This window comes from Aedes albopictus, chromosome 1 (assembly GCF_035046485.1).
Source record: "Aedes albopictus strain Foshan chromosome 1, AalbF5, whole genome shotgun sequence".
NCBI classification, from domain to species: domain Eukaryota; kingdom Metazoa; phylum Arthropoda; class Insecta; order Diptera; family Culicidae; genus Aedes; species Aedes albopictus.
Genome location: NC_085136.1, coordinates 61,416,802 through 61,560,980, shown reverse-complemented (window position 1 = coordinate 61,560,980; position 144,179 = coordinate 61,416,802). Strand labels below are relative to the sequence as shown.

At 41.1% G+C, this 144,179-nt stretch overlaps 1 protein-coding gene and 1 long non-coding RNA gene across 2 annotated transcripts; one reads left to right on the top strand and one right to left on the bottom strand.

The window, feature by feature from the left end:
- Positions 1–449: 449 nt before the first annotated feature.
- LOC134284968 (uncharacterized) lies at positions 450–9,077 on the bottom strand. The gene is made up of 4 exons (XR_009996033.1): positions 8,890–9,077; positions 8,757–8,827; positions 8,634–8,705; positions 450–8,555 (listed from the first exon to the last, which is right to left on the bottom strand). It is a non-coding gene; the product is annotated as an uncharacterized LOC134284968 (long non-coding RNA).
- A 14,094-nt stretch (positions 9,078–23,171) lies between these two features.
- LOC134284967 (transcription factor SOX-8-like) lies at positions 23,172–135,298 on the top strand. Its single transcript, XM_062844645.1, has 3 exons — positions 23,172–23,903; positions 87,493–87,639; positions 131,594–135,298. Exons 1-3 carry the CDS (start codon positions 23,497–23,499, stop codon positions 133,059–133,061), a joined length of 2,022 nt encoding a protein of 673 aa, XP_062700629.1. The 5' UTR covers positions 23,172–23,496; the 3' UTR covers positions 133,062–135,298.
- Positions 135,299–144,179: the final 8,881 nt, after the last annotated feature.

Genomic DNA, 144,179 nt, shown 5'->3' with positions numbered 1-144,179 from the left:
GTAGTTTATTGGTGTGATGTTCATTTATTTCATGTTAATTCATGTTCATCTTTTCACTCTAGCCATGAAATCTGTTTCTTTCTGTTCTTAGAATTACGACCCAACTGGAATACGACCTGGTGTTCAGCTTTTGTATAGAGTGTGTTTTATGAAGACTTCCACAACTATCAAATAAGAGCTGTCCTTTACAGTGTTACTGAAGTTGTCAAAACACATTGTGGTGGGGTAATCATAGAAATACGCACCTAGTGTTGCACAAAATGCATGAAAAAAAAATCAAATGTGCAGCAAAACTCTTGAACGGGACTGTTATCCAATCTTATCCCCGTCAGTATGGTGATGGATTATAACTGTGAATTAACAAACTAATCTATGAAAGACCCCAGTAAAGCAGATGAATAAGACCTTCGGAAATATACGAAAAGACACGACGAGGATGTCGAAGAAAATGTTTTAAAATGTTATTTTTAGCCATTTTTCATTTATTGATTTAAATGCGTGAACATAATGTTTGCTTCACAATCAATCTTCTTACAAAACTAAGTTTAGATCCTCTGTCGCAACGATTTCAGGGTGCAGACTACTTATATTATGCATATATAGCAGTTTCTATACGAAACTATCATTGTTTCAAAGATTCTGTAATTATATTGATGTACTTGACTCAGAAATCTAGTGCGAACTTTTGCCCCACTGTCGAGGTTTTAACAATGTCCCTTTCTGTAAGAAGCACTAGTAGTTTATTGTTTATTCGAGTGCACCTCGCCAACTACTATGGAACAACGATTCTCCGACATAAAGAGGTTATGAGATTCTTCTTCTTCCTGTAACTAAAAATTCGTATTCCAAAAGGTCCAAAAATTCTATCAAAACCTCTAGAAACACATTTTTTCACATAACTCTGCCAAACCATAACGAAATCGTTCCAAATTTTATTGACGAGTAGCTGGCCTGATTATGTGTCGAACCCATACAGATTTGTTTGGGTTCTTAACTCGTGCTCAGAAAAAGACCCACTGCGAACTTTTGCCCCGTGCGAACTTTTGCCCCGCATTACTCTACGGGTTTTCAATAGTTCAGTCGAAGTTCGTCCGAGCTATGCCCAGTCGAACCACTGTTCGCTACCGGCCTGATAATAGCCCTTTCTCTCCCAGATTCGATGTGAGTGCTGTCTCATTCATCAGATTCTTGGAATATGGCGTATTCCTATGTGCGTGTTCTAGGTGGAAAACCAAATATTTTTAATACAGTATTAGTAGATCTATGTACAGGACCGTCATTAAGTCTCTCTATCGACTTATCCGTGCGTGGTAATGGCGGTAGTGGGTGTGATATCGAGATACGACATAGGAGGCCTTGAGATAGGTGGCGTAGTGAGAGTAAATTGCGAGGACACAACGGAGTGACAGTTGGTGAATATAAAGAATAATAATGGAAAATCCATCCTCTACCGTTTTAATTAAACTCCGAATTGACCAGATATCACATTGGCGACGAGAATTAAAACAGAGAAAATTGAAGAGCATAAAAGTACTGTGTTTTTTTGAAGTTCAAATGTGAAGGGAAGAAAATTGCGGGAAGTGATCTGCACTGCAAACAACAGTTGTGTAGGAAGAAAGGTGGGAAAGTGTGCAATGTATGCTGGAAGATCGCCGCAAAAAATCAACCAGCAATTTATGACAATTGCTGGTAATGTTTGTATTAAAACATCAGTTTCACAGAGGTATGTATAAGAAGCATTGTTTTCAAAGATTGGTGATGCGCGTTAGACCTGCTATGACCAGCGTACGGAGAGATTTTTATTTCTTTTCGATACTAGCACCAAACGGTTTACCGAAGTGCAAGTGACATAGTTGGATGGCCGTCAGAACTGTGGCAATGTTGATTATAATCATTTGAGTAGTTACAATACCTCGGCATTTGTAAATCCATACGGTTTGGTCTATCGACAAAAAGTTCAAAATTGCATATTACTTTGTTAGACAAATGATGCGTTTTACACAATAAGAAACATTTTCAATTGTAAATGAGGCAAGAGCCTCCATTACCCTTATTGCAACATTTTTTTTATTTGAAGATAAAGTTGCTGGTTTAATTGATTGTGTATCACTAGGCAGAATAACAAACTCTGTTTCCAGAATAATTGTAATTTTATTTAAAAAGAAGAAGATACATATGATCTAGAATACCTAAGACATAATTTAAATTAACAGAGAAAAGGAAAAGTCTTCAATCAGACTAATGAATATGCCTTTGAATCGTTAACTCGGACATGGCAGGTTCGATTCACGACTTATTTTGCCAACAGGCGGTTTCTTCTATACTTTAAGAGGGCGGTTATCGCTAAAGCCCAGTTTCGTGTATAGGAGGATTTGCTCAAGAAATTTCTTAATCGATTTCTGGCAGAAACTTCCTACAGTGACTGTCATTTCTTCGCAAGTGCATACTGCGATCGAAGAAAATGGATTTCTTGAGCTATTCAGGCAAGGAATTCCCCATGCATCAAGATAGGCCGAGAAATTTCATCTGATCTGCAAACAGTGCTTAACACTGAGAAAACCCCGGAGAAAGAGATTTCGTTAATACTGTGAGAAGCTGGTTTTCGTTTAATAAAATCGTAAGGTGGTTTTCGTACACTAGAAAGCGGGTTCCGCTAACAATATGAGAAGGTAGTTGCGTCAAAATTTTCAAAAGGGGTTTTCGTGAAATCAATGAGAATGCGGAATTCCTAAAAAAAACTGTGAGAAGGCGGTTTTCGTCAAATCAATGAGATGGCGGTTTCGTCAATATTTGTAGAAGGCGGTTTTCGTCAAATCAATAAGAAGGCGGTTTTCGTCAAAACTGTGAGAAGGCGGTTTTCGTCAAATTAATGAGATGGCGGTTTCGTCAATATTTTGAGAAGGCGGTTTTCGTTAAATCAATTAGAAAACGGTTTTCGTCAAAACTATGAGAAGGCGGTTTTCGTCAAATCGATGAGATGGCGGTTTCGTCAATATTTCTAGAAGACGGTTTTTTTGTCAAATCAATAAGAAGGCGGTTTTCGTCAAAACTGTGAGAAGGCGGTTTTCGTCAAATCAATGAGATGGCGGTTTCGTCAATATTTTCAGAAGGCGGTTTTCGTCTAATCAATTAGAAAACGGTTTTCGTCAATACTGTGAGAAGGCGGTTTTCGTCAAATCAATGAGATGACAGTTTCGTCAATATTTTCAGTAGGCGGTTTTCGTCAAGAAGACGGTTTCGTCAACACTATGAGAAGGGGCCCATATAGCCGAGGCGGTAAATGCACGGGTATTCAGCATGACCATGCTGAGGGTGACGGGTTCGATTCCCGGTCGGTCCAGGATCTTTTCGTAAAGGAAATTTCCTTGACTTCCTTGGGCATAGAGTATCTTCGTGCCTGCCACACGATATACACATGCAAAATGGTCATTGGCAGAGAAAGCTCTCAGTTAATAACTGTGGAAGTGCTCATAGAACACTAAGCTGAGAAGCAGGCTTTGTCCCAGGAGGACGTTACGCCAAGAAGAGGAGAGAGAGGAGGAGGAGAAGGCGGTCTCGTCAATATTTTCAGAAGGCGGTTTTTTGTCAAATCAATTAGAAGGCGGTCTGCGTAACAACTGTGAGAAGGCGGTTTTCGTCAAACCTATAAGTAAGCGGATTTCGTCAAAACTGAGAAGGCGGTTTTCGTCATATCAATAAGAAGGCGGTTTTCGTCAAAACCGTGAAAAGACGGTTTTCGTCAAATCAATGAGATGGCGGTTTCGTCAATATTTTCAGAAGGCGATTTCGCCAAGGCGACTTTCGTCAAACCAATTAGAAGGCGGTTTTCGTAAAACTGTAAGAAGACGGTTTTTGTCAAATCAATGAGATGGCGGTTTCGTCAATATTTTCAGAAGGCGGTTTCGCCAAGGCCATTTTCGTCAAATAAATGAGAAAGCGGTTTTCGTCAAGGCTGTGAGAAGGCGGGTTCGTCCTTGGTTTCGTCAAATCAATAAGAAGGCGGGTTTCGTCAAAAACTTTGAGAAAGCGGCTTTCGTTAAATCAGTTAGAAGGCGGGTTTTGTCAAAACTGAGAAGTCGGTTCGTCAAATCATAAAATGGTGGTTCCTTCAACACTATGAGAAGGCAACTTTCATCAGAACTTACAAACAGCAGTTTTTCATTAACATTGTAAGAAGGCGATTATCTCATTACTTTTCAGAAGGCGAATTTCGTCAAATCAATGAAATGGTGGTTTGTCAACACTGTGAAAAGGTATTAGTACGTAATAATACAATTTATAAATTTAGAGTCGATATTGTCCAGGTTGGAATGCTAAGTTTATTATTGCTTTAAGGAGGGAAATCAGGTGATGTTTTGAGGAAATGGTGTTAGTCAACACTTTATGTCGGATTTCATCAAATTATTGCGAAACTGTTTTTTTTTAAAACAACATTTTAAGAAGTGAGTTTTCGTCAAAAAAAAAACGATCCCATTAAAACTTAAAAACGGGTTCGTTAGTTGGTTACGTTGTTTATTGGAAAAACTAATCGTTTAAAAAAAAAGTGGATTTCATTATGCTCCCAAAAGAATTATGCTTTAATTACTAGAAAAGCTAATATTGAGGTAAGATGTTCTGCCAGGATTATTGAAGACGTTATTTTAATAAGAAAACAAACACGAATCCCTTAAAAAAAACGATGAAATCTAAGCGTACATATATATATTTAATAATTCTATTCAAATAGTTGGTGTTATCATGAATGTATGAAAACAAAATTTTCAAGACGCCTATTATCGTCATAATAGTTTGAGTTTGTTACAACTGTTATTAATGTAGGCTGATTTATTGATCGATATCTTGAATCTGCGATAACAGCTTAGTTAAAAAGTTATTTGGAAATTTTCATTTCTTATTTCACACATAAATGCTAGGCAAGTTCCGTTGTTTACATAAAAAGGTGCAATGTTGAAAAAAAGGTGGCAATTCTAATTATTGCATAATGCATATACGGTAACAGATAAAACACTTTTCATCAAAGTGTGCAGAGATAGATGTTAAGTAAAAATTCATGAATAAAAAGAGTTTAAAAAAAACTTTATCGAAAGTAAGGAACATCGATATGTGTTGATTTATTTTGAGAATGAGTGTATCAAAAAAATAAAGCTTTATACATAAAGGAAATTAATGTATTGTTGTTATAAAATTTAAATTTTACACAGAAGAGATTTACTAAAAAAAAAAATATTACAATTGCAAAAATCTCTCAAGTCATAATCCGTTATTTAAGTTAAGAGCTTTTCATAACATCAAAGGTAAAATCGATTTTCGACTTAAGCTGTTTTGGAATAGGCTGATACTTACTATTCAAATTTTCATAAGGGAGCACCAATCAACACTGTAGGTTTTTGAAAGTGACGTGGTAGTATGCACAAAAGATAAGGTTAATCAGATTTGTCGATGGAAAGGTTATATTATCTTTCTTTGATCAATAAAAAAAATATATATTGCCTGTGTTTATTCAGAAAAAAAAAACATCTTTGACAACAATATTCTAGGAGGGTTAAATGAGAATGTTCAGATAAGATTGCGGTACAATTACATTTGAAACTTTATGACATATTATTGTTGCCATATTGCTATTTGTTTCTGAAACGGTATCAGTAAAAAAAAACCTATTTACTGCGTAGGAATATCGTATTTATTCATCCGTGAACCGATCGATTTATGAATGTATTTGTTTTATTTGCTAGAGAGTTATTTTTGTTTTTTCATTGTAGATACAGCACAATACTATTAAAAAGTTAATCAAATCAGATTTCATTCATATATAAATAAAAGATTTTTTACTGGGAATTGCATATGTTCTGCTTTATTCTCCAAAGTAATGCTGGGTGAATATCGACCAGTATGTCAAGTTCATTTCATTAAAAAAATCTAATGTTTTTATAGAAATCGTGCATGAGGTCATTATAAACCTAGACAGGGACAGTTTGACGATGGTTAGATAATTTAAGAATGTTAATGAACTTCTACCATTGAAATTGATCTACATGATTCTTTCAGTGTTTCATTCATGCAGGGCTCCGACGGGTTCGTACGAAAAAAAATGGGAAAATCGACCGCAAACGCACCGATAACAAAAAGTTTGAAAATCCATTATGCGAGGTATTTTTCTAAATATATGTAAGTGCATCTGAAAAACACAGTAGGTGGGCAGAACGACGTTTGCCAGAACAGCTAGTTCAGAATGAAACATTATAGGCCATTATTTTGTTATAGAAGGTTGTCTCCCATTTACATCTACTGAAAAAGCTTAGGATACATTTTCCAGAAAATTTAGATAATTTACCCAGAATACTTCAGAAGTACCCCAAAATTACAATCTTTCTCGATATCTGAGTATTTAAGTCGAATTACAGCCACTGAACGCACAACATTCTCAAACATCCAAACAAAAACACGTTGGTACGATTTTTTGGTAGTTACTCGGAGTGTTATGACTATGGGAGTATAAAGTCTATGTGTAATATCTAAGAATTGTTTTATTAGAAATGTTGCCTTACTTAATTTGGGAGGGAGCAGTGTTTAAAAAAAAACCTTACAACTAGATCTTAGCTTTCCACAAAGATGCCAACAAACGTGCAGCCTAACATGGTGCAAGAAATGGTGTCAGCCTTGGATAAAGGAAAATGAAGTATCACAATATATCCAGTTCTGGCGTGATGGTGCATATGTTATATTAGGAAGAGGAGTCGTCGAGCAAGAAATTATAAAAAATCGTGAATGTGCGAGTCTGAAGAATTTGGTTTTGTTTTGTTACATTAGTCACATGCGCACATAAGTATAAAATACATAAGAAAGGTTTAGGTATTCATTATGACCATTACATGTTAAATTAAAATATTAAGTAAGGGGGGAATGTGATATCGAGATACGACATAGGAGGCCTTGAGATAGGTGGCGTAGTGAGAGTAAATTGCGAGGACACAACGGAGTGACAGTTGGTGAATATAAAGAATAATAATGGAAAATCCATCCTCTACCGTTTTAATTAAACTCCGAATTGACCAGATATCACAGTGGGTACAAGGTAGTTGCGTGTCTTGGGGGATAATAGAAGCGGTTTCGTTCCCCTCCTCACTCATTCGTCTACGTTTAGATGGCGCCAATCGTTTGCGGTCCTCAAGAAACTCTAAATTCAAACCGCTCAGATATGTCCACCATTACCGCTCGCGGATAAGTGGTTAGCCATTCTATTTGCCATCCAACGAATTTGTCACCAACAACCACCTCAGCATCTTATCGATTCATGAGGATCCACCCTCATCTCCGACCCAGGCACCTCTTCCATCATCTTTCTTTCTCGCCCAAACCCTGCCTGGATGAATACAATTTACTTTATGCAGTGTATTTTGTATCCACCTTTCCTATATTAGGAATAAACGCCCGAAGACCTAGGGGTCAAAAAGGCATTTCGAGTTCATCCCAAAAGCCGCGCGGAATCGACCTGCTGCTTGATGCATAGAGGCATAGGGCAAGCCATCAGGGACGATGTGATTTACTATCGGGCTCGCTCTTGGGCACAAAGTCTCCCATGGGAACCCCTCGGAGCAGTAGAAGATTCAGTTACGGTAATATTGACGAAAGCTGAAATTTAAATGTGCATTAAAAGAATGATGAAATTTCAAAGTTTTTTTCTTTGCGGTGTCTGTAGCAAAGTTTAAGATACCAACCCACGTACCAACCTATTGTGGATGACATTTTGAACGAACGAATGTAAAACATTATTGTTGTTGTCATTGAAAATTGATGAAACTGGAGTCACGGGCGAATTTCATGTTTCGTATTGATTGTTGGCTCCATCGTCGATGTCATCAAAAGCCGATAGCAACAGAAATTCGAGAGCGAAAGGACGAAAGTAAAGGTGGGTCGACCACACTCTACGCTGGGGCGGAAACTGAATCTGCAAGCAAGCGTTAGGCACCCTACACACTACTCAAACGGTTTGACCAACATTAAGGACAGACTTGTTAGAATCCCAAGATGGCCGCCACAATGGCCGACTTTGGCACCTACTCACGATTTCGAGGGCACAAATCTCTTCGTAAACAAAACCAGCGAATTTGATCTTCTTATTTTAAGCTTATTACAAGTGAGCAAGAGTAGAATAATAAAATGCACTGTTGTTTGAAGCTTGCTTCTTGAGATTTGTGCGTTTTAAGTTCTCATGCACTCTTGAAGCGGGATTTTAAGACGTTTGTCCTTAACTCCGCCCCCAGGTTGGTGGTTGAGTTGGGGCTGTGTTTGACCGTGTGTAATGCTGTTTGACGAACCGATTTGGCAGTTTGTCAAACCGTCAACCGTCAAATCGCAATGGTAGTCGTTGCGGGCGGGGCTTCACTTTCGGACCTCTTCCTTCAGATCTCTGCTCGACATTGACGTTGTAGGGTTGCACCTTAGGAGACTTCGGTGTGAGAGTGCGCTGAATGAGGAAGGATCCGATCCTCGATCTGGGAATACAACAAACGATCGCTTTTCGCAAAGCAATAAGAAAGAAAAAGGCCCACTAGGACCTGTCCACAGCCATTAGTATTGTACCCGGTGACATTTACAAAAGCTTCTTTGAGAGCAAACAATACACTATAACAAACCTTTTTCTTACAGTTAACAATCAAACAATAGCTTTTCTTTCGGTTGACACGTGGGGAATCTAACCTATCGAACTAACAACATAGTTAATATTTACTAATGCTTTGCAATTACATTCTACGCACTTTTGATCTGTAACTCTTTTCTCCTGCACTTCTGCCTGGATCGGTTTATATACTTTTCCCCTATCTTCAACCTAGAACAAATTAACACCAATTAGAAAACTACACCACTTCTAATAAGACGGTTCGGCCGTACTTTAACTAAACTTTATGGGACACGACGCGCACTAATCACCCAATGATGGTCGGTAGCAGAAAGAACTAGTCTAGCCGAAAGCTGAGTATTTTAAGTGTAAGAAGGAGCACTTCGGAAACGAAGTGTTAACGAAGTATGACAGTAGCTCACTCCTATCTGGCAATCCTTTTTTAGAGTACTACATCTGTTGGCAGATGATTGAACCAAAGGTGGGCGAAGTTAGCCCGCGCTCAAACCGCTGTGAACAAAGTTATTTGATTATCGGGTGGAAAATAAAACTGATTAATCTTCGACATTGTGACTACGCAATTCGTTGGTGGAGCCAACACATTATTATTTATTATGTCAGAATAAACTTTACTGAGTTTCCAGCGCAATTCATGATTCTGTATGCGCGTATGATTTCACTTGTGCTTGCGCAACATTGGTTGCATACTCTTAGGAAAACTTTGCTCAAAAGAAACGTTACAATGCGTTTCAGTACGCCTTCACAGTGGTGCGAAAACCAGTGCAGAACAGTACACGGTAAAAATTCTGCACGCTGATACGAAGGGATTGGCACTTGAATTCGCACTACTTGCCTATCAATTCGTTATCATTTGAATATCACTTGGAAAGGAACATCCAATGCCTCTTCAGTTTTAATGGAACATCACTTCAATTCGCTGTTGACAATGTTTTGATTTAAAAACAAAAAAAATAGTTTATGCCACACCCAGATTTGATACCAGGACCTTCACCGTTTCAATCTTCAGTCTTACCACTACTCCAATTCTCAACTGTTAGAAAGCTGTTAATCGAAGCGAAACACTTTCTACCATGTGTCATCTATATTTACCACAGAGAACAGACATCAAAGTCCAGTTCCGAAACTGTGTAAGGAATTTAACGGCCATTTGAAATCGGCAACACAAGTGGCAATAGCGTGGCGCTGCAATCGGTTAATTTCCCATACTAATTTAATTCACCACTTGAAATGTTTCAATTCACCACTGACTGTGACAATATGGTGTTTGGTGGCGTTAGTGTTGTCATCGTGTATTGGTTTGCAACCTTACTCAAGTAAAGATTCAAATCCTTACACAACTTTCCGAATGAAATTTGATGTCTGTTCTCTGTGTATTTACTTTTATGTCTAAAGCAGTAATTCTCAAATCAAGAACTTTTCACTTCAGATCTTATAGCTTTTTACAGTAGTGTAAATCGAAGTGATTTTCAGTTGATTTATCCGGTATGTTTGTTTTGATTCTCAAATCAACACTGACAGCATTGCGAATCTAATGGAAAAACATTTGTGATCATATTGCTTGGGATGTTGAATAGTTAAGGGATTTTTGAAAAAATTTTCAATTTTTCCCTTGATTCGAACGTGCAGAATTTTTACCGTGTACACATTGAAAATGCATGATCGACTGTGTGTAGCGTCTTGAACCTTGGGCAGGTGTACCTATTTTGGGCACTTGCTGCTATAACTAAGTCAATATTAAACCGATTGGTTTGAAATTTTGTATAGAGTTAGGCGCGTACAGTATCTAACTCTGTACAAAAATTCAAATCAATCGGTATAAAATTGACTTAGTTATAGCAGCAAGTGCCCAAAATAGGTACACCTGCCCAAATGGTACAAGACCCTATGTTAGATTTCTAGGAGATAATAGTGGGGTTAGTTTTGAACGGGTCTGTATCGGTGAGTTCGTTCCTATTTAATCTTGTAAGACTTTAATGGCTTGACGTGGTCAAAGTATCTTAATGTATGTAAAGGTCTTCGAAATCCAGACTAATCATCCATGGCCTACTCTAGCTGTTGCAAGGACGTGGCCTCACTCGCCTCACTAGCTCTCGACTGTTTAAAAAATGTATCCATTCTAAATTGCATGCTGAAGAATTCATTGCTAGCTCTTATAATAGAAAACTGTCTAAACAAAATTACGCACGTTCCATTTCCATATTCCGCCTTCAAGTATGTAACCTTCAAAACATAAATGAAGATCTATCTTTACACACAGTAGTTGTATGTAATGCGCATGTATTGAATGATCCCACGCCTGGCAGGGCAGCATCCATCCCCAACAAAAGAGAGCGTATTCTCTCTTCACACGGGTGAGGAGACTCACCACGCTCCGCCTACTGTTTCATCCGATTGGTTGTCTAAATCGCCATCGTTCTCTTCGTTTCTCTCATTCGTCTCCTTCGCAAGCAAGTGTTTTCTTACATTATTCTCTCTTTCTCCTTCCATCCGTCGTAAAGCGATTCGACGAAGGTATGTGGGTGGACTTTGTAAACGACGATGACCTGCTGAACAAACATCAACAGAGAAGCACCAAAACCAAATTAGGAACGCCGCACGTAATTCGGCAGTTTTTACACAAGTGTCTTTTCGGGTTTGTCCTGCTTGGCTGTTCCGCCGCCAACGCGTCGTTTTCGCCGGCACATGTTTACTGAAGGCAAGAGAAGACCGCGTGCGTTTGCCTTCATTCCACTTGACGCCGACCCGCGCTCGGTCATATTTACGTCAACAGCAGATACACGCTCGTTGGAGCAGAGCAGAGCAGAGCCGAGCGAGTTCTGGTGAAATCTGTCAATCAATTTGGTTGTTATAGTGGCGCGACCGTTTGTAACGGGGTCTCTGGTATTCAAGGAGAGCTGGGTAGAGTGCGTTATCCCTGGAAAGATTCGATTTTAAACCAAGCACAGTTTGTAGTTCTATCGTCCTAGGTTCTAACCAGAACAATCTAAATTGCACAAAAAACCTTTGAAATAGCTAAAGCTCCATTCTCAATGTGCACATATTAAAAGCTCCCAGCAATATAAAAGTTAACAACGAAGCCGGCCACGTCCTTACGGTCACTAGGAAAGACAAGGAGTGATAGTAACAAAAACGTTGCGATGGTAACCAAGAATCTTTACATCTCCATGATTATCTGAGGAAGTAGAATGAGCTTCTGCACGAATTTATGTTGCTTGCTTACTCACAGAAAATTTGACAATTGAGCGGTGCCGACACCGCTCAAACGTCAAATTTCGCGTGAGAGTAAGCAGGCCAGTATAAATTTGCTTAATTCGTGGTGTTGAGATAATTCCATATTCAGAATCTGCATGCAAAACTGAGCCGAAATCCAAATTTTCATGAATTTTGGTGCCCGGGAACCTATTTAAAAATCAGTTTGAAGTTTGTATGGGAGAGATTTGTCGAATCACCCCTCGTCGCATTTTGTACTGGGCGGAGCTGTCAAAAGGTGATTCCGAAAAATCTCTTTGAAAGCGATTTTAGGTACCAAAATAAAGTTCTAAAAATCTGAAAAAAATCATGGTGGCACAGAAAAAGATACTCTTTCGTATAAAATCAAAAAATCAATACATTTTTCTTAATTTATAAACTCAATTCGTGCAGTAATTCATATGACCTATGACTGTTGATGCGAATTACCGATTACGATGATGTTTTGGGTTTTTCACTTTCCATCTTATTGTCGCATTTTACACCGTTTTCCTCTTAGTCAGGTCAGCTCAACCAAACGAGCGTAGAACAGTTCTGGCGTACCGATGTCTGCGATGTCTGACTTCAACCCGCGCGCTGCTGCTGATCCCTTTTGACCACTTGAAGAAGATACACTAAACGGGCGATGGCTGGGATCGGAACGGATCGGATCGAATTGCACTTTCACTTGATTACTCACTTACTTTCGTGTTACCTACCCTCATATTTTGACGAACGTAAATGGGTTAGAAGGATGAAACACTTGAAGGATTCGGAGCAGGCTTCGGTTTTCGAGGACAAGTGGGTATCAGTTTTCCGGAGAAGGCAATTTTCTGTGTGCGCCGCCGCTGCACACTTGGTATGTGCGATAAGTTTTGAGAAAATGAAAGTGTGAAATGATGACTGAAGATGTTTCGAGCAACATTTTGACGGGGAATTAGTTGACTAATTAGGGACATAAATTTCATGATTTTATGCTTTGCTTCAAATTACTCGAACAAACAGTTTCTCTCTTGTTTGAGTTGAATATTCAGATTTTTGTACGTCGACTAATTTTATTGTTCGTTCCAAATATTTTTCAAGCTCACCAAGCCTTTGACTTTTTAAAACTTTAAGGAGACTCACTAAATAGTTTAAATTGCTGCGTAAGCCATGATTTTCTGTTATTTGAAATGTTTCATTCAAATTGCGAATGAAATAATCAAAGATTGCCTTGGTGATCGCGACGTTTAATCAGAATAAACTTTAATAAGCGGATTACGCAGTTAAGTGAATACCCCTCACTATTATTAATTATTATTTTTGGCCGTGCCAATACGAAATGTCGTGCTAATGTTTCCATGGATTTTCCAAAAAACTTCACTTAAAACTTTATGAAAATTTGTACAGTAGTCAGCCAAGATTCGACCAGGAAATTTCTTCAAAAAGTTTTGAGTTTTTACCTTAAATTTGATTCATTTTGAAAAGGAAACATCCTAGGTAGTTTTCTTCATGGATCAGGTGAGATCTGTTTCCAAGAGTTCCCGTAGGGTTTTGTTTATAATAATTGTTACTTTCATGGTCTGCCGTAATTCTGCAAAGTGACGTAAGCGACAATCATAGTTTTGGCCCTTTTTTTGGTTATTATGCATAAAACTCTTGCTCATCCTCTAAGTTTCTTTACATAGATGATAGATTACGACTAGATCTTGCATTCTAATACTGCAGGCATACCACAGTGTTATTTTTGCAGCAGATATTATGTATAATATACCAAAAATTATCGACTTTTTGAATGGCGCTTACGTCACTTTGCAGAATTACGGCAGTAGGTGCTCTTCCTCACATTTATCATGCTTTCTGACTTTATCATGTACTATACTACTGCCTCTTTCCCAAGAGATCCTTCAATACCTGCTCCTCACATCTCCTACTTTTTATTAAAAAATCTTGAATTACCTAATGTATAACTTTTATTTTTGAACCCATTAATGCCCGAACTTTGATAAACGTCTGTTTTTGTTGGAGTATCGCAACACCATAAAAAAATGCTGCAGTCATTTAAACGGTAATCTACAGTTACAAGTTTGTTTAAATACACTGAGCACATGCAACGCAGCCGAGAGCACCATCGGGTACGTGGAGAGGAGTCGACGAAACGAATGGATCGACGAGGAGTGCAGAGCGATTTTGGACGAGAAGAGCGCAGCACGGGCGGTAATGCTGCAGCAAGGAACCCGACAGAACGCGTATAACGTTACAAACAGAAGCGGAAACAGCAAACCCGCCTCTTTCGGGAGAAAAAGCGCCGCCTGGAAGGCTTCTTCGAGGAAATGGAACTACTGTGCCGTTCCTATGAAACACGGAAGTTCTACCAGAAGCTCAACGCATCCTGCAACGGCTTCGTGCCACGAGCCTAAATATGCAGGGATAAGGACGGAGGCCTCTTGACGGACGGACGTAAGGGGATCGAAAGGTGGAAGCAGCACTTCGATGAGCACCTGAATGGAGAGGAGGACGAAGGCACGGAAGACCACGACAACGGAGAGAACGGCTACGCCAATGTAGCAGAGGACGGAAATGAGTCAACTCCCACGCTGAGGGAAGTTAAGGATGCCATTCACCAGGTCAAAACCAACAAAGCAGCTGGTAAGGATGGTATTCCAGTTGAACTCATCAAGATGAGTCCAGAAAAGTTGGCCACCTATCTGCACCGGCTCATAGTCAGTATCTGGGAAACCGAACAGCTACCGGAGGAGTGGAAGGAAGGAGTAACCCCATTCTCAAGAAAGGTGACCATTTGGAATGTGAGAGCTTCTGAGCGATCACCATTTTGAATACACCATACAAAATGCTATCCCATGCAGATCATCTTCCGTCGTCTGTCACCTAAAACGAATGAGTTCGTGGAAAGTTATGAAGCCGGTTTTATCGACGGCCGGTCGACAACGGAGCAGATCTTCACCGTACGCCAAATCCATCAGAAATGCTGTTCATCGACTTCAAAGCGGCATACGACAGTATTGACCGCGCAGAGCTATGGAGAATTATGGACGACAATAGCTTTCCTGGGAAGCTGACGACTGATTACAGTAACGATGGATGGTGTGTATGGGATACTCGCTCAAAATTTTACGAATGGAGCATTAATAAACTGTTAGTGGTTGGTCAACATTTAAGCGTTTTTGATTGACGTATAAACAAGTTATGAACATTTGTATGAAAATAATTTGACGAAAAATTGCTGTACGGACAATTGTTTGATACACTGCACAGTCAAAATGAAGATTCTAAAAAAATGTACAGTAGTTCCGACCGTAGAGCAAATTTATGGTGTACTTTACTACTGGACACGTTAAATAGTACCTTTTTCATCAATATCTATCCATGCTATTCTGTCTATAAATTTGAATCTCAACTACGATCATGACTTTGCTCCGGGCCTTGCACCGCGCCTTTCAGTCCATAAATGTATTAGTGTGGTTTCATGAACAAGGTCTACGTTAAGGACAGACTTGTTAGAATCCCAAAATGGCCGCCACAATGACCGACTTTGGAACCTACTCACGATTTCGACGGCACAAATCTCTTCATAAACAAAACCAGCGCACCCGATCTTCTCATTTTAAGCTTATTACAAGTGAACAAGAATAGAATAATGAAATTTACTTTTGTGTGAAGCTTGCTTCTTAAGATTTGTGCGTCTGAAGTTCTGATGCACTGTTGAAGCGGGATTTCAAGACGTTTGTCCTTAAATGATGATGATATTCTGAATTCTCAAAAGTTAGTACACGATGAGCGTGATTCATGAAAAAACCATCGAAAAAAAAAGATAATCAACACCGATGGAGACCTGGGATAGGACGAGAAAGTTCTTGGGAGGCAAACGTTTCTGTAAACATGACTTCTGTACGTTAGAATTGACCATTATTAGCAGAGTATTATTTTTTTTTCAGTAACAGCGAGAGACACTAAGCGTTACTAATGTTGAATTCGTTTTTTAACCTGGGTTGGATCGGATCGGCGGAAAATGGGTAAACAAACAAACGTCAAACAAATTTCAGCACAAGCGAACCTGAATCGGGTTGATGTTGCAACTGTGATCTGATCCAGTTCTAACCCAGGTTGGAACTGAATCAAAAACGAAAACGACATAAGCTACAAAGTTCTTCGGAAACCTGGCAGGTTCATTTCAGCCAATATGAGCAAAAAATCAATCGCATAGGTTCGTTAATTCAATAACAAAGAATGCCTCCGTCAGATGCCTTCCAAAGCCAATTTACCTCCAACCGTTGTTTACTTTGATGTCATGACAACATGCATTTTTCAAACGCGGCACTCGAAAGATAGAGAGAAGTGCTGTGGGCGAGCATCGACTGCTCTACTCGCAAAGGGAATTATGGTGTACTATGCAGAGTCTCAATGTTCCTCTTTGGGGTGCGTGTGTTTTTCTCTTTTCACACTAAAGAGCGTCAAGGCACACTTCTCTAGGCTGCTTCGAAATCTGCACTTTTCTAGTCGAAGTGTGAGAAATAACCCGAGCAGAAGAAAATAACAAATGAATAACATATCAAGGTATTTATCTTAAATACTACCATACCTCGATATGCCCTTCATTAGGTGGTAATAAGAGGCAAAATAACAAAAATGAATACCAAAATTTTGTATAAATAACACCTAGAAAATAACAAGTCTTGTTATTTCAATAATGAATGCATACCCAAAATTTCAATTGCTGTATTTGTTATTCCAAAGTTATTGAATAACAAACTAATAACATTTCTTGTTATTAAATGTTTCATACATATGTTCGATGACTTCATGATGTAATAGCAAATCTTGTTCTTCGGTTATTTTCACTGCAAAACTAACAAATACTACATCAATACCAAACTCTGCTCAAATACCTCCAACTGATATTGTGATGTTCTCATAACATTTCGTACAATAACGCAGCAATAACAATTTTAGGTATTAGAGCACATGTTGCTTTTCGCATGGTATTTGTAAGGTATGCCCTTCTGCTCGGGAACCAACTCTGACGACACTCACAAGCTATGGTTTTGTTCGCTTTCGTAAGTCCGTCCAGAGCAAGGTCCGCAGCTGCGCGCAGGTTGATTAGGGATGTAAATACCTACTCAAGTTTCACGTTGTTCTGTTCAAGGCACTCGTGATCAAAATGGCAACGAATGCTCACGTGCTTCGTCCTGGGGCTGTAGGATCCATTCCTTGAGATGCTAATTGCGGACTGATTTTTGGAGTAGATGACCATCATCGCCTCAACTTTCATGAACTCCGATAGCAGGTTCTTCCACCAAATCGCCTCTTGAATTACCCGCGAGAGCGACATGTATTTTGCCTCAGACGACGGAGGAGCTACTGTCGGCTGCCTCTTGACGCTCCAGGATATTGCTGCCTCTTGCATGGTGAACAGGTACCCAGACGTGGATCCTCGATCAGCAGAGTCTCCTCCCCAATCGGCATCGCTGTATCCTTGAAATAGGGGTAGTCGGGGTAATTTGGCCAATGGGGCAATTTGAGCACCACTGGAAAATCACCTAAAATCTAAATTTTTTTGAAAATCCATCTTGGAGCTCCAATACTGGCCTGATATTGAAGCGATTGAAACATTAGAACGAAGTAATTTAGTCTCATAGTAAATTAGAAAAATAAAATTGAAAATTGTTGGCCAAATTACCCCGACAAGGACTGAACAAAAACACCTCATAAGACTTCTCTTGTTTAAATACCTTAGATAACTTTCAAAGTTGTTTGTTTTCTGTACAGTTCAAGTTAATACTATATGATTCAACATCAAGCGAAGTTTGTATTGCATTAGGCGATATAAATTCTTCAATGAAAATAGGGTGCTCATATTACCCCGACGGTTCAAAATCGACCCAAAAACAACACCTTTTTCAAAAAACATTTTTTGGCATTTAAACACGATTAGACTATGATATTTTTATGCAGCTAGTATAGTATTATCAGAAACATTCTGACCATACAATGTACGAAAGATTAAACGTTGTTTTCTGCATCTTCAATCGACATTTGCTTAAGGTGGCCAAATTACCCCGATTTACCCTACTCTGGATTCTTCCTTCGCGTGAAGCAGCTTTTACTTCCACGTCCCCTTTACATATCGGATGTCACGCTTGACTGCATCCCAGTGCTGTCTTCCAGGATAGACTTACGGCGTTCGCTACATACGCAATATCTGGACGTGTAGTTTGCGCCACGTAAGATAAATAGCCGACAGCTTTCTTGAAAAGAACTTTCCGCATCTTCATAGCCTCTGCAACGTTTTTGGGAGCCATTGATTCCTCGAGCTTGACGCTTGAAACGGTCGGGGCTGCTTCCGGTCTATCGTCCGACATCCCAAAGCGTTGAACAATCTTCTCAATACATATAGCGATATTGATGGGACTCAAATGCATCAAATTGATGTGCTGGTGATTCATCGTTTGTTTTCGGTGAAAAAATGATAACAATTTTGTTTTGCCACATTGTCCATCAATATAGGCTTCTTGATCCAATGCAAGTCGTTTTTCTGTCCAATCTCTGGCGATCCGGATTCCCAGTCATCAGTGCGTGGCTTGTTCAAGATCCTTCATATCGAATTTCTTAATCAAATATTGCTTCAGCTTCATTTTCAAAGTGCGATTGTTCGTGAAAATTAGTAAGTCGTGCACATAAGTCGTTACAAACAGAATCTTGTCTCAGTCGATGAGCCAATACAAGCAGGTGTCTACCAACGATCGTTGCAGTCTAAATCATCGTAACACGGCGTCCAGTTTCTCATTCCATACGCGGTTTGTCGCCTGATCGAATCACTGGACGTATCTAATGTGTTGCTGTTGACTTCCTCTTCATCGTCGGATTTGGTTGCGATGTCGTAAGGGCAGTTTCTAGGCATTACAATTTCTTGTGTGAACAGCTCCATGAATCCGACTTGAGTAGTTTCTTGAACGCACGTGGCAGTGCTATTGCCAGCACCTTCGTTGAACACAATAACGTCTCTGCTTATCAGGAAACAGGTCCGATCCAGATCATGCATACGATAGCCCATGGTATCTTCACAGTATCCAACAAATATACCTTTTACGGCCTTCGAATCGAACTCCCTACGCTTGACCTTCGTGATAAGGATCATAACATTTGATCCGAAAATGCATGATGCCTCAAATGCTCCAAGTTTGGTTTCTTTCCTGTCTACATTTCTTCTGAGGTTTTTCCTCCAATAGACCTGGTTGGACCAGTTATGCTATCGTCGACGCCGCTTCTGCCCAAAACTCTTTCTTAAAATACGCTTCATTCAATAGACACCGAGCTTTCTCTACCAAGGTACCATTTTCCTTTGGTATATTCGGACATGTCTTCTGATGACGAATACTATCCTTCTCCAAAGCCTTGCGGAATTCTTCGTTGACGAGTTCTAGCCCATATTGTCGGTTTGAAGAATCTTGATTTTCTTACACTTGGCCTTCGCTTGAAAAGATTTGACACTTCTGGTTGCGAAAAGAGCGCTCTTTCTGCATCGTTGTCCTCGTCTGATAGTCTTCTTGCACATCTGGACTGCTTCGGCATGCTGAATATTGGCCGCTATCGGAATAGATTCAAAGGATTCCGGCTTGGGCTCCGGTTGCTCATCCGGATCAATTGCTTTTCCGTTTCTGTACAGCCCCTTCTTTGGGACAACGTCAGCCCAAGAAATAGAAGTAGCTGAACAACAGCTTCTTCAGCTGAAGTTTGCTTAAGAGCAGTTTGTTCAACGCTTTATACAGCCAAAATGATTGTTGGGAGACCAACTCGCTGCTCGTCAAACACATCGTCTCTCGCAGTAGAAATTTTCCATTTACGAAAATAAAACATGTCTTTTTTCTTTAGGAAGAATAATTCCTTTATTTTCAAGGTGTTACGTCTTTTTGCCTGTGTCTATAGTGTCTATAGATTTTAGTGGGTGAAATCAAAAGAAAGTACGCAAAAAACATCGGATTAGTTAGTGACACATTATTGGATGAGCATCAAAGATTTCAGGTGTCAGTCATCAATCATCGCGGTTTCCAAGGTAAAGCCCAGTTTCGAGTTCAACAGGAATTGTTCAAGAAACTTCTTGACCGATTCCTGGCAGAAACTTTCTACGGTGACTGCCATTTGAACTGTCATTTCTTCGCAACTGCGTAATGCGATCGAAGAAAAAACGGTTTCTTGAGCAATTCAGGCAAGGAATTTCCCATGCATCAAGATAGGCTGAGAAATTTCTTCTGATCTGCAAACAGCCCTCAACTACAGGAGGGAGGAGGTAGTTCAAACGTGTCAGATTCAATCTAATTACCTTTCTCCGGTGCGTCAGCGGTACGATGGTGTACGTATCGTACGATTCGATCTGGTGGTATCGAAGAATCTCTCGTATCGCCGTGACCTGCCACCACCTCCGAGGCCGTCCAGCGTCGCACGGGTTACTACATGAACCCGCAAATTTAAATTCTCAAGTAGTGCTAATTGTGCGCCATCTGTTCGAACATTCGGCACAGCTCGTTCAACAGCCGGATCAGTTCCTGTTCACTTCAGTGAAACGCCAACACCGTGGGCTCACAATGTCCGCAAACAGTATACTGACGTTATCGTGTCGATCTTATGGAACTTGTCTCCATCGTTCTACATCTTCATGGCTACGTACTGCGGCATAACTGAGAGTAGCAGCCGCTCCAGCTGTTCGTTTTCGTCCTCCATCTCCAGTCGAGCTGCAATACAGTTACAGGTGTCGAGGAACGCTCGTTGCTTAGATGACCACGGCCAAGTTGACACCTACGAAGAACACGATGTTGACCGCAAGCTATTTATAGGGAATATGGCGCATGTTATTCTAAGTTTTAGGCCTGATCGACATGTAAATAATGTCCTGAAATACATCTAAAATTCCTTTGCAGACATGTGGAACATGATGTGGAAAATATAGTAACATGTCCTGGAAGCCTTGTGGACATTAGTATGGGACAAACATCAAATTCTCGCTCCAGTCGACTTTTTTGATTCCATTTAGGTCCCATATGATCTGTACAAAATTTCAGCGCAATCGGTGAAACTATAATTTAGCGCAAGCGGTTCAAAGTTTGCATAGGATTTACTATGGGAAAAGTTACACTTTCAGATAAAAAATCCCAGAGGTCGCCCCTTGTCTCCTTATTTCAAATCGATCAACGTTTCTTGTAGAAAAATCATTTATGAAACTTTCCTTCGAATACCGCAAAACGATTGGAAGCTTGTGGAAAAAGTTATTGATTTATTACCGATTAGTGATCAAGCGAACGGCTTTTTGTTTTGTTTTATTAGCAGCACTGTAGCTGCTGCCTTGGCTGCTGCTGTGTCTGGGGGTGGTGATGCCTCCCGCCACCCCTTGCAACAACGGCAGCAGCAGTGCTGCTGATAAAACAAAACAAAATGCCGTTCGTTAGATCACTAATCGGTAATAAATCAATAACTTTTTCCACAAGCTTCCAATCGTTTTGCGGTCTTTGAAGGAAAGTTTCATAAATGATTTTTCTGCAAGAAACGTTGATCGATTTGAATTAAGGAGACAAGTGGTGACCTCTGGGATTTTTTGTTTGAAAGTGTAACTTTTCCCATAGTAAATCCTATGCAAACATTGAACCGCTTGCGCTAAATTATAGTTTCACCGATTGCGCTGAAATTTTGTACAGATCATATGGGACCTAAATGGCATCTATAAAGTCGACTGGAGCGAGGATTTATTTTTTCCATACAAGCGTGTCCCATACTAGTGGACATGCAGACATGCATATTCCGAAAAAAAATACCGAATTTTTCCGGAGTGTAGGATCGTAGCAATCTGTAATACTGAGTATGACGTTGTACCTAAATAAATTATCATTGTTATTCTAATCAATAAACAGTCAAGTCGCATCTCTACACAGAGAATTCTGCCAAATATCTTCCGAAGATTTCTTAAGTGTTTTCTTTCGATCCGCCTCACGGAGAAAAAAAATAGTATGCTCACTCGCAGTGATTGCGATGATACTTTTTCATCTGCGTTACTGCAGAATAATTATCAGTTTTTAATCACTTCAAAAACGCGAGGCAAACAATCATTGTAAAGCAAAACACAGTGGATAACTGACACTGAGGAAGATCACAAGTGGTAGTCGAAATACGCGTATCTGTCACAGGATAAGCAACATAGGGCGGAATTAAAAGGTACGAAACTGATTACACTCATTCGGAATATTGGTTTGATTTAACCGCCGGATTAGTAAAATCAAACGTATATTTTGGTTTGTTTAAGGCAGTTAAATCAACCTAAGATGTAGCAAAAATAAACGACTGCATTTCGGTAAAAATGACAAAACATTGGTTTGAAGTAACTGACTTCGGCTATTATTATGAAAAATTGCTGGTAGTAGAAATACAAATTTGCCGGTTTGTATCAAACCGAGCTCGTGGTTTTGAAATAACAAATTTGCGATTTAAAACTACTATTTATTTATATTGAGATTCAACAAACGCGTATGTTGTTTCAAACTGTACTGTTTTGTCTCCGTGCTAGAAGTCGTAAGGAAAACCTCTCCTGAAAACTAAGTGCACTAGTGAAAGGCATGTGGAAAGTTTCTGAAATACACGTGGAATAGGTTTCGCTGTATTCAAATTCTGAGGAATTTCTCCCGTACAATTAAAAGAATCTGTCTCATGAATTCCCAATATTCTCTTTCGGAGATTTTGAATAGTTTTTTCCAAAGAATATCTCTCGGCTATCTTGTATTGTTAGTAACCTGTATCATTTTTCACTGGAAGTCATATTTTTCCGTCCTTGATCTTCATGAATCCTTCAAAGTTTTTCCAGTTATTCCCTAGGAAAAACAGTGTGAACATTTTCAAAACATTTTTTTTTCAACATATCCCAACATTACCTCTAAGATTCATCTATTCAAGCATGGAAACGCATAGCATAGGATAAACATTGACCAGATTGTAGGGCCAGTAAGTCTATGCTGAGCTGATATCAACTGTCCACAATTCCCTACTCCACATCAAACGTGCTCGCGATCTAAGCAAAGTGACTCAGGACGGACGAATGCGCCTCATAAGCAGTTCAAAATTTACATACTTACCCACCACTCTCACTAGCACATGCTTAGCCTGGCCCGGGTCTTGCCGCGCCGTCCGTCTTGGATCCCTCTTACCCATGGCAGGCATACTATGATCCAATCTAACGTCGATGTCGTCGCCGCCGCCGTCGTCGTCTTTTCTGTTGCTTTGCTGCGCCTCCGCGCACTTTCAACGAATGACTTCCATTCAGTTTCGTTCGAGACGCTGCCCGGATCAAGCCGCGATGCGCGCGCGTATTTTCTAGAGAACCGCCGTCTGCTGAATCGAACCGTTTGTACTCTTCTGCTAGCTGTCTTCAGTCGCTGATCAGCTGCCGAGGGGCTAGACGATTGTTCTCCAAACAGGGGGGCGTCGCGCGTGTGTTCTGTGCGTGTGACGTAGTAGGCCGCGACCACCGACCAACCGATCGACCGGTGTTATTTCAGTGTGTCAAGTGCCTGGTTGTGCGAGTTTTAATGTGGTTCTGGTAAATTACAATCGAAACCAGTGTGTGCGAGTGCGCGTTGTTCGGAGGAAGCAGGAACATGAATAGTGGTGCCACCTCAGCTGCCATCCACCAGGATTCGCTGACCTTGGATGACATGAAGGGATTGGCGGTGGCAGCGGCGGCAGCGCGACAGGGGAATCTCGTCGCCAAGATGTCCAACGGTAGTAGCAACGGTGTTAATGGCAACAGTGCCAATAATAACAATAGTCCGAGTACTAACAACAATAACAAAGTGACTACTAACAACAACAACAACAGCAACGGAGCAGGCGGCGGCGGCAGCAGCAGTCAAAATGTGCTGTTTGCTATGGCGACGGCTGCCGTGGTGTCCGCCGCCGAGATCGAAGACAACAAGCTCGGCGCCAACGATAAGGAGAAGCTGACCAAAGCGGTGATGAAGGTGTTCGAAGAGTACAAGTGGACTCCGCCTACTAATGTGGTCAAGTAAGTCAAAGTGAGGGGGAAACCAGGGCGGGGGATGTCGCACGATCGATTTACTATTGGATTGGTGTCTGATGATCGGCTGTGCAGTTGCTGGTGGGGTGATCTCAAGGGTGATCTTCATTGTTTTTGTTTTCAGCGATGGTTTAATCAATTAACGATTATCATGGCGATCACCGTTTTGTGTTTATTTGTAAGATGCTGCTTGCCACTCTGCAATCTGTTGGCTAGCAAATGTCACAAGTTTATAAAACAACTCAAGTATATACACTTGGATTCATTTAAACGATGTACTTAACATTTTTTCTTATTTTCAAGTAAATTCTTCACTTTGAACTACCGTGGCAAGCTTTGTCCTGACTACTGAGTTCTTCAACATTCCTGGCAAGTGTAGGGATCATAAGGGATAATCCCAAGATAATTCTTCTGGAGGATCGACTGAGGATTTTAATCTACGATTTTAACGGCTATGCAGTCTTTTAATATGGGAATACGAGGTTTATTATTTGCCCGACGTTTCGACACTGGGGTTTTGTGTCATTAATTACCCCTGAAGATGACACAAAACGCCAGTGTCGAAACGTCGGGCAAAAATATACCTCGTTTTCCCATATTAAAAGACTGCGTAGCCGTTTGAATCGTAGATAAGGGATATTAAATATAGAATAAGAGTACAATCCTGTTCAAGGAACTACGGCATAAGAAAATGCATCGAGGAGTAGAGATGAGAATTGTTAAGACCGTCGTTATAGAGAAAAGTTGAATCATAGTAGGCGTATAATGAAGCTTCAAATGTGAACTCAATTTGTTGGTTAGCTTTCACGATAATAAACGTGTTTAACAGAAAATGTAAAGTGCTTTGAATTGAAAATTAAAAAAACGAACCAAGAATATTCCGATCACTACAGCAAGGTTCATTTAGAAGGGATAAAAAAACATTTTTTTTTTAATTCTCTGTCTTTTATGTGTATTTTGCGTTACAAACCTTCCTCGAGTGAAAACTTACAGGGCAAAACCTAAAGTACTCAAATTGGACGTTCTGTTCGTGAGCTATGCGTGGCCGGGCAGACGTTTGGTGTACTTAGAATCCAACACATTAGTTGTTCACATGCAGTGTAATTTTCCAAAAAAATCTTTCTCATATACGTCCAGATTATTCTACTTTTTCGAACTGGTAGCCTTTGCGCTGCTGTCACTTTTCTACCCTGTCCATGGGTAGAATGATGAGCACGAGAATGTTTATGAGTGGCTTTTGTTACATTTCCAGTCCGATTGGGGGTCCATTACGAGTTGCCGTTAGCCGATATCCAAGTTTCCGGGTCCGTTAGAGCAAATGCTCAAAAGAGGGTCAAGTGTCAGCCGCTCTCGGGGGGAAGAACAACTGACGAAAAATTGCAAGTGCCGGGGCTGGGATCAAACCCATGACCATCCACTTATGAAGTGAACGTGTAGCCACTACGCTACGGGCCCCAGCCATATTTGTTTTTCCCACGCCGATGTGAGATAGAAAAAGATTTTTTGTTTCGCCAGCACTTTACGAACCACCTGTTCAGACCTGATAGTAATAATAGAAGTATTTTTCCTGTTTGTACATATTTTTGACGTATTTTTCTTGAGATCTTTCATGAGCTTTGGCAATTTTATTGTGATTTCTGTTCTAACTGCAATACTTTGAAGATCCTCACTTATTTTTTTTAAGTACTAAGGGTTTTTTTGTAAACCTTAATGGATTACCAACAAAATTTTTAGTGATATTCTCATGAGGTAAAAAAACACGTTCTCCTACATATTTTTGGCATATCATATGGAACTTTTTAAAGCAATTAAGGTATGCCATTCTTGGAGGATTTCTGTCGATATTCTTGGTGACTGCTTAACAATTCCCTCGGATGATTTTCAACCACGGACACTATCCATTCCTAAAGCGTTTTTGTTTTTCAGAAAATCAAGAGTTCAGAATTCTTTTGCAAATTTCTTCAGGAATTTCTTCAAAAAATCTTCAAAATATTGTTTTAGAAATATTTTTGGGGATATCTTAAGTGCCTCCTTAAAATTTCCAAAGAATTTCTAAAGCGAACCTATAATTTCTTGAGTAATCCCTAGCGCCTACAGGAATTTGTGGAGGAACATTCAGCAGCAGAAATTTAAAACAAATGTGGAAGAATTCTAGAAGGAATTACCAAAACAAAATTCTGAAGAAATTACATTTTTAAAGGAGTCTCAGAAGGAATGCTTGGAAAGCTGGAGAATGCTCTGCTGTAATTCCAAGAAGCATTTTTTGAGATATTTCTGGAGATACGCCAAGAAATAAATCCTCAAGTGATTTCTGCAAGAATTCCTAGAATAATATTTGACGGGAATCCCGAAGAGTCACCGGAATAATTTCTGAAAAAAAAAACACTGAAGAAAGGCTTTCATCAATCAAAAGAGAAGTTTATAATGCAACCCCAGGAGGAATATTTGAGGATCTTCTGAAAAACCCCCGAGAGGAATTTCTAGAAGAATCTCCTGAGGTATCCCCAGGCAAATTTCTGAAGAATCGCCTTAAAGAATCCTGAAGTAATCGTAAGAAGAACTCCCCTATAATCTGTTTAGGAATTTTTGGACGAATATCTGATGAAACGGCTCAAACATCTAAAAAATCCTGTCATAATTTAAAAAAAAATCGGAAAAATATTTCTCCCATGATTTTTATCCGCTTTACTTTTTGTTTAATATTCTTTGAAAAATATTGGACATATTTCAGAAGCAATTTCTAAGTAACTACCTTGTCCTAAGTCTATAAATTTGCTGGTCCTTGGGTCGATATTTTCCTTTATCTGGAATGAAAATTACAAAATTATATTATTCTGAGGAGCGGCAAAAGTGTTGCATTTGTAATTTTTTAATTATGCTTATGCTATTATTATGCTTCGGCACACACGTCTACTCGGGAGTTTTTTTTTCTTTATTTACTTATTGTACTTACAGCTCTTTTGTCCTCTAGGGCACACTACGTGAGCGGGGGTCATTATAACTACTGTAGGGAACAGAGTTTGAGAAATCTTTTTCCTATTTTACAACTGGCACTGATAGCTACGCTGCTGCTTCTCTTCTACTTCATCGACGGTAGAACGAAGAGCACGTGATGTTGTTGCTGTTGTTTCATATCAGTCCATTGGAGTCCATTTGGTATCGGCTTAGGTCGGTCATCCATATTCCGGGTATCGTTAGAGCATTTGCTCAGAAGAGGGTCAGTTGTTAATCGACGTGTCGGCTTGACGAAAAGTGGGCTGGGAATTGAACCCATGACCATCCGCATACAAAGCGAACGTGTGATCCCCACGAGCACGGAGCCGCACCACTCAGGAGTTGCTCAGGAGTTGCTTCAGAAATTTATCCAGAACGGTTTTTAGGAAATTTTCCATGGATTTCTTCAGAGAAAAGTCTGAGGATTCCAAGAAATCTATATCTAGGCTCAGTGTACCAGTTATGGCTACAGTACCTCAAATTCGCCATAGTTGATTTTCAACCTTTAAAGATGCAAATCAACAAGAAAAAATTCGTGAACAACAGATCACGTTCACAAAGATTCCCCCAAAAACTTCTCGAAGGATGTTCTATTAAATCTTTTGTTTTAAATGCTGCTCTAAGGATAGTTTTGGGAAATTAACCGGGGATTGTTACGAAGAATCCTCCATGAATTCATTTAAAAATCAGCTCCAGAAATTCCTATATTTTCCATGTGTTCTTAAGGAAATGCTCCAGATTTTTTGCAAGGGTTCTTTAAGAAACCAAGAAAAAGCAGAGTTTCCATGAAATGCTTTCACAAATTCCTTCAGTGTTTCATAAACAATTAATTCAAAGTTTCCTCCAGGAGCTCAGGGTTGTTACAACTGCGCGGATTTCGCGAATTCCGCGGATTTCGCGATTTTCGCGGATTTGACGCGGATTTACCCATGGAATTTGGCCCTCGCGCGGATTTGGCGCAGAAATGGTTTTTGTAGTGTGTACAGCGAAATATTTGAATGATTATCGACACTTGAATTAAAAATTATGAAAAGTAAATATTTGTTTAGCCCTCCTAAGATGTTAGAATTTTCGCACTACGATAGCGTAGTGTACGTTCAGCGTGCCTGACTGGGTCATATTGACAACAACATCCTACTAGTGAAGAATTTGGAGCAAGTTTTCGTTTTGGTTTACGGTAATCGTTTACGAATTTCATCAGCTCTTCAAAATATTTCTCTGAAGAAATTGTGCAACGATTCCTCCAATATTTCCATTGCGGGTATGATGTGCATCTTTATTCAACTTTCAAGTTCTCTCAAGTTTAAGTTTCTCAAACAAAAAAAAAACAAATTTGTTTCTAAGAATTCCTTCGAATTTCGACTGTTGGTTATGTTGGGAGGTATGGCCAAATGGCGTTCAGGCTTTGGAGGAATAACTCAAAAACGGATTCTTAAGCTTTCATTCGACGTTTCGGTCGCTATATTGTGCCTTCTTCTGGGAATTAACTATGCTCCGTTTTATCGTAAGTATGAGCCCACTGCATAGCCCACATTCGTCCCAGACGTATCATTCGCCGCCGGCGGCGGTGTTCCTTTGGATGTAATATCCGAAAGATATTCGTTCATCCGAAGCCGGAAGGGTAATAGTAATCTACCCGAATTACTGGTACAATTTTGAAAGGCACCAGCAATATAATTGGAAAAGAGATTTCTAGATAAATCCCTAGATTATTTCGAGAAAAAATCTCTCGAAGGGAATCCTAGAGGAAACTGCTAGTAAAAACTTTGGCGAAAAACTCTGGGGGATCTCTGCACTCATTCCTGGATATATTACTGCAGGAATTCTTGGAGAAACTCCTAAAAAATCCAGGAAAACCTTTTAGGAATTTCAAAGGACTCCAGCAAGTAAATCTTGAAAATTGTCAACATTGTCCTTCTAGGATTTTTCCAGTGATTACTCATTTTAAGGGACGTTTTCTCAGGTTTTGCCAGGTATTGTCCTTGGAAAATTCCTCAGTGAAGATATCACTCATCTACTAAGACATCACTCAAAAAAAGTTCGAAGTGATCTTATGAGAATTTTTCATGACTAGCCTTTTTTTATTCCTGTTCGGGTTTGTCACTGCGACCAGTTTTAAGATCTATTGTGACATTACCCGTATCCTTAGTGTAGTGCATGTCTCATTACTCAATTGCCATTGAGGGGCAATAAAGTATCGATTTTGATACAGTTTTTGTTTTGTTTTCTTAGAAAACAAAACAAGAGTACTGATATTGGCCATGCATCGGAAATCTAGCATCACCCTTGTTTTACTGCCAAATTCTCCCCAGTAGGAAGTTTAGGACCCGGGTTTTAACATTAGCAGCAATATCATTCCAATAATGGAACTTGTGTTCAGTAATAATGATTCTAGTATGTTCCTTGCGTACTAGCACTTTCCAGTCTTCGAAGAGTTAGTACATACATGGATCCCTAACCCAATTTGATTTCCTTTGCATTGAGTTTAGCCTCAGATGGCGAGGTTTTTAACTATATGCAAAGTAAAGTTGGTAAACTCAGTTTAATTCAAAAACTGGAAGTCACCAAAACACCAGTAGTAAGGACTAAATACTATAATTCCTTGAATTACCAGAACACATATTCCAAAATTGAAAAATAGGACGACACTAGATTTCGGTTTGGTAGATCTATCACCGTAACGCAACCCAAAAAGGCGATCTACCCACGCTACGGGCTCCGTTAAAGATCGAGCATCTTTTAAACCCCCTCAACCATTCATCCCTCAGCACGGGTCGCCTGACACCTTGGATTGGGGTTACCTGTTTGGTGGACTTTTACCCCCGGAACAGGTGGTCCGTAGTGCTATTCTAAGCCGGCATGAGTAGCCTTCTCAAATTCATACTGGTTTCCAAAATTCTTTTAAAAAAATGTTCGGGTTACTGTCTCCAAAACTATTCAGCAATACTTAAAGAAAGCCAAGAAAGTTCCATTCTCTTTAATTCAAAGATTTTTTTTTAGTTTCTTATTAAATTTTTTTCCAGTTTTTTTTAATATTTTGCCCACGAATACACTACCTAGTTCTAGGGATGTTTCTCCTTAGATTTTGTCTTGAAAAGATTCCAATGAATCTTTAAGAAATGTTTTTAGAAAAAAAAACGAGAGTTTTGCCGAAATGTCTTCAAGCTCACTTTCAGAAAGCATGAGTTGCGTTGATTTACGAATCAAAAAGTTTATTCTTCATCCAACACTCAACTAGTCCATTCCAGTTTAATGGATTTAATGGATTCCTTGAATAACGTGAAGAAAAAAAAAATACCTTCATGCTCTCGCGGATTTGGCGCGAATTTATTTCCACCCTTCTCGTAACAACCCTGGAGTTGCACTATATATTTCTGCAGAAACTTCCGAAAAAATTCTTCAGGGTTTCCTCCAAAAAATGTTCAAGAATTATTTCAAAGGTTACGTCAAAAATTGTCTAAGGATTTCTTCAGAAATTTCTTTCACCCTCCTAAGATGTTGGATTTTTTGCACCACGATGACGTAGTGCACGTTCAGCGTGTCTGTCTGGGTGATATTGACCCCAACAGTTTGTTCTAGATGACATTACCATATTTCAATTTAGCCTAGAATATGATCAACTTATTGAAAACGGAAAGTTTATGTCTGTCTATCTTACCGCTTTTCTTTGACTGGCTGGTATGAAATTGTGTTCATCAGTTGCCCTGACTGTTGGCCTGTTAATTCTGAAAAACTCAACTTGAAAGAACAGTATATTTTTTCAAGAAGAACATATTCCCTATGGAAAATACTCTAATGAAAAAAAAAAAGGAAAAAAATACAAAAAGAAATTAACAGTTTGCCCGCCAAACAACTCTGCAACAGTACACCGTTGGACAATGCTAACTCGGAAGAACAGCCTATCTATATCTATCTATCTATATATATAAAAATGGGTTTGTAGCTTTTTTGAGGCAACAAAACTCACGAACGGCCGAACCGATCAGCATGACTCTTGAACGGTCCCGTTCGTATTCATGATGGCTGTGTTTATATGTACAAAAAGTTAAGAAAATCAACTAGAAAAGTAAGAAAATTGATAACGTACTGATGGAAGGAAATCAACACGATCGAAATGAAACCAATCTAGAGTGCGGTGCTATTTTGCGCTTAACAGTTGTCAAACCACCACAAGACTGCAAGACAAAGTTTGCCGGGACAGCTAGTGTCTAAATAAACGAAGGCTACAACAAGAAGTGAAGTTTGTTCATCAGTTTAGAGTCGTACGTAAGTAACTTAAAGCAGTCTATGGTGAAATAGTCATCACGTTCAAATGTAAAGGAAATTTATACTAAACTAGCTGTACCCGGGAAACTTTGTCTTGCCTACTGCGTTTTTTGACGTTTCAAGTTTCTAGCCAAGCCCAAGTCCCCGGTCAAAATGTATGGAAGATCAATTTTCAAAAACTCGCAATTTTTCCATGTTTTTTGCCTCATAAACCTTCCTTGGGTTAAAACTAACAGAACAAAACAAAGACGACCCAAATCCGACGTTCCGTTCGTGACTTATGCGCGGTCCCACGTATGACACTGCATTTTTATATACATATATAGATAGATAGATACAGGCAATCTATCCTAAACTTATTGATGAAAATTGATGATATTGACCTAATCCTCATGATTTCTTGGACAGCCATCTCTTCGATAATTTTTGTCATCAAAAAGCCATCAAGTTGGCATGGTCTAGAGCAAGTATTCGGTACTAAATGATACATGTTCAAAACGAATGTTATGGGGATGGTTATTAATCTAGTCTAGTCTAGTCTAGTCTACACATACACAGCCAATCATTGAAAGAATCCTGGAAAATGATAGAAAAGACTAGTTCCATCATTTTTCTTGTCATTATTAATGATTGCAGTACATCGGAGATGCATTCTCTCTCTCTTCTTGGCGTAACGTCCTCATTGGGACAAAGCCTGCTTCTCAGCTTAGTGTTCTATGAGCACTTCCACAGTTATTAACTGAGAGCTTCCTCTGCCAATGACCATTTTGCATGTGTATATCGTGTGGCAGTCACGAATATACTCTATGCCCAAGGAAGTCAAGGAAATTTCCTTTACGAAAAGATCCTGGACCGACCGGGAATCGAACCCGTCACCCTCAGCATGGTCATGCTGAATACCCGTGCGTTTACCGCCTCGGCTATATGGGCCCGGAGATGCATTACTATCATTAAATCGGCCAGGCCTACTGTGCAGCGTTTATAATTCAACAATAAAAACAATGGGTGGGACATCTCGTACTAACCGCTCAGTTCATGGAAAAGCAAAATACTATGAAAATCGATGGGGGTGACGATGCTAAGAAGGTTATTGTCACCCCTTGGTCCTTGGTGCTTCCTGGGATGGGACACAGGTATTTAGTCCGTGTCCTGGCCCTAGTGCCTAGGCTTAAGCGCTATTGCTCGTTCTCTGAAACGAAAAGAAAGAAGATGCCCTTCTAACCCATTTACAGTAATTGGCCCAGTGTATCACTATACTACAATTTAAAAATAACTAGATCAATCAATAGTACTTATGAAATTTTAGCACTTTTGCTCTTTTCATCATGGTGTTAACCTTCCCTACAAAATGAAACCAATTTGATCGACGATACTCCCTCATAACAAAGAAAACAATACCACCGAAAATACCCAAAATCACCGTACATAGATTTGTAAATTTGATTTGATTTATTATGATTGTAGGCATTTGCCCATTATCTTAAACTATTACAACACATACATTCATTTCAGGTCAATTAATCTAAAAATTACATCTAATTACATGCTTAATTTTTTCTTTGGACATTGCAACATTAAACTGATTTCGATTAGCATTATAAAATGACATTATGCGATACATGGGTTCATTCCTAGCGTAATTTTGAACTCTATTTGGAATTTGAAACGGACGTACTTGTCTTAAACCTGATCGTCCTTCATACAATGAGACCTGCCCTGCTAGGTATGGAGAAACGTATCTATCATCTATGACATCCTTCAAAAATAAAGCATCGGCCATTTTCCTACGAATTTCTAGCGAGTCTATACCAACAAGCATGCATAATGATTTGTAATTGGGTAAGGCGTTTCTCCAACCTAGGTTATGAAGAGCAAACCGGACAAACTTTTTTTGAACACTTTCGATTCTCGTTTTATGCGTTTCATAATATGGTTGCCAAACTACACTAGCATATTCAATGGTTGAACGAACTAATCCAATGTAAAGCGAGATGATAGTGTAAGGATCGTCGAAATCTTTCCCAAGACGCTTAATCAGTCCAAACATGCCGTTAGCTTTTGCAATAACTTTTTCTGTATGTTCGGTAAAAGTTAGTTCCGAATCAAGCTGCACACCCAAGTCATTCACGCAGAATGATCTATTAATAACATCGGCACCCATCTGATACTCAAAATGAATGGTATTAATTTTTCTGGAAAACGACACCACATTACATTTTGACACATTGATCTTGAGACCGAACTTTCTGCAAAAGCTGGAGAAAAGCTCAATATTCTGTTGCAAATTTTGACAATCCTTCAGACAGCTTACTGGGATGAAAATTTTAACATCATCTGCATAAATGAGAATATATACTCCATCAAGAAAGCTAGGCAACTCGTTCATAACAGTGATGAAAAGCAGGGGGCCCAAATGGCTACCTTGAGGCACTCCGGAATCAACCGAGAATGCCTTTGATCGCGATTGATGAAGCTTAACGTACTGCGTGCGATTTTCTAGATAAGTCTGCAGCCATCTGAGAATTGGTCCTTCAATGCCGTGCTTCCTTAGAACGGACAAAATGGCACCAGTGTTCACCACGTCGAATGCCTTGGACATATCCGTGTATAATGTATCCACTTGCAGCCCATCCATCATCCACTGGGTGGTCCTCGAGACAAATTCAACCAGATTAGTAGTCGTAGAGCGTTTTTTCAGGAATCCATGCTGGCAAATTGATAATCTCGGTTCGATCCATGAGTAAAGTTGATTGTAGATGAGGCTTTCGAACATTTTCGGTATTGCAGACAATATGGAAATTCCTCGGTAATTTTCCACAGGCAGTTTGGAACCCTTTTTATGAATCGGGACAATGTGCGAAATTTTCCATAACATCGGAAAGTAGCCGCAACGTAAGGAAAAGCTGAACAATTCAAATAAGGGCAATGCAAAAGCTTCAGCACACATTTTGTTGCAAAGGTTGGGTATGCCATCAGGACCGCTACCTTTGGAGCCATCCAGCGTCTCGATTTTCTTGCGTACTTCATCCAGGGAGAGTGTAATATCTGGAATACGTTCATCACAAGGTGAAAATACGGGTACATCAATTTCACTACGCTCGGAGTAAACTGCGTTGAAATAGTCAGCAAATAGCTCAGCCGCCTGTCCAGCGCAATCAGCTTTCATTGATTTGTACGTCACGTTTACTGGCACACCAGAATCACGCCTTGTTTTGCCAACATAGTTCCAGAACACTTTCGGATTAGACTGGATATTTAACTGCAACTCGTTCATGTATGCTTCATACTGCGATCGTTGTTTAGTTTTAAACTCTCTCCGCGCTTGCTTATACACATCTTCGTCTTCATCTGATCTGCTGCGTCTGAATTTATTGTACAACCTTTTCTTGGTTTTTAAAAGTCGTATAGTATCAGCATCGAACCATTCGGGGAAAGTTGGGCTCAGGGATGCCAGATGTGAAGACATGTCTTCAATGTGAAGACATTTGAACTTCTGTGAAGACATTTATTTTTGTGAAGACATATTGAAGACATTTCAAATTATGTGAAGACTTTTGAAGACTTTTGAAAGCTTAAAAATAGTATTTATATTTTTGATCCACCCCAATAATTCAAATCTTGGAACAATTTCAGTTGAAATGCGTTTCAATTTTTGTTGATAAAAACTTACAGATTCCTACAGTTTCTCGGGAATTTCTCCAGGAGTTTGCCGAGAATTTCTTCACAAGTGCCTTGGGAACTCCTCTAGTAGTTCCTAGGAAATTCCTTCATGTATTCCTCGGAAGGAGGAGGAAAAGTTCCTCGAGAATTCCTCCTGGAGTTCCTCAGGAATTGCTCTAGAAGTTCTTCGGGAATTCCTCCAGGAGTTCCTCAGGGGTTCCTTCATGGGTTCCTTGTAAATCCCTTCATGAACTTCTCGCGAATACCTCTAGGAGCTCCTCGCAAATTCCTCCATGAATTCCTCGGGAATTCCTCCAGGAGTTTATCGAGAACTTCTTCAGGAGTTCTTCGAGAATTGCTCCATGTATTCCGCACAATTCCTCCAGAAGCTCCTCGAGAATTTCTACAGGAGTTCCTCGGGAATTTCTCTAGCAGTTCCTCGGGAATTCCTCCAGGAGTTTCTCAAGAATTCATCCAGGAGTTTCTCAAGAATTCATCCAGGAGTTCCTCAGGTATTCTTCCAGGAGTTCCTAAAGAATTTCTCCACTAGTTCCATGGAGATTCTTCCAGGAGTTCCTCGGGAATCTCTTCAAGAGATTCTCGGCTATACCTCTAGAAGTGCCTCTAGAAATTTCCTCCTGGAGTTCCTCGGGAATTTCTCTAGAAGTTCTTCAGGAATTCCTCAAGGAGATCCACAGGAACCCCTTCAGAAGTTCGTCGAAAATTCCCTTAGGAGTTTCTCAGGAATTCCTCTAGGGGTTCATCGAAATTCTTCCCGGAGTTTCTCAGGAATTCTTGCAGAAGTTCCTCGGGAATTCTTCCATAAATTTCCCAAAAAATCCTCCAGGAGTTACTCAAGAATTGCTTCAGGAGTTTGCCGAGAATTTTTTCCGAAGTTCTTCGGGAATTCCTTCAGAGATTACCTGGGAGTTCCTCTAAGATCTCCTTTACGAAATACTCGGGAATTCCTCTAAGAACTCATTTACGAGATACTCGGGGATTCCTCCAGGAGTACCTAGGGAATTCTTCACGAGTTCCTCGCGATTTCTTCCAGGAGTTCTTCGGGAATCTCTCCAGAAGATTCACGGGTAGACCTCCAGGAGTTTCTCGAGAATTCCTAAAGAATATCCTTGGGAATTTCTCCAAGTGCTCCTTGGGAATTTCTCCAAGAGCTCCTTGGGAATTTCTCCAGGAGATCCTCGAGAATCCCTCTAGCATTTTCTCGGGGAAACTTCCACGGAGGAGAACTATTAGGAGTTTATCGGAAGTTCAACTGGATGTTCCTATGGTTACCTCCAGTTACTCCTGACGAAATTTCTGAGGAACTCCTGGAGGAATTTTTGGAAACTTATGGAGGAATTCCCGAGGTGGAGTTCCCGAGGAATTTCTGGAGGAATTTCTGAGGAAATCCTGGAGGTACTACTGACGATTTCCAGGAGGAATCTCTAAGGATCTTCTGGAGAATTACCCGAAGATCTTCTTGAAGGATTACCCGAAGATCTTCTTGAATAATTCTCGAGGCACTTCTGCATGAATTCCCGAGGACCTCCTGGAGGAATTCTTGAATAACTCCTGGAGGAATTTCCGATGAACTCCAGGACGATTTTCTGGAAGTATTTCCGAGGATATACTGGTTCGAGAGATTGCGGGGGGCATACCCGTGGAACTCCTGGATGATTTTTCGGATTTCTTTGTAGAATTCGTGGAAATAAATACGAGAAACTTCTTTTCGGAATTTTCGAGAAAAACCACGAAAAGTACTAGGGAACACCTGGAGAGAACCATGCATAATTGCTGGAGGAGTTCTTGATGAACTTCTGAAATAAATTTCATGGAAATTCTGGAGGGAATTTCCTGGGAAATACCTGAAGAAATTCTCGGGGACTCTTGGAGAAATTTCCATGAAACTCCTGAAACTCCCCGTGGATTTCCTGGAAGAATTTTCCGAAGAACTCATGGCGGAATTCCCGGAGAACTCCTAGAGGAAAGTCCGAGGAACTTCTGGAAGAATTCTTGAGGAACTTCTGGAGGAATTCCCGAAGAACTCCTGGAGGAATCTTCCCGAGGATTTCTACTAGGAATTCCCGCGGATCTCCTGGAGGAATTCCCGAAATTCTTCTGGATGAGCTCCCGTAAAACTCCTGGAAGAATTTAAGAAGAAATTGTGGAAGAATTCCCGAAAATTTCCTGAAGAATTCCCCAGACACTTCTGGAGGATATCCCGAGAGACTGCTGGAGGAATTCCCGAGGAACTTCTAAAGGAATATCCGAGAACCTACTGCAGAAATTCCCAATTATCTTCTGGGAATTCCCGAAGAACTCTTTGAGGAATTTCTTACGAGCACAAGAATGAATTCCCGAGGATCTTCTGGAAGAATTTCCGGATTTTTTTTGAGAGACTCTTGGATATAAATAAATCCGAGGAATCATGCATTATTGCTGGAGGAGTATTCGGAAGACTTCTGAAGTAAATTTCGAGGAAGTTGTAGATGAAATTTCCGGATAATTTATGTAATTAATAAAAAAAATCGTTGAGGAATTCCCTGGGAAATCCCGGAGGGACTCTACCACAATTACTGCAGCAATACTTCGGTTGCTTCTAAGGGGATTTCCATAATATTCCTGAGGAATTAATGAAGGGATTTCCGGGAAATTCCTGGAGAAATTCTTCAAGACTCGTGGCGAAATTTCCATGAAACTCATTAAGGAATTTTCTTGGAGCTCCAAGATACACTACACTCTCTGGGACTTTTGTAGAAATTGCCTGTATTTTTTTGCAGGAATTTCTAAAGAACTGATGGTGGAATTTCCAAGGAACTCTTGGAGAAATTTCCAAGGGATTCCTGGATGAATTCGCGAGGATATTCTAAAGAATTTTTTGTAGAAATAAATCTGAGGAACTTCTTGAGGATTTTTTGGAAAACCCTTGAAATATTCGAGGGAAATCCAGAGGAAAACATGCATTATTGCTGGAAGACTTCTTGGGAAACTCGAAGTAAATTTCATGGAAGTTCAGAAGGGAATTTTCGAATAATTTATGTTAATATTTTCAGTAAAATTATGGAGAAATTCCCTGGGTAATCCTGGAGGAATTCTACCCCAAATGCTGCAAGAATTCTTCGAAGGTTCTTGAGGAATTTGCATGGTATTTTTGGGGGAAGCCATGGACGAATTCCCGAGAAACTCCTGGAGAATTTCTCGAAGACTCCTGGAGAAGTATATGTGGAAACTTGGAAAGTAATTCCCGAGGTACTTCTGTTGGAATGTCTGAAGAGACTTCCCGGTGAACTTTATAAATTTGTTAGGAAGCTTCGTCAGGAATTACAAAAAAAACTGGAGGAATCCCAGAAGAAACTCTTGAAGGGATTTCAGACTCTATGAGGAATTACAACGCCTTTCTTGATATAAGATGTCATCATTAAGGTCATCACGCATTACTTAATATAGAGCGCAGTGAGAACATAGCATAAATTTTGATTTTTAACATTAGTTTTATACCAAAGCCACAATATGGTGTGTGAAGACATGTGAAGACATTTCAACGTGCCTTGCGAAGACATTCGAAAATTTCACCTGGCATCCCTGTGGGCTACCCACTCGTCTAACAATTACACGACAGTGCCGAGAAAACACCTCGTAAACGGTGGCATAGAAGGCTAGTACATTGAAGTCGACAGCATTGTTAACATAATATGCATTGTTGTCAAATACATCAAACATTTCAAAACTTTGCAGAAAGCTTACCATTGAATCGATGATAGGATTCAGTCTCGATGCATCAAAGGTTACGGATTCAATGAAAACATCGTTCCAATTGACGGTTACCAACTCTTGCACAATAGCCGCGTGATCACATTGTTGTAGGTCTAGTTTAACACGTGTTGGTTGGTCTTGCAGCGTAGTCTCGTTGGAATCGTAGGTGATTTTATTGTAGTTCACGGTGAGTGACATAGCGTTGTGGTGCGTTTCATTCTGAATCAAAGGCTCGCACAGATCCATTTGGCAGCATTGATCGTCGTTGGTAAATGCAAGATCGAGAAAGCGATTGTTTTGATTTGGTAAACCACACACTTGAACCAGTCCACACGCAGTCAGTTCATCTACAATAATGGATTCCTCCGGTGTGCGGACTTGCAGAGGTAGGAGATGCAGATCGTCTTCGTTTTCACGGTACCAAATAGTGTTTTTCAGATTGAAATCTCCAATAACCATGAATGGTTTCAGGGTTCGTTGAATCCACCATCCTGCGCACGCTATCACAATGCGATGTATATCGAGCCAGACTCGCATCAGGAGGGAGGTATATGCAACATAGAACGAGGTCAACATTCCCCAGGGAAATTCTCACAGCAATCTCTTCATTACAAGCTGATTCTTTGACAACACAACTTGGCAAAGTAGCTCTAACGGAGATGAGAACACCCCCTCCGGACGCTTTATCAGCATTCAATGGCGAACGATCACAGCGGTAAGTAACGAATGATTCGTGGAACAGCATTCCATTCGTTATTGACGGATCCAAATTGGTTTCACAGAAGACGTAAACATCAAAGTCGCATTCCAGAGATGAAAGTAAAACGGACTGCAAGCGACCGCTACTTCGGACGCTGTTCATGTTCTGGTAGTAGATACGCAGTTCTTCTACACTTCTTTCTGGCAAGTAAGTCGACATGGTCGGAGGGCGTGAGGACGGTGATAAACATACGGGGAGTTGCTCTACTACTGGACGTGTCATGGGAATTAATGAAGATTCAAACTCACCGCCGGTGCTGATGTAGGATGCGGTTCTGGAACACTCGATGGACCCATGCACTTGGCCACCGCAAGTACATGGGTCCAAGGCTTTACACTTCAGTTCCTGGCTTACCCCTACTTTGAACGATACGAACGACAGGGTAGATGGCGGTCGTCCCTTTGGTATCAGTGCCTTAGCCACTACATCTTCCGTCTGCAAGCAGCGTCGCGCAAGATTAAGAATGTCGTCTTCAGTGGCTTCGGGGGATATTTTTGTGAGATAAATCCAGAACTTGCTCACCGATGTGTCCGCTGGTCCAACCGTAACGGTCGTGGACTGGTTAGTACCTCGAAGGACTTTCGAGGGACTTTCGGATAGTGCAGCAACAACTTCGTCACGCTCACGTGTCCTCTTCAAAGCTGGTCGATTGAACTGAAACCGACTGGGAGCAGGAGATAGCACTGCGGGAGAGAGCCTGTTGAAACCCCCCTGGATCTCCTGTCTCAGCTCGGCAATCAGGCTCTCTTTTATCTCCGACTTCAAATCATCAACCAGTTTGGAATACACATCGTTTATCTCTTTTGTCGCCTCATTCATTGATTTGACCGTGTTCTTAAAACGAGCGTTTCCCATGATTTCGCGACAATCCTTGCACATCCAGTATGCCGCGGGGTTTGCTTGCATCTCCTCATAAAATGCTTCCGAAACTGGGGCGCATTTGTAGTGGAAAGTTGCCTTGCAAAAGCCATTACAAACGACTATAAATACTATATATACACTATATATACAAAGATGTAAGATATGTTAACTTGGCAAGTGTTCAATAATCCTACGGAATGCTAAACTATCTATAAGCTAAACTGGTAAGATCTCACCGAATTTCAGCGTCATTTGTTTAAACGGAACGGACTCACCAGATCTATGAAAAAAGTTTAAACATCCGCAGAATACACACGCAGCCAATCAATTCTGGCAAAACAGGTTATTATGTACGGTATGTTATTCACAATCACAAGCGTTTTTTCATGAGCAAATTTCCTGATCGAATTTTTCTGGCATCAACAAAGAATTTTCTACCCGTTTGGCTCAGATCAGCAATTCAGCACAAAATGATCGATTTATCTTGAAAAAAAAAATTGAAATTTTCACTGCCAGCCGCTTTCAGTTCAATTGTTCAAAGGCAGCCAAATCATGCTGACTCACGGCAGATTTTCTTTTCCGGAAAACAAATGTTTCCTTGTTTTTCTTTTCACACCGAAGACACTTATGAGTACGGATTGCGTGTACCATCAAAAGATTAGCTGCACAGATCTTCTTCAATATCACTCGCGGAATTAATGATTGCACATTAACCATTTCGTTGGCCGAATTGTTTGCGGAGACGAAGTAAAACACGACAAGTGATTCTGAAACACGTCCACCCGCGCGTGATTCCTCGAATGTTATGGGGATGGTTATTAGGCTGTTTACTTAAACGGACAGTCACCTTTAAAAACAATGAAAAAAATTAGATCGAAATACTTGTAGCTTACATAGCAATAACTCGCTTGTTGCTCGTCGCACTCCATTGAAATATTGCTTAATAACTCCGTAAAAACGCTGCTTAAAATCGCCATAAGTGAAAATTAATATAATTGATTCACTGTTAAGTAAATCGTCGTTACTTGAAACAAGTTAGAATTACGTTAAAACACTGAGAATAGTGAAATATTTCACAGCCTGAGCATATCATTCGGTTCAATCAACTCATTATTGTTAATTGTGTTGATACCATGTCTTTCCCCGGGCCCCCACATTTTAGGGGCCCTACAAAAACCTTTTTCGGTTGCTAACATTAGCTTTATTTTTCATATTGCTCAAGTACTGTTCAAAAATAAGGAAAAACATTTTTGGTCATCTCTCCGAAGGGTCTCCACATCTGCTCGGGCCCCGGGCCCCCACAATCCTTAATCCGGGCCTGGCAATGGCTGTGTAACCGACTTCCGTGATCGTCAATGTAAACAACAACCTGCATCAGGCCACCAAGAGGAAACCGTACTCCGATCAATTTCCGGGAGATTAGATGTCATCACATCGAAGATCGCTGAATTAACGCAAATGATTTCCGCAGTCGATATCAAAGAAACGCGCCCGCAGTTGGTGTCAACGAACGCATCACAACTATCGCAGAACCTCATAGAATCAGCACCAAGCCATTCCATTACGTTTTTTTTTTCCAAAAACGTGCCGTATGTCCTTGAACACGGGGTCTCCAGTTATCCTAGTGGTTAAGGCTATGGATCACCAATCCGGAGACGGCGGGTTCGATTCCCGTTCCGGTCGGGAAAACTTTCTCGACTCCCTGGGCATAGTGATCATTGTACTTGCCTCACAATATACAAATTCATACAATGGCAGGCAAAGAAAAGCCATTCAATTAATAACTGTGGAAGTGCTCAAAAGAACACTAAGTTGAAGAGAGGCATGCCAAGTTCCAGTGGGGACGTAGAGCCGTAAAGAAGAAGAAGAAGAACACAAATGTTGTTCGGCCAATATTGGCCTATAGGGCACTGCATGAAATTCTCTCCTCTCTTTCACTCTTACAGAAATTGTGTAAACAACAAGGCCAAGAAACGTCAAAATCCCATACAAGATCAAAACAATGCAGTGCCCTATAGGGCACTGCATGAAACTCTCTCCTTCTCTTTCACTCTTACAGAAATTTTGTAAACAACAAGGCCAAGAAACGTCAAAATCCCATACAAAATCAAAACAATGCAGTGCCCTTTGGTCCACTACACGAATTTATGCTGGCCTGCTTACCCTCACAGAAAATTTGACGTTTGAGAGGTGCCGACACCGCTCAAACGTCAAATTTCGTGTGAGAGTAAGCAGGCCGGAATAAATTCGTGCAGTAATCCATACCTAGATGTCTTGTGTTGTGGCAAAAGGGTGAAATGAGAATGATCCAATCAAAATTAGGCCATCTCCAAAGGATGTGCTTAATGGCGTTCTTTTCTACTCCCATGGCAGCGCTAGAAGCCCTCTTTGACGTTGCCCCACGACACATTCATCTCAAACACGCAGAAAAATGGCGCTTGTTTAAAACAATAAAACGCATGGTTGATTTTCAAACTGAGAATTTACTTATTCCAAAGTTATATTTAATTGTTTTCATTTAGGGTTTATCGATAAAAACAACCGATTACCATCATTTCATATAATGTCAAAAATTTCATTTGTTTCAACAAAATAAAAACCATAAACATGGTCCGAAACTTGGTCCGAAAGCACTCACACACCTATAAAATGCTTACCCCAACATCGCCACAACCAAGAAGGTGCAGCAAATCCATCACGCCAACTTCCAAGTGCAGCTTTGGTCGTGATGGATAACGCGCAGGTACTCTCGACAGCATCCACAAAAAGTTGATCGGCTTCGCCTTTTTTGTCTTTTTTTAGTCGTTCTCCTCCCCATCCGCTCACCGACGGTCTAAAAATAGATTTCCGAGCTGCCGCAGGAGCTGCCGTCACCAACACAATCACATTCCGGCTTTGTTAGTCACAAAAGTGCAGTCGTTTAAAACAATATGTTATTTTATGTTGAAACTACCAAATCTCTGTTTGTTCTGACAAACTGTCAAAAATTTCGTCAAATGAAAACATTTGTATTATCAAACAGTTGCAACAGTTCAGTTTAAACTAGAAATCAGTTTGTCGCTATAGTAAACTGAAAAATCGGTTGATTTGAACTAGAATTTAATTATGTTTACAATTTATTTTTCTGCGTGAATAAGAAGCACTTTCTTGCACTTACCGTCTATGGGTACTCGGTTTACTAGAGGAAACTCCTGTGAACCGCAGTTCAACACACACCTCGTTGTTTCTGTTCGAGGACTAGCAGAGTCTGAACCAGGTTCGGGAGCAAAATGAAAAACACGTCTTTTCTACTACAAGACTGAACGCAAAGAGGAAGATTTATTCAAATTCAACATACAAACAGTACATAAAAGCAACCAGGTTGCTGCGATTGATTTTCACATTAACGACTTAAATTCAAACGTGTGTTACCATTGGCAACCGCATCGTCACGCATGCCATCGCCACTTGCATCGCCACCACGTTGATGTTGCACTAGGGTGTGCCACCTCCAACAGTTTCCACTTATGGTAAATTGGGACAAAGTTGTTCTTGCTCCAAGTGATCTTACAATTGCTTGTAATTTCCCATATAGGCCATTCTCCACGAAATTCCCTTCCCTTCCCTAGCTGGACCTGAGCCAGCTATTCCGATATCGAAGTGTTGGGTAAAGCTTCAGATTCACACCTGGGCTGCCACTCAACACAGACAATACTGGAATAGTTTGGAGTCATGTCGTCATACCAAATTGTATTGTACTGAGCCATCTCTAGGGGTGGCGAAGTACAGTCGACTCTCTACATGTCGATGTTCTACATCTCGATTTATCTCCCTATCTCGATTATGTGGTCGGTCCCTTCAATTTGCATACATTTCACCTCTCTGTATGTCAATATTTCCTTGACTCGGTATCTCCCTATCTTGATGCAATCTCGTTCATTTTTATTCTAGACTAGCAGTCCCGGCAAACGTCGTACTGCCTGCCTACTCTTTTTTTACATCCGCTTCCATGAAGAAATGCCCCTCAAAATGTAATTTCTGATTTTCCCGTTTTTCTTGCCTTTTCGGTCACTTTTTCTAATTATTTTTTCGTACGAACACGTTAGAGCCCTGGCGGAATGCAACAGTGAAAGAATCATGTCGATCTGTTAACCCGTTCTCGAGCCTATTCGTGACATACAAACACCATTCAATTTTTATTTATATAGATTACTTCAAATTTTATGCTTTCTGTAGAAATCTGTATCACATTTCAAAAATCTGTATTTTTCTGTACTCTGTATCTTGTCTGTATAGAAGGTCAAACATCTGTATAATACAGAAAAATCTGTATATCTGGCATCTCTGCCGTGACGTACGTAAGTGAGCTGTTCCCAACGTAGAAGGAAGGAAGGTTATAACTGAGAGCTTCCTCGGACAATGTTCATTTTGCATGTGGATATCATGTGGCTCGATCGAACCCGTCACCCTCAGCATGGTCTTGTTGAATACACATGCGTTTACCTTTCCGGATACATAGGGCCTATGATGTATGTCCAAAGTAAAAGTACATATAACTTATAGTGATTTGATCGATATCGCGAGTTCAATTAAAAATAGAAACTAATTGATTTCAAACTATCACTCTACAACAAGAAGATCTACAAATTGGGCCCTCATCCGAAGCCAGTTTCTTCCCATCCTGCAGAGGTCACCAAACCACAACGACACATTCGCAGCGCAGCCACTTCGAGTCGCTCGGTCTCGGTAGCCGCATTGTCAACCATAAACGCCGTTGCGTTGTCGTCGTCGTCGCATCACACATCGCACTTATCCCATTTAGCACCTCGTCGCTAAATGGTTCAAATTTATGCGCGTCTCTTCTGTCCTTTGCTTGAAAACGCGACGATCGACGACCGAAGGCAACGAAGGCGACCGACGACACCTCGTTCAGTATTATTCGGCGGTCGTGCGACATGCGATGCGGTGCGAGTGTGTCGGCGAACCCGGGATTCTGTTGAGTCATCCTTCCCGCGCGCTCTTGTCACGAACGCTGGATGTGTGGGGGATTTGAACCGAGTGCGAGAGCACCTTAGGGTAAAAGGGTATAATGCGCCCCACCGGGGCAAAACGCCCCTCTTCATTTTCTAGCGATTCAAGCGCTTTTCGCATGCGTGATCGATTAGAAATCTCAAATATTGGAGAGTTATTGCCATGAAGCTGGTCCGTTAGTGGATTGGTACAGAAAAGCAATAAAAATATCAAAAAGTCTGAAATGGAGGCTTTTGGCGTAATATTTTACCTCTTGCGAGCTGACTTCACTGTAAACGAAGCTAGTTCTGTTCGCTTGTGCTACTTTGAAACTTTTATGCAGTTAAACACTTGTTGAAAGACCCTCCTAGGATAAGCATGTGATGGAATTATCCCCTGGGACAGTTTTATCACGGGGCTGGACGTTTTTCTTTTGATGGGGCATATTGCCCCCTTTGTTTTGAAAAGGCAAATTTTGGAACGTTTTCGAAAAACGATTCAAAGCTTCCATAGCCACCTCTCCAAAGGCAAAGTTCGCATGCAACACTTCACTAACTTTAGTAACATCGATTTGCAGTGAACAATAGATGGAATAAGGCGCCAGTTTCAGATATATTGCCATTTCTGCTTATGGGGGGCATATTATACCTGTTTACCCTACCTGTCGGGCGGCGGTCGTCCAGGCGACCGACGCGACAACGGCGAAGGTGACTTCGATATCGGTCGCACGACGAACCCTTTTTTCACGCCCGCAGCAGCAGCCAACTGCGATTATGCAGAAATTCCAGTAGCCGGTTGATGCGCCGGTTCTTCCCGCACCTGCTTAGATCCGCCATTTGGTAAATATTTGAAATTTCTTATGGACATGTGAAAATCGTAAATCGCTATGCGCCGTGCGCAGTTCATCCAAAACAGGTTATTCGCTTCAGTGTCGTCGTCCGTCTAGCCCTCCGACTCCGATCGACGAAATTCCCAACTTCAATGCTCTCGGCCCTGCTTGGGGTACCCTCTCCGAATCCGAAGTGATTGCGATTAGAAGAGCAACAAATATTTTGATTTCGGCTGACACCCGCTTTGCTTCAAACGGCGATGCGAAGATGACGGCGCGCATTGCCTTGCCGGCCTATTCTGATCTGTCGGCGCGCGGTCTTCGCTGCACGATCTATGATGAGTGCCAATACTTTGGCGGCGTAGTTGATCAAGCGTCGCGCGCGCGTCTGCGGCACAATGACAATGGTCGGCGGCGCGGCGGTCAGCCGGCGGCATGCTTTGGATCCAGCTTACCCGGAGAGGGGATCTCCGGCTGTACCCTACGGCCAAACTGAAGGAAGCTGATGTCGCCGCCGTCGCTGGTTACTGTGAACTGGCCCCATAGTTGAATTAGTATAGTTCAAGAGAGGTTGGGGTTAAATGTGGTCGATTTCATATGCAGCACCATTTTGCAGTATACCCTATCAATGGTCGATCGATGATTTCATACCACCGGACCGGCCGGCCACCAGAAGGATGACAGAAAAGAGGAAGGAGAGGAGATAAAACGCCCGTGTTTACACATGTTATTGTCGGTGTTCATCCCGAACATCGCCGGATTGTGGATTGGTCAAGTTGTTGGTGTAGCTGTTGTTGTAGTTGATCACATCAAACTTGAGAGAAGCCTGTATTGCGCTCTCGTTGCTCTAGATATTTGTTGTTCGGGGGGCACTTGAACGATTGACTGTTTGACTTTGGACTTTGGCGGCGTGCGGCAAATGCCAAGAAAAGGCTCGTTTTCGAGGGTGATTAAACACACAATACCCCTTCAACGGCGAGTGAAGTGTGTTTGGCCTTTTTTTTTCGGGGCAAGTTTCGGGTCCCTTGTGCCCGATGATGAAGGGCTTTTGTGCAGATTACGAGAAGAGGTTCAATAGAGGAGAGTGATTAATACATATTTCTAGATTGGAGTAAGAATTTGATTGCGATTGTACTGTAATATTGACGGTATTCACGGTAATTTTATTTATCTGTTCTGTATATTAGACCTAATCGACGTAATTCTCTATAGAATCAGCTTCTCAGCTTAGCCACAAACAGACGTTAAATTTATTCATTATTTAATAGAAATCTCACTGACTTCCGCGACTGGATATACTGTTATACGAAATAATATTCTATACCATGAGACCAACACAACACGCTAGTGTTAAACGGTTAATTTCAAAGAAAACAAAACATGGTTATCTGGCTTCGAGTTGAGCAGATAATAATGTTTAAATTGATTGATCAATGAATATTAAGCTAGTATCCTTTGCACCTTCTTCCAATACACCCTCCTTTATCGTTACACCACAACAGACGGAACCGTAAATCAATGACGTTCTGATTTATCTGACTGATGAACGACACTTCTCTGACATTATCAACGTCTAGAGGACTGTTGGAGTACAGTAAAACAGCTATTAACTAAGCAACCGAAAGCACTATCGGGTACTTACTTGATACTTTATGGGCTACAATTCGTAGCGGTGAGTCTACGCCGAATGAAGTATCCGCCTCCATTGGCCTCGGTCCTGGGTCAATCGCTTCCAGTCGCCCTGAACGTTTAGAGTCCTTAGGCCCTCCTCAACTGCAAAAAGCCAACGTGTGCGCGGCCTTCCACGAAGTCGACGACTCCTTCTTGATTCTCTGCTGAATATAATTTCAGCTTGTCGTTCCTCCGGCATACGAGCTACGTGTCCAGCCCACCACAGCCTGCCGTGTTGTATTCGCTTCACTATAGGGGCCGTTCATAAACCACGTAGACTTTGGGGGGGGGGGGGGGTTTGGCCAAAGTCTACGCTCCATACAAATTTCAAAATTTTTGTATGGACAAAAGTCTACGAGGGGGGAGGGGGGGGTCTGAGATTGCCAAATTTTGGTCTACGTGGTTTATGAACAGCCCCATATCCATCTCTTTATATACCTGGTACAATTCGTTGTTCATGCGACGCCGCCAGATGCCGTCCTCCAGTTTACTGCCAAGTATTGTTCGCAGCACTTTACGATCGAAGACTCCAAAAGCTCTCCGATCAACTTCCTTTAACGTCCACGTTTCATGACCGTATAAACCGACCGGGATAATCAGAGACTTGTACAACGCGAGTTTTGTCTTCGTTTGCTGCCTGCGGGACCTCAGCTGATTTCGCAGACCGAAAAAGGCCCGATTTGCAGCCGCAATCCGTCTTTTCACCTCGCAGGTAACATCATTATCGCACGTCACTAGAGTACCAAGATAAACAAATTCACCCACAACTTCAAAGTTTTCCCCACCTAGCACCACTTCGTTACCACTACCACACGGCCGGACCGACGTTGAACACCAGCAATCATGTACCGTGGATGCACAGTTATGGATCACACACGGTTACGGATCAATTCGATGTCTACGGTCGTATGTTGCAGCTTAGCATGGCATGGCGTTGCATAGTATAGTGTTTATGCTATGTTATGTCATGCTGTGCAGTGAAGCGACATTTGACCGTGAATATCGAATTGATCCGTAACCGTGTGTGATCCATAACTGTGTATCCACGGTACTTAGTCTTTGTGGTGTTAATCGTAAGTCCAATCCTCGCAGTCTCCCTCTTAAAAGCTACAAACGCCTCTTCGGCCGCCCTACGGTCGATTCCGATGATGTCGATATCGTCCGCGAAGCCCAGAAGCATATGCGACTTCGTGACAATGGTTCCGCTCCTGTGCACACCAGCTCTCCTTATCGCTCCTTCCAGTGCTATGTTGAACAGTAAATTCGAAAGAGCATCGCCCTGCTTCAGTCCGTCAAAGGTTACGAACGATGACGAAATTTCATCCGCAACCCGTACACTTGATTTCGATCCGTCATGCGTCGCACGAATCAGTCTAATTAGCATCGCCGGAAATCCATGTTCGATCATAATCTGCCATAACTCGTTTCTCTTCACTGAATCGTACGCCGCCTTGAAATCAATAAACAGATGATGGGCCTGCTAGTTGTACTCCCGAAATTTATCGAGAATCTGCCGCAGGGTGAACATCTGGTCCGTCGTTGATCGGCCCTCACGAAATCCTGCCTGATATTCGCCGACGAAGGACTTCTCAATCGGCCTCAGCCTGTGGAACAGAACTCCGGACAAAATTCTGTACGCTGAATTGAGGAGTGTTATTCGTCTGTAATTCACGCACTCCAGTCGATTCCCAGCAGCCTTACTGTTCTTCAGTCCCCTAATGGCTGTCTTGACCTCGTCTAGCGTTGGAGGTTCCACAGCTTGTCCGTCGTCGTCGATTTGAATTCTGTCCGTCGCTCTTCCACTCCCACCGTTCAACAAAACTCGAAGTGCTCTCACCACCTGGCAGCCACCATTGTCTTGTCTGTCAGCAAGTTTCCATTACGGTCGTTGCACATGACGGGAGAAGGCGCTGTTTTTCTCTGCACGCCATTGACAGTTTCGTAAAATCTCCGCATATCATTCTGTTCCTTACTCTCTTGCGCCTGAGCAATCACATTCTCCTCGTATTTGCGGTGGATTCGTTTTTCGGCTACTCTTGCTTCCCTACATCGCTCTCTTCTCTGCCGGGTCTCCGACACCAACATCCGGCTTCTAGCAACATTCTTCTCGTCCGATACCCTCTAGCATTCCTCGTCGAACCACCCGTCTTTGAGCAGTACCTATCACCTCCCGCGCTGCTGTACTCATCGCTCCGTGGATAGACTCCCACAGAGTGCTGAGATTATCGCTCTCGTTGATCTCACTTATCCGCGCGTCCAGCTTCTGGTGGCAGTCAGCTACCGTACCGTCTGCTGAAAACCGCTGGATGTTGAAACGCATCGATCGCCGGTTCCTAGAGTCCGACACGGTTGATAACCGAGCTCGAATCTTACTAACTACGAGATAGTGATCTGAGTCGACGTTGGGACCTCGAAAAGTTCTAACATCATTTACGTCCAAGAAATGTCAGCACATGGTCGATATGGTTGCAAGTATCGCCGTTTGGGTGTCTGCAGGTGTGCTTGCGGATATCCTTGCGTGCAAAGTAGGTGCTACTAATGGCCATCCCCCTGGCGGCAGCAAAGTTGACTAATCTCAGGCCGTTGTCATTAGTGACGGAGTGAAGGCTCTCCGTACCGATGATTGGACGGAAAAATTCCTCTCTTCCGACCTGCGCGTTGGCGTCACCGATGACAATCATAACGTCCTGTTTTGGGCATTCTCCATAGGTCTTGTCAAGAGATTCATTAAACGCATCCATCGCATCATCGGTTTTCTCGTTGGTCGGCGCATAGATATTGATCAGGCTTAGGGGTCGCAGTACCGACCACTTTTAGTGAGTACCGGTATTTCGGAACTGGAGCTTACAGTACCGGTAGTACCGGTAAAATACCGGTACTGGGAATTTTTTTTACTCATGAAGAATGATCTATTGCATTGTAGATTTCCTAATTTCCAGTTGTATTTCGGTTTTCAGGGATGTCATATAAGCTAACCATAAAATACTAAATTGAACAAAAAATATAGATAGACAAAAAAGATAGAAAGAAATGAGCTGTATGAAACTGTTTTTGGAACTATTCTTATAGCTCAGTTTCACAGGCAGTAACTTGGTCAGTTTAAAATGAAAGAGGAACAACTATACATTACCCAAATCAGATAGATAGCTGTGAGGTAAAGACAGAAGAAGTTGATTTTTCCTTGATGATCCAACGGATTCTAAAAACTGAAGAAATAACAAGAACCCCTAATCTAACAAGTTTTATTCTATGTTAGTTAATCCATTTCCAAACTTCAACGTTTATTGAAAAAATCATTACTAAGATATCCTGGATTTGCAGAAAGGTTGCATATATGGAATGCTTGTTTGTCAAAGTAGTTGGTTTTAAATGTTTTCGTTTATTTTCATTGCATATTGGCTATACTAATGACCGGATCTCAGCATTTCGGGATTTCACGGTACCGAAAGTACCGGTACCAAGGATCAGTCAGTACCGGTATTTCGGTACCAGGAAATGGTCGGTAATACCGGTATTTTCGGTACCGGTACTACCGGTACTACATCCCTAATCAGGCTGTAGTTAAAGAATTTCTCCCGGATCCTCAATACACAGATCCGCTCGTTGATCGGCTTTCACCTCATAACTCGCTTCATCTGTTTCACGATCACTATGAATGACCCCATGTTCTGCCTTATCGCTGCCGCTGTGGTAGCTGTTATATTTGAACGATGTGTTGGCGACGGGATCCACCGCCTTGAATTCACGTTCACCAGTTTTGGGCCACCGCACTTCCTGTATAGCAGCCACGCACACACCAACTTTCACGAGCCAAAAGGCTCACTCGTCCAGGTTCATTTAAGGTCCTGACGTTCCAGGTACCGAGTTTCCAATCATAGTCCTTATTTCGTTGCCGGGTTGGTTTCCGAAAGTATCGTTCGCATATTCTATTTCTTACTTCATTTGTCGTAGTGTTGAAAGGCTTCGACAGGCTACCTTACCGGGGTCGCGCTGCCTACATCGCGTTGGTTGGGCTGCCACCTTAGGTATAGCTGACGCGATATAGCGTTTTATATTCAGCCGCTGGATGCCAGAACAGACGCTGTTTGAGCCGCACCTCCTTGGTGAACAGACGCTCGGGACGTACCTCCTCAATCTAGCTGAAGTCAGAAGGACCACAGTGCCCAGGCGGCACTACCACAACTCTTGACTGGCGGTCTTTGTCATCGTTTGACTCGTGGAAGCATGAGGTAGGAACTTGTGAGGGCCAGAGCTATGTTGGACGCTCTCCTTATCGACTCACGTTTTGTAGCCCGGGTACGTGGAACGGAATCGACGGAACGAAGGAGACGAACGCAGCCGAGGTAGTAATGCTGCAGCAAGGAACCCGGCAGAACGTGGAACGTTACATACAGAAGCGCAAAAAGCAGACCCGCCTCTTTCGGGAGAAAAAGCGCCACCTGGAAGAAGCGGAATGCGAAGAAATGGAACTGCTGTGCTGATCTCAATAAACATGGAAGTTCTATCGGCGAAAAGAAATAGTCCCCATTTTTCACAGACATACTCCCAGTGCCGGGGCACGACAAAGGCTGGGTATGCTGCGCAATTCAGATCCCATTGCGATCCACTAGCCTCTGCCCAGCAACTCCTATCCCTACCTCCTCGCGATACCGGCCGGAAACTATGAGCAACCCTAGGGAATATCGGGTAACCAACCCCGGTGGGAACTTTGGTCGTAGGCTGACAGGGAAGGGGGGGGGGTTACTTCGGCAAATCTGAGCGTCTGTTCTCCACGAGGAGCGGCTCACAACAACGTCTGATCCCCATGTAAGGGGCGGCTGATCTACGTCCGAGTGCCAGGGAAGGACTCTAAGCTCAACTGTGCACTATACTTACCTTACCAATCAGTCTAAGGCCGGGGTGGCCTCTGCTGTGCATAGTAGCCGCCTCCATTCCACTCGGTCCACGGCTGTTTGTCTCCAGTTCCGCACTCTGCGTAGGGTCCGCAGATCGTCCTCCACTTGGTCGACCCACCTAGCTCGCTGCGCTCCACGTCTTCTTGTACCGGTCGGATGACTCTCGAGAACCATTTTAGTCGGATTGCTATCCGACATCCTGATGACGTGACCCGCCCACCGTAGCCTCCCGATTTTCGCGGTATGGACGATGGTTGGTTCTCTTAGCAGCTGATGCAGCTCGTGGTTCATTCGCCTTCTCCAAGTCCCGTCTTCTATCTGCACTCCGCCGTAGATGGTATGCAACACCTTCCGCTCGAAAACTCCAAGGGCGCGTTGGTCCTCTGCACGTAGGGTCCATGAGTTCGATCCGTATCATAATAACTATTTGACATGATTTTGAAAACTTAATCATATTTTTTGTGTATTTACTCAACAAATATTCAAAGATTCGTCATGTCAAGTATCGGCACAAGTTCCCGAGTCACTTTTTGTTCATAATAAATATTTTTCTTTCATTTTTGCTGTGACAAAATAATTTGAATCGTTCGTCGTAATGTGTAATATTTTAGTAAAAATGAAATAGTGGTTAGAATCCAATAAGGGTTTCATGAATCTCATCACATGCCAAAATGAATCCAGATCGCCCCACTAACAAAAACTCCTTCCCGTAGCAGACGTGAAGAACCAGAGGTGATCTCGGTCTCTAGTAAGCAATGCACTAACATTCCTTCCCTCTTTCGATGACCGTAAGGACGTAGCTGGCGCTGTTATTGAATTATTCTCGAAGGTGCACATTATAAATGCGTGAGCTACTTTCAGAAGATCCTCCAAATATTCCCTTAATGATTTTCCCACTTATTTCCTCAATTTATTTCAAGAAAACTGCAACGAAATCATCTTTCTTTGCATTCCTTCCAGCAGTATTCATTACTTTTTCATGCAGTTATTTAATAATCTTCCAAGAAACCCCTTTGGCGATTTTTTAAAGATATTTTTGGAAACTCATTCAAGAATGTTTGGAGAGATTCCTGCAAGAATTTCATCAACTACTTCTTTATTTTTTTTTCTTCTGCAATTCTTCCAGCAATTCCTTCAGGTAATTTTGCAAGGAATTCTTCAGAAATTCTTCCAAGATTTCTTATAGTCGATTCTCCAAATATTTCAATATATATTTTCCAAGGTTTCTATCATAGTTATTTCAAGTTGATTTCAAGGCGATGAAAGGCAATTTCCCAGGATGGAGATCTTTAATTTCGGCCCTCTCAACACTAAGAGTAAAGTTTAAGAAGTTCCATCAACGGTTTCACCAAGTGTTTCTGGAATTTATTCCTTGTAGAGTTTCTCTAACGATTGATCCTGGAATTTCTCCATGCACTTCTGTTTCAAGAAATACTGTAAGGATTCGTTCAGCGTTGTTTTCAAGAATTCCATAAGGATTTTCTTAAAGTATTTCTTATTTTTTTTAACTCGTTTAGAAGTTTTTCCAATGATTCCTGCAGGACTTCTTCAACGCGTTCCTGAGGAATTCCTCCAGTAATTTTAACAGAATTTTTTCAAATAAATCCTTTAGGAAATTTTCAAAGAATATCTCAAATAATCTGAAGATTTTTTTTCAAAATATCAGGAATTCCTCCAAGAACTCCTATAGAAATTCCTTCAAGGATACATATTGAAAATCTTGTGAAGAGTTCTATATGAATTCGAACATGAGTTTCTCCAATATATATCAATGAACACAAATGATCTTACTAAATAGCGAGGAATGAGAGTAACAAAGTGGACGAAAACTAATAAGGAAGGTGAAAGTTACATTACCCAGGGCTGCTTTCATAAATAAGCTGACTACCGCTGAGGCTAATTCATTTTACAAATACATACATAGTTTATTCTAATCTATGACGTCACATTAGCTAGGGTGATAATACTTGCGGAATTTTGTAGGTGTTTGTGGCCGATCCGGATCTTTCGCGGCCGGTGGATGGTACGCTGTGGTCTCTGACCAGCCTTTGCCGGTGGGATATTTGAGGTTAGGTACGCCGGATGTATCTTTCCGACCTCTGCCGGCATGGTAATCGTTGGCATGATGATTTCACGGCAGATTCGGGCCAGACGGTGGCCCATCGTAGAAAAAGGGGGGGGGCGTCACTGGTAGATGAGAAGCCTTGTAATAAATCGCCAGCGGTTTGCCGGACCAGATGAAACTCCAGCAGGTTGCCAACGGAAGCGAGGAAGGGTTCCCAACTTCCAAGCGGATGATTATTGGCAGTGTTTCGACCAATGGCGGGCTTCTGACGTCATCAGGGGTTTCAAAATGGCGGTCGCTGCGCCGATGTGCGCCGCCGCTATGCACTGGGAATCGGCGATGTTAGTGCCGACGGAAGATCCGTCCGCTGCACCTTGAGATTCGTATAAATACACAAAAAAGAAAAAGGTCCTTTTCGTTGGACCTGACCACACCACATTAATCACCTTATGACGTCGTTTTTAGCATTCACACATTTTAAGCATAGCTTTACAATAGTAATTTACCTTTTTCTTGCGTTTCAACCTGTTTTAGTGTTCTGTTCTTTCGATGTTCTTTGTCTAACTGTTTCATAGCTATAAGTTTTAAACAATCAGTTTTAGGTTACAATTTGCTTTTTTTTGTTCGCACTAACCGTTTTAACACTAACACATTTTACTAACACAGTTTTTTTTAACGTTTACAACCGTATTTTAAGTTTTACCCTATTTTATTTAAGAAAAGAAACCAAAAGTTAATATAAGTTTCACCATGCGGTGGTCTATTGTTCTGACCATTAGAATTAACACAATACGCGCACTACACTATTTGGGAATCAGTTGTGGACAAAGAGGGAAATTCTGGTCAAATCCAGCCTTTTATAAGAAATCCACTTTCTCTTAGGTTGGATTTGACATCTATGTTTTATATTGTGTTTTGGCAACCATGTTTCACCTATGCGCCATCTGTGGATTGGTACTTCAATTTGCCTAGGGTTTCTTTTTAGGTCTTGTTCCCACTACCCCGGTATATACGCTTTTGAGACCTGGTATGAGTTGAAAGTGGAACGCTCCTCACTCGTGACTCATCAACCAGTGAGGAACTGTTAAAGTTATGGAAAGGGTCTATTGTTTTCGGGAGGAAAATGGGATTGATGGTGGAGCCAGCAAGTAACATTGGAACCAACGGTTACAGTTGCCATTAAGGATGCCATTTCAAATGACATTTGTATACCTTACACAGTCTTGAAATTGGACTTGGACTCCCGTTTTCTAATCAAGTCTAGTCTAGTCTAGTCTACACATACACAGCCATTCATTGAAAGAATGCTGGAAAATGATAGAATCGACTACTTCTACCATTTTTCTTGTCATTATCAATACTTGCAAGGCATCGGAGATGTATTACAAGTATTGAAGCGACCAGGCCTACTGTGCAGCGTTATTGAATTCAATTGAACAGAACTATGGAACGGCGACATCTCGTCAGCCGCTCCGTATCGTATGTGTAATAAATGTGAAGCAAAAACGTTGGGAGTGACGTTGCTAAGAAAACTAATGCCACTCCGTTGGGGCTCCTCTTCTTTCTGGGATGGGACAAAGGTATTTATGGTATTAACCCCTTATGTCCTGGTTTAAGCGCCATTGCTCGCTCTCTGAAACGAATAGAAAATATAACGATCCCTTCCCCGACTGGATTAAATACCCTGTATTATTAACCGACAAATTACTTAGAACCATAACTGCGAGTCTATTATGGAATCGGTAAAAGTTTCCACAATTTTATCTGAAATTTAGACAGTATTTTGTAATAAATATTTGGTAGGAATACTCATATAGAGACAACTACACTTAAATGGTATAGTATGGCACGAATTTCCCAAATAGAGGAGAACGTGCCTCTGGAGCCGACCTACTGCTGGTAAGGTATAGGTGCGTTGATCGATTAGAAAATTCACCTTTTACTGTACAATATTCTATTTAACGAATCGATTTTATGAATGAAAATTCTTCAGTAGGTGCCGTATAAACATGCAGGGTACAATATCAACATCAAAAATATTGTGGTTTCATCAAATGGCTTGTTGGCAAAATTATTGTCAAAACCAAAACCAATATAAAATATGCTGCCATGAATCGCATGACTGTCCTATTCGCATAGGAATTCTAGCAAACATGCTCTTGATATTCGATTCGCGGCAGTATACAACACAATAATTTTACAATCTTGAATCAAAAACCATTACCTTACAACCAAAAGCATTATGCCCACCCATTTCATCCGGTTTAAACAGCAAAAGAATACATTACACACCACACCTTGCGCGCTCCATTTTTTTTTCGATGACTATTGTGATGCGCCTAAGTTCCGATTGATCGTGCGCAGGCGGCACCGCATTATATATACAGAACAAAAAAAAATGCAACATCTACGCCAACTACTGTTATTATACTGCGATTGCGATAAATTTAACGGATAAAATCAGAACGAACTCACCAAATCAACTTGATTGATGTGATGCCTGTGATGCCTCCCTTGGCATACGAAGCAACCGAGAAGTCCAGCACATTCCGATCGTTCGATTCCTCCAGCATTACGCTTACATTTGGTGGCGGTATGCTGCGATACGCAGTGCTTCCGATCGGGCCACACTAGTGCTACTCGAAGACATCTGGAAGATGGTGGTCGGGCTTCCGGGAGTGATGTTCTAACGGACTTCCTCGGACGACAGCAGCTTGTGCAGCGAAATCTTGATGACAAGCAGATCCTGCTTTTCCTGGAGCTGCTGGGAGATCTGGTTGCGGAGGCGCTCGATTTCGTCCAGGCTTGGCGCTGCCTTTCGGCATTCAAGGTTTTGTCACTGCCCATTTCCAATTTTCCAGACAAACAGCGGAAAAGCAGCTCACTCCGATACATTTTCTAAATAGCCGCTCCTTTTCCAATCGGTCATTTTCATTTCTCCTCATCAACACTCAAGAGGCAGCCTTATCTGCCTTGATGATAATGACATCCAGATGATTCAAATAATTGTTCGGCACATTTAATTATCTATTTTGGTTTTTTTCCATTTCTTCAGCGAAAAAATTGACAGGAAACACCTTGGACTTGGACTCCCGTTTTCTGTGATTAAACTACACACTTAATTTATAATGCCGAATCTCGGTTTACATATACCGAGATTTGCACAGCCGAGTAATCAGCTAAATGTCTTCATGAGATCTCAGCTAATAAATGCCGAGAATCAGTATAACGTGCCACGTTGCCAAGCAACCTACCAGTTTGTTAGCTGAATCTCGGTTAAAATTCAGAAACCGAGATCCGCACAGCCGAGTTCGGTGAATGAAACTAAGTGTGTATGAGTACGTATTTCAGGTGTATTAGGCTCCCACGTTCCAGTTATCGTAACGGAGTTCCGTTTCCCAAAAATATAACTTCACAACCAGCAGACGTTGGTCGGCTGTTTGCCTCAATTTGCATCCCAATAACTCAACGTTAAGGTCAACAAATTTGTTCCACTCCGTCCCATATATTGGGAACCCCACTCGCTCGGTCAAATTATTCATTTTCCGAGTTTAACACAATCGTCAGAAATGACAAAACAAGAAGAACCGGCCTCCGTTGATGCTGCGTTCGAAGGTGCGAACGTGAAAACATAGGAACAACTCACCCGAACCAATATGCGCCTCATCGAAGACCCAACAAAGGAAGCCATGCGGCGGCTGCGGCTTGTTTGAGAGGAAATGGCCTGCTGAGCACGTGAGCAGCATAACCTATCAAGCGCGACACAAAAGACAATGTTCGGCGCCTTTCGAAGCTGCTACCGGTCTTCTCATCGGCGATCCACTGGATTCTGTTTGAAAATCTTCCGAAAATGATCAACTACCTACTCGTTTGCCGCCCCTATTCAAATGTATATGCAAACGGTGATCGTGCGACGACAGTCTTGTCAACACTTGCCCAAATAAGATCAACAACACACAGCCATGTCACTGGACTCAGACTCGGTGATATCGAACGGACGGAAGTCGTTTATACATGTCTGGTTACCTCAAACACGCATAGATCCGCCCGCTTGGCAAATATTGTTCGAAAATTAGGACCAACCTCTATTTGGAACGCTTATCAGCATCGCCAGGCCCCTTCAGGATTTCCCGGTACTCCGTTAGAAATAGAAATTATGTTGATTTAGGATGCAGGTGCCTTTGTCGGATTAATTCCGCCTAGGTGATTGCGTCTTGCGAGGCTTATGATCATGAGAAATGCAAACATTTGACCTCATCTTTTGTTTGTTGATTGGATGACTTTTGTTGCAGTTGCTTATATTTGATATCCGACCCCAGCTCAGCTCGCGGTCCAGCTATACAGGGCTAGGGAAAACATTTCAATCTATTAAACGTTAATCATCCGGCGCGCGTCTAAAGGGGCCCGCCGCGGCCTTAGAAGTGATTGGAGTGACAGATAAGAGTGCCAGTGACCGACCGAGCTCACGGACTTTTGGCCATGACGTGGCAAGTTTGGAGCAGGTTATGGGCCAATGCGAGTAGATCGGGTATGACGTACCTCCCGCATCGACCGGCCAAGTCGGGTTCGATCGGGAAGCGACACAAAAGAGTCAAGTTTTGTATTTGCCTTAATTGGAGGAATTTTTCTGGAATTTTTGGCACCTTTTCTAAGAATGATGATTGGATGCTCGTTAGCAGACGTGAAATGTTTGCGGGGAATTTGACGTATTGAAAATTAGCCACAGTCGAGTCCTGTGGATCACAATCAGGAGCGGGGTGTTGAACATTCTGACTTCAGTTAGTTAATCAGAGTCGTCGGTAGACAGCAGATAAACCATTAATGCTGTCATACTTAGCTCTATTTTTTACTGTGTTTTCATAAAACATCAATCCAGCAATTCACGAGCGGTAATGGCCGCCAAAATCATGCTCACTTTCTGGTATGGATAAAACGATCCGACTTTTGGCATGTGTCGTTTGGCAGCTGATCGATAATTTTTATGATCGATCTTAGCAAACTTTATTCGAAGACTCAATATTATACGTTGCAAGAAAATTTAACGTGCAAAGTTGTGCGAAAACCCTAATAGATATGCGTAGCAACGGCGAAACACTTATATTACAACGTATGTTTTATTTTCAAGAGCATAACAGTCCGACTTGCCCACCAGTTGGTTGGATGGCCTCATATGCCCAATCTACAAGAAAGGGCACAGACTGGAGTGTGCCAATTACAGAGGGATTACCCTTTTAAATTCGGCGTATAAGATACTGTCGCGTGTCCTGTTCAACAGACTGCGACCTCTTGAGGAGTCCTTCGTCGGCGAATACCAGGCTGGTTTTCGTGAGGGCCGATCAACGACGGATCAAATGTTTACCCTGCGGATGATCCTAAATAAATTTCGGGAATATAACTTGCAGACTCACCATCTGTTCATTGATTTTAAAGCAGCGTACGATTCAGTGAAAAGAAATGAGCTTTGGCAGATAATGTCAGAACATGGTTTTCCGGCGAAACTAATTAGGCTGATACGCGCAACGCTGGATGGATCAAAATCAAGTATTCGGATCGCGGACGAAGTGTCTACGTCGTTTGTGACCTTGGATGGATTGAAGCAGGGGGATTCTCTTTCAAATTTATTGTTCAACATTGCACTCGAAGGAGCGATTAGGAGGTCAGGCGTGCAGAGGAATGGCTCTATCATCACACGGTCGCACATGCTCCTCGGTTTTGCGGACGATATTGATCTAATAGGCATCGATCGTAGGGCAGTGGAGGAAGCTTATGCTCCTCTGAAGAGAGAGACAGCGAGGATAGGCTTGACGATTAACTCTACCAAGACGAAGTACATGATAGCGGGTAGAGACAGAAGCAGGCCTAGTGGTGTTAGTGCTGAGGTAGTGATGGATGGGGAAGTGTTTGAAGTTGTTGAAGAATTTGTTTATCTTGGAACACTTGTTGTTGGCGGCGTCGGGCTCTTCCATACGTGCATTCCATAGCGAGACAGTGAGACGTGAGCATCGCCACCGAAGCGTAGAGTATGCGCAACCGGTCAACTGCGGTAGGGTGTCATTGATTTTCTGTACCACATAACAACGACGACAGGGTAGACGAAAAGCGATAAAATCAAAACAAAAACAAAAGCAATTAAATTGGTCGACACGAAAAGAAAGAGATTTGTTATTAGTTTGGGAAAAGTAGTGTACAGTTAGTGAAGTAGAAGTTCAGTGCATAAGGTAACTAGTACCGGTACTACAGAACGAGTCCAGCGAACGATTAATTCACTGAAATATTTTCGAAATTGCGGTTTAGGAAGAAGTCGTCCTGTTGAGCTTGCAGATATCGATGTTGTTGTATGAGAAGTCGAGGAAAAAAAACTATTTATTGTAAGTCTGAATTCATTTATGTATCCATAAAATTAACTATATTTCAAATAATTACAGTTTGAGTACGTCCTTAATGGCTACTACAAAACATAGTTTGAATTACTCGATTAATATCCGAACACTTGTGACATGTGACAATGACGTTTCCCGTGAAGTGAAAAGGCGTATTGCAGCTGCGAATAGGGCCTTTTACGGATTGCGTAGCCAGCTTAGGTCCCGTAACTTGCAAACGCAAACAAAATTCGCTCTGTATAAGACGCTGATTCTTCCGGTTGCCCTCTACGGTCACGAAGCGTGGACGTTAAAGGAGGTAGACCGAAAAGCTTTTGGAGTTTTTGAGCGCAAAGTGCTGCGGACAATTCTCGGTGGGAAACAAGAAAATGGAGTGTGGCGCAGACGCATGAATCACGAGTTGTACCACCCGAGCAGAAGAAAATAGCAAGTGAATAACATATCAAGGTATTTATCTTAAATACTACCATACCTTGACATGCCCTTCATTAGGTGGTAATAAGAGGCAAAATAACAAAAACGAATACCAAAATTGTGTATAAATAACACCTAGAAAATAACAAGTTTTGTTATTTCAATAATGAATGCATACCCAAAATTTCAAGTGCTGTATTTGTTATTCCAAAGTTATTGAATAACAAACTAATAACATGTCTTGTTATTGAATGTTTCATTTGTTCAATGACTTCATGATGTAATAGCAAATCTTGTTCTTCGATTATTTTCACTGCTAAACCAACAAATACTACATTAATACCAAACTCTGCTCAAATACCTCCAACTGTTATTGTGATGTTCTCATAACATTTCGTAGAATAACGCGGCAATAACAATTTTAGGTATTAGAGCACATGTTGCTATTCGCATGGTATTTGTAAGGTATGCCCTTCTGCTCGGGCAAGTGTACGAAGATGCGAATATTGTGAAACGTATAAAATACGGCAGACTTCAGTGGGCTGGACACGTAGTGCGAATGTCGGAAGAAAGAATAGCGAAAACAATATTCAGCAGAGAACCCGGTAGAGGTAGGCGACTTCGTGGGCGGCCGCGAACTCGCTGGCTGCACGCGGTTGAAGAAGATCTACGATCCCTACACGTTCGGGGAAACTGGAGCAACATCGCCCAAGATCGACGAAGATGGTGCTCTACTATACGCTCGGCATTGGAGTAAAGTTACTTTGTAGCCAACAAGGTAACAGTCCTACTACAAAATGTCTACGCAAGTTCGATGCATTAGGCATTTTTAGTTACTTACTTTAGATAATAACTTGAACATTTACGCTGGCATTATGCTCTAGCTGGAACATAATAGGGGTACTCACTAAACAGATTAAATTGCTGCGTAAGCCATGATTTTCTGCTTATTTGATATGTTTCATGGTTATGCGAATGAAATAATCAAAGATTGCCTTGCTAATCGTGACGTTCAATCAGTTTAATCCAAGGTAAGTAAAAGGAAGGTAATCCAATATGTCAGATTGCACCATCCGCCATATTGGAAAACTTAACGACAGCTGGCAAGTTGTGTTTAATTTTTTTCACTAGTGAGATGACAAACAAAAACTTTCAGTCCTAGCAACGTAGCAACCCCACAGAAACCATTCACGCTTAACTTTCTCAGCACTAAAATCGGACAAACTCCATGACACTCATCAAGTGTTTCCTACTTACAAAGATTGCAAATTAGCTCGTACACCAACTTAAGCAAATATTTTGCAATATTTTCGACAAACAATCTCTTTTGGTTAAGAAATCATCATTGTATTCATAATTCACAAAAATGCGGGAGCACGAGCGAATTTCAAACCTGGGGAAATATATCTCATTTCATGAGTGCCATGGAAATGTGTCATCATTGGTTATAATTATCTGTGTTGAGAATGTTGTAGCCGATGCGACGCAGCAACGCTTCTGTAGCGTTCTGCAGCATACACAAACTGGCCGGCTGTCATCTCCATCCTCCCGCAGCGTACCGCACTCCCCGCATCCACTTACTGCTCATACGCTAACACCTTCCTTAAAAAGACGGGCTTGGTGGTCTAGTGGCTACCGCTTCTGATTCGTATGTAGAAGGTCACGGGTTCAATCCCTGGCCCGTCCCTTTCATCCTACTTTATATCTTTCTATCCTCTTTCTCTCTCTCTTCTCTACATATACAACTCATGTATATTCATATGTTCATAGCCATCGCTAGAACCAGAAACGAATTGAAAAAAAAAGTCGTTTCTCTCCCTTCCAACTTCCACTCACAGCACAGTGTATATAACGCCTGCAAGTTATGCAACCAAAGCGAGCTGTGTGCCGCTTGACCTTATTCACCTTATTCATCACACAATCTATCACCTTACGAACACTATAAATAACCCCTATCCATGGATCGCATCACCGACCCAACGGTGACTCCCAGATCTCCCATGCTTTCCGACTAACAAATACCCCAGTCCGTGCTGATTGTGGGGATGCAGAGGTGCTCTCGGTCTTTAGTAGCAACAACCAGCACACTCTAACATTCCTTTCCCTTCCCAACTGACTATAAGGACGTGGCCGGCGCCGTTATTGATCCAAAATGCATGAGCTGCTAAAATTGCACTTTGAGAATAAGTGGAGTGTCCCAGCCCTTATTCATTTGGATCTCAGTGCAATTGGTACCAGCTCAGATCAATCACGGAGGAGCAACCATTGACATGTATAGTCAGATTTGATCGTTGATCGTTGATCGATACGCTAACACCTTCCTTAAAAACACCTTGGTTTAATCAGTTTACGCTTTCAAGTGTTAAGTGAATCTCCCTAATGTTTCAGTTTCAAATCAATAACGTTACATGTCGCTTCTACTTTAAATGTGGTTGCAATGCGCGTTAATTCATCAATACATCAACCACTCTAATGTAATCTGATGTGAAACATCTCAAAGTGACAGCGATTTGGTGAGTAAAAATGTGCAACATAACGTTATTCGCGACTACGAAGTTAAAAGAGTTTCCAACTCTAAAAACTACAACTAATGGAAACCTCGTAAGGAACTGTCAGAAAGTGCGTACCAAAAGCAAAAAATATTTCTCTTTCGTTTTGCAGTGGTTGCTAAGGTAAATTTTTCTAAGCCTTTGCCGTCTCCAAGAGGTCCTTCTGCGATACTACATGAATTCCACCCGGGATTTCACGAAGAAGTCCTTCGAGATTTCTCCACAAATTTGTTCCTGGACTCTTCCAGAAGTTTCTTCTAGGATTCCCAGGAAGCTCTTTGGTGAGATTCATCCGGGGGTTTATTTGGGATTCCTTCAGAAGTTCCCCTTGGAGTTCTTCTAGGAGTTTCCTAAAGAGGTCCGTCTGAGACTCCTTCAAGAGCTCCTGTCAGGATTCCTCAATGAAGAACTCCCGAGATTCTTCCAGAGATTTTTTCTGGCAATCCTTAAGGAATACCTTCTGAGATTACTTCGGAAGTTTCTAGATTCATTCAAAATTCTTTCTGAAATTTATCTAGAAATTAATTCCGAGACTCCCCCAGGATTTCCTTCTAGGATAACCCCAGCAAATTTTCCTAACATTCCTCCAAGATTGTTTTCCGAAGTGGCTCCATAAATTTATTCAAGGATTTCCTTCTGTGATTCCTCAAGGAGCTCCATCTATGATTCTTTTTGGGATTCCTCCAGAAGTTATCTTTGCAATCTCTTCTGAAATTCCTAATAGGTTCCTCCAGGAACTTCTTCCAGGATTCCGTCAACGATTCCTTCTGGGACTACAAGGGATTTTTTCTGCAATTTCGCATGAAGCTCTGGAAATCCTCCAAGAATTTCACCCCAGATTCTTCGAATAGTTTTTCTGGAATGTCTTCTGAAGTTTGTCTTTTTGACTTCCAGAACATTCTTGGAAAATATTCCTGGGATTTCCAACAATTTCAGGGTTGTTACAGGTGGCGCGGATTTTGCGTTTTTCGCGGTTTTTGCGTTTCGCGCGGATTTGGCGCGTTTTTGCTAATTCTGGCGCGGTTTTTGCGGAAATGGTTTTTGAATGCACTTCCGTGAAATATATAGACATTGAGCTCAACACAATCAGAAAAAATAAAGAACATTTTCAAATTGGAGTTAGGTATGAATTTTGTAATTGAGTAAAAATAATGTTACTAGTCGCTAGCTTGGAGTGGTAGATAAGTTGTACTGTACTCAGGGTGCAAAATTTTCATAGTCATTGACTGAAAACAGCACGAATTTGAATGATTCTGCACTGAATATTCAAAACAAATTCGTTTTCGCTCTGCCTCTTCACACAGTCAGTCAATGCGTAGTCATTGAATATGAAGCCGATCGAGAAACATCTCCATAATTACCTACGTTTATGGCTGCGATTCCTTCCAAAAACACTCCACAACAATCAAATGGGAAAAGATCTGTGTAAAGCACCGTTGAATGTAATCGAAACGTTCATATTTTATCAGCAATTTAATACTTTGTAAGATGTTTACAAATATTCTTTGACTTCATTTAGTTGACAAACGAGTATCGAGCAGCTGAACATGAATATGCAGGCAAGTGAATGAAAGTTTCCGCACCTTAAACTCGTCTGCTCGAAAATTTTGCGCCCTGACTGTACTAAACGCTCAATTTTTGAAAACTGAGAAGTTCTTCTTATGAATTTCGTAGTGAATCTCTTGGAGTCATTTCTGTCTTAACCATCATTTTTTGGCTAAATTTTTCTATATATTTTTTTTGACGGAACTTATTTAGTAATGTCCGAGGTTCGAAAAACACTGAACCATGGCAAGATTTCTGCAAAAATTCCTAGAGTTTCTTGGTGATTCTGAAATCTGTTTTTTTGGTGGAATTTGCAAGAAGACGTAACTGGAAACTTTGCATAAACATTTGATTGAATTTTGTAGTTAAATTAGTAGAATCTCGTAAAGAAAATCATTGGTATTGTATACTGTGTTACTTGTAGAACTTCTGTCGAATCGATTTTTGTTAAAAGTTGTCAGGGTAAAATTTATCATTGATTTCCAATCGGAGTATTCGTTGAGAGGGGAGTAGCGAGCACAGGTTATAAAGGGTAGAATTTTTGGAGGATATTTTTAACTTGAAAACTTGAAGCTTTGGACTCCTATGGAGGACATTCTTGCTGAAATATTTACTGAATTTTCAAGGGTGTGGTATGGCCAGAAACTCTTATCATAAGTTTCTAATATATTAATACTTCTCTACATACCTTTTGCTCAAAGGCAAGAACATTTGCCTGACACTTTTTATGAAATGTTTCATATTTAATAAACATCTCCCTTAAATATGATTCCTATTTGTATTGGTTTTTTTATTTAATCAATAGGTTATGTTAGAATCAATTACTCAATTTGTCTCTACACAAAAAATCCGAAAATTTTCTTGCAGTTTTCTCGAACGGTGTTTTGGGACTTGCTACAGATTTAATTGCAAGTTTTCTATCATAATGTTGGTTGTAAGTATTTCAAAAGATTCGTCAAGAGTACTCCTTGTTATCGTAAAAAAGTAGTCACCCTGATTGACCAGCAATCAAAGAACTATTTATTCAAAACTTTTTATTCCAATTAAAAAAAAACTAACCTGTTTGCAATATTTTAAACTCCTGGTTGATGTGGAAGTTGCATTTTAGGTCATGGATTAATAATAGTTAACATTGCGTTTAACATTAGAAATGATTTTCATCTGGAGTGCAACAAAATCCATAAATAGTTGAAAAATTCAGGCTTTTTATGAGCTTGAGTCATCAAAATTATATATTTTTGTATTGGCGCGGATTTGATGACCTCGGCACGGATTTCAAATGGATTGGCGTGGATTTTGCGGTTTCCAAATCTACACTTTTGTAACAGCCCTGCAATTTCACTCAGGATTTATTCCGGAATTCCCCAGGAGTTATCTCGACTACTTCAGGAATTCTTTCCGAGATTTCTTCAGAAATTCACTCTGAAATTCCACCAGGGATTCCTTCCGGGAATTGCATGCCAGATTCCTCCAGGAATTCTTTCTGAATTCCTTCTAGGAATCCTACAAAATCCTCTGGGATTTCTCCAAGAACTCCTTCCGGGATTCCTCCAGGGAACTTCTTCCGGGATTCCTCGTGAAGTGTTTACTCCAGCAAGCTCCTTCTGATGTATGGGAAAGATACCCGGAGTCTAAAACTGGCGACCAGAATATCCAATATGGCGATCCAAAATCCTAGATGTTTGCTCCAAATCCAAGATGGTGGCTGTTCAATGGAGTTTTTGCCCTAAAACCATGCAAAGTGGGTATATGTGGTATGGGCAAGATGTCCGGAGTCCAAAAATGGCGACCAGAATGTCCAAGATGGCGGTCTTACATCACACATCAAAAGCCAGGTAAACGATATGATTTCTGGTGCCATGTAATGGATTTTTATCAAACGTATAAAAGTGCGATATTCATCAACATGTCATTTGAGTTTTGTTGAAATGGGTTTTCGGAGGCGCCATTACTGCTAGGTGGATTGATTAGTGTTTTTCGGAGTGAAATCGATATTTTTAAAAATACTGCTGGTTCCAAAGCATGCATGATTTGTAATTTTTGAACTTTTTATCGGCTTTTAGCAAAAATTAGCTATACATTGAAGAAATTGTGCAAAATTTTAGAATACTTTCTCCAGGGAAGATGTTCTCCACACCCATACCTTGCTCATAGTGGACAATATAGTTTGTGACTGGTTCACTAGGTGGCGTAAACGATGCTGCAAAAATGTATATTGTCACGATCTGTGAGCTTCATTTCCAATGGAAAAAAAATATTTCCCTGGAATCTTGACAATGGTTAATAATTTACAGTTCATTTCTTCGGCAGAGTAGTTAATCAATACGAAATTCAAGATGGCGGCTTAGGTTCCAAGATGGCGGTCAAAGCTTCAGAACATATATTTTTTAACGGCAATGCTGCTTCGAATGCTATGCAATATGGGTATCTATCGATCGGGCTTCATAAGTAGATCTCAAAAATGAATATCCGACGCCATTTTGAAACCCAAGATGGCGGACCATATCCAAGATGGTGGTCAAGGAATGGTAGTTTGAGCTATAATATTATGCAATATGGGTATCTACCGATCGGGCTTTATGAGAAAAAGGGTAGAGGGTCATGGTAGATGGTAGGGTAGTGGGTAGGATAAACGGTGGAGCAGACGGTCGGGTAGAGGGTTTGAGTGAAGGATAGAGTAGAGGGAGTGGAGTAGAAATTTAGAGTAGAGGATAGGGTAGACGGTAGGGAAGAGGGTAGAATAGAGAGTAGGGTTGAGGGTAGGAAAAATGTTAGGGTAGAGGGTAGGGTAGACGATACGATTAAGCACAATATAGACTAGAGGGTACGGTAAAGGATAGGACAGTGGTTATGGTAGAGGATAGTTTAGAGGGTAGGGCAGATGGTAGGGTTAAAGGTTATGATAGAGCGTATGATAAAGGGTTGAAATAGAGGGCAAAGAAGACAATTAAGTAGAGGCTAGAGAGTAGGGTGAAGCATTGAGATGAGATTAGATGAGCAGAGGTTCTTTTTTGAGGTACCTTCAGGAATTCTTTCCAGGATTTCTTCTGGCATTCCTTTCGAGAATCTTCTGAGGTTTATTCCCGGGATTCCTTCAGATATTGCTGTACGGATTGCTCCGGAGTTCTCTTCAGAGGTTTTAGTGGGGGTTGCTTTGGAAAATCCAGAAAGGATTCTTTTAGTTATTCTTTTCTGCATTCCTTCAGGGATTTGTGCAGGATTTTCTTTAAAGATTCCATCCAGGATTCCTGCTGTTATTCCTTAAAGGATTCCTCCCGAAAAAAAAAATATGAAACTATATTTGTGTTTCTTCTGAGATTGTTTTCAGGAAATCCTAGATCATAAAGACATCTTCTATGGTTCTTGTAGGAATGCCCGGCATCCCTGTCATGATTTCTCTAAGGATTCCATTAGGTATTCTTTACGGGATTTCTTCAGGCATAACTTCAGGGATTTCTGCCAGAAATGCTTTAGAAATTTCAGAAATGTTAACCAGCATACTTTCACGGATTTCTTCTGGAATTACTTCACAGAATCATTTTAGTATACTTTCAAAGTATGCTGTCGAAACATATTCAGAGAATCCTAATGGAATTCTTTTGACGAGCCGGGATCCTCACTCGGGATTTATACAGCAATTCCTCCCGGGATTTGTTTTGTCATTATTTCAGGGATTCCTACCAAGCTTTCAGTTGAGATTCCCTCAGAACTCTACCAGATGTGCCTTTCAGAATTCCTTCTGTAAATCCTGCCGGGATTCCTTAGAGGATTTCTACCTCAAATGTTCTTTCTTCCAGCGTTATGTTTTTCACACTTTTGTACGTAATTCTAAATTTCAATTGGTAGATCGAATAAAACTGAATTTTTGGGTAGTTTATCATTTTTCATGTAGCCGACAGACACATTATCTTTTCGAAGTAACTTTGATAGTGCCCAGAATAACACCATAAAACCCACATATTGTTCACGAATGAAGGAATCATGGAGTAGTACAAACATTAATGGAGAAGCCGTGTATATCTGGTTGCAGGCCCGTGCACAGAAGTGGCGCCAAGGGAGGGGTTTTTCCCAATTTCGGCAAAAGGCGGAGGGGCGCCTAGTGTATGGAGCGTCGCTAATGGGGAGGGTTTAACACCCAAAACCCCCCCCTTGTGCACGGGCTTGTCTGGTTGACATTTTATATCAAAACATGGAATGATGATGAACCTGGGCGTGTTAGTGGAATACCTGTAAGACACCGTAGACGATTTTATTGTTGAGGTTGAAATACGTATCTGTCAAAGGATACTAATAAAAAGGAACAGTACTTAACACGATTTTCATTTCAAAATATGCGAAATTTCTGAAAAGTTTATGTATGGTGAGTACGTAAAGAGAGTTTGTGGGGTGTTGAAGGAAAAACTCAATTACTTTATTAGAAATCATTATCAGTGTAAAATCTAACATCTAGAGTATTTTAACGTTTGGTTATGCAACACATAGTGAGCTCTCTTTATTTGATTTGTTAAAAAAATGAGAAATGTTGCACACTGCAGTCGAAATTACATGAAATTACAAGAACCATACATTTCATACTTTTAGGCGTTTATCGGGTTATATTTCTGTCCCTCATTATAAGTTCTTTTTCCTATTATTTTTGAGTGGTTATCATCTCTCTCACCTGTTTAGAGCTGTATTGTATCTGTACGGATCAGAATATAACTATAGAGTAGAAGTTGTGCTGAAATAGAACTCGAGAAAATTATCAGATATTGAGGACCTACAATGACGAATTTTTTTGGAACTACACCATAGACTTCCATTTTTTTCATCAAATCATGCTTATTTTATTAGAACTTGACCTTTGATAAAAAATTTATTTGAAGATTTAAATTGTGAGACACCTTGGGCGTTAACGGGTAAAGCTCAATCAAATCAGAAAACGCACGAAATTGAAATATAGAAATCTGAAAGGTCAATCTATCAACGAAAACGAAATAGCCAAATAAAATAAACGTAAAAGGGTGAATTCTCCAAGGAAATGCCTGAAACGGAATCAACTGACTACTCTCAGAACTTCAAATATAACAATTACATTTATCTACGATTAACAAGCTTATTCGGATTGAACTGTGACGGAATTTACGGTAACGGGAAGCTAAACACTAGGGGAAACAAATCATGGCCATGAACAAAGTTTCTTCGTACCTGCGCAGGTTTTTGTAGCGGTGCGGTGTCTCGATCTCCGGATGCTGTCCTGGCCGCGGAGTTCCCGGCTGTTGCCGGCGAAGACGGCTTGCTTTGTTGACGTTCGATTCGACGTTCTCGGTAGTGATGGCGGCAGATGGCTTGCCGCTGTAGCTGCTGCTATAGCGCGCAGCGATGCAGGTTAAGCTCGAGAAAATGGCCGAATTACGGTGCGGAAGGTTTCCGATTGGTAATCCACGAGAGCTTAGCACGGACAGAGTCGTGCTTCCCGGGTTGATCCTCCGAAGGTCAATAGGGACGCAACAGAGCCAAGCGACCCGGCTTCGAGTACTTAGGTTCTACTTCTCAAATTCGGACCTGGTTCGGCGTACGCTGATTAGCGACGTACGGGGGACCGAGCTCTCGGACTCTCTCCACCGGGGTTTATGGCGTGTGGTGGAGTCGACGACGGTTTTCGGCGACCGTCGGAGTTGTACCGTTCGACTTTGACGACGAACCTCACTTCTCTCCGTTCAACTGCCTCGAAAGCCAACACCCGAGCTCTATTCCGTCCTTCCTGGACGAGGTTGACGCCTGAAGACGCCACGGAACCCCAAATTCGTCTCCCATTGTCGAGTTCTCACACTTGCACCAGCCCGTACAATAAAAAGCACCTAAGCGCTGGACTAAGTCCAACGCGATTAAGATTTTTAAGCAATGTTGCGTTGGATCTTCCTCGCGTGCATTCATTTTTGCATCTTCGCGATCCATTATTCACAAGCATTCGTTTTTTCATTTATGCTTCGCGAAGAACACTCTAGCAAGTCAATGGGAGCAGTGAACGAGGAAGTAAGTTGATCATTTGTGCAGACCACATGCGACTTCCATTCGTTCATGGTGCTCACTCCTTCAATCGTCCTCTTCGTTGCGAGTGCATTTTGACAGTTGCGTTGCGGCTAATCTGGTTGGGAAAGACCTGGCATCAGGCATTAAAATTCTACGCCGAAATCCGGATTTTCCGCAATCCTCGGTGACCGCTCCGGCTCCCCCTCTCAGTAGAAGGTGATTTTTTGAATCGAATTAGCCCAAGATTGCTAGAATCGGCGATAAAATGGCAAAAATATGACCATTTTTATTTAGCAGGTACCAGGGTAGCATGTTAGCTAGAATGTCTTGCAGCGGGTGCCGTTCACGAAGCTGCTCGTGCGAATGGTTTTCTGATCTTCGCGAAGAGCACGCATGATGCATCGAAGCAATCATGTCTTCGGGCGATGAAGTTTTTTTTTTCCAGTCGTAACGAGCGACGACGACGCTTTGTTGATGACGAACAAAGCTCAAGCATTGCCAAACCTGTTCACTCGCAATTCACATGTACATGGCGAAGCAATATTCATCGCCCTTCGCATGTTTCATCAGTGTTCAGCAACATTGTTTTTAAGTTAAATAACACGAAAAACACTAAAATACACTAATAATTACCTTTTTATGTACTAAAACTAAGTACGTTATAGAATGTCGCGAACACGGTCTCGCAGACCGGAAACACGTACTAATCGACGGCAGAGAATCAGAAAAAGACATTTTGGGCACAATTCGAAGAATTCACTATTTCACTAAATTACCTTCGGTACGTGTAACGAAGGGCACAATTAAACTTTAAAACGATTTAATGAACTTGGAAACTTTAACTTCCACAAATCGTGATCACAGCCTTGTAGCGAACGAAATGATCGAGCTTAAGTCATTTTCTTTTTAGGAAACTTACTCACAGAGAACAGACATCCAGGCTAGAACAAATTTCAATCAGAAAGTTGTGTAAGGATTTGAATCTTTACTTGAGTAAGGTTGCAAACCAATATACGATGACAACACTAACGCCGCCAAACACCATATTGCCACAGTCATTGAAACACTAACTGAGAACGTCTCAGTTAAAATTGATGATGAGACACTTGAACGCGTTCGGGAGATTAAATATCTTGGCGTGATTATTGATGATAGATTAAAATTTGACTCTCATATTGACAATGTCATCAAGAAAATAGCCAAGAAGTATGGAATTCTTTGCCGACTCAAAAACGATTTAACTATAGCTGGTAAGATACATTTGTATAAATCAATCATCTCTTCCCACATAGACTTCTGCTCTTCCATTTTGTTTTTAGCCAATGGAACACAAATATCGAGATTGCAGCGATTGCAAAATAAAATAATGCGTTTGATTTTGAGATGCAATAGATTCACATCCTCCTCTTTCTTATTGGATGCCCTACAGCGGCTATCAATGAAGCACAGAATTGTGTTTTTAACTTTGGTGTTCATTTTCAAGATAGTTAATGGTTTGCTGCCTCGATATTTGTGTGAACGAATTGAAAGAGGAAGTGACATTCATAGGTATAATACTAGAAACGCGGATGATGTAAGAACACCACATTTTTTTAAACGGTGCTTCACAAAATTCCCTATTTTATAAAGGTATTAATGTTTTCAATTCGATGCCTACACACATAAAACTAGCACCAATATTATCACGGTTCAAGAGACTATGTATTTCACACGTCAAAGCTGCCTTTTGAACAGCTACCCTGTCAAATTTTCAATACTTGACTAAATTTGTATCTTGACGAAATTCCTGCAAACGGATATTTTTGTGTGAACAATTTTGTATAACCTTTTAATATTTATTGAGGCACCAATAAACTATAATGTTCGCCTCGATGATGATGATGGAATTTTATTGTATTGACGTAATTTATTCTATTTTTTGTGTAGTCTACAAAAGTTTGAGTCTCGCGCGCGGTGACAGGTATAAATGACTTTTTTGTATATATTTATCATATGGAATATTTGTACTGTTGAAGGATTCTGTAGAGTAGTAGTGAGTTGTCTAGTTGAATGTCGGGAATTTCATGAGAATGAGAGTATTGCCGACTGTTTTGACATCGCGCGAACGTTATCTATCCTCGCAATATTTTTGATTTTCTGATTTTTCATGATCACTAGTAATGCTTGCAAACATCTGTAGTTGAGAGCATCAGTATTTTAAAATTTATGTTTTTGCTGTATAGTGTGACAAATTATAAAGTTGTTTATATCTGTGAAAATAATCAGACCGTATTAAGTTTGCTAATCTGATTACATTGTTTATAATTAATAATTATCTTAAAGATATATCGTCTAGCTCAAACCTTTGTAGGGGTATGTGGTGATAGTCCCGCATCATCATCATCAACATTCCAAGTGGTGAATTTAATTAGTATGAGAAATTAACCGATTGCAGCGCCACGGTATTGCCACTTGTGTTGCCGCTTTCAAATGGCCGTTAAATTCCTTACACAGCTTCGGAACTGGACTTGGATGACTGTTCTCTGTGACTTACTCTAGCAATCCTCCTATTATTTCATTAAATTGGGCCAACGAACTATTTGTATGGTGATATGAGTCAGTTGGCGCCTATCTAGGTTCGTCAAGATGATTTAATTGAGATACATATATTCAGGAGCCATTACTGCACTCACTACATCGGTTATGGCGTATGAGTTAGCCTAGACACAAACTAAAAGTTGACACACAAAATTTTATTGCTAACACCAATCAGCCACTAGCAAATTCAGGTTATGTTCAGGGTTTATATTTAATTCAAAACATTCGGTCAAGTACCGTAAACCGGGGTCAAATTGATCTCGGGGTCGAAATTGATCAGAAGGTTTTCCGTTAGATAAAACATACTCCAAATAGTTTCCAAGCAAATTTCGTTTAGTATCGGTTCCCAACTGTACGATAGTTGAAAGGAAATTATTTAAAATATGCTAAACCTAACCGAAAAACGTGTGATCAATTTCGACCCGAACATCAATTTGACCCCGGTTTACGGTACTAGAAGTATTGTTGAAAATGTTTGGTCAACCAAAGCAAAATCAAGAAATTGACATTACTAGAAGTATGTTCATAAACTAAAACTAAATTAAACAAATACAAAAAGCAATTTACTTAAAAAAAACTTCAAAACCGTTCTTCAATCTACTTTATAGTCTACTAGCTGTCCCCGGCAAACTTTGTCTTGCCTACTGCGTTTTTTGACGTTTCAAGTCCCTAGCCAAGACCAAGTCCCCGGTCAAAATGTATAGAAGATATATTTTCAAAAACTCTCAATTTTCCCATGTTTTAGGCCTCATAAACCTTCCTTGGGTGAAAACTAACAGAACAAAACTTTGACGACCCAAATCTAACCATCCGTTCGCAAGTTATGCGCGGTCCCACGTATGCCACTGCATTTTTATATATATAGATACAACGTAAATTATCGCAATTAATCTAAACTCAATCTACTAAACCTTCTCAAATGTGTGAGTCAAATTCAAAAAAAAAATTACTTAAGGACAAGGTATTTGGAGTACATAGCTCAAATTTTCTAGAGCGCCGTTTTTTAGAACCGTTGAAATGATATGGCTGAAAATGCATCATGCTAATTGTTCAGTGGTTGTCAACAGCGTGATGCATTTTCATCCAAATCCGTTCAACGGTTCCAAAAAACGGTGCTCTCGAAAATTTGAGCTATGTACTCCAAATACCTTGTCCTTAAAGAAGAGAAAAACGTTAAAAAAGTTACACAGTGAGCGAGTAAAGGCACTTAATAAGCCTGCGCACTAGGGCCAGGACACGGACTAAACACCTGTGACATTAACCTTCTTAGCATCGTCACCCCCACCGATTTTCACCGTATTTTGCTTTTCCATAAACTGAGCGGTTGGTACGGGAAGTCCCCACTCATAAATTTTATTGTTGAATTAAAAATGCTGCACAGTAGGCATGGCCGCTTTAATGTTTGCAATGCATCTCCGATGAACGGCAACCATTATCTATCGATATTGACAAGAAAAATGATGGAAGTAGTCGTTTCTGTCATTATTCAGGATTCTTTCAATGATTGGCTTTATATGCGAAGACTAAACTATGTAGATAAGATATGTGTGTTCCGTGCTCCACAGCCTCAAAACAACTGAAATTCGAAAAAAATAATCGGCTAACCTTAACAAGCTTAAACATATAAATTTTTTCATTCTGAAAAAAAAAATATATAATTTTACCAATAAGACTTTTAGTGTGTAATTGTAATAGCTCTGTATTGGTATGTTTTAAATCACCAATTTCACAATAAGAACGAGGCAATGTAGATAAGGCAGGGGGACAAACGGAGCAAGAGCCTAGTTAATCTAAAATCATAAATCACGCACCAATCCTAAGTTGAAACTGTTTTGCAAGCAAAACTGCAAGCAAACAACTTAACGAAGACGCTATTAAATTAGATTCTCAAGGGACTGTTTACCTGGCGGTCTGTGACAAACCTGTTGACAACACCGAATGAATGGCTAACTGAACTGCCAATATTGACACAACCACATGGCAGCAGCACCTGCAGCTGCCGGTGCGGCTCTAGTGGTTCTTTTGCTCTTATTAGCACCGATGCACTAAAATGCATCGCGATTACGGTTGTGTTGTATCCGCCGTACGTATTTGCACCGTCTTGTGACAACTATTGTCAACCTGATCTCTGATCCCACCCAGCGAGCGGATTCTCGTTCCCGCTCTCAGCGGTGGTGCGGTGGTTCCTAATCATCTTGGCAAACGTCACTTTTTGCAGTAGATGCATGTTGCAAATTGTTCCACTTGATTGGAACTCGCCGTCATTAGTGCGGTCTAAGGTGTTAGGTACTTTGCTGAAATAGACGTTAAAAGTGCTGATTTGCTTTGTATTTTAGTATGCCTTTTTGCATTCGGTTGAAAACCGTTTTTTTTCAAGTCGCCTATGTACCTTGCATAGCAACATACAGTATCGCTGTGTTTACATTAGGGGTATTCACTAAACAGATTAAATTGCTGCGTAAGCCATGATTTTCTGTTTTTTTTTTAATGTTTCAAGATTTTGCGAATGAAATAATCAAAAATTGCCTTGGTGATCACGACGTTTAATCAATTTAATCAGTATACGCTGTTAAGTGATTAAACTGATTAAACGTCGCGATCTAGGATAGGATACGACAACTAGTCAGCCCAAAAGAGATCAATTTGGGGACCAATAATCTTAGCAACGCGGAAAAACAAGACAGCAAGCTGTGAAATTAGACAGAGAAGTTGCAGGTGTCACATCCTATCCTAGGTCGCGATCACCAAGGCAATCTTTGATTATTTCATTCGCAAAATCGTGAAACATTTCAAATAAGCAGAAAGTCATGGCTTACGCAGCAATTTAATCTGTTTAGTGAGTACCCCTAATATGAATTTCTTTGTATGCCCCTATATTCTAGTTTAAACATCATACCAATCCAAATGTCAAGTCTTTAAGCAAACATAAAGTAAGGAATCTGTCGTAAATTTTTCCCCAAATTACACCCAGAGCCTTCATCGATTCGATACACACAATCTCCTACATTTACTGACCGAAACAATCGTTTTACATCAACGTTCAGCGCTCAGCCGCCGTAGTAATTATGTATCACAATTGGTGACGGCTCGTAATAATTTATTAGACTTTGCTTCAATAAATTTGTCAAAAATCATAACTGCTACACTGCCGTGAATCGCATATGTGTCCCATTTGCATAGGAAATCCAGCAAAGATGGGACTGATATGCGATTCACGGCAGTACATATCCCTACAAATTTCCAAAGTGCGTCGTGGTTCTATACCTTCCACTCGTCGTTTGCATCTCGTCTCAAACGTCCTAATCGAGCTTGGTTTCGCTACGGCGGCGCGGCGTATGGGGAAGCCGAATCAGACGTAAGTGACACAGCAAGAATGATGACGACGCGACGTGCGGCCACTTGAGAAATTTGAAACTTTGGAAGCATGGGCCTCTCAGGACAGGGTACAGTCAATAACGCAACAACAACGTGGTGATGATGGGATTCTCTCGTTGCGGCGACAAGTGTTTTATGATTTTTTGGCTAGTGGAAGCAACGACGGTGCTGGTGCTGCTACGCATACATGATTGCTGTGGGATAGGTCAATGATTTGTCGTACAACGTCGGTCGATCTCGAGTGGATTTGATGGCGTGACGGATCAGATGGTAGAAGAGAACATTGTTGAACGTTCGATTATACCGAATATCAACTAGCTGAACAGTTAGGTCTTACTGTACAATCTGAATGCTTTGGACAGACAGACAGACAGACAGACAGACAGACAGACAGACAGACAGACAGACAGACAGACAGACAGACAGACAGACAGACAGACAGACAGACAGACAGACAGACAGACAGACAGACAGACAGACAGACAGACAGACAGACAGACAGACAGACAGACAGACAGACAGACAGACAGACAGACAGACAGACAGACAGACAGACAGACAGACAGACAGACAGACAGACAGACAGACAGACAGACAGACAGACAGACAGACAGACAGACAGACAGACAGACAGACAGACAGACAGACAGACAGACAGACAGACAGACAGACAGACAGACAGACAGACAGACAGACAGACAGACAGACAGACAGACAGACAGACAGACAGACAGACAGACAGACAGACAGACAGACAGACAGACAGACAGACAGACAGACAGACAGACAGACAGACAGACAGACAGACAGACAGACAGACAGACAGACAGACAGACAGACAGACAGACAGACAGACAGACAGACAGACAGACAGACAGACAGACAGACAGACAGACAGACAGACAGACAGACAGACAGACAGACAGACAGACAGACAGACAGACAGACAGACAGACAGACAGACAGACAGACAGACAGACAGACAGACAGACAGACAGACAGACAGACAGACAGACAGACAGACAGACAGACAGACAGACAGACAGACAGACAGACAGACAGACAGACAGACAGACAGACAGACAGACAGACAGACAGACAGACAGACAGACAGACAGACAGACAGACAGACAGACAGACAGACAGACAGACAGACAGACAGACAGACAGACAGACAGACAGACAGACAGACAGACAGACAGACAGACAGACAGACAGACAGACAGACAGACAGACAGACAGACAGACAGACAGACAGACAGACAGACAGACAGACAGACAGACAGACAGACAGACAGACAGACAGACAGACAGACAGACAGACAGACAGACAGACAGACAGACAGACAGACAGACAGACAGACAGACAGACAGACAGACAGACAGACAGACAGACAGACAGACAGACAGACAGACAGACAGACAGACAGACAGACAGACAGACAGACAGACAGACAGACAGACAGACAGACAGACAGACAGACAGACAGACAGACAGACAGACAGACAGACAGGCAGACAGGCAGACAGACAGACAGACAGACAGACAGACAGACAGACAGACAGACAGACAGACAGACAGACAGACAGACAGACAGACAGACAGACAGACAGACAGACAGACAGACAGACAGACAGACAGACAGACAGACAGACAGACAGACAGACAGACAGACAGACAGACAGACAGACAGACAGACAGACAGACAGACAGACAGACAGACAGACAGACAGACAGACAGACAGACAGACAGACAGACAGACAGACAGACAGACAGACAGACAGACAGACAGACAGACAGACAGACAGACAGACAGACAGACAGACAGACAGACAGACAGACAGACAGACAGACAGACAGACAGACAGACAGACAGACAGACAGACAGACAGACAGACAGACAGACAGACAGACAGACAGACAGACAGACAGACAGACAGACAGACAGACAGACAGACAGACAGACAGACAGACAGACAGACAGACAGACAGACAGACAGACAGACAGACAGACAGACAGACAGACAGACAGACAGACAGACAGACAGACAGACAGACAGACAGACAGACAGACAGACAGACAGACAGACAGACAGACAGACAGACAGACAGACAGACAGACAGACAGACAGACAGACAGACAGACAGACAGACAGACAGACAGACAGACAGACAGACAGACAGACAGACAGACAGACAGACAGACAGACAGACAGACAGACAGACAGACAGACAGACAGACAGACAGACAGACAGACAGACAGACAGACAGACAGACAGACAGACAGACAGACAGACAGACAGACAGACAGACAGACAGACAGACAGACAGACAGACAGACAGACAGACAGACAGACAGACAGACAGACAGACAGACAGACAGACAGACAGACAGACAGACAGACAGACAGACAGACAGACAGACAGACAGACAGACAGACAGACAGACAGACAGACAGACAGACAGACAGACAGACAGACAGACAGACAGACAGACAGACAGACAGACAGACAGACAGACAGACAGACAGACAGACAGACAGACAGACAGACAGACAGACAGACAGACAGACAGACAGACAGACAGACAGACAGACAGACAGACAGACAGACAGACAGACAGACAGACAGACTTTTTGCTGTAGTTGAACTGAAATAGGCCTTTTAAGTTGACAGATCCGTGTATACCACTGTTTACAACTGCCGAATAAAGGCGCAAACGCTGAACTGTCATTTTCATTGGAGAACTGTCAAAGGCCCCTTAAATCAGCTGATTTTAAACGTCATCTGATTATGCCTATTTTCGGCAACTCTGATGAGATCTGACGCTGCAAGGACTGTCGGCAAGAAATGTCAAATTCGAATCACCCTTCAAGATAGCGTAAAAAGCTGGATTACCCGTCAAAAATAGTTGTAAAAGAGAGCGCTTGGGCAGCTCTATTCCTGTTTAATTTTTTGGTCAAACAAAAAAACCAAATTAGCACGAAATTGGATGCTCGTCGGCAAGCAAGCCGAAGAAGCCACAGCGAGTTGCATGACCCGTGCATAACCTCAAAATTTATTCGTCGCGAATGTGTCAAAACTCCGCGTCCAATCGCCCAACCAACAAAAGTCCAAAGCAAGCACCATTAGTCAGTGAATTTGATGCCACCTCCACCGGGATGGAACCCCGGTGCTGTGTGGTGGCACGCGTGCGTGTGCCAGCAAACGAAGGTTGTAAACGACGAAATTTGGGAGAAAATTTTTGGCGTCCATAAACTGGTTTTCGAAGCCGCCGTCGTCGCCTTGTCGTAGTAGGCCTTTCGTAATGAAATTGATGCTTTTCGAAGCGCCATAAACTTTTTTTTTTCGGGAGGGCAGATAAAACGTGCTAACAAGAATGTCAAACGTGATTTTTAACTCTTTGCCCCTGATTTCGCCTTGGAAGACGATGGCACCCCAATCTTTTCCCACATCAATTTTGTCCTTTCCCGGGTTTCGTCGGCCTGGTGTGATTTTGTCGGTTGCAGCTTTTATCACCTAATCTCTAACCAAGAGCTGGTACCGTCCGTCTGTCAGTCCACCGTCGGCAACTGATTAAGGACAAGGTATTTGGAGTACATTACTCAAAATTTCTAGAGCACCGGTTTTTAGAACCGTTGAACGGATTTGGATTAAAATGCATCACGCTGTTGACAACCATTGAACAATTAGCGTGATGCATTTTCATCCAAATCCGTTCAACGGTTCTGAAAAACGGTGCTCTAGAAATTTTGAGTTATGTACTCCAAATACCTTGACCTTAAGTAGGCTTCGGTTTTTTTGGTTCTCGTTTCACACGCTAGGGGCACTGTTGCTGCTTGTCGTCGTGTGCACGTGAAGCTTCTTCCGCGGTGGTCCACAGCTCTGGTGCAGATTCGTCTGAAAACCGCCGTTCTCCATAATCCTTCTTCAAATGCCGGCGGGGCCTCTTCAAACTGTCACTTACGCGCTCGAGGGACGATCGGATCGGATCGGGCGAACCTGCCGGACGACTGGTCCGACGACGAGCAAGTGAAGCCTCTGAGTGGCGCTACTTGAATTTTATCTTCGGATTACGTGGCTTGGACCCGCACGGTTGATTGGAGCTCAATCGACCACACAAGTTCAGGAGTGTTGAATGAGTCGACGAAATTCTGAGAGGTAATTGTTCTAATTACGTGTTTGCTGTCAAAAAAGGTTTACCTACAGGTATGATGTTGAAAATAGAACTACATCAAAGTCTGATCATTTCACTTGTACATATGAATTAAGTAACAAATCCTGTCACAAACGAATTCTAAAAAAATAGAACAATTTAACAATTTGACGTACGTTACATCGCCAAAACTGGGACTGAGCCTTTTTTCCGCAGTTATTAGCTGATGACCCCAAACCAGGCTTGTAAACATTCGACACTTTTCACTACCTTCGTTTCGTTGCCGCGGTCGGGTGTCAGCTTGCTTTGTTTCATTCGAGCGCGACCGCTACCTCTTACACACAACACGATTGGCAGAACGAAGATCAATAAACAAATAAGTGGATCAAATCATCGTCGCCTGACACGGTGACATTTGTCTAATTCCAGCTTTTCGCAAGATTTCAGCCAATTTTGATTAAGATTGGTATAATATTAGTTTATTCGTGTGTGATAAATCGATTACGACACATACATTTATACAAAACAGCTCTCTTTATGGGAAAGACAGGAATAACAAAAACCGAACCATCTCCCGAAGACACAATCGTGGTCAAGCGCATTCATTCGACTTTTTTGTTCCGGACAGTAGTTTGATCGCTTGTGTTGCGAATGTTGGAGACAAAGGCAGCCGAATATCGACAAAAAGGTGTCAAAGACTGTGATCGCTAACAAGACTGCCCCAAACAACATTCCCTCATAAGAATTTCTAGGGAATTTATGTTGGCATCCCTTAGCGACGGAATCCTGAAAAATTACCCATGGGATTTTAGTAAGGTAGACAGCGACAGATAGCCAAGATATTGTTGAGTGAGCAATCGACTACGCATTGCCCTTAACAACCTAGCTAGATATAAGGCAATCTAGCGTTCATCACCCTTCTCTCTCAAACAGTTACAGAAGATAGCAATTTCTGTTTTAATATTTTCATAGGGAAACGTTTCCGTATGAAAACAAACCTATCCTCCTCGGAAGCAATCTTGTTAGAGATCATAGTCATTGACACATTTTCGTCGATATTCGGCTGCCTTTGTGTCCGACATTCGCAGCACAAGCAATCAAACTACTGCACGAAACAAAAATGTAAAACGAATGCACTTGACCACGATTGCTTATTCGGGAAACGGTTCGACTTTTGTTTTTCCTGTCATCTTCCATAATGAGAGCTGTTGTGGCCATATGTTTGTTGAATTCAATTCAGCAAGCAAGAATTAACTAATATTAACAATCATAATCGGAATTGGCTGAAATCTATGCGAAAAGCCAAAATTATGTAGTTGAGAATTAGACAAATGTCATCATGTCAGACGACAATGATTTCAGTAACAAATTTTGAAAACGACGTATAATCAATGTTACACCATTGATTATACGTCGTTTTCAAAATTTGTTACTGATTTGACCCTTATTTATGTTAATTCATCTTCGTTCTACCGCTCGTGTTGTGTGTAAGAGGTAACGGTAGCGCACGAATGTAACAAAGCAAGCTGACATCCGACCGCGGCAGCGAAATGAAGGTATTAAAAAGTGTTGAATGTTTACAGCCTGCTCGGAAGCGAAACAGAGAAAGATGATCAAACGTCAGATAGCCTTGTAAGTGTTCAATATATTATGCGAGGTATGTGTTGAAAAATATAATGGTTAGTGGATGCTCGGACCGTCCGACCTAAACCCCTTGTAGTTATTACTGTGGAAATCTCCACCAGACGTAATTATTACAAGTACCAAAGCGGACAACAACGATGCAATTGATGGAACAAATATTGTGGAAATCTCCACCTGAAATATTTGTCCCAGGACCCTTTAGTTGAAAAGGAGAGTTCTTTCAGAGAAAAACCCGCTGCAAAAATATTGTTCTCGATGTTTATTTAACTTACCAAATGTAAGCTGGCAGCGTGAGCGCCTGAATGAATTTTTCAATCAAACAATCTGAAAGCTGCATGAGCCATGCCCTGCCACTAAATGTATGGCGCCTAACTATTCTATCGATACATAAGCCTGGTCGCACATCAGTGCATTTGTGTGCGTGAGCACTCTTAACACTCCTGCCGCCTCTCTGACAGTTGACCCTTTAACTCTTGTAAACAACTTGGGCCACGTGGTCACTGCCAGCATGGCACTGACAGCATTTTCCTACACTGAGAATAAAACGGTTTTGAAATTAAGAAATGCTAATTTCAACAGGAAAAAGGTGCTACGTATGGTCGTCATGTTTCTGGAGGCGGCATAATCGATGATTCGTAAGCCGTTTTCGTTCGGCAGCTAGTATGCGCTGAAATTTCCAATCCTCGCGTCGGTCTGAATTCCCCTTCTTGGCCTACTTGAGCGTTTAGGTATCTCGTGATGATCTTGACGTTGTGGTTTTGGTAACGGTCGTACTCACGTTTGAGCTGCTTCCGGAGTGTGGGCTATGCACGTTGATTATGCTGAAGTTGAAGAATCGGCCCTTGATCCTCAACTTGCACTTTCTTCCAACGATCGGCCACCAATTGACCACCATGTCGTCCATCACTATAAAAGCTGTTCCCAGCTCACGTGTGTTGCCACAAATCTGGTAGATGATAAATATGATTACCTCTAAACGTTCGCACCATAGATCCTGTTCAACACACCTCCTGCAGCGCTACGATGCCGAACCCGATGTCCTTCAGAAGATCGACGAGTATACGGGTGCTCCCGATGGAGTTGAATGATCAGCAGTGGCACGTACCAAGTTTCCAATCGCAAGTCCTCTTTGCTCACTCCCAACTCGCCACTTTTCGGAGGATCATAGTGCATAATTGAGCTTGGAATCCTTCCTTGGCACTCAGACGTTGATTAGCAACCCTTTACATGAAGATCAGACGTTGTTGTGAGTCGCTCCTCCTGGAAGGATGCAGAAGCATCATTCCCTTCTTTCTTCCCTGTCAGCCAACGTGCCAATAGGTATATATTCGAAGGATTCACATAAATCTCCGTGGCAACCATTTGTTTACATCATAAATCTTGCCCAACCGAGCAGGATTCCGCCAACCTAAAATTATCCGAATTTCACTTTCGAACGTCGACTCGACAGAAGACGACGGGCGCTTCGAGCCGGAAAGGTGTCAAAGCTGAGCCTATTTCTAGTGTTGTGTGATAAAAATAGTTCCAAGACCAAAAATTCGCGATAATTAGTGTTGGTGCAAAGTTTTATCATCATTAGCGTTGTAGATTTAAGGGTCTTCTGTGGACGCGTCTTCGTACGAACCAACTACCACAGAGAACAGACATCCAAGTCCAGTTCCGAAGCTGTGTAAGGAATTTAACGGCCATTTGAAATCGGCAACACAAGTGGCAATAGCGTGGCGCTGCAATCGGTTAATTTCCCATACTAATTTAATTCACCACTTGAAATGTTTCAATTCACCACTAACTGTGGCAATATGGTGTTTGGTGGCGTTAGTGTTGTCTTCGTGTATTGGTTTGCAACCTTACTCAAGTAAAGATTCAAATCCTTACACAACTTTCCGAATGAAATTTGTTCTAGCCTGGATGTCTGTTCTCTGTGCAACTACCAAGACTTGGAAGAAGAAAAAGAGAAGAAGCAACCGAATGAAGTGCACTAATTAAGTGCTGAGTTCGTGTGATCGTTTGGCATAGGAACGTACGCGCAACGCTTCGATGGCTATCATCAACATTTAATTCCCAGCGAGCTGAATCCAAGCCTCATATCCTCCTGCCTCGACGACGACGACGATGTGATCCGATGGAATCGTAGTCGGCTGCGCCACAAAAGTGCACGTGTTCGTCCGTCCGCTCCTTGATCAAGAAGGCATACTAAGATGATCGCTCGCAATGGGCAGTGTTGCCATCCGCTGCCGGTTTCGGTGGATTCCCTGGAATCACCTATCTCCGAAAAAAAAACAAATCGCCAAGAAATCCAGATGATTGCCTTTCTGGTGCCGCTACGGTTGACTTCGGGTTCCGGTTGTCCGGAACGTTCCGCAACAGATTCGCATATACGAATGGCAATGGAAGGCACACTTGTTGTTGTTGTTGTTGCTACTGCTGTTTTGATGCTTACGAGATGTTTTGTTGCGATTTTGCGAGTGAAGACGGCTGAATGCAGCTCGTACTAGCGGGAGGAATGTGACTTCTTCTGCTCAGTGCAGACGGACAAACGGACGCTGGGATCAAGTCGCGTAAATAGAGCGGAATAAAGACACTTAATCTTATCTTCTGGGGCCTTCTTGGGTAGGTTATGTTCTCGTCTCTCTCTACGGGTGAGGGATTGGTTGATGATGCAGAATTTTGTAATGAGAAAATTTGAAAATTTCATTGCAAGAAGAATTTAAGTAAGTTGAAAATGTTCAATCGATCTATGTAGTTCACGAACATCACCTTGCAGACTCACTATGCCACTGCAGTGAGCCAGATGCTCACGATCACATCGTATTGTCATCGGGTTAGGTCAAGAAACGGCGAATCAGCCACTGGCACTGGCTGTCGCGTATAAAGTTGATATTAAACATTCGCATCGATGATGATGATGATGATGACGTTCTGCTGCTTTGGGAAACGTAAAAGCAAAGGAAGCCATGCCATCAGGCATTCATTCCGGCTTGACAGAATCAGGTCTAGATGGAAAACATATGATCGCCTCGGTCGGCGAACGCAACGACAAGTCATCCAATATGGTTCGCGGAATGGGCGCGCTTTCGCGTGTGATATTTAATATCAGTTTTTTTTTCAATCTACCAAGTTGCGCCAACGATCGTTGTCGTCGTCATGGATATCCCTTCTCCTCTAAGGAGATCTTAATTATGCGCCTACTATGCCATACGCCTGGCGAATCGTAATTGAATTATCCCCCACCGGCAGCAGCAGCACACTGCGATCCATCTTCGTCTACTAAGTAGTTGGGGATTCTGGGGTAATACGCACCACTTAAGGAAGATGCGTCCAAATGCATATAAAAAGGCAATAATTTATTGGTTTAATGCATGCATTCATTGCATATACTTTCATTCTAAGAGAAACCAAACAAAATTTCAGCCTTAATATAGTTCAGCTCTTGAAAATAACGTTTTTTGTAAAGACTAACATTACGGTTTCGTATGTTTATGCGGGGCAGTATGCACCCTTGCTCGGGGTAAAATGCACTCAAACAAAGGGGCAAGACGCACCACAACATTGAGGCAAGATGCACCGTCGAGTTTAGAAATCTTTTTACTTCTTAGACAAAATGCATGTTTTATAAGGTTTTAAGACAAACAATAGCTTAATTTTGTTTGCGATTACTTACAGAGCACTCATAGATATTATTACAGCTTGTTTTCTATAGGTGCGTTTTGCCCCAACCAATGGAGTGCATATTGCCCCAATCAATAGCAAAAAATAAAATAGTTTAAAATATATAATTTACGTAGATTACTGTTTAAGTTTTTTTCCTATGCTTAGCATTGCCCTCAATGAACTGAATAAACACAACAGCATTAGATGTTTGGTCGGCTTTCACCATCAAATCATTCGACAAACGATCGGGAAAATTACATCAGAATCGTGCTTTTCAATTTTATTCATTTTTCTCACTAATTACGTAACGCAGATATGTAAAATTTTCCGGATGCTCATTTATTACGACGTTCTATTAGACTGATAAGGTTTTAAAGCTCTAAAACCGATAATCCCTGAAAAACAAAGGGGGTGCATTTTGCCTCGACAGTGCGTATTACCCCAGATGCCCCTTTATGCTTTTTGTTTCTGTCTTTCTTATTCTTGATCTACATTATGTTTGTTTTTTTTTTCTTTTCCAATTCGCAGATCGCCGACAGATAAGAAGAAAAATCACATCAAACGACCGATGAACGCGTTTATGGTCTGGGCCCAGGCGGCACGACGGGAAATGTCCAAGCAGGAACCCAAGCTGCAGAACTCGGAGATCAGCAAGGATCTGGGCAAGATGTGGAAGTGAGTAGAGGTTTTCGAATTACTCTGCGTACATAAGCTTCAGAAAATTGAATGAAACAGTTAAGGCTGGAGCACAAAGCGTCCGTTCCGTCGAGGTTTGCGTTATTTTTCTGACAGTTTTCCAATGGAAAATGTGTCAAACTACCGTCACGCACACGCAAACATTGCACATTGGTCGGGCTCCATACAAAGGGGCGGCCAAAACTCTAAAAAAACGGAATTGATATTTTTAAACTTTTTTTTCACCTTATAACAAAGATAATGTATTGTAGTTTTATGATTCTTAATTAAAAGCATAACAGCTTTTGTATTTCAATGACATTTTCACTGCCAAAGTGGCCTAAGTCATAAAATTGAAAAATAAATTTTTCGAAAAAAGTAAAATAATATTTTGAGAATGGAATATATGTTTTATGTTATTCAGCATATGAAGGCTTGTTATTGAACTGTTTGAATGCACGTTTGGTGCAAAATTAATATGTCACAAAACTTTTCAAATTTTCATATATTGTACCTTAGGAATTTTTGTATTTTTTTAAGTTAAAAAACGGTTCGTGTCGTCACGTGTCGCCGCATTTTCGAATAGTACATCTTAAACATCATGGTTAGGGCTGCATAAAAACGTTAAAACATTTTGCAGAAATTTGCAGTTTTTCAAATTAGAGCCTTTTAAAAAAGTCATGTTTTTTCATATATTTTACGTCATTTTTGACTGAAATAAAATTTATCTTCCCACATTTTTCACACGTTTTGAACAAACTTGATTGGATTTGATCGAAAGATGATCATTTAATTAAATTCAAATTGATTTTCTAACTAAAAACGCAAAAAATGTGGGGTTTACTGATTTTTACCGTTTTTGAAATTATTGAAGTTACGTAATTTTTGAATACCCCTTTGTAAACACTAAAAATACTATATAACATATCATGGGGTGGGACACTCAATCTCGTATTACAAATATTACGGATATTAATGCTGATATTAAAAATATTATCAAGTGCTCATTGATATATTGTCGTTGTTTGTAGTTGTCAAAACATTACATTGAAACTAGAGGAACCCACATAATTTAGACACTTGAATTGGTCAAAGTACCGCATATCGCAAGTTTCTATTTTTGTAATTTCCGTTTATATTTCATTTCTGCTGCTCACAGTGCTTTTTTATGAGAACCAGGACCTGTACATCATATTTAATGAGCGTTGGATCCATGATTAATAACCTTGAAATACTAGGATGTTCATAGTTCATTACGTACTACAGCAAAATCCCATCCTCCGCACAATGGGACTCAAGACACTATTGAATTCAGTTTCAGGGGATTATGGTCGACGACCGAGACTGCTTCCGATGGATTGTTTTTGATAGGAGCATCGCAAGGCGGATACATAACCCAAAGGGCCCGAACCCTGGCCGGAATAAATCCTAGTTCTCACAAAAAATACTAGCAAACATTGATCAAAAAGCTACACACCAAAGTAATAAGTACTCTGGATGATGTCACATGTGGATTACGCTGTTGTGATCCATCTGTTGTTTGAAACTTCTCTGATAAATCACAGCGTAAGCGTTTCACAATGACCATTATTTTTGCCAAATTAAAAGAAATTAAATTGTAATGAAATTGTAAAGATTTATTTCATGTATAGCACCAAACGTGAAGACTTATTTCATGTAGCATGCCCACGAAGATCAGCCTTGCCTGTTGGCATTGGTCAGCTTGGGTCACTTCTAATTCCTCACAGAACCACATTGCGTTAGTAATTCGGGCTGATTCTACTCTGGCTGTCCTGTGTGGAGTCATCGGCCAACGCCACCAATCGATTAGGTAGGAGTTTTCAGGCGGAAACGGTCTTGGTCGCAGGACGATGCTGGGACCTTGCTTAAAGATGGAATTTGGTCGTGTTTTGGGTCTCATGTTTTACACTGTGCGCCCCAGGAAAAGTTTAATCTAAAATTGAAACATTACATTTGCTATACGTTCATTTATTAAGATGAAAAACAAAATTTACCGTAATGAACTGCAGAATTCAATATATTTACCTCCATATGTCAGTAGTCTGTGTGTATAAAAATAATCACAGCCAGCTTGATGTGCATCATCGATATTACTGAACTAATATAATATTAATCGATATTAATGGAGTATTACTGCCCATATTAATGAGTGTCCCACCCCATGTAACATATACCGCATTTAGTTCACCACTGGACTGCGAACTGCGACTTCATAAGTGCGAAAACTTAAATAAAAGTGCGCGATTGCATCAAATCAGGTTGATGTCTTCGGCGCACTATTTCTTCAATCTATGGTGAACAAGTGCTCTGAAGACACCGAGTTGATTTGATGCAATCGCGCACTTTTATTAGCGTTTTCGCACTCGTGAAAACTAGTGCGACAGTCCAGTGGTGAACTAAATGCGCTATATCTAGACAACCCATAACTTCGATTGAACACATAAAAAGAGTTTTGGCCGAACTTTATCTTTTTCCGACCATTGTGCGTTGTTTGAAAAATTGACTCGAGGGTCATTTTTTTTTGTTGAAATGTGTCTGTTTTTGTGAATATTGCGTAACTCACTGGAACAATGTTTTCCATAGCCATCTAAGCAAACTACTTGGCATGATACGGGACCTCACAATGCAGGCAACTTGCTCCGCCAAAGCTCCACTCATCAATAATGAAGTAGCAACTTCATTGATGTCTTGTCTCGTCATTATGCTTGCTGTCACCGATGCTTACTAGGAGAAGGACACGTTAGGGGAATGTCACTAATTATTATTCACACTCCCCAGTTTCCTATTTTGAAATCAAGTGCAAAGTATCATTCGAATCATAAACCATCAAATTTTGTCGATCTATCACCATGGCACCATTGCGGACCTAGTCCGGCAAGTGGCTAAATTTTCCGCAACGGTCGAGCGTTTGGAGAAGGCTCTAGCCGACTTAGCCAAACTCTGTGAAATCTCCAGCGAAAGCCGGAAAACTTCGCACACGGCAGCAGACGAACTCCTCGTCACCGGCAAACGACCGCTGAACAAAACAGGATCAGCTACAGACTCCTCTTCCGGTCCCTTCAACGCTAAGCGGAACTCCAAACCCCGCAAATGTAAGGTTGGTAATCGCAAATAGAACCACATCAGAGATTGCTCTACTCTTAGTCCAACCAACGGCCGAAGCACCATGTGAGAACTTTCCTCGTCAACATCTTCCATACGAACAACTTCGAAGAGGTTGAACTAAGCAACAAGCTAATTAAGTGTAACAATAATTCATCCCAAACGGCCAATATCACCAACGAATATGAAGAAAGAAGAGAGGCAACAGGGACCATGAACATCCAGGGCCCCATCAGTGCGGACGTTACACCCCAACTAGAACTGGTGGATAACCTCTTGAATCCTGGCGAAACTGTTACCTCCGGGACGCACAAGGAACTTCGTGCCCATTCCCCGACTTTACCAGAATCCACCTGCACAGTCAGGGCCCGCCGGTGCGGAAGTCTTGGTCGTACCCGAAGTGGTGAACAACCTCTGGCGCTCTGACACAACCTCTGACGTGGTCTAGAAGAAGGACGCACAAAGTCTCCTGAGAACGACGTGGGAACCAAGAAACTTCCAAGACGAAACTTCCGACGAATATGCCGTAGCGATTCCCATGTTAGATTCGACCAGCCACACGGTGCTTGGACCCAAACCGTAAACATCAATCTCGATTCGCGAACTCTCTCTGTGAGACGTCTGGGCATCCCGGGCACCGCAACCCGGACTGTTAGATCCATTACCAGTCTGCTGATCTCCAATGACTCGGACTTTCCCATAACCGCCTTGCGTCTTTCGTGGCCTTTCCCAATGTCGATAGTTTCTCTCAACCTGCCCAACAGAGATTGTCAATCTGGGGAACAATTTAGACAAAGTGTTCCGACAAATTCCAGGTCCGTTGATCATCGTTGGGAATGTAAACGGTCGTCACAAGGCATGGGGTAGCCCCACGCCCACACAGCTTCTCCACCTACGATACGATTCCGAGGACTAGCCTCAACCTTGGTTACCGTGTACTCCATTGCTGGAGCCACGATGTCCGAAGAAGCCTCAAACTGCGTAGGAAACCCCTAAAAGCTGTCCAAAAACTACGGAAGAAGTTACCTGCTAACCATCCCAACCTCATTCAAGCTCTGGACCATTATCACACTGACAACACGTGAAGGCAGGTCATACGTGAAAATAGGGAAACTCGAATACGCTTTCAAAAGGGCAAAGGGGAAATCGGCCGGTCCTGATGACATTGAATATCCGATGCTGGCTGAAAAACATACCCTTAAATAGCAAGGTCGCCCTCTTCGATATACTCAACCAGCAAATGGAACTCCGGAACACTCTCAGAAGCTTGGCATGGTAGTCATTCCTAAAAATTCTGGACCGGCCTCTGGTGCCAGTAGCTTTCGTCCCATATTGCCCTCACAAGCTGTGTCGTAAAGGTGATGAAACGAATTGTCAACCGTCACTTAGTAGATTTTCTGGAAAATAATCAGCTGTTGGACAACAAGCAGCACGCGTTCCGTACAGGCTTCGGAATAGGAACGTCTCTGGCATCTCTTGGTCAGATTCTGAACGAGCTTTTTTAGAGGAAGATAAACAAGTCGAACTAGCATCTCTAGATTTGGCAATGGCCTACAATCAGACTTGGACACGTGGTGTTCGCCAAAAGCTGGCAAGCTAGGGAAAGGGAATTACTGGCAACATCCTGGCGTTCATCCGAAACTTCGTGGAAGGACGAACGTGTTACCATAGACTAATTTCAAGACCTCGCTGTACCAAAGAAAACCATTAAATTTTCTGTGTCTAGTCCGGTACCCAATACATATTCATTACCGTGTATTTTTTTCCGTGTAAATTGCCTTTTGTGTAAATTATATTTAGCGTGTTACACCGATCTGACAGCTCTGACAGTAAGGGACTAAACATAAATTACGTAAGTGAGCACCGAGGATTGTTCACAATCTGCGAACTTGACTGCGGAAAAAATCACGACCAAGACGCCGCAGGTGATACCGCTGAGATGTTAAATACCTTGTTTGACGCATATATATGTATTGATTAGTAATTTGATAACCTAAAATACGCTTAATAAAATAATTAGACAAATAATTTAGAGCATCTATGAAAATTGGAATACAATTTAAAATAAATAAGCATGCAGACTCAACAATGTATTAGGTTAGGGAACAAAATTTGTTAACACACTTACAATAAACCTTATAATTGCTGCTGAAGAGCAAAAACGGGCTGCCATATGTGACCGAAGATACTAAAGAAGAAAAGGAGGACAAGTATTGTGGACCAACGAAACAAAACTTGTAACGTATGAAAGGTGCCGGTCACACGTTTGCTTCATAAGCAGATGGTCATGGGTTCGATACCAGCCCCGGCTCTTTCGTCAGTTGCTCTTTCCCCCTGGGAGCAGCTGACACTGACCCTGATCTGAGCCCCATAGCTCAAACGAACCCGGATACTTGGACATCAGCGAACGGCAACTCATAATGGACCCTCAATTGGACTGGAAAAGAAACAAGAGCCACACAGCAACATCCTCGTGCTCATAATTCTACCATTATAGGGAAGACAGTGAAAGCAGTGCAACGGTAACCAGTTCGATATAGTAGAATGAGATTAGAATACATTTAGGCACTGTACAAATTGTAAGTACAGCTTCCAATTGGAATCGTTGACGTAGTGCCCTAGTGGACAAAAGAGCTGTAAAAACGTATGAAAGGGAAAGGCATATAGGTATTATTTCCTCAAAAAACAAGGCTTTTTCCCACTATACCTATCGAGCAAAAAAGTTTAAGTGCGTCCATTTGAAAAATCAGGATTGTGAGTGGAAGACGAAAAGCTTCCGATAAGATTAATACGGCTTTCATCGATAAATTGTGAAGTTAAGGGGATCGAATCAGGTATGAGTCGAGATCCCACAAATACCCTAGTTGCCGCTAACACGAACCATATGGTGAAATTTTTCCCCTTCATTAGGTCCTTAAAGAGGTTAGGGTACAAAACGTTGTCGTGTGGAGCAGTTTCAGTCTCGAACTGACCGGTAATCTGCTCTTCGGTATTCCCGGTCCACCCGCTTTGGGCTGGCTAAGAAAGTTGAAGCCCAGCCTGTGGTCAAGTAACGACAAAGTTCTGACGTACCGAACTGGCGCCCAAAAATAGAGATCGTAGACATCGCGAATCAGTGCCGGGAGTGATTATAAGATCTCGACGAACTGCTCAAGTCCGATTCAGTACTTCCATTGCGGATAAGCCCAAAGTAGCCCTCGACGCCCACCAGAGTCAAGTAAGGACCTGTCCATGAACTATGTAGACTCTGTAGACTCTTATGGGGGACGGGGGGGGGGGTGTCTGCCCAAAGTCTACGCTCCATATAAATTTCGAAAATTTTGTATGAACAAAAGTCTACGAGGGGGGAGGGGGGTCTGAGATGGCCGAAAAAAAGTCTACGTAGTTTATGGACAGCGCCTAAGCACGTGGAAGAATCAGGGAAGTCCCAGTTAGCTCCAAGGCTGTCGGGTAGGGACTACGCCGGATGGAGGTTACAACCGTCACCAGGATTCAGCTGAAATAGACAGGGCCCGTCACGCCCCCGTTCCGCCCCGCTCCGTCACCGTTTCAGAAAGACCCAGATTCATTCAGCCCCTTTTCACCAAGAGCCCGGCCCAACGACATACAAAACAGAAAACCACACACAAGAAAGTTATAAGGTTCAAAAATCCACTCTGATGGTTTAGACTAGTTCAATTAAGAAGGAAAAGACTCTTGAACAGTTATTAAATGCCGACCCTGAAGGCACAGGAGCTTGGGCTCTAACTAGCGAGTCGATATGACCGCTAACAAACGTTTCAAGAAATCTTCGCTTGAAAACTATACTTGAAAAGATAGGCGTGCCTGTCCCGGATTCCTATACTACCGAACGGAGTTTTCATTCTGGTATATCTAGACGACGTTCTCCTACAAGTGAGAAGAAAACATCCGAGAAATGTTTTCAGCGTAAGTACCAGGCGGATGCCTCTGTTGTCGTTAAACGGGCACCGTCTCTGCTGAGGTTGGTTTCGAGATGGCGGCGGACAAATGCATTCGCGTCCACGTGTGGCACTCCAGGCAGACATCGCCCAGTATCGACTACAACAACAGCAGACAGCGGATAGAAGAAGAGGTGGCTAGGCCAAGGCCAAGCCCTCGCAGGTGGAAGACATCATACTTCGACGAAGAGGTATTTAGGGAGGCGCTCCGCCATGAGCGAAACTTAACCGGTTTAGACGGCGACGAACTGGTAGCGGTGCTCTCACGTGCGTGTGATGCGACCATGCCTAGGCGAGTCTACCCTAGAAATGGGAGGCCACCGGCTTATTCGTGGACCGACGCGATTGCGGACCTGCGCCGCGCCTGCCTACGGGCTAGGCGGCGGATGCAGCGAGCACGATCAGAGGAAGAGCGAAACGAACGGCGGGTGGTGTTCGCCGCTGCAAAAGCCGCGCTCAAGACCGAGATAAGAGCAAGCAAAAAGGCCTGCTTTGAGGGTCTCTGTCAGAGTGCCAATACGAACCCGTGGGGTGACGCCTACAGGATCGTTATGGCCAAGACGAGAGGTGTGATGGCTCCTACAGAGCAATCTCCAGAGATGTTGGAGGGGATCATTGGAGGACTTTTTCCGCGTCATGATCCTAATCCTTGGCCTCCTTTCGTAGGACAGCCGGGGACTGGGGCTGGCGATGAGGAGAGGGTCACCGATGTGGAACTTGCGGGGATAGCTAAGTCCCTTAGCGTAGGTAAGGCCCCTGGTTCGGACGGAGTTCCGAACCTGGCCTTAAAAGTAGCTATTGCAGAGGCTCCCGAGATGTTCAGGTCTGCTATGCAGAAATGCCTGGACGAGGGAGTTTTTCCAGAAGAGCTTGGAAGAGGCAGAGCCTGGTATTATTGCCAAAGGCGGGGAAACCACCCGGAGTACCGTGTCACACGACGCTCTCTGCGTCATTACTGGTATGGTGCCTATCAGCATTCTTATCAGTGAGGACATGGAGTGCTTCGAAATGCGCGGCACAAGAGGCATACGCAGGACTGCCAGGATGGCCTCTATGGTCAAATGGCAACGCGCGTGGGACAGTTCCACCAAAGGAAGGTGGACCTATAGGTTGATACCGAGGGTAGATAGTTGGATTAATAGGTGCAGGCGCCATGGGGAAGTTACATTCCACCTGACACAAGTCTTTGAAGGTCATGGTTGCTTCCGACAGTATCTACACCGTTTCGGGCATGCGGATTCTCCCGAATGCCCAGTGTGCAATGGTTTAGAGGAAACGGCGGAACACGTTTTGTTCGTGTGCCCGCGTTTTCGCACAATGCGTGACCGCATGCTTGCCACATGCGGGGAGGACACAACTCCGGACAATTTGGTCCAGAGAATGTGTAGGGATGAGATTAGCTGGTGCCGAGACCTTTCCAACAGGTTCGATGTGGCTTATCCGGATGCGGTGTCCTTTATGGATCGCAGAACCTTAAGGGGTTTCTTTTCAGTTCGTAGCGGTGTCCCAATCCTGTTACCCCAATATTAGGCAGGAGAGGGATCGCTAATGAAAAGACGTTCTTGTTCGGAAGAACGCTAACTGCGAAGTCTGTGTATTCATGAATCGTATGGCTATTTAAATGATCAATTATGTCGTGCTACATTTTGGGTTTTGGTGTGTATACAATGTGATTGATATTTAATTACAATGGTTAGAGCGAGGTGCATATCGGTGTGACAATAATTCGGTTTCGAAGGTAACGATATGCTGGATAAGCATATGCACTTTGCATTGAGTAATCTGATCCGTCGGTTAGCTACGTTTGGGTGTTTTTGCAAGATATGCATTATGTATAATTGATGGGTTGAGTATTGAGAAACGTTTACAGTGGTGTTCGTTGTTTTGGCTACTATGGATATTTATTGGAACGTATATGACACCTCCCCTTTCAAAAAAAAATTTTATGCAATGAAATTTTTCAACTGTTAATAATGATTGGCAATTCTTCGCTTTTTTTCTGTTTTCCTTTTTTTTGTGTTTTATTTAAGTTTTTTGTTTGTTTGTTTTTTTTTATTATGCTTTTACAATTCTGTTTTTGTGAACTATTGTTTTCTTGTTTGTATTTTTATTCAAAATAGTGCAATTCGGATTGTTGATTTGTGTCACGATGTATGGTCCTAGATAGAATGGGTCTAACTTTTTCCTATTTTCGTTTGTTAGATAAATGAAATCACCGATTTTCAAATCTATAGGATTGATTTTTTCATTGGCTGACTGTTGTCTGGCTTCCTTTCTTTGTATCAAATTTTCTCTAGCTAGTTTGTTAGTCATATTGAGTTTAAATTTAAGTTCGTTATAATATTCTTCAATGTTATAAACTGGATCGTGGTTTGTAGTTTCTTGAAAATCAATTGGTAAATTCGCTTTGCGTCCAAATACTAACTCAAACGGTGTGTAGCTGTGTTCGTTATGGGGGGTTGTGTTATAGCTAAATGCGTAATATTGAATCCAATCATCCCAATCATCTTTGTGAGCATTGGTGAAACATCGCAGATACTCATTTAAGCATCTGTGATTCCTCTCCAGTGCTCCGATGGTTTGTGGATGATACGCTGTTGAAAAAGTTTGTTTTATAGATAGAAGTTTACAGATTTGTTCAAGGACTTCGTTGTTAAATTCTGTACCTTGATCTGTTTTTAGTTCAATAAAGTTCCCGTAGATTAAGATAAAGTGTTCGACAAGCGCCTTTGCTATTACTGTGGCTTCTTTAGTTGGAATGGGTATACAAATCACATATTTAGTTAAGTTGCATTGGAGCGTTAATATATATCGGTTGTTGTTTCTTGTTCTTAGTAAAGGTCCAACTGTGTCAGCAGAAAGGACTTCAAAGGGTTTGGATGGTGTGGTTGTAACAACTTGTTTTTCTCTCGTGTGTCTATGAACTTTGTTCATTTTGCAAATACTGCAAGTTTTGACAAAATTTGCAATATCCGTTTTAATATTCTTCCACTTGTATCTTTCGCGTATCTTTAAATACATTCTATGTTGTCCAATATGGCCTGACGTCGGGATCATATGGAAATTCTGAAGCACTTCTTTGATTTTTCCAGGTGCATCCAATATTTTTGGAGGATTGAATAAAATTATATCATACCTGGAAATGGCTCTATTGGCGATTTCCTTAAATGTATGAGCGCTAATTGACTGAAATATTTTATCCTCGAGTGAAATGGCCAATTTTTCTCTTCTATATTTTATCATCATTTCTTCAACTTTCAGAAGAGCATACTCTAGTGTATGACTTCCGTTATTAATTGCAACTTCTACGCTTCCTAGCAGTTTTGTATAATTGTGATTGTATAAATTAAGTCTAAGCTGGTTTCGGTGCACTTCGCAACCAAGCTTAAGAAGTTTTATGGTCTCCGAAGGTGTTTCTGTTTGCCAAGCGTTAAGGTGATCAATCTTATCGCTTAGTTCTTCTGACCTAGTTTTACTTTTTGACTGTTGTTTTCTTGTCATTGCTCTAGTGTTGATTGTTAAAATCGTTAATCTTTTTAATTCCTCTGTGTTTGATGGAATGCGTGAAAGAGCATCAGCTCCTACATTACTTTTTCCAGGAACATAATCAATTGAAAAGTCGAATTCTGCCAAATCTAGGCGCATTCGCGTTAACCTACTTGTAGGATTCTTCATGCCAAATAGATAAACTAAAGGTTTATGATCCGTACGGACCATAAATTTCTTTCCATATAAGTAGCTTTTAAAATGATTAATAGCCCAATGTATGGCTATTAATTCCTTCTCAATAGTTGTTTTATTACTTTCACCTTTCGTAAAGCTTTTGCTTGCATAGGCGATTGGTAAGTCATCATTACCATATTTTTGTGAAAGGATTGCTCCGCATGCAATGTTCGAAGCATCCGTTGTAAGGATAAATTCCTTTGTAAAGTCAGGATAACGAAGAATTGTCGGTGACATCAGTAATTGTTTCAATTTTTCAAAGCTAGTTTGATGTGGATAGGTCCAATTAAATTTAACACCTTTTTTTAATAAATTGTTTAAGGGCTTTGCGATATGCGCAAAATTTGGTACAAACTTTCTGTAATAATTACAGAAAGCTACAAAGCGTCTCACTTCATCCGCATTTGTAGGTACTGGAAAGTCTTTGATGATTTGGAATTTGTTACTATCGGGTAAAATTCCTCGATCCGTAATACAGTGTCCTAGATAAACAACTTCTGTTCGAAAAAATTTACATTTTTCTGGATTTAGCTTGAGGTTGTAGTACCTCAAACGATCGAATACTTTCTGCAAATTATTCAGATGGTGATTGACGGAACAACCGATGACGATTATATCGTCAATATATATAAAAGCACATTCTGGGTTTAAGCCTGCCATCGCGATGTTCATCATGCGCTGGAAACTATTAGGGCTAATATTCAACCCGAAGGGCAATCGTTTGAAATTGAAATGTCCAAATAAAGTAGAAAATGCTGTATATTTTTTTGCTTCTGCATCTAATGGAATCTGATGGAATCCTGCCATTAGATCCAGAGTTGTAAAATATTTGGCTTTTCCCAACTGGTCAAGTATAGTGTCTATTCTTGGCAATGGGAATTTATCTGCCAAGATTTTCTTATTCAACTGGCGGAAATCAACCACCAGTCTCCATTTTTTACTACTGTCGTCCGATTTCTTCGGAACTAACAATATTGGACTATTGTAAGGTGAAATCGAAGGTTCAATTATATCATCCTTAAGCATCTGTTGAACTTGTTTTTTGATTTCATCGGTTTGTGAATAAATATTTTTATAATTAGGAATATACACTGGAACAGGGTCCGTTAAGTGAATATTCTGGGAATAAAAATTATTTGTGCTTAATTTTTCGTCTGACATACAAAATATGTCTGAGTTTCGTTCAATTAATTTCTTCAACGGGTTTTGTGCATAGTGAGGTACATTGGAGATATCTATTTTTGAAAGTAAGTTTTGCTTTCGTTCATTATTTGTGTTTCTTAATGAGACATGTTGATAGTTTTCAAGTTTATCAACGATTGGTTGGAAGTTTTGTATTATCATTTGTTTATCAGTAGTATTGATGAATTTTACCATGACATTTGTTGGAGATACTATAGTATTTCCACAAAAGATTCCAGGTTGAATCTCTTGCGAAAGTACTATAGAATCCGTATCTATGCGAAAGTTAGGTATTTTACGAATCACTTCACATCTCGGTGGAAGTATTATGTTGTTTTGGAAGCTGTCTTCGATGGGAATTGAAATGACATGGTTTTGAAAATTAAAATTCAGCAACCAATATTCGTAGTTAATAGAACATTTGTATTTGGTCAAAAAATCGCGTCCCAAAATACCGTCGGTGGGTATTGGGAAATCGTCCTTTACAATTTGAAAATTATGATTTATTTCAAGGCAGTTATTTAATCGTAAGTTAGTTGTAGTTTCTGCAATGGTCTCAGATATCCCTCTGGTTATACCTGAAAGTTTATATTTAATATTTCTATTGATAGGTTGATTATTCAATATTTTACCACATTTGAACAGTGAAATGTCGGCTCCACTGTCAATTATCAATGTACATTTAGAATTAGTCATATGTACATCTAAAGTAATAAAATTTACAGCGTTCAAATTTGTTAAGTAAATTACTGTAGACGATGCGGGTTTACCTGCATCATGTGCTGACCTAAAAAATTACTGGCATTGTTAATGTTTTGCGCATTAAGTGACTGCTCCTGCTGATGAAAAATATTGGGCTGTGTGGGTGCGTATGCCTGTGGAATGGCCGCTTGTGGTGCAAGCAGCGGAACAGAGCCATTTTGTACTTGAACTGCCTCTGTTGCATAGATTTGACGTCGCAAATTATTATGATATCTTCCGCCACGTCCTCTGTTTTGGTAATAATTATTGCTTTGAGGAAAACTATTTCTGGAATGAAAGTTGTTTCCATTTTGTGCATAATAGTTTGGTCTTCGCTGAAAATTGCCTCGACCTCTATTATGCAAACGATTTGATTCGTTGCGATTATTATTGTAACGAACGTTATGTTGCGTTTGTCTGTTTACTTCCCTTCCTTTGAAATTTAGCATTTGTGCAGTTTGAACTGATGTGTTTGAAGCATTTTCTTGTACCTTTTGGGTTGCTTCCTTGATGTCCGTAAATGTACTCGCCTTGAGGATTATCTTTGTCTCAACAGAACTGACACCGTTTATCAAAGTATCAACTCCTGCTTTTGTTGACATCGATTTTGATACTCGTTCAGGTATTCCATTATTGATGTACACTCCCTTTAATTTTGCGGTAAGGTTTTCTACCTCGTCACAAAATTTTTCCACCGTATCTTGCTGTTTTAGAGTTTTCATTTTTGCCAAAATATTATCCGGTGTAGTTTTGTCTTCGCATCTAGCTTTGACGTCATCAATAACACCATTAATTGTTACTAATCCATCTGCTAATCCCAATCTGGCTTTACCTATAAGGCGTGTCTTAAGGAACCTTGCTGCTAGAGCTTCTTGATTTGCCTCCGTCAAATCCTTCAATAGGTTTGCGGAGTCTACAAAAGCGTTAAGTCCGTCAGCCGTTCCATCATACGGCTGAATGATAGATGTTGCTGTTTTGTAGTCGAAAGGCATTGTTACTTGTGGTTTTGTATTTAGTTGTTCAAATTTAAGCTTGAGAATATTTCTAATTTCAGTTATAGTATTTCGAGATGCTTTAATTAAAAATGTTAATTCAGAGTCCGATAAAGTATCCTCTTCTTCTAATAAGCTGCTTTCAATATGATTGTATAATTCGTTTGCGTAGTTCCACTTAGCTTGAAGAGTGTTGATTGCAATCTTTTTGTTGATTGATTTTTTTAAATTATTCAAAAGTGTATTTAAAATGCCAACGTCATCTTTTAAGGACGACATTTGATACTTTAGCTTTATTCAATATTATACATCAGCTATATTTGCCTTTGAAGCGGCACGCCCCATTTCGTATCCTTTGCGTTTCCACCTTTTTTCAAGTATTTTTCTTAAAACCAAGATTAACTGAAGAATTACTACTACTAATATTATCCACAACTTTAACTCATGGTTCTCGTGTGAATTTTCATTTTGTTCTAAGTGTTCAATAATATTGATATTATTATCACCTGACTGTTCCGTTTTTGAATTTGATTTTCCCATTTTATATCACTTGTTCGTTTAAATATGTGTTACACAATATTTTATATAAAAAAATACCTTAGCTTAACTCCTTACTGCATCACTGTCACTGCATACCTCTGCATCTGCTCAATCCTTGCGATCAATTCTGCTTCCTCTGCGTCTTCACATTCACGTACCGGTTTTAGTAACAAAAAGCTACTATTCTTCCACCTATGCTTTTCCTAACTGCATCTTTATGGGTTACTAGTCCATTGTTTGTTGTTAAGATCACGATTCCACTGGTACTGTTTACAGGCAGGAAAACTTTAATCATTTCTTCAATTTCTCGTTTTTTCACAGTCACAAACTTTGATAATCCTTCTATATGCCGAAGAGTCTTCTTTGTTATTTTCAAAGTATTGCCTTGTTTCTTGGTAACTAAATAGTTTTGCTCCTTTAGTAAACGAATGAGTTGAGCTGCACATTTACTCTTTGGCACTGGAATTTCTTCGTTTCTTTTAATTCTGGAGATGACACTCAACAGCTCTTCTTTTGCGGCGCACATACCGGAGAGTCAAAGCATGCGGCATCAAAAGGTCCGTTAATTTTGATTAATTTTTTCCACTGGGCACTGGTATAATTTTCACGATAATTCACTGCTCACAGAGTTCAGTTTTTCAGTTTGTTAAGACGGAGTTTTTAGCATTTTGCATATTAAGTTTGTATTCATAAATCTCTTTCATCAAATATTCACATATTTTCACTGACACAAAAATTGTAGCCGTGAGGCCGATGGCTATTATACTTAGTTTCCACTTAGCCATTTTTCGAACTCTTCGCATTGCCAACTGGCTCTTCGATCAGTCGAATTGTCTTTATCGCGCACTTAGCAGAACGGTCTGCTTTTTACTCTGTACGGTCGCCATGCCGAGACCTTTCCAACAGGTTCGATGTGGCTTATCCGGATGCGGTGTCCTTTATGGATCGCAGAACCTTAAGGGGTTTCTTTTCAGTTCGTAGCGGTGTCCCAATCCTGTTACCCCAATATTAGGCAGGAGAGGGATCGCTAATGAAAAGACGTTCTTGTTCGGAAGAACGCTAACTGCGAAGTCTGTGTATTCATGAATCGTATGGCTATTTAAATGATCAATTATGTCGTGCTACATTTTGGGTTTTGGTGTGTATACAATGTGATTGATATTTAATTACAATGGTTAGAGCGAGGTGCATATCGGTGTGACAATAATTCGGTTTCGAAGGTAACGATATGCTGGATAAGCATATGCACTTTGCATTGAGTAATCTGATCCGTCGGTTAGCTACGTTTGGGTGTTTTTGCAAGATATGCATTATGTATAATTGATGGGTTGAGTATTGAGAAACGTTTACAGTGGTGTTCGTTGTTTTGGCTACTATGGATATTTATTGGAACGTATATGACACTGGAATGCCGTTTCAACGGCTATCACCCATATCGTCTGGGAGCTACAGAGGAGGTGGCTCGTGGACTCGGAGAATGGCTAGTCCAGATGCAGTACAAGAGGTGGTCCAGGGGTTCGAAGTCGGCATCGTAGGTCATACCGGTGCCCTGCGGCCGAGATCGACCCTTACAGCGATTAAGTGGCCGCGGAGAGGAAGTCCCGGTAGCGGTGCTGTCGTGGCGTCGGTCTACTGGGTTGGATCCGAGCCCGCGGTTGGAAAGGGGTCCCCGGCAAGGGTCGGGGTAGGTGAGACTCTGCTGTCTGCAACCTTCGGGTGCATCTGATAGGGCCTGAAAGGTAGTGATACCCTTCCTTTGCGCGCAGGTCAGATCGGGTTGCACGTGGGCATCAGTTCTTGATGTCTGCTAAGCAGTTGGGCGTGGGCGGGGTTGACCCTGCCCGCCTTCTGAGGACAAAGGGAGTGGCGAGGACCACTCGGGAAACTGGCTAAGCGCCAGCATGTTACCGTGATGGACTCTCCAGAGCGAGTCATCGATGTTTGTTGCTGCTAGGCTACGCAGCTAACCTTGGTGGTTCCGGAGAGACGTAGGGTTTGGAGACCATAGTAATGTGTTTAGTGGGTACGAGGATGCAGAAGTATCATCCTGTATGCTCACTCGCAATGATTGTGGTGATACTTTTTCAGCTACATAATTACCCATTTATTTATATGACCCTTAAGAAGACGCTGGAGGTACCGTTATACCAAATATAATATATTAAGAATATGACCCACTCTAGCGCTAAATCTGTCCGGACTTCATGAGGGCATATGCAGGTGCATCGGCCAGAATGGAAACTCATGGTGTGTTTGGAAGCAATCTATCTTTTTCCAGCAACTTAATCAAATGACGTCTACGATGCAGCAAAACACAACAGCTGCTTTGATGATCTTCGTTAAAATCGTTCGATTTCCTGACGCAAGAAGGCGCTGTTGTCGAATAAATCAGGCCAAACATTTCAATAGGTCCTATCTGCATTTGAGAGGCTCTCTTTGTTCACTTTCTCTTTCAATTATTGCAATGTAATGGTACACTTTTCAACTATTTTTGCAGTGCAAATTAAAAGACGATTGTTTTGACCATCGTTCAGTGCAAGGAGACAATCATAATACAAATAAACAGCTGAGATATTAACGAAAGAGAGGGAAACCAAAGAGAGCCCCTTTTCTGCAGATTGGACCTTTAGACATGTTTGGCCTGAAATGTGTTCGCCGATGGACTGTATGGGAAAAGCAAGAGCGGGTTATCTTGTACTTAAAAATCTTTGGTTATACTATTGAAAGGCCAATGGCTCTCTGGGAGCTTTGTGGGCACCCCCTTAGTCTCATCTCAAATGCCTTTTTTAATTTATGCAACCCCACCCACGTCATAAAAAATAAGTTCCAGTGTACCTATGATAGACAAAGTCTGAATATCATAACAACATATCATTTTTTATAGTTCCCTAGCCGGGGTCTCACTTTGTTTATCCGTATTAACGAGATTTTTAGCGCTAGGCTAAGTTCATCTCGGGACCCACGCTTTACTTCCCACTTCACAGGTAATCAGTAAGCAGTTGAAATGCGCCTTTAAAGCAGGTTAAAAAAACAAAAATAAGTCCTAAATACGCCATAAGTGCTGCTTAAATGCATATTTTGGCCCATTATACAGCTGATTGAATGCTTATCTCCTAGACTATCGAAAATGAAAACGAAAATATGTGTAGAATTCTACAATTCTTTCCTCGCTGACTTTTCTAGGTCTCTCCCATTTATCTTTTCGGTAATTTATGCAACTTCGCATGTGCTGGACAGTATTTTTAGCTAGAAGACCCCACAAGATCGTGCATTTGGAATATTACGCAACAGCTGTCCCATTTTCAGTAACAGTTCAGTTGCTAATTCAAGCCTAACTTTACCAAACACCGTATGTAATAATTGAAAACAACAAAGAGATTTTCACATGAGGCGCTGGATTTCGTTAAGGACTACTTGTATCACTCACCTTTGGGGGTGATTTGTGAAAAAATACCCGGATTTTTCACGTTTCTGAAATGTCCAATGTATGAGTTGCTATGGGAACAGCGAACTTCCCCTTCTATTTTCTCCGTTCGTTGATTTTGTTAGATACAGTGTTTGGTAAAGTTAGGCTTGAATTTAGTACAATTTAGCAGTTGAACTGCTATAATAGAGCAGTAAGCAGGTGGAATGTAAACATAATGCTTAAATACGGCTTGTTTAAATGCTTATTGGTTACCTGGGTTCCGGTTCCCTTTGTGAGTTTGTCGGGAGTGGATTTTGATCCCAGGTCCTCGACGTGATAGTCACGTGCTTCAACCATCACACCTGGTCCGCTCCACGGTCCCACGTTCTTTCGTACCCAACGAAGCTTTCCCTTGCGTTGCAAATGGCTGCTTTGACCATAGGTACTACACGATATGTTTCATGAAAAATCGTCAATAGATATACAGTGTATCAAACAATTGTCCGTACAGGAATTTTTTGGTCAAAATAATTTTTCATTCAAATATTTATAACTTTTTATACGTCAATCAAAAACACTGAAACATTGACCAAACATAAACCATATATTGAAGCTCCATTGGTAAAATTTTGAGCGAGATCGAATAAGTTTTCTGAAAATTATAGAACTTTTAGTAAAACTAATAAGATTTTTGAACACATGTTTAAAACATTATATCTCAATATGTACTCGTTACAACTTTTCCAATCTTTTTTGTGTTACAGCTTATGCCTTAGGCTTTCATATGCAGCTTCGTTTGAGGGTTTATATTCACCACAAAAAATATGAAAAATCTGTTTTTGTTCAGAGAACTATTTGGAATTATGATTTTTTTTTTTCCTCCCCTGTTGGGGAAATTAAGCCACTGCGTCCAATAGGCTGAACTTTTGTGGCACATATGAATAGTAGGTCCTATGCATTTTTCGTTCAGTTAATGCACTTTTATTGGGGGAAAACGTTTGGCAGGTTATATGTGCAAAATATGGTATTTTTTAAAAATCGTCAACTACATAAGCACATTTTTCATATTTTTTGTAGTGAATATAAAACCTCAAACGTAGCTGCATATGAAAGCCTTAGGTTTAAGCTGTAATACAAAAAAAAAATAAAAAAGTTTCGTCGAGTACATATTGAGATATAATGTTTTAAAAATATGTTTAAAATATTATAAGTTTTACTAAAAGTTCTATAACTTTCAGAAAACTTATTCGATCTCGCTCAAAATTTCACCAATGGAGCATTAATATATGATTCATGATTGGTCAAAATTTCAGCGTTTTTGATTGGCGTATTAAAAAGTTATAAACATTTGAATGAAAAATTATTTTGACAAAAAATTTGCTGTAGGGACAATTGTTTGATACACTGTAGAACACTGAGCTTAGAAGTAGTGTTTATCCTATTTGAGAGGTACACCTAGAGAAAAAAATAACGATGATAAAGAGGGTTTGTCCTTAGTTGGATTTCATTCTGTTATCATCGCGAATCCATCTTCAACCGAAATGGACAACTTTGGTGGTCCCCAATCCCAGCCGAAAGCGGTTCTTCAAGGCTCTGCTTTTGAACTTGAAATCGATTTTCGTGTCCGTCGGAAATAGCGCGATTCCACAAACCAGCATACGAAATCATACATACACAACCCCCCCCCCCCCCCCCCAAAAAAAAACCGGCAATCTGTAATCTAAGTGCAAACGGACGGACGACCGGTCATCAAACAAACTTATCTTGCTTCTTTGTGCAACCAGCCAGCCAGTGAGCGACATTGAAATTTTGCATCTTGTGCGCTTTCCCCAAAGATCCTGAATGAAGTCAATTGTCCTCCCAGTAGTAGTGCAGCAGTGGTGGCCCTGCCTGCAGCAACTATGTATGTACGAATGCACTGAACGGTGGTACACTTTAATGTGGATCATCTTCAACGGTCGGCTGCATGGGTGGGGAAAACGGTGCCAGATGCACCGGGGGTGTAAAACCGTTCAATGCTGGCCAATAGATGAACAACAGAGAAACATACGTAACACTTACAGTTAGAAACTTCGTCACGAAACCTAAACGCCCAATACTAAACATGCTGTGTTTGGCCGCCCGAGTAGAAGTAAAAATCAAAACAATATCATCATTTGATATTCCTCAGTGAAGTACTCAAGATCATAATTAGTTATTGGTTTGTTTGACATAAGAGATAAAAGTTCAAAAATAAGATCAAAAATTAGTATGAGGAAGAACATGATAATATCTCATTTTGATATTATAAGATCAGAATAATATCTGGGGAGATCTGGGCTGTAGCACATCTGACCAATATCATAAAATGATCTGACAGATGTATTAGAATAAAAAAAAAATAAAAATGGCCGCGACCAGAATCGAACTTATGACCTTGTGATATATGAGCAGCGACATTACCACTGCACTACGACTCATATCTGAAAATAGGAGATAACAAGAGCATCAAGTTCTACGTTTTCCAAAGTATTTGCGACTCACAGTAGCTGTGTTGGTTTGGTCCCGCCATGTTGTAGTTTTCAGATCATACAATTTTCGGATGTTATAGATGAATGTGTGAAAGAACTGATTTTTATCTTGAGCAGTAATTTTCAGATCTTTCGATTTCTGGATGTTGCGGATGGAAATGTGAAGAGCTAATTTTGATCTTAAGCTGTATTTTTCAGATTTCCCAATGATAAATGTTCTATTGCAGAATATTAATACAGTTTCCACCCAAAATTTGCAAACGATAGTATGGAAAATAAAAACAAATTAAAGCTCAATTAGGAATTGCATATTTTTCTAAACTAAGAGAGCACATTTCTCTAGATGATTTCACATTTTATGCATATTCTTTGAATTGATAACAAATCTAGTGGTCCAAATTTTAAAAACGGCATGTGTAGAAACATGTTTGGTTTATTTTGCACCTGAAACAGGACGAATTTCCACCAATAAGACGCAATCAGTGAAGTACTAGATTATCGTAATGATCTGAATTTTTGTATAATGAGAAATTTACCATTCTTCAATGAAATGGCGCAAAAAGCGTGGCTATCATGATACTTTGCCTAATTTAATGCTGTTTGAGCGATACTTTGGGTAACTGTTTTATTGTTATAAAATTTTCTAAATTTTGTTCTAACAACATTAAATAAGACAAGGAATCATAATACCCACACCTTTTACATAATTTCGTTGCAGAAACGGAGAATTTACCTTCTAGCCATAAAAAAATCAGCTAAAATCTACTACTTCACTGAGCGTGCCCTATTGTGAACTGTCGCCCAGAAAAGCTTTGGAATCATTCAGAAGATCGTAGTCGTCACAACTGTCGTCTGCTCGTATACCCGAGGCAGAATCACGACGCAATTTGTTGGTTGAAACTCAAAAAGCTGGTCGTCGGCAGCGGTATGTTTTGTTGAATCTAAAATCAAATGGTACGTTTTGAGATGGTCATCTTTTGCTCTAATATTTTTGTATGGGTCGTAACGCTAGGCTGTTTTCCCTATTCCCTGAAGCGTTACGTAATTTATTAAACACCTATCTCTTGAAGCGTTACGTTATTTGGGGACCGCGAATAATGAAAGTTGAAAACTTAAAATAGTTTTCATGCGCAATGTTTGGAAATTTCGACATTTATACAGCGGGTTGCACAAGGCTCTCTAGATCATATTAAGATCATATTAAGTACTAATTTTGAAATCATATCACGATGAGATATTGAGCAGATATTTGGCAATTTTTTTGAATATCTCATCAATATCATATTAAGATATGACATCAAAATTTGATCGTTTTTAGATATGATTATGATATTTACGTCTACCCGGGCGGGCAACCAATAGATGGCGGTAGTGAATAAACGTCAAAAAGGAGGAGAAACGATGCGAGCGCCGCCAATGGTTAATCACCCGTTGAAAAGGTAGTCTATGACTAAGTTGAGTGTGACGTCTGCTTCTCTGATGATGAACAGAATCGCTACTAGGTGGATTAAACACGGTGTTTTGTTTATTTCTCAAGTTGAGCTCAGCGACGAATCCGGCATCGATTTCCAGGATCAAATCTGATGATGCGCATTTTACCTCGTCCTCTTCTCATTACAATCTAGTGGGTGCATGGCACAGTAGTGTGCAGTGGGAATCTAGATATAATTTCCCGCCGATCCCTGACGGTTATGTTCTGTTTTATGTTGGATAGGATTATTTAGATTTGCTTTGCTCGTATTATCTCAAGCTGGTGCGTTGGTGCTGCATTAATGTCCAACATCCGGCGGCGGCACCACTAGTTCCCAGCAGAGGAGCTGGGAAATGTACACACAAGTGGATCTGGCTGGATATCCAACTGTTGCTAGAGCTCGAACTCGAGAAGCAAACTGCATCAACAAGTTTCCTCTTAAGACCTGCTAGGGGATTCTCACAACTTATCTCGGGATGCGCAAACAGAGGTGATATCAGTTTCATTCATAACTTTTCTACTGCGGTTACTGCTGGAGTAAGCTTATCAAATGGGAGATAATGTTTCGGAAATTACTATGGCCCAGATTTCCCTAGGTGGGACAGCTGTGAGTGATTTTGAGCTTAGGCTTTAAAAATGACCATATGTTGAATCGGAACGGAGACATTCACTCAATGGTGGTGGCGATAGAAGCCTAGTTCCAAGCGCGCTTATAAGAACATCCGCCGGACACATCTGCTCGCCGATTGCCGGTTGTTTGAGCTGTGCAAATAAACAAACCATTGCGTCGCCCGCCCTGGAATAAAGTAGTCCACGCGACCGACTGGGCTATGTTTACACTAGTTGACCGATTGATAGCTATACATTTGCTAGTCAGCGCGCGCGTTACCAATTTTTATGACCGATATCTCACTGTTACCTTCTTCTTTTTACATGTTTTCTACTTTATGGCATTGCATTTCAAATGGGACATTGCCAGCCGCTCGATTAAGCATTCTCAAAGCACTACTGCAGTTATCAACTACGAGTTTTCTTTGCCAATTAACAATTTTTGCATTCGTTTATCGTGTAACAGGTGCACGAAGATCTGTATGATACTATAAAATACAAGGAAATTCACTACAAAAAGATCCTTAAATGGACTGGAATGGCTGTAAATTTTCCGACAGGATACCAATGGGTAAGTGTTGCGCGCGTATCAGTTTAGTCGGAAAACCATGTGACCGTTTTGCCCCACTCATTCGACTACGATTGCTATCAAACCATCACTAGTGTAAAGTTGAACTCAACGATCCTTAACCCTTGAAAGATGTGGACAACTTTTTTGCATAGTTATACTTATAGCTTTTGACCCAGTGGGTGGATTTTCAAAACCAAAATGTTTTTATCAAGGGGATTAGTTGTGCTATCATATGCATACATGGAGATTATGTTATGCCAGAACATTTTGGAGATATTGCTGCAAATGTAGTGTACACCACTTGTTATTCGCTCGATTTCGGGTAATATTTCTATGCAAATGTGATATATGTTAGTGAAAATTGCCCAAAACTCCGTGTTTGGGTTGTAGCTATTAGATAGAAATGAGTTATGTCCTATTACAGCTGTAACATAGATCTCCAGGTTATCCAAAACGTCCAGAAGTTTTGATCTCTGTCTACTGAATACAAATAGTTATGTTCACTTTTTCAATCACTTGAACTAGAAGAATTACATTCAAATAAACATTTGAATACATGAAATGATGGTAGTCATGACCTGGTGATGTTCTAGGCAACTTAAAAAAGCTTTGAAGTTATTATTGTAAGGCCTTTGCCTGTAATAGTATATCAAACAATGTATGCATGTCAGAATTGATTTCATTAGATCCATACATGTAAATCAGATTATGAAGGACTAACTGCACATCAATGATGATACCTTAGGCCATCCAAATCATACTGGAGTTAAGGCCTTTATATCTACACCGGTAATAACGCATCGGTTGCATTTCAAACTTAGTATAGTGTGTTTTGGTAGTCATAGAAGATCAGTTGAATCATATGACACTTGTATGCACATCATAGAGGCATCCTGGATCATCCGAACTATTCTGATGTTGAGAAATATGTTTTAAATTTGAAATGGTGTACCAACAGAAGTGAACAAACATAAATTTTTGCACATTGAGAGAAGTTTCCAGATCATCAGGAATATCTGAGGTCACCTTTCAGTATTATGTGGTTAAGACCTTCGGATCTATACTCGTAACGAAGCATCCTGCACGTTCAAAACTTGGTGTAGTGTGTTTTAGTAGACATAGATGATGAGTTCAACAATATATCATATAACTTAAAGTTGTTCTAGATCATCCAAGCCATTCTGAAGCTAATATAAACCAGCAGCGAATTGTCCACACATAATGATTTTGTTTTCAATTTGGAACATTCTTCTAGACAAAACAAGGTTTGTTTTTTTTTTATATGCAAACGTTGAACTTTATTTTGTAGTTGTTCGTGAGAACTTTTTACAGGGAGGAGATGCTTATCCCCTGACGCGGGTTACACGCAAGTATCTCTGCTTGCGGGTTCGCGCAACCCTTTTTGGCCCATCATATAGGAGAATGACTGATCACTAACATCCCGCCTTTCTGATTACTCCAGTGGTATAGGCAGACACTTTGCTACAATACAGTCTAAGATAGTTTAGACATGATCTACAAGATTTTTTTTATTGTTTCTAATCCTAAGTTGCAACATTTACAGAAAAAAAACTATGTCCACCATATGTCACATTTTCAGAATAGTTTGGATGATCCGGGAAGCTTCTAAGATGTACATTCAAGTATCACTTCCAAAACGCGTTATATTGAGTTTGACGTGTAGCCGATGCTTCGTTACGAGTGTAGATCTGGAGGCCTTAATCATACATATAAAAAAAACCAGATTTATCCACCTAGTGGTGATAGTGCCTTTCTCGTCGAATATGTACTCATAATCTTTCCGTCGACACAATCAATCTTGCCTTAGAATCAGTGATTACCCCCAAATCTCTGTGCTTTGGTAACGGACGAGAAGGAGGAATTGCTCATAACGGAGATCTGGGACTGTACCATCTACGAATTTCTGAATCATGAAAATACTTTATTTAGAAATTCAAGGAGAACACTTTATTTAGAAATTCGGGCACTTATTCCGAAGTTATGTTCACTGCTTGACCACCTTCACTGGAGGCTGATTCATACCAAGATGACAATTACTAGCCAGGTTTTAACTTTTTCACAGATCACTTTGGCAAAGTTTAATCTGCACACTTTATGCTATATTTTATTATCATTGGTTACAAGATCCATGTAAAATTTGTAATGTAGTAATTTGAATTGCCAATGCTATATCACATTCAAATATAAACAACTTTACAGTGCTCGTCCTCCAGTCGCATCAACATTTTGTGCAGTAATTTTAGACGCAAATAAAGATTTAGAAGAATGTTCGGGGCTGATGCGCTTGAATTATATTTTTTTCATACAACGTTGACCCATCCTACTGTAAATTTACGTCTCAGGAATCAAAAATTGTGTGATTTAACGAGATCGCTTTAGTTTTTTTTAGGTTTTTGGTTCTCTTACACATATTCATCGCTTGCATTGATTTAGTTCACTTTCGTAATTCCGCTGAAGCACCCAACGCTGCTTCTGCAACACCACCGGTAGACTCTTATGTAGTCTCAGTCTATTTTGTATTGCTTACGAAACCCCCGGAAATGATTCCGGAACATTACCGGTATATTTAAATGTGGTCTGAGTTTATGAAAACTGTTAATCAGGTTACCCGGAATTAAAAACACTACCGGTGGTAACTTCTATGGACTGTGCCTATTTTCTTATTATCCATGCATCAGGTTACTGACAAAAAAGCGATTTGATGTACCGCAAGCATGGGTTTGATTCACTTTTATATATGTTCATTTCCAGTGGGACACTCTTAACCGGTTCCGGAAAATTTACATGGTTCATTTTTACATTTGACCCATTCCGGCGGGACACCTGAAACCTGGTTGTGGAACACTAGCGGTGGTCTCTTACGTAATCTCAGCTAATTTTCTTAATAACCGTTCATCAGCTTATCGAAAAAACCGCGATTTGATGAAGCGCATGCATGGAGTTTGATTCCCTTTTACATTTGACCACATCCGTAGGGACACCGGGAACCGATTCCGGAACACTACTAGTTCTCCCAAGCATGATCTGAGATATTTTTTCTTTGTAACCGTTCATCAGGATACTTTAAATGCCATTTGATGTGTCGCGAATTTTTGTTTTTTTTTGCATTCGGCCACTTTCAGCGAAACACCTCGAACCGATTCCGGAACACGATCAGTAGTTTCTAATGTGGGCTTTGCTTATTTTTTTGCTGATCGTACAAGTTATCGAAAAGGCTACGATTTGATGTGTCGCGTGTATGAATTAGGCCACTTCCGGTGGGACATCAGGAACTGGTTTCGGGATGCAAACGGTTCAGATATGATCCGAAACCAGTTCCGTAACACTACCGGTTCAGATATAGTGCACGACTATTTTCCTATTTACCGTTCATCAGGTTATAGAAAAAGCTGCGATTTGATGTGTCGCATGCATGTGTTTGGTACACTTTTATATTTGGCCACTTCCGGCGGGATACCCGGAACCGGTTCCGGAACACTACCAGATCAGATATGGTCAGAGATTATTTTCCTGTTTATCACTCATCAGGTTGCAGAAAAAGCGGTGATTATATGTGTCGCATACATGGGTTTGTTTCACTTTTATATTTGACCACTTCCGGCGGGGCACCCGGAGCCGGTTCCGGATCACTACCGGTTCAGATATAGTCTGCGACTATTTTCCTGCTTACCGTTCATCAGATAATCGAAAATGCCGTGGTTTGATGGGTCGCATGCATGGGTTTGTTGCAATTTCATATCATGCCCTTTCCTGGGATACCGGTCCGGAACACCTAAATGGCCATAACTACGGAACGGCTGGACCGATTCAAACCATTTTCAATAGGAAACAATGGGACAATATTCCGCGTCGATTGAAACATAAAGCGTTGAAATCGAATGATATTTACTATCCAAAAGTGAGGTGACATATTTATACACATACACACATACACACGCACACACACACACACACACACATACACACACACAGACATCATCTCAACTCGTCGAGCTGAGTCGATTGGTATATAAGACTTGGTCCTCCGGGGGTTCTATCAAGATTTCATTTTTGGAGTGAACATATAGCCTTTCGGTACACCTTGGTGTACGAGAAAGGCAAAAACATAAATATAAAAAAATATTGCTGATGTACTGGAAATTTGTCTCCTCCGACTTGTATTATATGTTTGAATCAAATGAAATAAAAACTGCTATTAGTGCACTTTTATTGATATGTCATTACAAATGAAAACCGTATATTTCAGCTTCAAAATGGTTTGGATGATCTAGAACAGCTTTAAGTCCTTAAGTCCTAAAACACGCTACACCAAGTTTTGAACGTGCAGGATGCTTAGTTACGAGTATAGATTCTTCTTCTTCTTTATGGCTCGACGTCCTCACTGGGACTTGGCCTGCCTCGCTTCAACTTAGTGTTCTTTGAGCACTTCCACAGTTATTAATTGAAGGGCTTTCTTTGCCTGCCATTGCATGAATTTGTATATTGTGAGGCAAGTACAATGATACACTATGCCCAGGGAGTCGAGAAAATTTTCCCGACCGGAACGGGAATCGAACCCGCCGTCTCTGGATTGGCGATCCATAGCCTTAACCGCTAGACTAACTGGAGACCCGTATAGATCTGAAGGCCTTAACCACATAATACTGAAAGGTGACCCGATGCGTTATTACCGGTGTAGATATAAAGGCCTTGCCTCAGGAATGATTTGGATGGCCTAAGGTATCGCCATTGATGTGCAGTTAGTCTTTTATACTCTGATTTACATGTATGGATCTAATGAAATCAGTTCTGACATGCATACATTAGTTTGATATACTATTACAGGTAAAGGCCTTACAATCACAACTTCAGAGCTTTTCTAAGTTGCCTAGAACATCACCAGGTCATGACTACCATCATTTCATGTATTTAAATGTTTATTTGAATGTAATTCTTCAAGTTCAAGTGATTTAAAAAGTAAACATAACTATTTGTATTCAGTAGACAGAGTTCAAAACTTTTGGACGTTTTGGATAACCTGGAGATCTATGTAACATCTGTATAAGGACATAACTCATTTCTATCTAACAGCTACAACCCAAACAAGGAGTTTTGGGAAATTTTCACTAACATATATCACATTTGCATAGAAATATTACCCGAAATCTAGCGAATAACAAGTGGGTACACTACATTAGCAGCTATATTTCCAAAATGTTCTGGCATAACATAATCTCCATATATGCATATAATAGCACAACTAATCCCCTTGATAAAAACATTTTGGTTAAGAAAATCCACCTACTGGGTCAAAAGCTATAAGTATTACTATGCAAAAAAGTTGTCCACATCCTTTAAGGGTTAAACCAACACTGCTTCCTTCATTGAAATTTGGAAACTCTTGTAGTTGGGTTGCAAAACTCATTGGTTTCCAACTTGGGTTCTTGGGACACAAGAATTTCGCAAGAACCAAAAGTGCTAGGAAGAAATGCACAAGGTTTTCGGAATGGTCATCTCAAGGAGGAGTATCTTCAAGAGCCGAAAGTGTGAGAACGAAATGTAATTATTTTTCGGGACTTTTGGGAGGTCTCAGGTGGTTTGAGAGATTCTCGGGGGGTTCCAAGAGGCCGCACAGACGTTTCAGAGTGTCTCAGTGTCATTTTAGGAGCTCGCAGGGGATTACAAGCGAAATTCCAGGGGGTATAATGAGTGTTTCAGAGGGTCACAGTGTTAAAATAACACTGGGGTTCCAGGGGGTCTCAGGGGCATTTTAGGTGGTCTAAGGCGTTTCAGGGGTTCTCATGCGGTTTCAACAGGGGTTCCAGGGGGTCTCAGGGGCCTTTCAAGTGTTTCTTGGGAGTTTCTGGGGTTCCCAGGGGATTCTAGAGGGTGTGTGAGAGGTTCAGGAGGAGTTCTAGGAGGCCTCATGAGCGTTGCAGGGGTTCCCAAGAGATTCAAGGGAGAATATCAGGAAGTTTCAGGGGATCTTATCGTCGTATTAGAGGGTTCTCTGGGAGTTTGAGCGAGGTTTCATGAGGCCGCATGAAAGTTTCAGGAGGATGAGGGGCATATGAATGGGCAAAATTTGGTCAACCTGTATCATGAACAGACCCATACTAGTTAACTATAAGCCAAATAGCACGTTAACACAGTTTGGAAACCACTGACTGCATAATCTGAAAAAAAAAAACAATACCACTCATCGCACTTCTGGTTCTTGAGAAGTTTGCATGGTCCGTGGCCCTAGATTAGAAACCCCTGCCTAAGGTTTACAACACCATACTTACCTTACCGATCAGGCCGGGGGTGGCCTCTGCTGTACATAGTAGCCGTCTCCATTCCACTCGGTCCATGGCTATTTGTCTCCAGTTCCGCACTCTGCGTAGGGTCCGCAGATCGTCCTCCACTTGGTCGACCCACCTAGCTCGCTGCGCTCCACGTCTTCTTGTACCGGTCGGATGACTCTCGAGAACCATTTTAGTCGGGTTGCTATCCGACATCCTGATGACGTGACCCGCCCACCGTAGCCTCCCGATTTTCGCGGTATGGACGATGGTTGGTTCTGTCAGCAGCAGATGCAGCTCGTCGTTCATTCGCCTTCTCCAAGTCCCGTCTTCCATCTGCACTCCGCCGTAGATGATACGCAACACCTTCCGTTCGAAAACTCCAAGGGCGCGTTGGTCCTCTGCACGTAGGGTCCATGTTTCGTGCCCATAGAGGACGACCGGTCTAATCAGCGTTTTGTAGATAGTTAACTTCGTGTTACGGCGAACTTTATTCGATCGTAGAGTTCTGCGGAGTCCATAGTAAGCATGATTTCCAGATCCAGTTCGTACAGTCGGCGAATCAAGAAGCGGACATCATGACAAAAGGCTGTTACTGTTTGTAACAGTAAGTCTGTGTATATGTGTCAATTTGTTTATTCTATTCGTGAAAATATATGAAATATGTATTGCATGTCTCCGTGATATTTATTCAAAAAATTAAATTAGCCTAATGCCATAAATATACCCCTATACGTATTCATACATATTCACCACACTACAATAAAATCACCAATAACTACATTACCCATGATCGCATATCAGTCCCATCTTTGCTGGGTTTCCTATTCATATGAGACAATTATGCGATCATAGGCAGTACAGTTCAGTGGAAAAGGAGAATAAAAAGGGAAAAAGCGAAAAGGAGAAGATGGCTATTGAAAGATAGAGGGATGAGTCAGCGTTAAAGGAATGAGTCAGCCTGCCTATTTCTCGAGAGGCCCTCTTTCGATAAAGTCGTTTAAAGGTTGTTGAAAAAGTAAAAGTTGAGAGTTAATTTGGAAAAAGTTTGTGAATACGTTTTAAAGTTAAATGTGGAGAATCAGGTATGGAATAAATTAGTGAAGAAATTGAGGTGGTGTAGAAATCTAAGGCGGCATTTTTCCGATATTAGGACCCATTAATTTTTACCCAAAACCCGCTTCTTGTCCGGCATTACAGATAGAGCCGGTGACCCGGAGTCCACGGACGTGCCAAAGTGGACCGTTTGGCCTGGTCGAAGTACCCCATAGTTTGCTGAGAGCCCCGCCATCATGAAGGTCGAAAACGCGAGGTCTTCGGAAACCTAACCTCGCCGGTCCTCAAACCGACGGTGACGAATGGATTCAGACCCCACGGAGTACTGATGCTGCCGATACCTACGTGGTCTCCCCTACGTTTGCTAACTGTCATTGTCGCTGATCCAACCCCCCCCCCCCCAGTCCGAGGCGAGTTCCCACCAAGCGCTCCCGCCAGTTCGCCAGCAGTTCGCGACCGGCCCTATAGGTATTTATTAAGAACTACAGAACACACACACACACACACTCACCCACACAGTATTGTAAATGCTAGAACAATAAAACTGTAAAATTATAAATCACCAGCTTTTTTCCATTACACCCACATATCCGAGTTCTGATTAGCCAACTAGATACCACTCCAGCCGACCTTGAGACCAGAGAGGTGCTCCAGACCGCGCTAGCCAGGAAAAGAGGTTGTTGTAGAACCCGGCCTCGCACGAAAAGCCGTTGCTCTGCCAAGCTTGCCGAGGTCTTTTGTCCTGGTAGCACGTGTGCTTCCCTACCTACCAGTAACAAGGCCTGCCGGTTGCCGCTTTCAGAGGGCTCTGACGTAACTAAGGATTGGATCGTAGAGAAGACTACCGTGGCTAAGCACCGTACTACCGTACTCGCCCTTACTTTGTTCTGATCCAATGACTCTATGACAATACTCTTGACAATACTCTTGTTTTGCTAGATGGCTAGAAGGCTGTTCGGGCTCGTTTGAAAGTTAACCATTAATGTTAACTTCTTTTCCCGATCAGCCTAGATAGCTGTGTAGTGTCGGTAGCGGTTGTCTCAATTGGCTAAGAATAACACTACGGACCGCCTGATCCAGTGGTAAGAGTCCACTAAATAGGTGACCCCTAATTCATGGTGTTATGCGGCTTAATGCTTACCGTGCCAAGGAATGAATGGTTAGGGGGGTCTAATAAAAACCTAACCACAAACGGAGCCTGTGGAGAATTAGGGCGTCCTCCACAGTATTACGCCCTTACTGCACTAACCGGAGCAACAGTGCAGTGGACCTTGCGTTTCTCCGAGATAATCAGTTGCCCTTCTTAAGTTTCAAATTTGAGGCTAAATAAGGGCGGGATTATTCAAATGCTGTAAATTAGCTTACATTACTACCTTTATGGTTTCGCTTAATGCGTTTTCGCAATTGGCGTTTTTCACTTGACACCGATTTGGTTTGTAGTTGATGTTTCCTTTTTGTGCTGTGATTATGAAGAGTGTAATCCTGTCTAGTTTGGGTAGTTGCTACGGCTAGGAAACCTCAGATCAATTTTCAGCGTAAGAAGCGTACGTAGCCTAAGTGGCTCTACTTCGAAAAGTTCATTTTCGTAGGGTAACTACTGTATAGGTTACCTTGTGAACCCAGTTTGCATGTTTCATTATAAATGAAGTGTCATGCCTCGAGCATGCTATATCTTAGAATAACGTTAACAGTATGTTTCAACATTCCCTTATGGATGCCTTCAAGCAAGCTCTTGTATTCAGCATCTTTTCGCTGGTAATTGGCAGTATTGCTACGATGATTACATCATCTGAAGTAGCTCAAACATTAATTTGAGATGCTTCAGTTGGATGGATTATTTAGGTAGTACAGTTCATGGATAACTTAACATAGAATTGCACCTAGCCCAACTCATGAGTTGACTGATTGGCATGTGTCAGATGAGGAGTCTCCATTTGACCTTCTTTGCACTTTTGAGTGTTCCTTCGCAAAATTTGCGTTTTCAAGCGATCCTGCTCAACAAACTAGGGAACCTGTACTAATTGGTTGCGACCACATTTTATGGATAACTCGCTTCCATAGCTACTTCAAGAGAGTTTCATTGTGGTTTTGTACATACAACGCCCTCCATTGTGGTATACCATAACTATTGCTTTGAAAGAAGCTTGTCCTCTGCGGTCTGTGCGGACCGTAAGAGATATTCCTGAATGGAACTCTGATCTGTTCAAGTTCAAAATATCTTCGGATAAACCATTCTTTTGTATAGTTACGAATCTCTAACTTCCACCCGAGAATTATAGCTATATAATCGACTTAGTGGGCCCTAAAAAGCTCTGCTTACTTCAAATCTCCAGGTGCAAATGGGGGTTTGTCCTATTTTTCTCCAAAGGGATTTGAGTATTTCAAACATGTTTTGAACTCTTGTAGTTTGCTATTGGGTATTTTCATGGCGTGAAATTCCAGATTCATCTGGTTATTTCGTTCTTTCTGAAATGCTTGAAACGCATTGTCGATAATCACATCTGTGATGTTCGTCTGGCTGACATGCCTTTTCATGTGAACTCACATGCTTCCCAATTTGGGATGTCCACAGTGACTCTCTTACACAAAGTTGTATACGTTTTCCAGAAACACTCGCTCAAACGTCGTTTTTGCTTGGGTGATTTCTTGAATATTGAGGATGTTTTCGATGACGTGCCTTTCAATGTCATATTGAAAGTGGCATGACGTCACAAGCTACCTCCAATGAGCTATAGGCTCTCTTTACGCATATGCGTTTTACAATGTCCTTTTCAGGGCACTGATTAAACTCGTTGTGGTATGGGCTATGAGCTCTCGTTGCGCTTATGCGTTCATTCTCTCTTCTAGGGCACCCCTTCCTATTTCGTCACCTTTCTCTTTCCTAATCCCATTCCATCCCTTGTCCCATTCCCTCAGGTAAATGATGAAATAGGCTTATATATATGGCGATGGCACAAATGTCCCAAATGGAGGATAACGTGCCTCTGGAGCCGACCTTCTGATACCTGATACCGTACTACCGTACTCGCCCTTACTTTGTTCTGATCCAATGAGAATACTCTTGTTTTGCTCTCATCATTCTCTACTCCTTTGAGCTAAATCAATGAGCCAACAACAATATCAGTGGAGCGGTCCTGGTGTGATGGTTAAAGCATGTGACTATCAAGCCGAGGACCTGGGATCCTGAGATGGAATCCCACTCCCGATAAACTCTCAAAATGTGAGTTCTTCCTTCGAAAGGGAAGTAAAACGTGGGTCCTAAGGCCAAAAAACAAACAATATCAAATGTAAAAGTGCGAAACACTTTTTCCAAATATATCTCTCGTTTATTTAAAGTTATTCGTGGTTTTCTTCGAGTTATTTTCGCATGGCCTATCCGAAACCACTTCAAAAACCTCACCGCACGCTATGTCTGAACAAGCAGATTACATATTTAATCGGAATTTACATCAGCAGGTTTCAAACCCGATGACATGAAGGATGATGAGCCTATGATTCTATGAGAGCCTTGATAAGGCCTACGGACAGTGCCCACAACAAGACGTCAAAATAGCCATCGGAGATGCAAATGCGCAGATCAGCAGAGAAAGTTTCTTTCGATCTGTCATTGGAACGGAAAGCCTTCATTCCGTTACCAACGATAATGGTCTGCGCAGAGGTACAGTCATAGCAAAATTATGCGTCACTCTGTCACAATTTTATTAGTCCGGCGGTTCACCATGTTAATGAAATGGAAATGACCCACAACTGCGGGTGACTCATGATTGTGCTATGACTGTACTATAAATCGGTATATAAGATACTGTTGCGTGTCCTGATCAACAGACTGAGACCTCTTGGAGAGTTCTTCGCCGACGAATACCAGGCTGGTTTTCGTGAGGGTCGAACAACGACGGATCAAATATTTAACCTGCGGATGATCCTAAATACATTTCGGGAATATAAACAACTTGCAGACTCATTATCTGTTCATTGATTTAAAACAAGCGTACGGTTCAGTTAAAAGAAATGAGCTTTAATTAGGCTGATATTGCTAATTAAGAGGAAATGTTCAATTTTACGGAAGATTTAAAAGCCACCGCAGCTGTCAGACTGATGGTTTTCACCCAGGTATCATCAATCAGTCTAAGGATACCTCGGCTGGAGCCTTGGATACGACGCCGATGAACATTATTTGTTGTTGCTTTTCAGAATATTTCACTTTGCAAGCATGCTTTGATTTGGTCAAACTTTTCAATGATACGATGATTTTCATGGCTGCGGTAGAACTCGGCGGCTACCGCAGGGTGAAATTTTTTCTAAAAATCCGCAATACGCCCAACGCTGGATGGATCAAAATTTAGTATTCGGATCACAGACAAAGTGTCTAGTTACTCAACATAGTTGGAAAAACTTTTGTGCAGCATGTCATGTCTGCTCTATGTGGAAATAATAAGATTTGTCGATCAGCCCGAAATGATAACAAGTAGCAATACGTATGCATCTTCGATGATCCGCGCCCGGAAGGTTATGCCACTCACGACGGCTGATGGTGCCTCCCATCAAGCAGTAACAATTAGCCGGAATCGCCCGTCAATTATTGTGGGATGATAACACAGCTGTACTGCAATCGTTCGATGATTATGTTTACAAATTCACTCGCGTTATTTTTTTTTTCATTTTTGCCATTCGACGGTCTGTGTTATCTGCCCAATGCGTTAAATGAGTCGTAAAATTTTGATTCCGTGAACCGAGGGGTCGACGAGGGTCAACGGGGCATTATTTCCTGTCACCGCGCCGCGCTACCATTCTTTCATTATCAGCAGCGCCAATTGAATGTCAATAGAATTATAGGTAAACTAGCTGTCCCGGCAAACGTTGTCTTGCCAAGCTGTGGTGGTTTGACAACTGTTGAGCTCATAACATCAAAGCACTCTAGATTGGTTTTATTTCGATGGTGTTGCTTTCCTTCCCAGCTCATGGAAAATCAGTACTTTATCAATTTTCTTACTTTTCTAGTTGTTTTTCGTAACTTTTTGAACATATAAACACAGCCAACACGAATACGAACCGAACCGTGCAAGAGTCAAGCTGATCGGTTCATCCGTTCTTGAGTTTTGTTGCCTCAAAGGGACTTCAAACTCATTTTTATATATATAGATATAAACATCAGGGAGAAACTAACCCCTTGCATTGAGAAGATAAGCTTTTTTATCAGCATGAAGAAGGTTTTGATAAGAAATGAGGTGGAAGGGGTAAAACGTTCACTTTTGTTCCATAAAATTTCTTGATGTCTACAGTGGAATTTTATTCCAATCTAGAGCGTTATTTTGGTCAAGACTGGGCAATATTCGTAAAGTTTTCCCGAACTTGTACGTAAAGCCTAAGCAAGTTTAGTTATCGGTATTTGCAGCTGCAATACGCCTTTTCACTTCACGGAAACCTCATTATCACAAGTGTTCCATGTTCCATGTTTAATAATAAAGTTCAACAACTTTAAACACATCTCCATCAATCACTTGATCAACACTAACACCACTAGGCTTGCCTCTACCTCTACCCGCAATCATGTACTTTATCTTGGCAGATTTTATTGTTATGCCGATTTTCGTTGTCTTCTTCTTCAGAAGAGCAGAAACGTCCTCCACTGCCCTACGATCGATGAGGATGAGATGAATAAATCTCACTAAAACCCCTGTATATCTCTTCGAAAGTTCTCCTGAAACGCCTTGAATCTGAAATCCCACAACTATCCGAAAACCCCTAGAAATAATTCTGAAACTCCCTTAAGCGCACTGAAACGCTTCTGAAATCCCCTTGAAGCCTGCTTAGCCCCATGAAAACCCCGACAACCCGTCAGAAATCCTCTGAAACACCTTAAGCCTTTGGAGCCGAATTGTTTTGCCTTCGCCGCCGCAACTTCGCTGGCCTCGAACGCGTTTCTTATGCTCGGTTTCATCGCCAGGGTCATACATGTCCCCCTGGCTTCAAAGAGTTAAAACCCTTGAAACACCTCTGAAACTCTATGGATCCCGCTGAAGCTTACCTGAACGTCCGTGCAGCCCTCTAAAGCCCCCGAAAACCCTGAAGTGGTCAAAAACTCGTTGAAACCACTTGAGGCAACCGAATGCATGCTGAGCCCTAAAGAACCCCCCCTTGAAACGTCCTAAATAAAATGCCTTGAAACGCTTCTGAGACCTCCTGCACCCCGCTGAAGCTCATCTACAAGATTAATAAGCTGTCTTAAGCCCCTGTCTTCCCTCTGATACCCCCCCCCCCCCCCCGAAATGGTCAAAAATACCTTTGAACACTCCCCCCCCCCTTAAGCTTTACTGAATACCTGCTTAGTCCTATAAAAGCCCCCACTGAAACGCTCTCAAAAGCCTTGAAACACCTCTGAAACCTCTTGGAACCCACTAAAGTTAACCTGCAGTTATCTGGGATCCGAGGGGTTTCACTAAAACGTCCAGAAACGTATTGAACCCCCGCCCTCTCTGAAGCTTACCTGAATGCCTGTTAAGCCCCATAAAAACCACGATAACTCTTCAAAAACACCTTGAATCGCTCTAAAACGTCTTAGAACGCCTCTGAAACGGCCTGAAACCCGTTGATGTTTACCTGAAAGCCTGTGAAGCTCTCTTCAGCACGGGATCTCCTCTGAAAAGCTCTGAAACTGCCAGAAACGCATTGAAGCCCCCTGAGGCACACCCGAATGCCTGTTAAGCCCCAAAAGATACACCAGAACCTCTCCCCAAAAACGGTCAGAAATGCCAGAATCGTCTTTGAAACCCCCTGGAATCCGCTGAAGCTCAACTGAAGGCCTAAAAAGCCCCCGACAACGCCTTGATACCCTTGAAACACCTCTGAAACTCCCTAGAACCCACTAAAGCTAACCTGGACGTCTGTACAGCCCTCTGAAGCCCCCGAAATCCCTTTTGAATAACCAAGATAACCCCCCCCCCTCCCGGCGGCAAAAACTCATTTAAACCACCGTGACATTCACCTGAATGCCTGAAAAATATCATAGAACCTCCGTTCTAAATCGGCCTGGAACCCGTTCTGAAACGGCCTGGAACCCGTTGAAGCTCACCTAAAAGCCTGTGGAGCTCTCCTAAGCCACCGGGATCTTCTTTACACCCTCCTGAAAAGGCTCATCTGGATGCCTGCTTAGCCCCATAGAATTCCCGAAATCCCCCAGAAACCCTCTTAAACGTCCTCAAATGCCTTTTCAAGCACTCCTAAGCCTCGGGGAATCTCTCTAGGACCTCCTAGAACGGTCAAAAATGCATTAAAAACCCTGAGGCTCACCTGAATGCCTGTAAAACCCAATAAAACCCCCGAGAACCCCTCATAATCCGTTAGAAACGTCCTTAAGGGTTAATCGCCTTGAAACGCCTCTGAAACCTCTTGGATTCCACTGAAGCTCATCTGATAGTCTGTGAATCTCTCTTAAGCCTCCGGGATCCTCCCAGAATCGTCCTGAAATGGCTAGGATGCTTTGAACCATCCTGAGACTAACCTGAAACTTCCTAAAACGCGTTGAAACGTCTCTTAAACCCCCGGAAACCTGCTGAAGCTCATCTGAGAGCCTGTCAAGTACTCTAAAGCCCCTGGGATCATCTTTGGAACGGCCAAAAATGCATTGAACCCCCTGAGGTTCACCTGCCTTAAAAACTCCCATGAGTCTTACCTGTAAACCTGCGAAGTCCCATAAAATACCACAGAGCCCCTCAAAAGCGGCCAGAAACGCATTGAATCTTCTCTGAAATCCCCGGAACCCGCTGAAGCACACCTGAAATCCTGTGAAGCTCTCTGAGGACCGTGGGATCTCCTCTAAAACCTTCTGAAATGATCAGAAACGCCTTGAAATCCTCATACTAAGTCCATTACTACACACTTGGAAAAAATCACCGACTTCGGTAATATTTTACCGAAATCTCAACCGTTAAGTTTTTTACCGGAAAAATTCGGAAAATAAACGAGAACATTTTACCGAAATTTGGTAATTTTTACAGAATTTCGGTAAAAAACCATTACCGAACGCTCAGCAGTTGAGATTTCGGTAAAATTTACCGAACGCGACTAGCTGTGTAAGTCTTATGAATCCACAGAGAATCCCTCCCCAAGTAACATTTTTAGTTTTCTCATTGCTTACAAGCTGTTGTCACAATCAAACAGTTAAAACTAATTTTAAAGCTTAGAAATCCTAACAGCTCTAATAAACCCGTAATAAAACCCATATAAACCCAAAAGGGCCCACCCTACAGGAGGTTGTTAAAACCAACCCTTAAAACCTTATGTATGCTACTTGGTTTTGTGACATATTCTTGTAGTATACTGTACAGCATAGATAAGATTTGTTGTGTAGGTCGCATGAAGACCAACATGCCGTTTTGGAGTTCGTACAACATCTTAAAAGAACGATTAAAACCAAAGAATCAAACTGAATCTGAAAATAAAATCATCACAAAAATTGACAGTAAATTGCAAACTATTAATAATACAAGAACTGAAATTATATCAATCATCCATGTCCATAATGTTTATTTGCAAATTTTCACGGGGAAAACCCTGTTGCTGTAGCAAAAAAATGTATGCCAAGAAAAATTAATCGTAAAATGCAATGAACTGTTTCCAAAAAAGGCGGTGCGCCAAGTCATTTTGAGGTTTTTGGCATATAAATAATAATCATTTTAATTCCTCGTGCAAAACCATGAATTCAATTTACAGTCCAAACATCAACATGGCTTACACACTTGGCAAGCCGGAATTGATCATCGTAATGAAAAACATGGATGCCGTCAAGTTAAATCCTGCTGGTTTTGTTTAAGATGGTTTAGGATCAGTTAGTATGAAAGGAACATGTTCTAGAGTAGTTGTTCTTTATGAATACGATGCAATAACTAGCAAACATCTACTTATTCTTAGCACATATTAATGTGCGCTACACAAACACTGTTAAGTTTTAGGGAAGTGTGGGCTCGGACTGAATGCTCTTAAGAACACTTCGCTTGGCCGACAGCCGTCAAAAATGTAAACAAACCAAAAACTTTGGTATTTTCGTGAGTTTTTTGGTGGTGTTTCGTGTTTTTAAGGCTGTTTGAGTGCTTCGTGCGTGAGTATAATGTATTATTTGATCTTACGCCGACTGCGGCTGGTCGCGATAGGGTCATTATTCATGCACAATTGTAGTGCCAGATCCAGAACATACGATGCGATGCCCACCCATCAGTTGCTTCGGAAGCCCCGATTGCAATCGAACTTTAGTGAAGGAAGCTGGTTTGATCACCTAGCCAGGAAAATCTTGCCCACCCGAGGTTTTCTAATCACGTATGTTTCAATCATAATGACCCCAAATTGTGCTTAATTGATTATCTTTTCGTTTATGTAGCGTATAAAATTCATTGTTCAAGAGCAGGCCCGGATTTAAGGGGGGGCAAAGGGGGCAAGTGCCCCGGGCCCCCCCGATCAGAGGGGCCCCCCAAGAATCCTGAAGCACTATATATTTTCTTCATCAAAACATAAAATGCCCTACAACAGACGATTGTATTTTATACATGTCCTAGTGTAGTTATAATTGAGTTCTTTAACGGTATCCAGATTATTTTATATCTGAATTTTCACTTGAAAATCCAAAGTTTCATAATTTTTTATATCTTCACATCAAAAACCTTAGTTTCGTATTTTGTTTGGTGCCAAAATATGTTGTGCTTTCGATTAAGTTAAAAAAAAACACATTATTTTAATTGCCAAGCAATTCAACTGTAGAATTGAAGTGTATTTCCCAGAATGACTTATTTGAGGGATCGGTTTTAATGCTTGGTTGCAGAAAACGCATATCTAGATAGGTATAACAGTATTCAATAATCAGGTAAAATGAAGTACGCGAGTCTACGGGAGTTTCTATAAAACCCCATGGAGTTCTTGTTGAATTCAATTGAAAAACTGTTTTAAGACTTAACATTACAACAAAAAAAGCATCTCTATCAAATAACTGCTTAGTACCCATCTGCATTAGTTCGTTGAGGACAGATGTTATCAAGGGAAAGAGTAGATAACGATTCCTGGAGAAGTTCAAGAAATTTGGGGCAGTTTTGGAAACCTAGTTTTTAAAAACATCTCAGAACAATGTTTTTACAGTGTTATTGCTACAGTTACCCCCTACAATCCTGATTTTGTTCACTCGTAGAGTTTTGCAGTTCGAACTGAACGCTAATTTGTAAAACTGTCATAAATCTTTTAAATTCGAATGAAAGTTTCAAATATATCTACGATCTGAATAAGATTACATTTACACTGTAAACCTGTATGCGGAATCTTGACATTTTAGCATAAATATTAGAATGCTTGTTCGTAACATTTTTTTCATTTGTTAGAATCATCGGTCGATATTTTGGAGAATTGCAACTGAAGGCTTTTAAAATTTCATCATAAAAAAATGAAAAATAAATGAAACATTCATCATTCGAATGAACAAAACAGTTGGGTGACATAGATTCTTCCTAAACCACACAAATCAGCAAAAAAAAAAAAACGAATAATAAACAATATTGAAAAGAAAAAGTTAATGTACGGTATACATATTCAAAATCTTGTTTTTGGGGGCCCACTTCATACGGTTTGCCCCGGGCCCCCCGAAGCCTAAATCCGGCACTGTTCAAGAGAACATCGTATTGCAGTAACCTTCTTAAGTTAGTTCTAATGCTTTCACTGGTAATTCCGAAAGGGTTCAAGATAGCTTTATTATAACTTTATGCAATTCATCAGGTTTTAAGACCGATAATTTGAGACGTGCAAGCGGCTTCAAAAGAAGTTTTAAGATGAAGTTTTAATACATACTTAACAGTTCGTTTACAGTGACATAATTGCTTATCAAAAAAGCAAGCAAATAGGTTTTATTCCTAGGATTTCTAGATACCTACAAACTGTTTTAAAGTTGCTTTTGTAGTTAAAGCTGTTTACTACATGAACTGCTTCATTAAACCTAAAAGGGCTTACCAAATCCATGACAAAACCTTTATAAATAATGTCTAAGAGCAGAAGGCATAGAAATTGTTACTTGGGCTCAAGAACCCCCTGATACGTCCAAAAACGCCTTGAAAAGCCTCTCAAATCACCTGTTACCCGCTGAAACTCACCTTAAAGTGTTTAAAGCTTTACAAAGCCCCCGGAATCCCCTCTGAGACCACTGAAAACGCCTTGAAACTCCTCTAAAACCCCGTCGAACCCACTGAAGCTCACCTGAAAGCCTACCAAGCTCTCTAAAGCCTCCAGAATCCTCTGTGAAACCTCTTTAAAACAGTCAGAATGCCATCAAACCTCTCCTGAGGCTCACTTAAAACCCTGCTAAGCCCCACATAACTCCCGAGAAATCATCTCTGAAACTCCCTAGAACCCACTGAAGCTCACTTGAAAGCCTTTGAAGGTCCCAGGATTCTTTTTGAAGCCCACTGATACGGCAGGAACGCCTTGAGACCCCCCCCTCTGAGGTTCATCTCAATGCCACTGGAACCCACTGAAGCTCACCTGAAAGCCTGCGAAGCTCTCTGAGGACCCCGGGATCCCCTTTAATACCTTCTGAAATGATCAGAAACGCCTTGAAATCCTCCTGCTAAGTCCATTACTAAGGCTTATGAATCCACCGAGAATCCCTCAAAACCCCCTAAAACGTTCCAAAACGCCTTGAAACGCCTTTCAAATCACCTGTTATCCACTGCAACTCACCTTAACGTCTTTAAAGCTTTTCAAAGCCCCCGGAATCCCTTCTGAAACCCCTTGAAACGCTGTAGAACGCCTTGAAACTCCTCTGAAACCCCTTCGAACCCGCAGAAGCTCACCTGAAAGCCTACCAAGCTCTCTAAGGTCTCCAGAATTCCCTCAGAACCCCCTTAAAACAGTCAGAATGCCATCAAATCTCTCCTGAGGCTCACCTAAATCCATGCTAAGCCCCACATAACCCCCGAGAAATGGGCAGAAACGCCTTTAATCATCTCTGAAACTCCCTAGAATCCGCTGAAGCTCACCTAAAAGCCTTTAAAGGCCCCAGGATTCCTTTTGAAGCCCACTGAAATGGCAGGAACGCCTTGAAACACCCCACCCCCCTGAGGTTCATCTCAATGCTTGGTAAGCGCCATAAAACCTACAAGAACCCGTCACAAACCCCTTAAAACATCTTGAAAAGCCTCTGCTATGCCCCATATAACCCCCAGAACCCCTCTGAAATCCCATGAAGCGACGAGCGACCTAAAACGCTTTGAAATACTTCGGAAGCCCCCTGGAACCCGCTGAAGCTCACCTGAAAGCCTGTGAAGCTCTTTTATGGCCCCTGAAAGCCTCTGAAACGGCCGCTTTGAAACCCCAAAAAAATGGTGAGCCTCAAACCCCAAAGCCTGAGAAACTCCTGATAACTACTAAGAAATGCCCTAAAACACCTTTCAACGCCTCTTGAACACCCTAAAACGTCCTAAATTACCTTGAAACGCCTCTGATACCATCTAGAACGCACTAAAGCGCCTCTGAAACTCCCCTTCCCCCTTGTTGCTCATCTGAAACCATGTCTCCAAAGCTCCTGAGATCGCCTCTGAAACCCCGTGAAACGACCTGAAACGCCTTTAAACCACCAGAACTCCCCTGAAAGCCTGCAAAACTCCATGAAGCCTCCAAGGTTACCTCCGAAACCCTCTGAATCACTTCTGAAACTACCATGCTTAACTCCCTAAATCCCTCGAGAACTCTAAAAAAAACCCCAAAAGCCTTCAGAAATGTATCTAAACACACTGAAACGCCTTGCAGCTATTCGGAAAACCCCCAAAACGCACATTAAGCTCTCCTGAAGCCTGTCAGATCCCCTTTAACTTCCGCAACCCCCTCGCTCTGAAATCCTGATGAAACGCAGTGAAGCCTCTTGAAATCACTATGAAATCCTTCAAAACCTTGCTGAAGCTCTCCTGAAAACGTGGGGAAAACAATCAGTGTCACTTCTCGGCCTAATAATAGAACGACCATGCTGCTCATATGTTCAAGTTCGGGGAAAGTTCTGTGATGCCGAGGGTTCCGGGTCGTTTGGCCGAACGCTATTTGGCCGAATGCCGTTTGGCCGAAAAAGGAATGATGAAGTCAAGTGACCATACCACTGTTCCCCGTCTCAGTATAACTCGAAAGAACAGCCTATGATTCAAAGAAGGAAAAAACTTTGATGATATATTGGCAGTTTTAACGCCAACTAATCCCTGAATATTAAAACTAGAAAGAATAGCCTATGATTAAAAAAAGGAAAAACTTCTGATAATCATATTGGAAGTTGGAATGTCAAAAACTTCCTCTGAATTCTTTTGATCATGATTCGGCCAAACGGCATTCGGCCAAATGGCCGGACACTGGGGCTGAGAATGTCATGTTTTTCTTGAACAATTTAAGACACCTCAAGGATTGATACACGTTTTAGCCCATTTACCCCTTTTCCTTATCATCGGTGAGATCCTATTCGGTGAACCTTTTTTTCTGAATTCCGTCGCACAGCGAAATTCCCCCTTTATTTACACACGTGTTCAGCCGTTGAGGTTTTCCTTTTAAATTCCTACGCTTAGATTAATCAACCATACAAGAAGGGTGATTCCTGCTGTAAGTTTAACCCTTATTACGTTTTAACCGTTCGGACTCGTTTGGAGTTATGGTCTGACGGGGTATAACTCATTTCCCGTGAGAACTTATCTTCATTAAAACTGTCTCAAAGCTTATCATTACTTGCCGAAAACAGAGAACCAAACAGCTGTGCAAATATCTAACGTTACCCTCTTACCTCATTTCAGAAACCTTGCCGCCGAAGACAAACTGCCCTTCATCGAGCAGGCGGAGAAGCTACGGATGACACACAAGAGCCAACATCCCGACTACAAGTACCAACCGCGCCGGAAAAAGTCCAAGAAGTTCGGCAAACACGGCAAGCACTGCTGCGACGAAGACTGCGAAGATTCCAACAGCTCGCCACCGCCTGCTCCGAAGCCACGTGCGAAAAAGTCCGCCACCGGTGCCGCTGCAAACAAATCGAAAGCGGTGGCAAACCAAACGAAGGCGGCTACTGCGATTGTACTCGCCAACGCCAACTATGATTTCATCAACCAGCAAGCGATTCTGAGAGTTGCTCAACCTACGGCAGACTTGCCGACTCCCTCTTCGTCGACTTCATCCGTCGAGCAATACCCGGGGTACTCGATGAAAACGGAAACCGGAAACCGATACTACGGAATGGGTCCGTGTGAGATGGGCTCACCTTGCAGTCCGCAGAGCCCAAGCGCAGCCTCCATCCATTCCTCGACGGAAGGTCAACCACTCACACCGCCAACCACGCCGTACACCGGGCTGGCCAACGTCAAGTCCTTCTCGCCACATTCCCGGCTGTCCAGCAACGACAGCCCCGTAGGTTACTTCACCCGTAACGACTACATAACCGGAACGGCCACAGACTATCGCACCACCGAACAGTGGAGCTACTCGGCCAACAGCCTTTCGTCTTCGTCGGCCTTCACATCTCAAGCATCCAGCAAAGACTTCTATCGGAACTTCCCGAATCAAATGCACCAGCTGCACGATTCGAATTCCCTCTCTTCCTACCACCTTGCTCCTGCGACCCTCTCCTCCTCCCCAATCCCCTCTCTCCCCCCGGATTACTCCACCCTCACCTCGATCCCCAACCAGAACTACATGGTATCCCCGTTGGACCAGGACCACGTCGACATCGAGCAATACCTGGACAGCCAAGCCGTTGTGAAGAGATCCCTCACCGACACCATCCTCCACCACCACCCAAAACACCAACTCTCCCCCTCCACTCAAACAATAACACCCCTGGACGCCCTTGGCGCCAATCCCACCGCCTCCGTCTCGTCCATGGCGATCGACCACCCTAGCGGCGCCGGTAGCCTCGCTCAAGGACCGTCCGCATCGTCGGTCTACTACGATTCGGCCGGATCGTCGTCGTCTCCGTCGGTTCCGTCGGCGCAGCACCAGCACCAGCACCAGTCTCCGCAGCACCACACCACGCTTTACCATCACCTGGAACAGCAGGCGGTGGCGGCGGCGGCGACATCGGTGGCGACACATCCGGCCCACCACCACCACCTGCACCATCCCCAGGCGCATCACCATCCGCACTCGGGACATCCCACGGGACACGGTGGCCATCATCATCACCAACATCCGGCGGCTACGATGGCCGCCCATCTGCCGTCGTACTTTAGCAGCTGGGGCTCGTCCGGGAATTACGGGGCCAATTCGTAATCTAGTAGGCTTGGGGGGATGATATAGTTATGTTTATCTAGAATTAAGGATTGAAAAGTTGGTTGAAGAACAGAACTGTAGTGTACATAAGGAAAACATAAGAACCAGTGAAGTCGTATTTAAGCCGTTAGAAAAATCAGGCCTACTTAGTATTAGGTAATTTTGCGGGGCGATTGAATCCATTAATCGATGGCAGCTATTTTTGGGAAGCTCCTGCTTCCATCTCGAATGTTTGTTAACCTTTTTCAATAACCTACGGAAGTTATCTTAAAAATCTCATGAACTATGTTTGTTTCGGCAATCTCCGGTCTCCTTTCAGAAATTCAAGCATGTCTTTCTGTGAATCTCTGACAATTTGTTCTAGTAAACTTTTTCTTGTAGTAGATTCCTTCTGAAATTTTCAATTACCTACTATAGGTAGGCCATCATCATCAGAGCTTTCGAAGCTTGGATTGGAATTATGCTCAATTTGAAAAATAGGCCTTTGATCCTCAATCTGCACATTCTTTCGTCAGTCTGTCAAGAATCGATCACGCACCTTCAACTTTGATAAAACCTTCGCGACATAAACTTTGTCCAACGCAGAACAGCGATATCCTGCCAAGTGATTTTGTGCGTTTTTGTGAGTTAGTCCACATCAAAAGCTTCCGATGTTGGAACCGTGTTCGCTTGAGAAAGACAAGCAAATATAGATCCTTCAAATCAACTTCCAAACGGTAGTCAAAATTAATGTAAATGTTTCGTTTTCGAAGTAGGGTCTGGTACCATTCGGGCAGAAGGACCTATTTTGGGCACTTGCTGCTGTAACTAAGTAAATTTTGAACCGATTGACTCCTATTTGAACACTTGAGAATCATACAGTATCTAGCCACTAACAAAAATTGAAGTCAATTGAATAAAAAATTACTGTGCCATAGCAGCAACTGATCCAAAATAGGTACCCCTGCCGAAATAGTCCCAGACCCTACTAGCTAGGACGTTGATAGTTTTAAAATTAAGCTAAGTTGTAACGGTCAAACAATTTTCTGTAGCTTAGCTTAGCTTAGCTTAGACTGACTGCACACATCTATGGTTGCTATTCCGTGATTGACCCGAACCAATGACAGTTGCACAATGAATCAACTGAATAATTGACTGGGAGTGGTCAATATTCTCACTGTGCACGCTTCAGACTCTCTTTAATGGTACAATAACGGCGCCGGCCACGTCCTTGCAGTCAGGTTGGAAGAGGGAAGGAATATTAGTAACAACCTTTGTTAAGTGAAGGCCCGCGTTTACCGCTGCGACTCCACCAAAGGCTGCAGGAAGGAGTGTTTGTTAGTAGGAAAGGTATCGTTGGGTCTGGATTCACTTTGATAAGTAATATGACCTTCGTTTCATGCTGGTTGCCGCACTATTGTTTGCTTTACGCGGAAAGCAAACAATCGACCACCCGCATCAGGTGGTCGCTTAATATTTCGAATCGAACCGCGGAAGCAAGTCGCCAAATATTTAACTGCAAATGACACGAACGAACATGCTAGCTGATGCACTATTGTTCACTTCATATGAGAAGCAAACAGCTGATCACCCACGTCAGGTGACCGTTCAGTGTTGCTACAAAAGACGCGACACAACGAAATGCTCATTTCCGAATAGAGAAAAAGAAAAATCGAACGACCAAAGCAAAAGCGCGCGACACCGGCACCCGGACGAAATCTCCATCACACACTCAACGGTCAAACAATTTTCTGTAGTGTACTTTTTCAGTTTTTTTTTCTCACAATATTTAAAGTAAGATGAACTTTTAAATACATACCTATTCTGAAAAAAAAACTACTGCATCTGCTCATTCCCTTTTGGTGGAGCTAAACGTTCAATTTCAACATAGGGAAGTGGAACCACCTCGGCAGGGCTCCTATTTTGGGCACTTTTCTGCTATATCTCAGCCAATTTTGAACCAAGTGACACAAATTTAGGAACGCTGTGAGATACGTATAGTATCTAGCCGTGTACAAAATTTCAAGTCAATTGGTTTGGAATTGACTGAGTTATAGCGAAACGTGACCAAAATACCGGCCACTGCCCAAATGACTCACTACCTTATCTCAATCGAAAGCATGTAAATAGTATATTGTTTCTCTTATATGTTACAGTAATGTAGAATCAACTTAATCATCATTCGCGCTGGAAGAGATAATTAGATTTAAGAAATAAATTATTTTGTCAAAACATAATAAAAATGAGTTAATCGTCAAGGGAAAATTTCTTTTTGTTTCATTGGATTTGAAGAATAGGAAGCAATCAGTGAAGTACTAGATTGAAAGTCGTGAGCTGGATTTTTGTATGGTGAGATGATCAGTTCTCTATTTCTGCAATGAAATGGTGCAAACAACGTGGGTTATATGGTTTCTTGCCTAATTTGATGCTGTTTGAGCAAAAGTTTGGGTAACTGTGTTGTTGAAGTTGCAAGAAATAAATAATACAACAACACAGTTTCCCAAACTTTTGCTCAAACAGCATCAAATTAGGCAAGAAACCATATAACCCACGTTGTTTGCACCATTTCATTGCAGAAATAGAGAACTGATCATCTCACCATACAAAAATCCAGCTCACGACTTTCAATCTAGTACTTCACTGATTGCTTCCTATTAAAGCCAGACGCACGCCGATATCTCCAGGAATTTTCTAGCACTAATATCTTCCTAAATGTTCTAGTATCTAACGCTGTTTGATACGCCGCCGATTTTTATTATTCGCGCCGATGATCAGTGTATCAACAAGTTAAAGTGTTACATAAAGATGAGATATAACAAATTCTTACGATCACTATCATAAGAATTTGACTGCAATTATTGATTTCACATCTGCAAATGTAATACGAAAGAGAAAATCTATGATTCATATTCGGTTAGTTTTTTCGTTAAAGACGCCAGTCAAAACTAATCTCTTGCAGACTACCATGAAATTATCTAAAAACGAATGGTACTTTGGAAATAATACTTTTATGGGAATATCAATAAAATAAAACAATCACTTAAGTTATGCCTCTAAGAGAACCACCAAAGATTCCTTCAGAAAATTCTTTAGGGATTCCGGGAGTTTCATCATTCATTTTTTAGGAGATTTCGACACGAATTTCTACAGGAGTATCTTTAGGAACTTGTCCAAGAGTTTCCTCAGAGATTCCTGCAGGGGATCCTTCAGGAATTGGGTTGTTTAGTGAATAAAACATTGCAACTTTCTATAGTCTAATCGAAAGAGCTCATTTTTCTGAGTATAACGTGATTTTATTGGACTCCAATACCTTCGTTTTGATGGTTAAATTAACAAAACAGTTTTAATTTTCGTGGATAGAATGACAGTTCAATCCATAAAGCCATACCGTAAAAGGGGGTAACTTTGATAATTTTTCAGCGAATTTTCTTAATATTTTTCCATGTAACAGTATTTCCCCGAGTTTTATATTTTTAAAACAAGTACTGGGGTATCAGTCATCAATTGCAATTGAAATATTCGATAATCTGAAATATTTTGGGTGAATTTTAGTTTTCCATATGAGCGAGAATCACATTTTCATTTTGAGGTAACTTTGATAATGCCCTGAAAAACACAACAAATCTTTAAAAATAATCACAGATTGAAATCTTAGGAGTATGAACATAATTGGAGAAGCTTTGTGGATTATGTCAGATAGAATTTTTATATCAAAACATTGATTTTTACTAAATTCCTTAAATATAAATATAAAAATGTGTTTGGTGAGTACTAGATGAAAAACACAGTGAATTTAGCTATCAAAAACCAATATCTTTGTAAAAATATATGTTTAACGGTACACCAGCATATGATAACATGCTATTCATGGTGAGTTCTCTTATTTTTTGGGTTGTTTTTTAATGTTTTATTAACAAATTTCGAACAACACCGATTTATCTACATGATATTACAAGGGCATTGCATACTTTTAGGCGTTTATCAATATATGGAGATTTATGTCACAATTTACAAAACTGATCCCATTTCGTAAAAACATACTTCGTTAAGAGATTCAAGGCCAGATTCGGAATCTACTATGATGATTCTAACGAGCATAAGAGTCCATTCATTGAAAAAATAGTTGTAACGAAGCCGTATAGTAGATTGTTTGAAGGGGTCGACAAATGACAAAAATATTAAGAATTTTTATCTTTTGTCCAAAAAGTTGTATTTAAACTAGGTTTTAATGAAAATACGTCTAAGATAAACTTTCATATGTGTAGAATTGATCTACGTTTGCCTTTTTCTTAACTAGCTGAAGGGATCACAGTTATAAGCTGAACTTTACAATGTCTGTCGCACTATCAAAGTTACCCGCATTATCAAAGATACCCCGTTTTACGGTACGCCAATTCTTCTAGAATTCCAACAAGGGATTTCTCCTAACGTTCTGTAGGGATCGCTCAAGGAGATCCTTCAGGGATCACTCCGGGAGTTTCATCGAGGGTTCCTACAGGAGTTCCTTCGGGGATTCCTCTTGGAATTACTTTGGGATGTCTCATGAAAATTTTTCAGACATTCTTTCAAGACTTCTTTCAAGAATTGCTATAGAAGTTCCTTCGGTGATCTCTCTAGACTCCAGTTAGCCTAGTGGTTAAGGCTATGGATTGCCAATCCGGAGACGACGGGTTCTTTTCTCGGCTTCCTGGGCATAGTGTATCATTGTACTTGCCTCACAATATACAAACTCATGCAATGGCAGGCAAAGCAAGCTCTTCAATTAAGAACTGAGGGGGATAGAAGCAAAGGGGTGTAAGTGACAAAAACACACTTTCAAGTAAATGAGGTTTAAAGTTTTTCACCAATTTTTCATCCCATACAAAATGTATGAAGTTGCAAAACCGACCCAATTTTCTTCGATTTATTGTAATTTTTTTAAGCATCGTGAAAATAAACTCAAAAAAGTTCCTGAAAGCTTGAAATCTGAAGAATTTTTTGATATGCTCAGCTCAAAATTGACAAAATGGTCACTTACACCCCTTTGCATCTGGGCCTCTCAACTGTGGAAGTGCTCAAAGAACACTAAGTTGAAGTGAGGCAGAGCAAGTCGCAGTGGGGACGTCGAGCCACAAAGAAGAAGAAGGTGATCTTTCTAGGAGTTCGTTCAGGGATAGCTAAATAGATCCAGGAGGAATCAGGGATGCCTCCAAGTGATCATTAGGAATTCCTTCGAACGTTTTTTTTTGCTAGGTTTCTAGCTGCACTCTGAATAGAGTTGAAACCTCTACACTAGACCCAAAGATAGGAAAGAGTACATAATCTTTCAGAAGCAGTTTGCCAGCCGTACGCGGAAAATGATATCCATTAAGACACTGTTGCAACTGACTCAGAAAGATACGGTAGAAGATTGGAAAGTTTTCAATTGGTCAGTCAGTCAGGATTTGCCTATGTAGTGTTATGGTCACACGGTTTGTGTTTGTCTTCTTGTTTGATTTTGCGGTATGGTTTAATATGTTTTACTTCTCGTTAAATCAGTTGTCGTATGTTTGTTTTTTTTCATCGAATCAATCGAACCCTGCATGTTAAAATATAGTCGATCCTGTTGCAAATTGTTTTCTTGATTTCGCTCATCGTTTTCTACTACTCTGTGTTCATCTCTTGTGTCCTTAAATTGTCATCGGTCCAAAACCCGCAGAAACATGTAACTGAACTTCTGATATTTTTCTGCTGGTGTCATAATACCATCTAAGAGATAAACAAAAATACGCCATGTTGGTCAGTTGATTGCAATAAAATTTTAAAATAATAGAGATTTCATGTCAACTTTCATCCCGCTACAAATACTATGAAAAATATTCACATTCGTTCAATTGTCCTATCAGTCCTACCTTAACCCTTTGAAGCCGGAATTTTTCCAAGCGTTATTCTGGAGTTTTTTCTACGTTTTTCTGTAGTTTTGGTATTCAATAGTATAAAAACGGTAGAATATTAAGCGGAATATTTTTTCTGGATATACTAGGCCATCCAAACTATTCTTGAGTTTAGATCCTTTAGTCTATGGGTGTAACGGTAACTGCTTTCATTATATATAGCTGCGATTTGTAATCTATCATGTACAGCAAGTCTTCTGAAAGCTAAATAGACAATATGAGATCAGTAGGGATATCCTAGGTCATCCAAACTGTTCTTGAGCTTAGATCCTGGAGTCTACGGGTGTTACGATAACTTCTTTCATTACACAAAGCTTCGATTTGTAATCTAACATGTCCAGCAAGTCTTCTGAAAGGTAAATAGACAGTATCAGATCAGTCGGGATATCCTAGGTCATCCAAACTGTTCTTGAGTTTAGATCCTAAAGTCTATGGGTGTAACGGTAACTGTTTTTATTACACAAAGCTACGATTTGTAATCTAACATGTCCAGCAAGCATTCTGAAAGTTCATTAGACAGTATCAGATCAGTCGAGATATCCTAGATCATCCAAACTGTTCTTGAGTTTAGATCCTAAAGTCTATTGGTGTAACGGTAACTGCTTTCATTATATAAAGCTACGATTTGTAATCTATCATGTACAGCAAGTCTTCTGAAAGCTAAATAGACAATATCAGATCAGTCGGGATATCCTAGGTCATCCAAACTGTAAAAGTTACAGTTTCCCAGCCAGCAATTTGGTTGCTATATCCAAATTGGAACTGTAATAGTCACACATATATAACACCAAAGAAATCGTATTCAAAGCACGAAACAGGCATATACATACTAAAGTGGAGGCCATATCAAAACATATATACGATTACTGCGATTCCATCCAACATGATTTACGATTTCTCGAAAAATGTCTACGATTTCGCCGATTTCATCCGTCTAAATATACGATTATGCATGATCTTATTACGATTAAGTGTACCAATGTACGACTCAAGATTTTCAAATAAAAAAAACCAATTGGTGTTCAGTGGGAATCGAACTTAGGTCCTTTGATTGAGAACTGCGTGTTATCTCTATTGGATATATTGCCAAGTTGGAAATCGAGAGTTCAAAGTGAATGGCATGAAACAAATGAAAATTAGTATGATACGGTACGATACTTGTGGTGGGAGCGTTGCAGTTGTGCAGTGGCACCAAAAGTGGAGCCGTGCAAGAGGCCCGGAATTGACATCGTTGTTGGAATCTACGCATCACTTATTGTAAGTCATCTGCTGTGTATAAATAGTATGAACACCTATATATTTGGTTGAATTTATTGCTACCATGGTTGAAATGTGTCAACAACAACAAAAATACAAATTTGTGATGAATACCATGTTTTCCTTTTCTCCATCATAAAAATATGTAAACAAAACCATTAACGATTTCCGAGATTAAGGTACGACTATTAAAAGTGCAGTAACAATCATATGCGACTGTTAAAATGAATATACGATTTCTACGATTTCGTTCACTTCGTATACGATGCAAGTATGACGCAAACGATCAATATAAAACATTGTTATAGTTGTATACGATTTCACCGATTTTCATCAAACCTTTAGGTAGCAAGCTCAATTTAGCAGATTCATATACGACGTGAACCGACGATTTTCACGATTCAATGAAATCATGTATACGATGCTAGCGAACATGCAGCTTGACACTAAGAATGTATGTTTTTTTTCACGATTCTATCCGATTGTGTGCGATCCTACCGATAGTATCTCGCACCTTTTATGATCGGAGACGACTATATGAAACAAAATCGCAATTGAAATTTGATTTGGCATGAAATGCGATTTTCCGCAATCATTGTCAACAAATATACATATTATTATACAATTCGGATTCAATATATGAAATATACGACACAATGGTTTACGATATGTGGTTGGCTGGGTTGTAATCTATCATGTCCAGCAAGTCTTCTGAAAGTTACAATGGTTGTTTCTATCAACTAACCTTCATAACAGTAAAAATTCCATAATATCCCAAAAATATATAACAACGCGCATTGTTACTCTAACTGCTTTGGTAAGTACAGTGGATTATGTAACACCTTAACGTAGTGGCAAAAGCTATTATCATAAGTGTAGACCTAAAGCTATGGTCTCCGGAGTAGTGATGTTGATCTGGAATATCTCAAAACTAATAATTTTTTAATAAAAAAAATAGACTTCAGATTGCTCCAGTAACTGCGGTTGATTATGCAGCGTTACTCAGTATAACAGATATGGATACTGTTACGAGTGTAGACCTGAAGTCCTGAACTCCAAGGTAGTTTGGCTGACCTGGAATATCCGCGTAGTGTCTCTAAATGGCATTTGAGATTTCAAGAGCTTCGCGAATCGCAACAGGTTATGCAATATTATTATTTATGGCGAAACACATGAAGTTATTCTTGTATATTTGCAGTATTTCGTTATAGAATAGTTTGAACGAACCTGAATGTCCCAAAGGGTTATAATAAAAAAGTAGACTTCAGATTGGTCCAGTAACGACGAATAAATATGCAACGTTACTCAGTATAATAGATATTACTGTTGTTACGAGTGTAGACCTGAAGTCCTGAACTCCAATATAGTTTGGATGACCTGGAATATCCCTATAGTGTTTATAAATGACATAGTAGATGCCAAGAGCTTCACGGATCCCAGTAGGTTATGCAATGCTATTAATTGTGGCGAAAATACATAAAATTATTCTTGTAGATTTGAAGGACTCCACTTTATTACAGTTTGGAACACCTAGAACATCCCAGAATATAAAATACCTTTTGATATTCTTGACAAAGGCTAAATGGATACATATACACGAAACCCACATCCAAATTAAGCTTTTAGAACAACTGGTATGTCAATTATTTCGTTTTTCCAAATTTGATGGTGTTCAGGATGTTCTAGGTTATCAATGAAGTACCAAATACAAATATCCCCATTTTTCCCTTATAGAGGACTCAATTTGCAACAACTTTGCCGAAGACAGTATTCTGTTTTATCGAATGGGTGAATTTATACAGCCGTTTCTATGTTGGGGTCATATATGACCCCTCCGGCTCCAAAGGGTTAATAGTCGTACCTTAATCAAAAAGCAAGTTAGAGTAACAATGCGCGTTGTTATATATTTTTGGGATATTATGGAATTTTTACTGTTATGAAGGTTAGTTGATAGAAACAACCATTGTAACTTTCAGAAGACTTGCTGGACATGATAGATTACAACCCAGCCAACCACATATCGTAAACCATTGTGTCGTATATTTCATATATTGAATCCGAATTGTATAATAATATGTATATTTGTTGACAATGATTGCGGAAAATCGCATTTCATGCCAAATCAAATTTCAATTGCGATTTTGTTTCATATAGTCGTCTCCGATCATAAAAGGTGCGAGATACTATCGGTAGGATCGCACACAATCGGATAGGATCGTGAAAAAAAACATACATTCTTAGTGTCAAGCTGCATGTTCGCTAGCATCGTATACATGATTTCATTGAATCGTGAAAATCGTCGGTTCACGTCGTATATGAATCTGCTAAATTGAGCTTGCTACCTAAAGGTTTGATGAAAATCGGTGAAATCGTATACAACTATAACAATGTTTTATATTGATCGTTTGCGTCATACTTGCATCGTATACGAAGTGAACGAAATCGTAGAAATCGTATATTCATTTTAACAGTCGCATATGATTGTTACTGCACTTTTAATAAACCATGTCATTTTCTCAAGCGTAGCCTAGAAATGTCAACCTAGTCATACACAAGTAACGTTGTTCAGTTAATAAAAAGCAGTCATTTTTTGTCCAAAATGTCAGGTCGAACGCATTGACGTCAACAATACGTTTAAGTGTTCGCACGTTAGGTTCGAACCTTTCAGCACAATTAAGTGCTGCAAATCTTCTTCCCACTATTGATTCTTCGGTCGATTTTAATTGTTTTATTTAAAGAAAATATGACCAACTAACATTGTAAAAATTCGAAAAAGCGACTATGACATTAATAAATTACTAATCAAAATCAACCGAGAAACGTGGGAAATAGAGCCCAAACAACATTTTTGTAGTCAGCTGGCTGTAAAAGGTTCCAAAACCTGTCACAAATCCTATATAATACTTTTATGAGGATTTGTAACGATCATCAAAACCTTCTCAAATTCAACCGACTTGGAACTATTGCTTGGGAATAGACCCGGCGGTTCCTCCGTGTTTATCGAGCATGTCTGATATGTTTCACTAAAGAACACTACATTACAATAATCAAAATGAAACTCCTTCACTTTAATACCGTCAACCCCTGCGAACTTGGAACGGGAATTCCTTCAAACGTTTCTTAAACTATTTCAACAGAAGTTCCCATAGGTATCCTTTATAAAGGCCCTTCAGACATTCTTCCAGAAGGATTCTAAAATACTTCCTGGAGATACATCAAGAATTAAGTAAAAAGTTCCATTAGGAATTCCTGCAGAGGTCTTTAGAAATTAGTCTAGGAGTTCTTGCAGGGATACTGAAGTTTGTTAAGAAATTCTTACAGAAGTTCTAACAGAAATCAGCCCGGGAGTTCGTTCAGAGATTACTCTAACAGTTTCAGGGATTCTTGCAGATATTTTTCGGAGATCGCTCATGAATTTCTTCATGGATTCCTGCAGAAGTTTCTTCATATATTTTTTCTTCAGAGAATCTTATATGAGGATCCGAGGCTACCTCCAAGAGAATGCAGAGATTTCACCAGAATTTTATTCAGGGGTTCCTATATAAGAGTTTCTTTTAAGATTCCTTCAGGATATTCTTTGGGGATACCTCGAGAAGTTCTTTTAGAGATTCTTCCAGCAGTTCTTCCAGGGATCGCTCCTGTTTTTTTTTTCAGATTGTAGATTGAGATTTTTCCAGGACGACTCACAGATACCCCAGGAGTTACATCAGAGATTTCTCCAGAAGCTCAAACAGGAATTCCTACAGAAGTTCCTTCAGGGAATTTTGTAGGATTTCCTTCAAAAATTTTATTAGGATTATGATCAGGCATATTTCCAGGATATTCTTAACCTTCATCCAGCCAACGTACATTTTCAACCTTCGGAAAAGCACAAAAATGGTCATAACTTTTTTGTTTTTCGATGGATTTTGATGAAATTTTCAAAACTTCCCGAAAAACTCTTCTAGTTTATGATGCCGGGGACATGGGT

Bases quoted from the DNA above. Each gene is read 5' to 3' on its own strand.
- LOC134284967 (XM_062844645.1), top strand. From the start codon at position 23,497: ATGAATAGTGGTGCCACCTCAGCTGCCATCCACCAGGATTCGCTGACC. The intron at 23,904-87,492 runs GTAAGTCAAAGT...TCCAATTCGCAG, and splicing joins CCGCCTACTAATGTGGTCAA to ATCGCCGACAGATAAGAAGA. The intron at 87,640-131,593 runs GTGAGTAGAGGT...ACCTCATTTCAG, and splicing joins GATCTGGGCAAGATGTGGAA to AAACCTTGCCGCCGAAGACA.